The sequence below is a fragment of the Panthera leo genome, chromosome C2, assembly GCF_018350215.1.
Source record: "Panthera leo isolate Ple1 chromosome C2, P.leo_Ple1_pat1.1, whole genome shotgun sequence".
In the NCBI taxonomy this organism is placed as follows: Eukaryota; Metazoa; Chordata; class Mammalia; order Carnivora; family Felidae; genus Panthera; species Panthera leo.
Genome location: NC_056687.1, coordinates 58,929,384 through 59,073,562, shown reverse-complemented (window position 1 = coordinate 59,073,562; position 144,179 = coordinate 58,929,384). Strand labels below are relative to the sequence as shown.

The window sequence follows — 144,179 nt, the reverse complement described above, 5'->3', positions numbered from 1 at the left end:
TGGTTAGCCCATTCATTCTTTAGTAGTATGTTCTTCAGTCTCCAAGTTATTTGTTACCTTTCCAAATTTTTTCTTGTGGTTGATTTCGAGTTTCATAGCATTGTGGTCTGAAAATATGCACGGTATGATCTTGATCTTTTTGTACTTACTTAGGGCTGATTTGTGTCCCAGTATATGATCTATCCTGGAGAACATATCATGTGCACTGGAGAAGAATGTATATTCTGCTGCTTTAGGATGAAATGTTCTGAATATATCTGGTAAGTCCATCTGGTCCAGTGTGTCATTCAAGGCCATTGTTTCCTTGTTGATTTTTTGATTAGATGATATGTCCATTGCTGTGAGTGGGGTGTTGAAGTCTCCTACTATTATGACATTACTATCGGTGAGTTTATGTTTGCGATTAATTGGTTTACATACGTGGTTGTTCTCACATTTGGAGCATAAATGTTTACAATTGTTATGTATTCTTGGTGGATAGACCCCTTGATTATGATATAATGCCCTTCTGCATCTTTTGATACAGTCTTTATTTCAAAGTCTAGATTATCTGATGTAAGTATGGCTACTCCAGCTTTCTTTTGTTGACCATTAGCATGATAGATGGTTTCCATCCCCTTATTTTCAATGTGAAGGTGTATTTAGGTCTAAAGTGGATCTCTGGTAAACAGCATATAGATGGATATTGTTTTCTTATCCATTCTGTTACCCTATGTCTTTTGATTGGAGCATTGATTCCATTGATGTTTAGAGTGAATACTGAAAGATATGAATTTATTGCCATTTTGATGCTTGTAGAGTTGCAGTTTCTGGTGGTGTTCTCTGGTCCTTTCTAATCTTTTGTTGCTTTTGGTATTTATTTGTATACATATATATATACATATGTATATGTGCATGTATTTGTGTATATATATATATTTGTATATATACATATACATTTGTATATATATACACATATGTATATGTATTTGTATATATATATATTTATATATATACATATGTATATGTATTTGTGTGTGTATATATATATACATATATATACATGTATATATATATATATATTTTTTTTTTTTTTTTCATTTCTTCTCCTCTCAGAGAGTCCCCATTTAAAATTTCTTGCAGGGCTGGTTTAGTGGTCACAAACTCCTTTAATTTTTGTTTGTCTGGGAAACTTTCTATCTCTCCTTCTATTTTGAATGACAGCCTTGCTGGATAAAGAATTCTTGGCTGCATATTTTTCTGATTGAGCACACTGAATATATCCTGCTACTCCTTTCTGGCCTGCAAAGTTTCTGTGGATGGGTCTGCTGCAAACCTGATCTGTCTTCCCTTGTATGTTAGGGACTTTTTTTTCCTTGCTGCTTTCATGATTCTCTCCTTGCCTAAGTATTTTGTGAATTTGACTATGATATGCCTTGTTGATGATCAGTTTTTGTTGAATCTAATGGGAGTCCTCTGTGCTTCCTGGATTTTGATGTCTGTGTCTTTCCCCAGGTTAGGAAACTTTTCTGCTATGATTTGCTCATGTAACCCTTCTGCCCCTATTTCTCTCTCTTCCTCTTCTGGGACCCCTATGATTCTGATGTTGTTCCTTTTTAATGAGTCACTGATTTCTGTAATTCTTAAATCGTGCTCTTTTGCCTCCATCTCCCTCTTTTTTTCTGCTTCATTATTCTCTACAAGTTTGTCCTCTATATTGCTGATTCTCTGTTCTGCCTTATCCATCCTTGCTGCTGTGGCATCCATCCGTGATTGCAGCTCAGTTATAGCATTTTTAATTTCATTATGACTATTTTTTACTTCTTTTATCTCTGTAGAAGGGGATTCTAATCTATTTTTTACTCCAGTTAGTATTTTTATTATCATGATTCTAAATTCTGGTTCAGACGTCTTGCTTGTATCTGTGTTGGTTAAATCCCTGGCTGTCGTTTCTTCATGCTCTTTCTTTTGAGCTGAATTCCTTCGTTTTATCATTTTGAAGGGAGAAAAGACATTAATGAGGTAGAAAAATTAAAATTAAAAAATTAAAATTAAGAAAAATATTAAAATTAAAAAATTAAAAACACACACACTCAAAAATAGAATAATGATGCTAGTTCCTAGGTGTGTTTTGGTCTGGGTGTTGAAATTGGTTTGACAGATCAGAGAAAAAAGGGGGGGGAGGAAATCATTCGAGATTTTGAGAAAATGAATACACTGAAGTATACTAAAATGAGATAATGGGAGTAAAATAGAATTTGAAAAAAATGTACACAAAAGTAAAGAATATAGTAGAAAAAAGTTAAAGAAAAATATTTTTAATAACAATTAAATATAAAAATGATTTTTTTTCTTTCTGTTCAAGAAAAAGAAAAGAAAAAAAAGAGAAAGAAGAGAAAAAGAAAAAAAAAGGAAATCATTTGAAAATTTGATAAAGTGAATATACATAGTAGACTAAAATAAAATGATGGAAGTAAAATAGAATTTGAAAAGTTTACATAAAAGTCAAAAATATAGTAAAAAAATTGAAGAAAAATATTTTTAATAGAAATTTAAGGTAAAAATGAAGTTTTTCTCTTTCTGCATTCAAGAAAAAAAGAAACAAAAAAGAGAAAAAAGAAAAAGAAAAAGGAGATCATTTGAAAATTTGAAAAAGTGAATACACTGAAGTAGACTAGGATAAAATGATAGAAGTAAAATATAATTTGAAAAAATTTACACAAAAGTAAAAAATATAGTAAAAAAATTAAAGAAAAATATTTTTAATAAAAATTGAAAATAAAAATGAATTTTTTCTCTTTCTGTATTCAAGAAAAAGAAAAGAAGTGAAAAAGAAAAGAAAAAAAAGAAAATTGAATAGATGGACCCTCTAACAGATTGAAATAGGACTGAAGTTACTTCCTTTTCCTGTAGAAGTCAGACTATGAAGCACTTTATAGTCCATAAACTAAATAGGCATTGAGACTTGTGTTCTTGAAGAGTGAGGTTGCCCCAGTTGGGCGGGGCTCAGTGTAACAGCTCTGTTCTACACCAGGTGGCGCTGCTAGCCTACTGGGGTGGAGTGTTGTGGCGTTCGTGGGTGCGTATGAACATGCGCAGGAGCAGTGAACATGGCGTTACCCAGCTACCCAGTCTCCAGTATCAGAACTCTGTTCTCCCCGATCAGCAATTGTACACCCATCCTCTGTCTTAAGCTTTCATCCACTCCCCACTTTGTCACTGTCCGTGACCAGGCCCCAGGCAGTACCTCTCTCCCGAGTTTTGTCTGAGATGCGGCTGTTTTCCCCGGCCCCTTACTTCTGAAGGACTGTGGCTTTGACCTATTCCACCCCTCTGTGGGAGGGTCTTACCGAGCAATGGCTGAAGGAGCAATAGCCAAATGTCAGCTGTACCCAAATGTCAGCTGTAGGAACACTTGCTTGACCCTGCTGCTGCTGGTGCCTGGAGACTGCGGCCAGGTGCCAGTCCGCCCCAGAAAAAAATCGTGAGATAGTGTAGCAGCAGCATTTTAGGGATTATGGAAAATCACAACACACATCTGGCACCAGGCTTCACCCTTAATGACCTTGTTCCAGCACCAGCAAAGGTGGCCATTTTCTGGGGTCTGCCGGGACCAGGTGGCTTCAACAGTCTCTACCAAATGTCCTTCCAGCAGTGGAACCGCTTTTCCCTCTGTGGTCTGAAAACCTCCCAAACCCCACTCTGTTCCTGGGGATTCGCCCTTCCCACCAGAGCACCACCAGGTATCGAGCTGCAGAGTTGCAGACTTTGCGCTCCCCTTGTTTACAGTCTTAATGGAATTTAAACCCTCTCCTTTCTCTTTTCTCCTTTTTTAGTTTAGTCCCTGTGGCTGTTTCCAATTTTCCACTTTCTCTCCAGCTGCTTTTGGGGAGGGGTGCTTTTCCTGTATTCTCCCCCCCATCTCCATCCTCTCCCTGCCCTCAAAAGCACCTCCCTTCCCACGGCTTCTTGCTCCCCAAGTTCACCGTTCTGTGCTGCGTACCTGCTGAATTCTGTGGTTCAGGCCGTGCAGATTGTTGTGTTAATCCTCCAATCAGTTTTCTAGGTGTGCAGGATGGTTTAGTCTTGGTCTGGCTGTATTTCATGGATGTGAGACACACAAAAAACTTCCATGCTGTTCCACCATCTTGGCTCTTCCTCCTCTTGAACATTTCTTGTAGTGTGGTCATCAGGTGATAAATTATTTCAGAGTTCCTATGCCCCCTAAAGCTTATTTTTCCTCTTTGTTTTAAGTTATATTTGCTGCTTATAGCATCCTAGATATCAGGTTTTTTACTTTTTTTTTTTTAAGTTTATTTGTTTATTTTGAGAGAGAGAGAGTGTGAGCGTGTGTGCGAATTTGGAGGAGGGGCAGAGAGAGTGGGTGGGAGAATCCCAAGCAGGCTCTGCACAGTCAGCAGGGAGCCAGATGTGGGGCTGAACTCAGGAACCACGAGATTGTGACCTGAGTCAAAATCAAGAGTTGGATGCTTAGCCACTGAACCACCCAGGTGCCCCAGGTTTTTTACATTTTGTTGCTCCATTTTCTCTTCACTTGCATTGCTTCCTACGAGAAATCTGTGATTGTTTTGACATACTTCCTGTGTGTCTTTTTTCTCTGGCTGCTTTTTGGAATTTTTTGTGCCCCTGGTTTTAAGCAATTTGATTACAATGTGCTTTGGTGTAGTTTTCTTCATACTTCTTTGTGCCTGGGATTCTTTAAGCTTCTTGCATCTGTAAGTTTGTACTTTTTAACAAACTAGAAACATTTGTTTCACTATTATTTCCTTAAAAATTTTCTGTCTCCTTTTCTCTCTTCAGTCCTTTGGTTATTCCAAATATATACATATATACATATAACTAAATGTAACTAAAGGTAACTAAATCTAAACAGTTATTTTCCCTCAGCACTTTGAAGATATTCTATTTATTTTGACCTTCATTATTGTTGTTAAGGATCCTACTCTTGATGCTCGGGTGGCTCATTCGGTTGGGTGTCTGACTTTTGATTTTGGCTAGGGTCATGATCACAGCATTGTGGGATTGAGCCCCATGTTGGGCTCTGTGCTGTGCTTGAGGTTCTGTCTCTCCCTCTCTCCATCTCTTCCTCTCTCCATCTCTCTTTATTTCTAGGAAAGAAAGAGAAAGAAAGAAAGAAAGAAAGAAAGAAAGAAAGAGGGAGGGAGGGAGGGGGAAGAATTCTATTGTTGGTACAAGTGTTATTCCCTGGTAAGTAATCTGTCTTGTTTTCCTAACAGTTCTTAAGACATCTCTTTGTCATGAGTGTGTTGTAGTTTCACTGTTGTGCATCTAAATACAGATTACTTTTTATTATTCTGGCTTAGGATCTGCTCTGTATTTGAGGATTCTGCTTTTTTTTTAAATTCAATACTGGAAAGCTCTTAGTTATTATTTCTTTCAACATTAAGTCTCATCATTTTTAGCTGTTCTTTTCTTCTGGAAATCTAATGAAGTCTTTTCTATCTTCCATGACTCAACATATGTTTCATATTTTCTATATTTTTGTCTCCCGTGTAGTATTTTATGTATTTTTTTTTCATATGTCTCTTAGAGACCACAAATTCTTCCTCACTTCTGTCTAATCTACTATTTTGTCTGTTCATGGCATTTTAACGTTTATCAAAATTAAATTTCATTCTTTAAGTTCTATTCAGCTTCTTTAAATCTCTTTTTATGTTTGAATATCATTTTGAATTTGTATAAACATGTTAAAATAATTATTCTGTAAATATGTTTCGTATATTCTATAAATTTATTTGACTGTTATAATACATCTTTTTGTATGTCTTTTTACTTTCTTTCTTTTGTCATCTTCTACTATGGCTATTTGTCTTGATGTTCTTTTTGTTTTTATAATTTTGGATTGCAAACTCAAATTTAACTAACCTATATCTGTGGGTATCATGTGGAATCTGGAATCTTGGGGGAGGGGTTTCTTCCAAAGAGGATTTACTGTCTTGGGATTGCTATGAAGATGGGAATAGTGTATTGCAATTTCTAGATTACAGTTTCTTAGATAACACAAGTTAGATAACACAAATTCAATCCCTAGACCCATGTGAAGGCAGTGTATTAACACATTCATGGTGGAAAGCTTTCTATTGTTCTTGTAAGACATAAGAGTATGACAAGTAATTTCTCCTTTTTTTCAAATAATAACTTATTTAAACTTTATCCTGTCTTTATTTAGAGGAGGGAACTCTCAGTTTCTACTTACTTTTCATGGGCCCAGTGTTCTGCTCTCTAAATGGCTCTTAAAACCCTAGCCTCTAGGTTCCTAATACCTCTCCTGACAGTTTTGGGTTATCTCAATCTTTCCACTCCATATTTGCTGACTTTCAATGTTGATTCCAGAAGTTCTCCTTTATTACTTGTGAGCTTAGTTAAACATTAAAAACTTATTCAAATTTCAGCCCTCATTTTGGTGTTTTTAATTATAGATTTTTTTCAGAGTACATAATTAGTAATATTTCCAGAAATAGAAGTCCTAAATAGAACTAAAATCAGATCCTTCTTTAAGTGTATTTCCTACATTAGATCTAATTTTTCAGCAATCAGTTGTTAGTAACATGAAGATATATAAAAGCATGAAATATACTGACAATGATAAACATATAGTCAAATTCAGACTATTCTAACACTGTTAATGCTGATATGTAAATCATGTAACTCTAGTATAGAGATGAACAGACAAAAGAATTCAAAGTTACTATAGCTATGATAATATGGTAATGGATACACAATATAAAGAGATGTAACTTGAGACATCAAATACTTAAAATGTTTGGGAAGCAGTAAAAGAGTAGAGGTTTTATGTAAGTAAAGTTAAATCATCATCAGCTTAAAACAGACTGCTATAAATATGTTTTATATAAACCACATGTAACCACAAAGGGAAAACCTCTAGTAGATACATGAAATATAAAGAGAAAGTAATGAAAGAATAACAATATGGACGCTCATCAAATCACAAAGCAAAACTGCAAGAGAGGCAGAAAGGTACAAAGGATCCACAAAACAACTAGAAAACAATAAAAGTACAGTTTTAAGTCCTTACTTTTCAATAATTACTTTAAATGTTAATGGATCAAGTTCTTCAATCTAAAGACAGAGAGTGGCTGAATGGATTAAAAAAACAAAATCCAACTGCATGCTGCCTGTGAGACTCACTTCAGCTTTCAGGATACACATAAGCTGAATGTGATGAGATGGGAAAAGATATTCCACACAAATGGAAACCAAAGGAGGGCAGGGGTGACTATGCTTATATCAGATAAATAGATTTTAAGATAAAAATCTTAATAAGAGACAAAGAAGGCCATTATTTCATGATAAAGGGGTCAGTTCTTAAGAGGATATAACAATTATAAATATGTATGCCCCTAAATATATTAAGCCAATACTAACATATCTGAAATACAGCAATACAATAATTATAAGAGACCTCAATACCCAACTTAGGGTATTGTAATACCCTTAGGAAATTAAAAGGAAACACTGAACCTGAACTACACTGTGGCCTAAATGGACCTTACAGACATATACAGAACATTACATCCAGCAGCAGCATACACATTCTTTTCAAATGTACACGGAGTATTATCCAAGATAGATCACAAGTTAAGGCAAAAACAAGTCTTGTCAAATTTAAGACGTTTGATCATATCAACTATCTTTTCCAACATGGTGGTATGAGACTAGAAATTGATAACAAGAGGAAAATTGGAAAACTCACAAATATATGGAAATTAAATGCACACTCCAGAACCAATAATATGTAAAAGAATAAATCAAAAGGGAAATAAAAAAGTATATTGAAGCAAGTGAAAATGGAAACACAATGTACCAAGACTCTTAAGGAGCAGCAAAAGAAGTTCCAAAAGGGAAGAGAGAAAACAATAACCATCGTATTCACTGGTGAAAAGCTGCAAACTTTCCCCTAAGATCAGGAGAAGACAAGAATGCCCACTTTTGCTACTTCTATTTAACATCATACCAGAAGTTCTACCAGGACAATTAAGCAAAGAAAAGAAATAAAACATATCCAAATTGCAGAGGAAGACACAGAACTATCTGTTCACCTAAGACATGATGTTATATATGGAAATTCCTAAGCATACTACCAAGCCCCACCCCCAATACAATTAGGGCTGATAAACAAATTCAGCTAAGTTGCAGAATACAAAATCAAAAGCAATATACAGAAATTAGTTGTATTTCTATACATTAGCAATGAACAACCTGGAAAGGAAATTAAGAAAACAGTTCCATTTACAATAGCATCAAAAAGAATAAGATATTGAGGAATAAATTTAGCCAAGGAGTTGCAAGACGTATACACTGAAAACTAAAACATTGCTGAAAGGAAGTAAAAAAAGATATAAATAAATGGAAAGATTTCTTTTATTCATGGATTAGAGACAATATTGATAAAACAGCAATACTCCTCAAAGAGATTTACATATTTAATGCAATCACTATCAAAATCCCAATGGCCTTTCCTGGCAGAAATGGAAAATCCTCTAATTCATGTGGAATTTCAAGAGACCCCAAATAATAAAACCAATATTGAAATATGAGAATAACTGACATTCACAATTTTAAAACTTCCTACAAAGCAGGGGCACCTGGGTGGCTCAGACGGTTAAGAGTCCAACTTCAGCTCAGGTCATGATCTCAGTGTTCATGAGTTTGAGCCTGGTATCAGGCTCTCTGCTGACAGCTCAGAGCCTGGAGCCTACTTCCGATTCTGTGTCTCCCTCTCTGCCCCTCCCCCACTCACCGGGAACTCTCTCTCTGGCAAAAATAAACAAACATTAAAAAAAAAAAAAAAAACCTTCCTACAAAGCTTTAATGATCTAAACCATTTGGTATTGCCCACAGCATAGGCATGCAGATCAATGGAAAATAATTTAGAGTCCACAGATAAAACCATCCTTTTATGGCTCATTAATTTTTAACAAAAGTGCCAAGACAAAATGGGGGTAAGAATAATCTCTCCAACAAGTGAAGAAACTGGATCACCACCTGCAAAAGAATGAAGCTGGATCTTTTTTTTTTTTTTTTAATTAAAAAAAAAAATTTTTTTTAACGTTTATTTATTTTTGAGACAGAGAGAGACACAGCATGAACGGGGGAGGGGCAGAGAGAGAGGGAGACAAAGAATCTGAAGCAGGCTCCAGGCTCTGAGCCATCAGCCCAGAGCCCGGCGCGGGGCTCGAACTCACGGACCGCGAGATCGTGACCTGAGCTGCAGTCGGACGCTTAACCGACTGAGCCACCCAGGCGCCCCTGAAGCTGGATCTTTATCTGACCCCATATTCAAAAAATAACCCCAAGTTAACCTCCTCCTCCTCCTCAGTGTGTTGTCATCAAAGTCATACATCATCAGTTCATTTAAGTTCTGCGAAATTTGACTAAACCATTCTAAAAGAATTCAAAGTTTATGTATTTTTTGAGACTGTATTATAAACTGTATCTCTACCATTTAAAGTTGTATATTGAAGAATAGTTCAGAATAATTTTTTGGCAATATTCTCATGTGCTGTGAAAAGATTAAGTATATTTGTTCCTTTAAGAAATAATGTTATTGAGGCACCTTGGTGGCTCAGTTGGTTGAGTGTCCAACCGTTTATTTCAGCTCAGGTCAGGATCCCAGGGTCATGGGATCAAGCCCCACACTGGGCTCCGTGCTGAGCATGGAGCCTGCTTAATATTCTCTCTTTCTCCCTTAGCCGCTCACACACACACACACACACACACACTTTAAAAACATAAGATACATTTTTAAAAAGATAAAATTTTAAAACAAGGGAAGAATGCTATCAGAAAATTTTTGAGCATCATAAGGTCCATAAAAACAAATAATGCTCTAAAATGATGACATCCAATATCTTATTTGTCATCCAGGAGGGATGGTGTCTACTTGAAACGTGGCCAATCAGTTGAGATGTAAGATGTGGCAAACTGTCTTGGGAGATGTGCTGAGGATATGTACAACTGGCCTGCACACATTCCTGCAATGGTAGGAATGAAAAATGGCACTATTAGTTTGGAAGAGTATTAGTTTTCTAGGGCTGCCTCAATAAAGGACCAGAATCTAAGTGGCTGAAACAACAGAAATGACTGTGTCACAGTTCTGAAGGCTAGAATTCCAAGATCATGGTGTCAGCAGGGTGGGTTCTTTCTGAGAGCTATTCGAGACAGATTTTTCCATGCTATCTTTGTTCAGTTTTGAGGCCCTGGCTAGAGGCAGTTAGTTCCCCCTCTGGAGCACTTGATTAAGTCCCCATCCCAACCACTTCCTTATGAGGGATCCCACTCCAGAGTGCTATCCAACATGCACCTACCCTGATAGCCCCAGGACCCAAACCTAGACCACTAGGGAGAGTCCTTGTTCTCTGGATCCCATGAAATCATTCCAATTAGCCAATGCATGGGAACCCAGGACACCAAGTGAACTCCACTCCATCTGCCATACAAAAGCTTCTCCCTACAGTTCTCACTATTACCAGAACAGAACCTGGTTCATCCTCTGTGTGGCCAAGCATGGCAGCCATCTTTCATTTGGAATTATAGATAGTTTGCCTTTCATCTACCTGAGTGTCATTGTGTTGTGTCCCATCATCAAAAAAAAATCTTTGATCTTATAAAACATTGGCACTGTGGGCAAGATTGCATGGCCACAACTGCTTACTCTTGCATAGCTTCTTGGGGGTCTGCTCTTGCCTTACTAATTTATTCCAAATCACCAGGAGAACAGCTTGGGAAGTGTTGCCTGTTGGTAAGCTTGTGCTTTAACTTGCAGCTTGCTGCTGTGTCTTCTGGTGGTTTCCATGTGTCTCCTTACCCAAATCTTCTTGGTGTTGGAGGATTAAGAAAAAACAAACAGTCCTAAATGGCTAGACTCCACTTCCTGGATACAATTAGTGCAATAGGAGCAATAGGCCACATGGGTCACACTTTCCAGGTCCAACCTTAAGTTGTGTTTTCAGTCTGCTGTAGACTGTGTATTTGTGTCTCCCTCGCCCCAATTTTTGTATTGAAGCCTGTTTTTCCAGTGTGATGGCATTTGGAGGTGGAGACTTTGGGAGCTGATTAGGTTATAAGGACATAGCCTTCATGAGTGGGAGGAACGTCCAGAGAAACCGCAGAGAGCTAGCTCATCCTTTCTACCATATGAGGACATAATGAAAAATTGGTCTACGAACTAGCAAGCAGATTCTCAGCAGACACCAAATGTGTTTGGCGTCTTGTTCTTAGACTTCCCAACTCTAGAATTGCAAGAAATAAATTTCTATTGTTTATAAGTCACCCAGTCTATGGTGTTTTGTTGTAGTAGCCTGAAGAGACTAAAATAGGGGCATACACACTCTGATGCAATAAGCAATCAGTTTAAATTAATCAATTAATTAATAAGTAAATAAATTATGTCACAAATTAAGTTAGACAAAACAGGATGTTGTGGCCTTTAATTAAAACAGTTAATATGGCTCAATGTAGGTTAAAATAGGTCCTTTAATGATTGAAACATTCTATAAGACCTAATCAATAATTACGTGATTATTCCCACTGGGCCCCCATTTGACACCTCAATTGCACCTGTTCTAAAACATGCAAAGAATAAATGGTGCCTCAGGGTAGCTTATTGCAACCTTAGTGCCAGTGCTGCATCCATTAAAACCCACATGCCCCAAATACAACATTATTAAAATTAGTAATGACATCTGATACGTTTTATTCAGTGCGTATTTCGGCAGTCTTTGAGTTTGCCGTCATCTCTAAAGGGGCACAATACACCTCTACTGGACTGCCCTTGGATGATCTCAGCAGCCCTGCTGTCACACTCAGGCTTTGCAGGCAGGATTTTAACTGCATCCACCTTTCCCCACAAACACAAGTATGATATTACATTAATAACATTTTCATCCAAGGAGTTTTGTTTAAGATACTCACTAAGGACATACAAGTCCAACAACTTTTAATCCCTTTTGGGTTCTGGAGGCAACAGATTCTCATTTACTAATTTTACTTAATCTCCCTGATGCTGCTAAAAACAAATGACCTTACATTAACACTCATCCCCAATAAAAGGCAACTGTTTAGGGCAACTTATGTACTCAAATACCCCAAATAATCAAGATTAAAACTGACGTAGAGATCAATGGGTCAATTTTAATACAGTTCTTAATTAAAAAAATATTGTCTAGGTCCATTTTTAAGGCTCTGTCTAGAGGAGTCAGTTCCCCTTCCTGAGCAACTGATTAAATCATTTCCCACACCAATTTCCCTTATCTGGGCTTTCCCAGTTCAGGCCCCAGGACTAAGTACCAGACAACTAGGAACAGGCCCATATACAGTTATGCACAGGAACCTGGAAAAGTATTCAAGTTAGCCTTTCTGGGAGCCCTTCAAACCTAACTCCACCCCACTTGCCATGCATTTGCTGCATTCTACAGCTCTAGCTTGGTGTTACACTGTCTATGAGGGCCCTGTGTGGTCCTCTGTGGCAGTCTTCTCTTTTTTGGAGCTGTAAGTAAGAAAGAGTTCTGCTTCTCATCTATTCAAATGTTTTTTGTGTTGTGTCTCACCATCAAATGAATCTTGAAATCTTCTAGAGCAAGAAGAAAGAATGTGTTCCTTGCTTCTCTCTTAGCTTCTGGTGGTGTGCTGGAAATCTTTGAAGTTCATTGGCTTGTGGAGGGTGTGCCTTGATCTCTGCCTTCATTTCTACATGGCATTCTCCATGTGTGTATGTGTCCAATTTCCCTCTTTTTGTAATGACACCAGTCATTGGATTAGGGTTTAACCTAATCCTGTGGCCTCATCGTAACTAATTAGATCTGCAATGACCCTGATCAAAATAAGGTCACATTTGAGTAAATGAGGGTTAGAATTTCAACAGAACACAATTCAACATAATAGGAAGCCTTCATTAATCCACACATTATCTCTATCCTATCTGTGGCCATCAATTTTAATTTTTTGGTATGTACCCAAGAAAGTAAAGGCCTAAGTAAAGCAAAAGATATGTACAAAACACAAATGTTCACAGAAGCTTTAATTGTATTATTCTTGAAATGGAAAATCCAAGTACACAGCAAAATAGATGAATAAATTATGGCATGGTCAGACCAAAGAACAACTACGTGGCATTATAAAAATAAACCATAGAAAGAATTTCATTTTTATGGAGTTCAAAAACTGGCAAAATGGTGATAGAAGTCAGAGTAGAGTTTCTCTCTCGGGAAGGGATATTGACAGAGAAGGAACAGGAAGGAAACTTCTTGAAGAGTGGAAATGGTCTTACCTTGGTTTTGGAGGTGACTATCTAGGTGCATACACGGAAAAATTCATGAAGCTATCCACTAAAGATTTGTGCATTTTACCATGTGTAATTTATGCTTCCCAAAATGCTACTTTCTAAATGAATTGCTACATAATTCATTTTGTCACTTCAGTACTTTGCAAGAACCAATGAATTATAGGTGTTGGGTTTTTTTCTTTATCACTCAACAAAACTCAGCAACATTTCCCGTTCGTGGCTAGTCCGTGGCTAACCGCTCCAAATGCATACTCAAGGGAGAATGTCAGTTTTGAGGGTACTGATCTCCATCAATATCATGGTGTCTGGTAAGTCTTATGCTGTGACATTTTTTTGCAAAAAGTAAAGATATTTTCAGTAGTGACAAGGAGGCCCTTTAGCCACTCGTAAAATGGTTTGTAATTTGTCCTAGTGGCAGTGATAAATTTGTTTATCATCCAGTAAACCTTCTGATCTACCGTATGTCAATGGTGCACTGACTAGTTGTCCGGCTGAGTCCAGAGTAATGTGGAGGCCCCTGAAATGGAGTGAAACTGAACTTGTGTGACTAGATAGATGTAGTGTTTCCTCCAGTGTTTCGGTGTGCACTTTTATTGTCTCTGAATTCTCGTTTTTTGGACCTTATGTTTGTTTGTGTGATTATTGTTTTTCCTTTGATATTTCTAGTATTTCCAGCTCACAGGCTAAGAAAGAAACCCTAACTTTCTATTTGGGATTTTTAAATTTTAAAATAGAGGCAAAAAGTATATGGGGAAAATTTGTTTCAGAAAACAAGGATCAAAGAACATAAGAATATAGTAATGATTATCGATTCAAAGTCTCTGATTTCAACCTCACACCAGAACAAACGGAATGTTATCCCAAAGCATGAACAGTAGAACAAATGAGTGGAGGAGATAAAATTAGAGCAGACTCAGGCAGGTGGAAACAAACTTTTGAATCCGTCCTGTCTTTCCTTCCAATGATCTGAAAGAAGTTCCAAAACATTCTGAGCAACACTGGCTTCCACATTTCCATATATGTCCAGTTAAGTGTGAGGAAAACCAGTTCTTTAGAGAAAGAAAGATGGGAATCTAGGGCCAGGAAAGATGAAAGAAATTGGGAGGGAGGGAGGGAGGAACATTTGGGAAGAACTCAGAAGACAGTGAATAGCAGATTTGACTCATGAAAAATCACTAGAGAAATACTTACATGTGGCAGGAAACAGATGGCAACAAAAAGATGTAATTGAAAAGAGTAATTAAACATGTTCATGTAATTGACTCCATTACATATTTGGAGGGGAAAAACCGCAACATTAAAACATGTATTTGATAAAATTAAACATCCATTTAGTATAAAAAGGTGTTTGTTTGTTTGTTTGTTTGTTTTTTGCTGTTTGTATTTTAAGACTTAATTTTTTTCAGTGCAATTTTATGTTTACAGCAAAATTGAGAGGAAGGGGCAGAGATTTCCCATATACCTCACCTCCTAACCCCACCCAGGCACAGCTTCTATTTCATTATCAACATCCCCTCCAGAGTGTTACGTTTGTTACAAGTGATGAACCTACCCTGACACATAATCATCACCCCAAGGCCATAGTTTACATAGGGTTCATTTCTCGGTCTTGGGCATTCTATAGGTTTGAACAAAAGTACAATGGCCTGTATCCATTACTATAGTACCATACAGAGTAGTTTAACAGCTCTAAAAGTCCTCTGTGTTCTGTGTATTTATCCTCCCTCCCCTCTAAACCATGGCAACTGCTCATCTTTTTGGAGCCTCCACAGTTTCTGCCTTTTAATGAATATTTTATAGTTGGAATTATATGGTATGTAGCCTTTTCATAGGCTTTTTTCACTTAGTAATAGGTATTTCAGTTTCCTCTTTGTCTTTTCATGGCTTTATAGGTCATTCTTTTTAGCACTGAACAATATTCTGTCGTCTGCATAATTCTAATTTATTAAAGCCTACTGAAGGGCATCTTGGTTGTTTCCAGGTGTTGGCAACTAAGAATAAAATTGTTATTAACATCTGTGTGGGGGACTTTGTGGAGACATAATTTTCAACCTAACTGGGTAAATACCAAGGAGTGCTTTTGCTGGATCGTTTTGTAAGAGTGTGTTCAGTTTTGTTTTTTTTTTTTAAATTCTTATTTATTTTTGAGACAGAGAGAGACAGAGCATGAACAGGGGAGGGCCAGAGAGAGAGGGAGACACAGAATCTGAAACAGGCTCCAGGCTCTGAGCTGTCAGCAGAGAGCCCGACGTGGGGCTCGAACTCACGGACCGTGAGATCATGACCTGAGCCGAAGTCGGACACTTAACCGACTAAGCCACCCAGGCGCCCCGAGTGTGTTCAGTGTTTTAAGAACTTGTCAAATGTATTCCAAAGTTGCTGTAGCATTTTGCATTCCCACCAGCAATCAGTGAGTCCATGTTGCTTCCTATACTTGCCAGCATTTGGTATTATTAGTGGTGTAGATTTTGGCCATTCCTTGTGAATTACTGTCACTCATTTCACTTCTATATAAATATACTCTATCCAATTAAACATATATAAATATATTTATATAGTTACATATTAAATATCTATATACTATATACAACATAAATATATATTCAAAGAATATATTATTGCTCTTATTATTTTGAATAAAATGTCTGTTGGATCAATTAAGAAAAAGAAAAAGAAAGCTTTTATTTTACATTCTCTTATTCATTCTCCAATTGTCTTTCTTCGTTAATGTAGTTCTGAATTTCTGACTTATATTATTTCCTTCTCCTTGAAGGACTCTTAACATTTCTTACAAGGCAGGTCTACTGGAAGCAATTTCCCCCAATTTTTGTTTGTTTGAGAAAGTCTTTTATTTCCCTTTCACTTTTGAAGGGTAACTTTGTAGGATACAGAATTCTAGGGTAGTGGGTTTTTTTATTAACATTTTTAATATTTTATTTCATTCTCTCTTTGCATGGTTTCTTAGGAGAAGTTGGATATAATTCTCATCTTTATTTTTCTATGAGGTGTTTTATTTCTCTGGAGTTTTCTCAGATTTTTTTTTATCTTTGATTTTCTATAGTTTGAATATGATATGCCAGGTCAAGTTTATTTCCCTCAGATTTTTTCTTGTTTTGTATTTTCCCAGCTTCCTGGAACTTTATTTAGTATCTTATAGTAACTTGGAGAAACTCTAAGTCATTGTTTCAAAAATTTCCTCTATTTTTTTTCTCTCATTCTTCTTTCTTTTGATTTTTCTATTACACATGTTTTACACATTTTGGTAGTTGTCCCACAGTCCTTGGATACCTGTTGTGTTTTTTTTTTAATTGTTTATTCTTTTTTTCAGTTTTGGAGGTTTCTATTGATATATTCTCTAGCTTAGAGATTCCTTCCTCAGCCATATCCAGACTATTAATAAGGTCATCAAAGACATTCTTCATTTCTGTTAATGTTTTTGATTTAATTTTGCCAATTTTGCCTCATGTATTTTGAAGCTGTTACTAGGTATAGAGCCATATCTTGTTTCATTGTACCATTGTTTTACTTTATTGTACCTTGAAGGTATCATGGTTTTTACAAGTTGAAGGTATGCCAAACGTGCATTGAGTACATCTATCAGCACCATTTTTCCAACAGCATTTGCTCACTTTGCGTCTCTGTGTCACATTTTGGTAATTCTTGAAATATTTGAAGCTTTGTCAGTACATTATATTTGTTGTGGTGATCTGTGATCAGTGATATTATGTAATTGTTTTGTGGTGTCACTAATCATGTCCATATGAGATGGTGGATGTAAGTGATACGTGTGTGTGTGTGTGTGTGTGTGTGTGTGTGTGTGTGTGTTTTGGCTCTTCCCCCATCTCTGTCTCCCTCTCATCAAGCCTCCCTCACACAACAATATTGATAGGTCTCCATAAGACACAACAATATTGATATTAGGCTAATAAATGACCCAATGACCTCTAAGTACTCAAGTGAAAGGAGGAGTTGCATATTTCTCACTTGAAATCAAAAGTTAGAAATGATTCATAAGCTTCGCGAGGAAGGCATGTTGAAAGCTGAGACGGGTCAAAAGCTAGGCCTCTTGTGCCAGCAGTTAGCCAGGTTATGAATGTGAAGGAAAAGTTCCTGAAGGAAATGAAAGTGCTATTCTCATGAACGCACTAATGATAAGGAAGTGAAACAACTTATTGCTGATAAGGAGAAAGTTTCAGTGATCTTGAAAGAAGACCCACACAGCTACAACATTTCCTGAAGCCAAAGCCTAATGCACAGCAAGGCCCTAACTCTCCTTGATTCTATGGAAACTGAAGGAGGTGAGGAAGCTGTGAAAGAAAAGTTGGAAGCTAGCAGAGGTTGGTTCATGAGGTTTAAAGAAAGAAACTGTCTCCATAACACAAAAGAGCAAGGTGAAGCAGCAGGTGCTGTTGTAGAAGCTGGAGCAAGTTATCCGGAAGATGTAGCTGAGATAATGCATGAAGGTGACTACACTAGGGGCACCTGAGTTGCTCAGTGGGTTAAGCATCCGATGTTGGCTCAGATCATGATCTCATGGTTTGTGAGTTTGAGCCCCATGTCGGGCATGTGCTGACAGCTCAGAGCCCGGAGCCTGCTTCAGATTCTGTGTCTCCCTCTCTGCCCACCCCTGTTTGTGCTCTGTCTCTCAAAAATGAATAAGTGTTAAAAAAAAAAGTGACTACACTAGAGAACAGATTTTTAAAGAGACGAAATGGTCTTATATTGTAAGAAGATGTCATGACTTTCTGAAATTCTCCCTTTCTTGTACCCTGTATGTTTGTTTTTTGCTATAGTTTTCCAGTTTTAATAAGCAGTGAATCAATGAGTAAATTGAACTCTTTTGTATTATCCTAATCTGCCTAGCTATTTTTGGAGGAGTGGGGTGTGGGGGAAGCATATATTTCTTGTTTGTGTTTTAATTTTCCTTTTATTTCTTTAAACATCCTCACCACATTTATTTCATGCCCAGTGTTTCATGATTCTACTATCTGAAGTTCTGAATCTTATTCTTCTCTTTAGGAATAACAGATGGCAGCTAATAAAAATAATATTATTTGACTTTATGGTTCCTTGTTTCTTCCTGTGTTTTGTAATTTTGAAATGTCAGCTCAAAATTGTGTGGCTTTGAGTCTGAAAACTGGTTTGAACATAAAAACCTGGCGAAGGATCATGATTTTCCATTATCACAACTAACCCCAGTTCTTACTCACTGCTATGGACTGAATGTGTCCTCCAAAACTCTTATGTCAAAACCCAATCTCCAATGGGATGTCCTTTGGAGGTGGAGCCTTTGGGAGGTAACTTTGTCATGAGGATAGAGCTCTCAGATTAGTACCTTTATAAGAAGAGACCCAAGAGAGCCTGCTTTTTCTCTTTCTCTCTCCCTCTGCCACTCCATGTGAGAATACAGTGAGAAGACAGCTGTCTACAAGCCAGGAAGTGGGCTTTCATTGGACATCATGTCTGCTAGTACTTTGATCTTAGACTTCCAGCTTCTAGAACTGTGAGATAAAGTGTTTGTTATTACGCCATTCTTTGGTATTTTTGTTGCAGGAAGCAAAACTGATGTAAGACACCCATTTATCCTTGATTTATCCTTGATCTGGCCATATAAGGCAAACCATACCATCTTTGGCTGCCCTTCTCTCTTACCCTTAAGAACGTTAAGATTTATCTGGCTTTTGCCACAGATCTTTCAGGTCAGAGCCTCTTGGTTGTCATTCTGGCCTCGCTACTGTTTATGATTATGTACTTTGCCCCTGACTATTAAGTGCTGTCACCTTGTCTTGGTATTGCAGAATCCTATCACCCTCTCTGTGGCCAGCCCCACACTTTCCCACAGATGATGGGAACCTCCCTAGATAGTGTGCATGGATATCAGCAGTCTGGTGATTTGGGAGAAGGCCCACAACCCTGAGCACTTCAGGGAATTTCCCTCGTGTAAATAAAAAGGAGGGTTTCAGAATTCTGTCTGCTTTTGTGGGATGGAGAGAAGACACAGAATCCTAAGACTTCCACCTCAAAAGGAACCTCGGGAATGGAGAAGGTACCTCCTTAGGAAAGGTCTGAGAGACCTCCCAGAATCTCCAGCTGGGCTGACAGGTGAATATCTTTTTCTGAAGAAACCAGGCAGTAAAGATGGCGGGGGTGGGTGGGGGGGGTGGGTGGGAGGGGTGGGTGGTGGTGACACCTCCTTCAAGTGTGAAGACACGAGCAATGCAAACCTTTCAAAACATTCAAGGAAACATGACATCACTAAAAGAACAATATCAAGCCCCAGTGGCTGATCTCAAAGCAATGGAGCTCTGCATGCCTGACAAAGAATTCAAAAATAGTTTACTTAAGGAAGCTCAGGAGAACACAGTTTGACCCCTAAATAGAATCTAGAAAACAATCTATGAGCAAAGGGAGTGTTCAAAAAAAGAGGTAGAAATCATGTAAAGGACACAATGGCAAATTTTATGCAAAGACTACACTGAAAAATTCAATCAAGAGTTCCAACAGCAGAGTCATCAAGCAGAAGAAATAATTAGTGAACACAAAGACATAATTTGAAATCATCCAGTCAGAGATAAAAAACAAACCAGCAGAAAGAATGGAAGTGAGGGAAGAAAGTCTCGGGATGTTATGAAACACCAACAAACCAAGCAATATAGGCATTACTGGAGCCCCAGATAAGCATAAAAGAAAGGAGCAGAAAGCTTATGCAAAGTACTAATGAGAGGCAATCTCCTAAATCTGTGGGGAATGAACATCCAGATCCATGAAGACCACAGAACTTGACTGACTGTAAAGAAATCTGCACTAAGACACATTACAATCAAATAGAAAAGAGAAACTTTTGAAAGCAGCAGAGGAAAAGTGAGTGGTCGTATATAAAGGATGCCCAGATTTCTCAGCACAGACCTTGCAGACCCAGAGAGTGGGATGATACCTTCAAAGTGCTGAAAGAAAAATCCAGCCATGGAAATCCTTCACTTGGAAAACCAGAAATAAAGGTGAGGTAAAGACTTTCCTAGAAAAAACAAGAAGCTGACAGACTTCATCAGTACTAAACCTAGCTTACAAGAAATTCTAAAGGGAGCACTTCAAATTGAAATAAGAGGATGCTGGGCCACTTAGGTGGCTCAGTCGGTTAGGTGTACGACCCTTGCGTTTGTCTCAGGTCATGATCTCTTGGTCGTGGGGTCGAGCCCAGATTGGACTCGTGGTGACAGTGTGGAGCCAGGTTGGGATTCTCTCTCTATTCCTCTCACTCTGCACCACCCCAATTGAACTCTCCCAAAAACAAATAAAGTGAAAATAAATAAATAAATAAATGAAATGAAATGAGAGGGTGCTACCCAGCAACATGGTGACATATGTAGAGTAAAACACATTGGTAAAGGCCTATATATAATTAAATTCAGAATAATGTAATCCCATAATGGTGGTGTGTGAATTACTTTTAACACTAGTACACATGCTTAAAAAAACTTCTAAAATAATTATAGCTATAATAATCTGTTAGTGAATACACAAGGTAAAAATATGTAAATTGTGACATCGGTAAAATAAAATGAGGGAGGAGATGTAAAAATATTGAGTATTATATGCAATAAAATTACACTGTAATCAGCTTAAAGTAAGTATAAGGTGTTGTACATATGCCTCATAGTTACCACAAAGAAAAACATTTTGTAGATACAAAAAGATATAGAAAAAGAAATCAAATCATACTGCAAAAAAAAAAAAAAATCATCAAATCACAAAGGAAGCCAGCAAGAGAGGAAGAAAGGAATAACGGAACTTCAAAACAGTCAGAAAACAATGAACACAATAGCAATAGTACGTACTTACTTTCCTATCAGTTGTCTTAATATAAATATAGGGGCACCTGGGTGGCTTAGTTGGTTGAGCATCTGACTTTAGCTCAGGTCATGATATCGTGGTTTGGGAGTTGGAACCCCATATCGGGAGCCTGTTTGGATCCTCTGTCCTCCTCTCTCTGCCCCTCCCCTGCTTGTTCTCTCTCTCTATCTCTATCTTTTTCTTTCAAAAATAAATAAACATTTAAAAAATTAAATGGACTAAATTCTCCAATCACATGTATATAGTGGACAAATGGATAAAAAACCAAGATTCAACAATATGCCACCTACAAGAGACTGACTTTAGCCAAAATATACGCAGGCTGAAAGTGAATGGATGGAAAAAGGTGTTCCAGGGAAAGAAAAACCAAAAGAAGGTAAGGATAGCTATATTTAATATTAGAGAAAATAGACTTTAAGTCAAAAACTGTAACTAAAGACAGAGATCTTCACTCTCTAAAGGTAAAGAAGTCATTTCATCAAAAGAATTTAACATTTGTAAATATTTATGCATCCAACATCAGAGCACCTAAATATATAGAGCAGATATTAACAGACCTGAAGAAGAAATAGAAAACAATACAGCATTTACAGGGAACTGTAACAACCCACACTGAAAAATGAACAGATGATTCCAAATAAAACCAATAAGGAAACAATGGACTTGAACAACACTGTAGGCCAAATGGCCCAACAGACATGTATAGAACATTCTTTCCAACAATAGCAGAATACATTCTTCTCAAGCACACACAGAATATTCCACAGGATAAATCATAATTTTAAAAAAATTGTTGTGTTTTACTTCATACAGATCTTTTCAGAACCCAGATTTGAAGTAGATTAGGACTAATCTGATTGTCAGAAAAGTCTTTGATTGTCAGAAAGTCTAAGGGAAGGAATGCATGCGGGTCCCAGGAAGGATGGAATTAGAAACTTTAGCTAGTTTCTTTCTCTCTCTCTCTCTCTCTCTGCTTCTGCTTCATTCTTTCCAGGATAGATGCATTAGTCAGCAGTCCTCAGGGAAACAGAATAATGGCGAGAGAAGGGAGAGACAGGAGAGAGGAAGGGAGGGGAAAGAGAGAGACTTTTTAATGAATTGGTTCACATGATTGTAGAGGCTTGGCAAGTCCAGAATCAGCAGGCTGGGCAAGCGGCTGGACAGCCAGGAAGAGGAGCAGTTTGAGCCTGAAAGCAGACTGCTATAGAACTTCCCTTTCCCAGCAAGTCAGTCTTTTTTTAAATAACACCTTCAACTGTTTGGACAAGGCTTACACACGTTATGGAAGGTAATTTCCTTTACTGAAAGTCTATCTATTTAAATGTTAGAATCTTATCTAAAAAAATACCTTCACAGAAACATCGAGAATTGTGTTTAACTAAATATATCTAGGAACCATGGCCTCACCAAGTAGACACATAAATTTAGTGATCACTGTAAGAAAAGGGGAGGAAAAGAAGAATGGACTATTCTCAATCTGGTTCCAAAATTCTCGTGAAAGTACTCTCATTTGTGCAGCTGGGTGAGGTGCCCACCAGTGTACTGAACAAATTTAATCAGGGGGTGGATCTGGAGAAAACACTATACTCAGTCCCCTTCATGTGAGGTACCCATGATGCAACAATTCACTGTGGTTAGGAGAGTGGAGGCAGGGTTACCCTGGAGAAAATTATTGTCTAGTACAGAGCAAGGTGTCTCATAAATGGGAAATCATTGATGAAGAGCTTATGGCATAATTTTCAAATGTTAACATGGTTTTCAACATAATGACGGAATAACTTTTAGTTCCTGTTTTGTAAATCTTTTTTGTGGAATTTAATTACAAATAACTGATTGTCTATCATAGTGTATGTAAGATGTGGATAAACAGTGCCTTGCACTCCATTTAAGTCTCTAAAATTGGTTTCATTCACTTTTCTCTCAATATTTTCTAGCTTCAACAAACAGTTCACTTATGGACAGACAACAGAGAAGTTTCATACTCCCTGTGGAAGGTAATATGATTTTTAATTTTTTTCTAGAGGTCAGTGCTAAAGGGAAAAGTGTTGAACTTTCTCAGGAACAGAGTTGATGGTCTGGTCATGGGGCTGTCCTGAGCCCGGATGAAGAGTATGATGGTCTGAGTGCTGAGGTGTGAGGGACCCTGAATGACCCCGGGCGTCCTCCCCCCGGGCAGTGCACATTCCATCTGAGGATTATGGAGCTCTCCCTGTCAGGCACTGTGCTAGGCCATGTGGGGAACACGGGGACAAACAAGAGTAGCTAGAGCCCCACAGCGCCCTAAGGGGCTCATTTCGCGGGGGAGCCCAGATGTCAGCACAGATGGCATTTGACGGAGGAGATGAGCACTCACATCAAGTGTGCTGGGAGTGTAGAGGAGAAGGCGAAGCAGCAAGGCTCTGAGAAGGCTTCACGGCAGGGGCAGCGTGTGAAATGGCTCTTAGGGGAAGAGGAGCGTTTTCGTGGACAAAGAGTGGTCTGTAGGCCACCCCAGTCTGCAGGAACGATGTGAGGAAAGACCCAGATATGCAGCGGTGCTTGGTGTTTTCTTTGTGAAGTGTGGGGGCGACTGAGGGGTGATAAGATGGCAAAGTGAGTCCATCTGCAAAGGAGGGCTTTCAAAGGTAACACAAGGACATGTAAGTGCTGTCTTCAGGCGGGGAGAGGTCTCTGAGGGGTGTTAGATGGAGGGGATCACACCCGTGTCCCAGAATCCTGGACCTGCTGCAAGGTCAGGTGTGAACCGAAGAGGGGAGAGATTTGAGACGGACACAGACATCAGGAGACTTCTGCAGGAATCCAGGTGTGTGGTGATGGGGTCGTAATCTAATATCTGGCAGTGAAGACAGAAAGGAAAAGCCCAAAATCTCATAGGGATTGGTCTGTGTGCAGAAGGGCTGGAGGAGACTGGAGGAGAGTCATAGACACAGGATGCAGAGAAGCTGGAAGGTGACTGCTGGTTCTGGAGCCAATAGGAGAATCCACCCGCTATTCCCCTGTGATGCAGGAGGTGAAATCTCGGTAGCTGATCACAGGGCTGTGAGGAGATTATATTTGTTAGACAGGTGCCAACCCCACTGAGTTTGGGGGAGTGACTGGTCACTGGTAAATTATCGCAACAGGTGTGAATAGAGAAAGAGAAGGATTAAGAAAGGGTGAGTAACAGGAATCACAGAAGTCCCATCACAGGTGAAGGGGGATTGCTGGAGGGTCCTAGAGCAGAGGAAGGTGAAAGAACAGAGATTGTCCATGGTGCTTGGGATCCTCACCCTGGGAGCCACTTCTCTGGAGACGGTGCCCCTGTTAAAAATGCATATGATTATTTGATTAGCTAGTAATTTCCTTTTAAAGAAGAGACTCAGATCTTGAGAATAAATAGCAGGCAAAATATTAAAACCTTAGACTGTTCACAAGCAGAAGTGCAAACCCCTGAGAACACAAAAAATTCACAACGTGTTCTTCACCACCCTCTTCCCTATTTGATTTCATCTTCAGTATCTTGTTTTTGGGCACATGGATGTTCACCCACACCCCCTCTAGCTGTTCTCTAAGCAGCTAACTTTTTGCTTGTCTCCAACCTTGGCCAAGGCTCATTTTCACTGTGTACACGGGGTGCCACTTGTAGTGGTGAATGGATCATGGATTTCACTGCCCTCTCAGATCTGTTTTAAAATCTGCCCACCACCCCCCATTGAGGTACATGGGTGGCTCAGTCAGTTAAGCATCTGACTCTTGATTTAGGCTCAGGTCATGATTTTATGGTCATGAGTCAAGCCCCATCTGGGTTCCATGCTGGGCTGGGTGTGGAGCCTACTTAAGTTTCTCTCCCTCTCTTTCCCTCAGCCACTCTCTCAAAAATAAATAATAAGTAAATAAGTAAATAAATAAATAAGTAAATAAATAAATAAATAAATAAAATATGTAAGTAAGTAAATATCCTCTCTTGCTTCCTGTAGTTATGGGATCTTGATGGTCTGTGAAATGCGAGGGCATGAGTCCATCATCACAGAAGAGGCAGGATACACCAAAAAAGGAGAGGAGGGATCTCAAATGAGAGTTTAGCACCCACAAGCTCCATGCACAAAACAATTTTGCCCCATCATGCTAGTTCTGCTCAATGTAAAGGGATGAGCTCCTTGCCAGTCAGCTGGGTTACAGGTGCATGGACCCTGACTTCCTTAATCCTCTCTCAGCAAACCCCTCCCAGTCAGGGACCTATTATGTTGTATGTCGCAGAGCTTAATTTTGACTTTAAAGTTGGACAAAAGGAGTGAATTTATGAAATTCTTGTAATTTGAATATAGAGACGCAATCTGTGTGCAGAGTTCACAGTTGAACTGTTTGGCAATGTACGTGTGACTCAATAGGAAGGAAGGAAGGAAGATCTGTTGATTTTACTGATTGTGATTCTCCAAATAAAATATTAGCTTTAAAAATGTCCAGATTGGTCAACATGAATGCCATCTTATGTTTTTAATGATTATGTTTGCCCAAATTGCCACTCTTAGGGGTAAGCATTTAGTTCTGATATTACTGATTTATTCTCTCTCATTAATACTTAGGAGGAGAGGGGTGGGTGGGTGGCTCACTTGGTTAAGCATCTGACTTCAGCTCAGGTCATGATTTTGCGGTTCGTGAGTTCAAGCCCTGCATCAGGCTCTGTGCTGACAGCTCAGAGCTTGTAGTCTGCTTCAGATTTTCTCTCTGTCCCTCCCCCCACTCACACTCTCTCTCAAAAATAAATGAACATTAAACAAATTTTTTAAAAAATTCTAGGTGGAGAAAACCAAATCATCAGTTTTTCTAGTTTCTATCCTAGTAAGCATGAGTTACAAGATCAATCTAGTAGTCTCTATGACAAAAAGATTAGATTTAGATGATTTTGTCCGTTAATTCATATTGTGTTTTCTTGTTTGTTTCTTACATATCAAAGCCTGTGAATCAATGTACAAATGCTTAAAATATTACACTGAAAATAGGTATAGCTTATCTAAGACCACAGTATAAAGGAGAAAATGGGTTCATCTTTGGATTTGTTTTAATGTGTTGTATGCGTTTTGCACATGTTTAATTTTTTATGTAAGCCTAATATTTTTGGAATAAGGTTACCAGCAAAGTCATGTTCTAATATACTTTAAATATTATGTCATAGAAAATTTAACATGGATTTCTTTTTCAACTTTTTCTTCATCATTCGCTTTGTGCGTGTGTTCAGCTAACACTTCCCTGTCTGAACCTGTGGATACAAAGGCTGTGCTCTCTTGCCCTCCGATCACCCAGAAAGCTGTGCTGGTAACAATAAGATGGGAAATAATCCTCAGAGACAAGCCTTCCTGCACCAGAGCCTACAGGAGAGATACAAATGAGACCAGGGCCATAAACTGTAGTGACAAGACAATATCCTGGGACTCCAGACCTGATCGGAATCCCGCCCTTCAGATCAATCCAGTGGCCATCACTCATGATGGATATTACAGGTGTGAAGTGGTCACAACTCATGGGCATTTCTATCATGGATATCACCTGACAGTGTTAGGTAAGGAGCATCATATATTGTGGGATGTCAGATAACCAGATTTGGACTGAAACAGATGTCTCTCTCTATTCCATATCCGTGTGTTAAGACTGAAGCATTTTCCCCTGCATCTCTGCAGTGCCCCCCGACGTGACCCTGTTTCAACTTGAGAATGGAACTATCGTGTGTAGGGCAGCTGCAGGGAAGCCAGCGGCGCAGATCTCCTGGACCCCAGGGGGAGATTGTCACACTGTGGAAGAGCCACTGGGCAATGACACAGTGACCGTCCAGAGTTCGTGCCGCTGGGAGGACCACCGGGTATCTAAGGTGTCCTGCTCTGTGTCCCATCTGACTGGCAACAGGAGTCTGTCCATTGAGAGGAATTCAGGTTAGTAATTCCAGCTTTTGTATGATGATTTCATTCCTTCAGAAAAGCTATGGAAGAATGAAAAAGGAGTGTATGGTCAATTTCAGTCAAGGATAATCTCTCCAGCCCCTCTTTTATGTCCTTCTTCTCCACCATTCAGAATTATGTCCAGAAGACTAATGCAGAAGTTTGTTTTAAGAAGCCATATTTTAAATGATGTTTACTTTTTAATAATTATACTAAAAATAATTTAATAATTTAAATTATTAAATGTAATTATTTCTGTTCTGTGCAAGTAGTAACTTGCCTTGAGTAGTGAATGTACTATTAAAATAATACTTATGGTTTTAGGAGAAGGATAAAGTGTATTTTTAAGTGAATATTTATGCTTTTTAAGAAGGATCCAGTCACTCATAAGTTTTCTTCACAATTTTTTTTGGTAGGATTTTATTTTCCAGGTTCTTCTATAATTTCTTAGCTATAGTATAATAACCTCAATGATCAATTTCAAGTTTACTCTAGGTACTTCTTAATTGTCACTAAACTCACTGACAAAATTAGGAAACTCCTCTTAATGCTATTTTCACATGGTCAAATGTATAGATAATCCATCTGTTCCTTTTTTTTTTTTTGGAAAACATCCCTTCTTGAGTTTTTACACACTCTTGTTCCAATCTGGCCTGCTGGGTCACTAGACCTGCTGCACAGATATTGTCCTGGACACTTTCCTTCCCTCGGTTCGTCCTCTGCTTGATTCCATGTCTGTTTAATTGAGTTTCTTCTGCCTTCCTGACATTTGCTAGTTTTAATGTCTTTGTTTTAGGTATGAAGCTTTTCTTTACTCTGGTAATCCTTGGTTCTCCAATCATTTCAGAGTGAGCATTCAAAACTGAGCTGATTGGAAGCTATGCTGTCTGTGGGTGGTCCTGCCAACCAGTTGGCATCAATAGGCAGAAAGAGGGAAAATGAACTTCTCTTTTCTAATGACGGATTCTTTAATTACCTGAAGGTCTTATCTCCGAGTCTGTTCAGGTTCTGCAGAAAATAAGTCTCCAGTCTATTGTCTTAGTGGTATAAGGCTGACTGTTAGTGTTATGGGAGCAGGGAAATAGAGGGAAGTGTGTGTGTGTGTGTGTGTGTGTGTGTGTGTGTGTGTGTGACAGAGAGAGACAGAGACAGAGAGAGAGAGAGACTGTTCAGAACTCAGCCTTTTCTTTAGCATCTCTCTTTAGTCTGGCACTTCATCTCCACCCTCCACTGTCTGGATCCTTGACTCTGGATTCTCTCTAGTTCACTTTTTCTGGGTCACACTTCCTGTTTCCTGCTGTTTGCGGAAGGCGCACAGGGTGCGAGTGGACTGGGCAGCCTACCTCTTCTCAATACAGACCTTCAAAGAAGCTTCCAACTGTTAGCTCACACTTCACCTCCCACGTACCCCTTCTTATACATTTAGCCCTTCCTGTTCTGGAGTCTTCTAGATGTTCTGTGGGCACTAAGATCCTTCTGTTATTCCACCCTAAAGGACTTGCCTTCTTCTGTTCATGTTTCACCTTAAAACAAGTTGAAATATCTCATCTGCTTGTCTTCCGCCATGTTCTCTTTGTCTTGGCGAGTCTATACTTAAAAAAATTACCTACTGATATTTTAGTCAGTTTTAAGAAGGAAGAAGAGAAGAACCCATGTCTTTTTTTTTTATTTTTTATTTTTTAATATATGAAATTTACTGTCAAATTGGTTTCCATACAACACCCAGTGCTCATCCCAAAAGGTGCCCTCCTCAATACCCATCACCCACCCTGCCCTCCCTCCCACCCCCCATCAACCCTCAGTTTGTTCTCAGTTTTTAACAGTCTCTTATGCTTTGGCTCTCTCCCACTCTAACCTCTTTTTTTTTTTTTTCCTTCCCCTCCCCCATGGGTTTCTGTTATGTTTCTCAGGATCCACATAAGAGTGAAACCATATGGTATCTGTCTTTCTCTGTATGGCTTATTTCACTTAGCATCACACTCTCCAGTTCCATCCATGTTGCTACAAAAGGCCATATTTCATTTTTTCTCATTGCCACGTAGTATTCCATTGTGTATATAAACCACAATTTCTTTATCCATTCATCAGTTGATGGACATTTAGGCTCTTTCCATAATTTGGCTATTGTTGAGAGTGCCGCTATAAACATTGGGGTACAGGTGCCCCTATGCATCAGTACTCCTGTATCCCTTGGATAAATTCCCAGCAGTGCTATTGCTGGGTCATAGGGTAGGTCTATTTTTAATTTTCTGAGGAACCTCCACACTGCTTTCCAGAGCGGCTGCACCAATTTGCATTCCCACCAACAGTGCAAGAGGGTTCCTGTTTCTCCACATCCTCTCCAGCATCTATAGTCTCCTGATTTCTTCATTTTGGCCACTCTGACTGGCGTGAGGTGGTATCTGAGTGTGGTTTTGATTTGTATTTCCCTGATAAGGAGCGACGTTGAACATCTTTTCATGTGCCTGTTGGCCATCCGGATGTCTTCTTTAGAGAAGTGTCTATTCATGTTTTCTGCCCATTTCTTCACTGGGTTATTTGTTTTTCGGGTGTGGAGTTTGGTGAGCTCTTTATAGATTTTGGATACTAGCCCTTTGTCCGATGTGTCATTTGCAAATATCTTTTCCCATTCCGTTGGTTGCCTTTGAGTTTTGTTGGTTGTTTCCTTTGCTGTGCAGAAGCTTTTTATCTTCATAAGGTCCCAGTAATTCACTTTTGCTTTTAATTCCCTTGCCTTTGGGGATGTGCCGAGTAAGAGATTGCTACGGCTGAGGTCAGAGAGGTCTTTTCCTGCTTTCTCCTCTAAGGTTTTGATGGTTTCCTGTCTCACATTCAGGTCCTTTATCCATTTTGAGTTTATTTTTGTGAATGGTGTGAGAAAGTGGTCTAGTTTCAACCTTCTGCATGTTGCTGTCCAGTTCTCCCAGCACCATTTGTTAAAGAGACTGTCTTTTTTCCATTGGATGTTCTTTCCTGCTTTGTCAAAGATGAGTTGGCCATACGTTTGTGGGTCTAGTTCTGGGGTTTCTATTCTATTCCATTGGTCTATGTGTCTGTTTTTATGCCAATACCATGCTGTCTTGATGATGACAGCTTTGTAGTAGAGGCTAAAGTCTGGGATTGTGATGCCTCCTGCTTTGGTCTTCTTCTTCAAAATTACTTTGGCTATTCGGGGCCTTTTGTGGTTCCATATGAATTTTAGGATTGCTTGTTCTAGTTTCGAGAAGAATGCTGGTGCAATTTTGATTGGGATTGCATTGAATGTGTAGATAGCTTTGGGTAGTATTGACATTTTGACAATATTTATTCTTCCAATCCATGAGCAGGGAATGTCTTTCCATTTCTTTATATCTTCTTCAATTACCTGCATAAGCTTTCTATAGTTTTCAGCATACAGATCTTTTACATCTTTGGTTAGATTTATTCCTAGGTATTTTATGCTTCTTGGTGCAATTGTGAATGGGATCAGTTTCTTTATTTGTCTTTCTGTTGCTTCATTGTTAGTGTATAAGAATGCAACTGATTTCTGTACATTGATTTTGTATCCTGCAACTTTGCTGAATTCATGTATCAGTTCTAGCAGACTTTTGGTGGAGTCTATCAGATTTTCCATGTATAATATCATGTCATCTGCAAAAAGCGAAAGCTTGACTTCATCTTTGCCAATTTTGATGCCTTTGATTTCCTTTTGTTGTCTGATTGCTGATGCTAGAACTTCCAGCACTATATTGAACAGCAGCGGTGACAGTGGGCATCCCTGTCGTGTTCCTGATCTCAGGGAAAAAGCTCTCAGTTTTTCCCCGTTGAGGATGATGTTAGCTGTGGGCTTTTCATAAATGGCCTTTATGATCTTTAAGTATGTTCCTTCTATCCCGACTTTCTCAAGGGTTTTTATTAAGAAAGGGTGCTGGATTTTGTCAAAGGCCTTTTCTGCATCGATTGACAGGATCATATGGTTCTTCTCTTTTTTTTTGTTAATGTGATGTATCACGTTGATCGATTTGCGAATGTTGAACCAGCCCTGCATCCCAGGAATGAATCCCACTTGATCATGGTGAATAATTCTTTTTATATGCTGTTGAATTCGATTTGCTAGTATCTTATTAAGAATTTTTGCATCCATATTCATCAGGGATATTGGCCTGTAGTTCTCTTTTTTTACTGGGTCTCTGTCTGGTTTAGGAATCAAAGTAATACTGGCTTCATAGAATGAGTCTGGAAGTTTTCCTTCCCTTTCTATTTCTTGGAATAGCTTGAGAAGGATAGGTATTATCTCTGCTTTAAATGTCTGGTAGAACTCCCCTGGGAAGCCATCTGGTCCTGGACTCTTATTTGTTGGGAGATTTTTGATAACCGATTCAATTTCTTCGCTGGTTATGGGTCTGTTCAAGCTTTCTATTTCCTCCCGATTGAGTTTTGGAAGAGTGTGGGTGTTTAGAAATTTGTCCATTTCTTCCAGGTTGCCCAATTTGCTGGCATATAATTTTTCATAGTATTCCCTGATAATTGTTTGTATCTCTGAGGGATTGGTTGTAATCATTCCATTTTCATTCATGATTTTATCTATTTGGGTCATCTCCCTTTTCTTTTTGAGAAGCCTGGCTAGAGGTTTGTCAATTTTGTTTATTTTTTCAAAAAACCAACTCTTGGTTTCGTTGATCTGCTCTATAGTTTTTTTAGATTCTATATTGTTTATTTCTGCTCTGATCTTTATGATTTCTCTTCTTCTGCTGGGTTTAGGCTGCCTTTGCTGTTCTGCTTCTATTTCCTTTAGGTGTGCTGTTAGATTTTGTATTTGGGATTTTTCTTGTTTCTTGAGATAGGCCTGGATTGCAATGTATTTTCCTCTCAGGACTGCCTTCGCTGCGTCCCAAAGCGTTTGGATTGTTGTATTTTCATTTTCGTTTGTTTCCATATATGTTTTAATTTCTTCTCTAATTGCCTGGTTGACCCACTCATTCGTTAGTAGGGTGTTCTTTAACCTCCATGCTTTTGGAGGTTTTCCAGACTTTTTCCTGTGGTTGATTTCAAGCTTCATAGCATTGTGGTCTGAAAGTATGCATGGTATAATTTCAATTCTTGTAAACTTATGAAGGGCTGTTTTGTGACCCAGTATATGATCTATCTTGGAGAATGTTCCATGTGCACTCGAGAAGAAAGTATATTCTGTTGCTTTGGGATGCAGAGTTCTAAATATATCTGTCAAGTCCATCTGATCCAATGTATCATTCAGGGCCCTTGTTTCTTTATTGACTGTGTGTCTAGATGATCTATCCATTTCTGTAAGTGGGGTGTTAAAGTCCCCTGCAATGACCACATTCTTATCAATAAGGTTGCTTATGTTTATGAGTAATTGTTTTATATATCTGGGGGCTCGGGTATTTGGCACATAGACATTTATAATAGTTAGCTCTTCCTGGTGGATAGACCCTGTGATTATTATATAATGCCCTTCTTCATCTCTTGTTACAGCCTTTAATTTAAAGTCTAGTTTGTCTGATATAAGTATGGCTACTCCAGCTTTCTTTTGGCTTCCAGGAGCATGATAAATAGTTCTCCATCCCCTCACTCTCAATCTAAAGGTGTCCTCAGATCTAAAATGAGTCTCTTGTAGACAGCAAATAGATGGGTCTTGTTTTTTTATCCATTCTGATACCCTATGTCTTTTAGTTGGCGCATTTAATCCATTTACATTCAGTGTTATTATAGAAAGATATGGGTTTAGAGTCATTGTGATGTCTGTATGTTTTATGCTTGTAGTGATGTCTCTGGTACTTTGTCTCACAGGATCCCCCTTAGGATCTCTTGTAGGGCTGGTTTCGTGGTGACAAATTCCTTCAGTTTTTGTTTGTTTGGGAAGACCTTTATCTCTCCTTCTATTCTAAATGACAGACTTGCTGGATAAAGGATTCTCGGCTGCATATTTTTTCTGTTTAGCACACTGTAGATATCGTGCCAAGCCTTTCTGGCCTGCCAAGTTTCAAAGGAGAGATCAGTCACGAGTCTTATAGGTCTCCCTTTATATGTGAGGGCACGTTTATCCCTTGCTGCTTTCAGAATTTTCTCTTTATCCTTGTATTTTGCCAGTTTCACTATGATATGTCGTGCAGAAGATCGATTCAAGTTACGTCTGAAGGGAGTTCTCTGTGCCTCTTGGATTTCAATGCCTTTTTCCTTCCCCAGTTCAGGGAAGTTCTCAGCTATAATTTGTTCAAGTACCCCTTCAGCACCCTTCCCTCTCTCTTCCTCCTCTGGGATACCAATTATGCGTATATTATTTTTTTTTAGTGTATCACTTAGTTCTCTAATTTTCCCCTCATACTCCTGGATTTTTTTCTCTCTCTTTCTTTCAGCTTCCTCTTTCTCCATAACTTTATCTTCTAGTTCACCTATTCTCTCCTCTGCCTCTTCAAGCCGAGCCATCGTGGATTCCATTTTGTTTTGCAATTCGTTTAAAGCGTTTTTCAACTCCTCGTGACTGTTCCTTAGTCCCTCGATCTTTGTGGCAAGAGATTCTCTGCTGTCCTGTATACTGTTTTCAAGCCCAGCGATTAATTTTATGACTATTATTCTAAATTCACTTTCTGTTATATTATTTAAATCCTTTTTGATCAGTTCATTAGCTGTTGTTATTTCCTGGAGATTCTTCTGAGGGGAATTCTTCCGTTTGGTCATTTTGGAGAGTCCCTGGCGTGGTGAGGACCTGCAGTGCACTTCCCCTGTGCCTCTTCCGTGGGCCTCTAGTCTGCGCTTGACTCCGGAGACTCCCTTCTGCTAATCCTCTGGCGGTTTTCTGGGTTCTTTAGGCAGGTGTAGGTGGAATCTAAGTGATCGGCAGGACGCGCTGTGAGCCCCGCGTCCTCCTACGCCGCCATCTTCCGGAACCTCTGTCTGTGTTTTTGGCGAACCGGCGCTTGTTGCATTTAGGCTCTTTGGTGCCCGGCACAGAGAGAACGGGGATCAGACCAAATGACTATGGAATGGAACTGAAGTCAACCCCGGGAGCAGAGACGAGGACACCCAGACCAGGAACTTCCCAGAACCCATGTCTTTAAACCACCACTTTCCAATATCCATTCGTAAAGTGATTTAAAAAAGGATTTTAGCAGTATTTCCTGAGAAGAGTAACTGTGCCCTGGTTGTGTATGAAATTCGACCACCTGGTGATACCATATGCTGTCCTACTTATAGAACCTCAGGGTTGAAGGACTGTCTGGTCCACTCCCAGCCAGTGCAGGGTCTCCTTCCTGTCTCACTTGGAGGGCAGATCTTCAACCTCTGAGGTTACACTTCTAATGAAAGACGGTGCATTAGTTTTCAAGAGGGGGTTTCAAAATGTTGTTGTTGATTTTAACTGCAAAGAGATGTTTATTTTCAAATAAAATACAGAGAAATGCAATGTGTCAAAACAAACTGTTGAAGGAAGGCAGAGGGACTGGACGGCAGGCTGCTTAGTTTCCACTCACCTCCCTCTGCTGGGGGACCCATTCAGGGAACAGCAGGAGCCAGGTCTTAAAATCACTGCCTCTCAGAGCTGGCAATTCCTTTGGTGACTTCTTCTGTTGTCAGACTGAGTTTTATATGGCTGACAGCGTTTAATACATGATGGAAATTTGCCTCCATGCATTCAGTCAGTTTCAAGGCCCTGGAAGAACAGTGACCTCAGAACTAGGTTATTTTTCCAACTACCTCCATTACAACTCCCCATTTATTTCTAAATTGTGGAGATGAGAAACACCCTGCTATTACTATTACCAAGAAATCTACTTTCCATATCTGTCCTATATGAATTCACCAGTCACGAATCCTTAAAGCCGCAAAATCCTGACTTAGGATGACGTCTTGCCAGAAACCTTAGGATCAGAACAGATAAAGCAACTTTATTATAACCATTATTTGGACTCTTAATGGCTCAGAAATGTTTACAATAAAATCACAGAAGTGAATTTCATGAACTATGAGACATCCTTGAAACAGTATATATGTACATATATATGTGTATATCTGTATACACATATATATTATACTTTTATGTATATATATATATATATTTATTTTCAATAAACTTTAGTTTTTAGTGCAGTATTAGGTTCATAGCAAAATTGAGTGGAAATCACAGAGTTCCCAAATAACCTCTGCCCCACTACATTCACACCCTCCTCCCCTGCCTCCATCACTTATGCCACCCGGGTACATTTGGAATAGTCGATGAGCCAACGTTAACACAACATTATCACTCAAAGTACATAGTTTAATTAAGGGTCACCCTAGGTGTACCTTCTGTGAGTTTTAGGAACTATGCAGATGGCAGGGATCCCCCATTGTAGTTTCACACAGAGTAGTTTCATTGTCCTAAAAGTCCTCCAGGCTTCACCTATTCCTTCCTCCCTTCACCCTAACCTCTAACAACCCCTGATCTTTTCACTGTCTCCATAGTTTTGCCTTTTCCAGAATGTCACATACATGGAATCATACAGAACGTAGCAATCTCAGAGTGGCTTCTTTCACTTAGTAAGATGCATTTAATTTCTTCTGTGTCTTTTCATGTCTTGGCAGATCATTTCTTGGTAGTGCTAAATAATATTCCCTTGTCTGGATGCACCACAGTTAAACCATGTATTTTTTTGTGTCTATGTTTACAGGAGACAAGTTACCACAAAAATTTGTTGTATGTATCACCTTCTTTATTTTGATTACTTTGGTCATTGTGGGATCCATTTGCCTTTTGAAAATCGATGTCTGCAGGTATTGACTAATATTTTTTCTTCCACAGCTTTATTAAGCCAGAAGGGGTCAGAAATAGGGAACTGACAGGTGAAATTAATATGCTAACATCAACTTCCCATAGTCAAAAAGCATGTCCTAAATGTGTTAGATTTGGACTACTCTAAATGACAGGAGGGATTTTGCTTGGTCACTTAGGCATGCAAGCACAGTGATTTAGTCCATTTAAGACAGGATCTTGGGAGAGATAGTGTATACTAAATTTCTAAACCAGTAAATAGTAATTCATTTTATGTCACATATTTTCCATATATTAGGCTTCTGTTTCATAATTCCACTTCCTTTTCCAAAATCTGGAATTAACTTGTCTACATGTATTAACCAAAAGCATCATTCTTATTTCTGGTAGTTCAGGTCTGATTTTATGTATTCTATCAAATATGAATCACACTTGTCAATAGTATATTGTTTTGTTTTCCCATTTTTAAGTAAATAATGATGTTTCCTTCATTCACTCCAGCTTATTTTTATATTTTGCAGAGAATACTAATTAAAAAAACAGAAGTTACTTCAGTTGTTGAGGAGGTAAGATAACATTAAAAAGAATATTTGCAAACTTTTAAGCCATAAAGTCAAAATATAGCTACATAATTTTTAATTTGCATTATATTAGTATTTTAATTGGAAAGTAAAAATTCTAATTTTATAATGCTCATAGTCAGGCATACTTATTTTGTTAATTATCTACCATGTACTATTTATATGTACCCTAAACCATATTTTCATTTCAAGAACTGTATGTTACAAAACACAGAATGTTTGCCTCATTTAGACTATAATCTTTGGAGAAAATGATTTGGTTTTTCCTTCCCTATGAAACCATCTCTAATCCTTGACTTCCCTTTCTCAATACTATCATCATTTTCCTCTTACCTGGGCTTAAATCTTATCCTGCTCCAAATCTCATAACTAGTAGCTTACCAAGTCTTTGACCCTCTCCTTTGAAATACCTTTCATATTACTTCATTTCTTCTCCATTTCCACTTTCACACAATCTTTTTCGTTTGACACTGAGACCTACATAATCAACAATTTTTTTGATAAAATAATAGAAAAGAGTCTTTCTCTTATGTCCATGTAAGCCTAGAGATGCAAATACAAGCACTATTGGTAGAAACTAAAGCTGTGGACACCAGTTAGGAAAACGTAGGAAATTAGTGACTTCTGGCTTTTGTGAATGGATTTTTGACTTTGAGTTCTTTCTTAGGATGAAATGCAATCCTATGGCAGCTACACAGAGAAGAGCAATCTATGACACTGTGAGCAGAGTGAGGAGGTCTCAGGTGTTACAAAACGAAGTTGATGGGCTGTGTCTCCATACTTCATAAGTTACTTGAATCTAGCACCAGAACAAATGAATAAAGAAACAGTAAAGCTACTCTTTTGATTTTCTTAGAATTCTAGAATGCAAAATATAATCAGTCTTTGAGATCTTTTAAAACAACACAGGCAGAGCTATTGCGTTCATTTGAATGGTTACAAAAATTCCATTTTATGGTTATGTGAAAATTTAGTTAACCATAGACCTAATTATGGACGTTTAGATGATTTAAATTTTGTTTGTTTTGCTATTATAAACAATACCACATAGATATATCTCTTTGCATTTGCTTGAGTATATTTGTACAATAATTCCCTTGGGAGGAATTAGAAATTCCTTGAGGGGAATTGTGCATTTTCATTATTGACTGATGTGTCAAGTTGTATCAATTTACATTCCTTTCAACTGTATTTGATTCTGTCTTTTTCTATACCATTACTTTTATATCTGCAAGATTGCCACTTTTTGTTTTTAATCAACCAGTTAATAAATATGATGTCAGAGTATAATAAGAATCACACTATTTAACAAAACCGGATTTATGTTTTTGTCATTTTTGTGGGAAAGAGCAGGAATGAGAGAGGGAACACATGTGAGCAATTCGTATTCTGAATGCATTCTATGGCTATAGAGATATTGGTAACTAATACCTAACATTTTTGCAGATGTGATAAATTGAAAATGTGTATTTTTATGGTGTACATTTTATTGTGAGGTATTGAGCAAGTAACAGATTTTCATTGACTAAATAAGCAGCTAAATATGCATTATGAAGAATTTGGGTATCCATAAAATATGGTGCATGTGATAAGAGGATAGCTAATGGATGACATGACCTTGCCCTATTATTTAGGTGGAATACAGTATTAATCATGTGTACATTGTTTATAATATTTTCAAAAAATTTTTAATTTTGAAAATTTATGAAAAAAACAGTCTGCTTCTCCATGGCAGGAAAAACATTAAACATTTTCACCATGGTAGGGGCTCCTGGTTGGTTCGGTCAATTAAGCATCCAACTCTTGACTTTTGCTCAGATCATGATCTCACGATTTGTGGGATCAAGCCTCATGCACTGTCACTGCAGATCCTGCTTGGGATTCTCTCTCCCCCTCCCTCTGTCCTTCCCTCTACATGTGTACCTACACTCTCTCTTTCTCTTTCTCTCTCAGAATAAATGGATAAACTTTTTTCATCATGGTAGAAATTAAAACGAAATCCATTCATTTTTCAGTTATGCCATTTGAAACACTTAAGACAGTTCTTCTGTCACTGTTCTTCTCCCTCCAGCCATTTTGGCTACACTAGGCTTTATCTTTAAAATATTTTTCATTCATTTTGGAGGTAAAACTAATGTAATGACATTTGGCACATGATTTTCACCAAACCATTTTGACACCATTTGCTAAAACAAAAAAACAATCCATTAAGTTTCTCCACATAAGTTTATCGAGTAATGCACACAACAGACACCATAACCCTGTCCTTGACATTCTTAATTCTCCATCCATCCTTGCTTGGGAGGAGACTCACAGTTAAATGGGTTCAAAACAAAGCAAAGCAAAATTGTATTTACATCTTAACTTGCTAATGTCAAAACAGCCATGTAAATGACACTTAAAAGACTTCAAGATAATTTATAAGTGCTAAATTATGTGGCACAGGAAATAAATGTATTAAAATCTTCCACTACAGGGGTGCTAAATGTGATTGAACATCAGAATCACGTGAGGAAATGAATACAAAATTATATAGATCACCCAAATGCAGTTTAGATCTGCTGAATCAGAAAAACATGGAAACTAAAACAGGCTCTCCAGGAAGCAGAGGCTGAGATGGAGTTAGGAGCAGTAAAGGTTAATTGGGAGAGAGGGCTTATACCTGTGAAAGATGAAAGGGGCAGGAAGTAGGAGAGGGGAGGCAAAGATTTCAGCCCCTGCTGCTGATCTGAATCAAACCTGTGAAAGGAAAAGGAGAGGGAGCAGGATACAAGGGCCTCAGATCACATACAGAACTGCCAAATTCTTTGCCAAACCCATTTGAAGCCCTGGAGCAAAGATGACTTGTATGAAGTATCTTAAAAGAGCAGGAATGGCCAAACCCTAATGTGCCTTCATGCATAGTCATTGTCTGGGAAGAATATGGCCTCAACTCAAAAGTTGAAATGGAGAAGCGCCTGGGTGGCTCAGTCAGTTGAGCATCGGACTTCAGATCAGGTCATCATCTCGTGGTTCAGGAGTTCCAGACCTGCATCAGGCTCTGTGCTGATGGCTCAGAGGCTGGGGCCTGCTTTGGATTCTATGTCTCCCTCTCTATCTGACCCTCTCCCCCACTCATACTCTGTCTCTCTCTTTCTCAAAAATAAATTAAAACATTAAAAAAAAAAAAAAGCTGAAATGGATCCTGAAGCCATTAACTGCTGGAGACCATCAGCACATTGCATTCCTTGTGTTTCAATGGTGAGTTCTCTATTGATGGGAAATGTGAACCACTTACCTCCCTGGCTGCCCAGTCCATCTTTTCCAGCTTTCACTGGTTAGTATTTGCCTGGTATGCCATCGACTCTGTTTCTTCAACTTCTCTGTGACATTTTATTTTAGGTATACCTGTTACAAAGAGCTACAGCTTTTTAATAAAGCAGATATGGCTGCTTTTTATTAACTCTTTGAAAATTTTAACTTTTAAGACAAGAATTTAAACCATACACATTTGTTGTAGTTACTTACAAATTTGGTCATATTTCTACAATCTTATATGTCTTATTTAGTATGTTTTTTCCCCCTGCCTTGTTTTATTTTTTTCTCTTACTCTGCCTTGCTGGATTGGCTAATATTTTTCCTCTTTTCTTTCTTTTCCCTTTGTAGTTTAAAAGATAGCCATTGTAATCTACATCTATCAGTGGTTATGCTTTATTTCCAAACACCTAAAGACAGCTTTGTTTTTTTAAAAATTTTTATTAATGTTTATTTATTTATTTTTGAGAGAGAGAAAGACAGAGCACGAGCAGGGGAGGAGCAGAGAGAGAAGGAGACACAGAATCCGAAACAGGCTCCAGGCTCTGAGCTGTCAGCACAGAGCCCAACACGGGGCTTGAACTCACAAACCATGAGATCATGACCTGAGCTGAAGCCGGATGCTCAACCGACTGAGCCACCCAGGCACCCCAAGACAGTTTTATTGTAGTTTAATTGATATAACTGTTTGTTACATTTTGCGCATATTTCAAGGGTACAATTTGTTACATTTTGACATAGTTTTACATTTGTGAGCCATCAGCACAGTCAAGATAATGAACTTGGGGCACCTGCATGGCTCAGTGGGCTGAGCATCCAACTTTGGCTCAGGTCATGATCTCACGGCTGGTGGGTTCGAGCCCCGTGTCTGGCTCTGTGATGACAGCTTAGAGCCTGGAGCCTTCGGATTCTGTGTCCCTCTCTCTCTCTCTGCCCCTCCCTGATCGCATTCTGTCTCTCTTTCAACAATAAATGAATATAAATAAATAAATAATTGTTTAAAAAGATAATTAACTTATCCATCACCCGCACATTTTCTTGTTTTTCTTTGTAATCCTACCCTCAAACTCTTGTTCTCCTTCAAGGAGCCACTGATCTGCTTTCTGTCATTATATATCAATTTACATTTCCTAGATTTTTATATAAATGTGATCATACAATATGTACTCCTTTTTGGGGAGGGGGGAATCTGGTTTCCTTTCCTGAACATAATGATTTAATATAAGGTCACACATTAAAGTTCATTATTTTTATTGCTAAATAGTATTTCATTTTGTGAATATACCACAGTTTGTTTATCCATTTACCTATTGATGGACACCTGGGTTGTTTCCAGTTTTAGGCTATTGCAAATAAAGCTGCAAACATTCCTATGCAAGTATTTTTGTGGACATGTGCTTCTATTTTCCTCAGTAAAAAGCTGTCAAAGGTTTAGCTGTATAATACAGCATGTGGATTTTTAACTTAAAGTAATTTTGCCAAACTTTTTGCTAAGTGGTCATACTACTTTACTTTCCTCTCACCAATGTCCACATTTCCAGTTTTTCCCTATTTTTAGCAATTCATGGTATGGTCAGTATATTCTTTTTTTAAGTTTATGGGAGGGCAGAGAGAGAGGGAGAGAGAATCCCAAGCAGGCTCTGCACTGCCAGCATGGAGCCCAGAATGGGGCTCAAATTCACAAACAGTGAGATCAAGACCTGAGCTAAAAATCAAGAGTCAGATGCTTAACCAACTGAGCCATTCAGCACCCAGGTATGATCAGATTTTTTAGACATCACAGTAGATGTGTATTTCTCTCTAATGGTTTTATAAAAGTTTTATTATCAAAGTTATCAAAGACATACAATGTTATATTAATCTCTCATTATGGTTTTAATGTATATCTCTCTAAGACTAATGATGACTGTCTTATCATAAATTTATTTATCACTCATATATTTTCTTTGGTAAGTGCTGAAATGCTTTTCTCATTTAAAAAAATTCAGTAGTTTGTTTCTTCATTCTTTATTCAGAATTCTTTCTATTTTCTGAATACAAGTCCTTTCATTCTCTTTACAACATTCACTGTCTTTTGAAAAGATGGTTTTTGGTAGTTGTTGTTTGTTGTTTGTTTGTTTTTAAGAGAGGACTTTTTTTATTTGATGAATAATTTATCGACTTATTCCTTTACTTGACTATGCTTTTGGTTGCATCTAGGAATTTTTTCCTTTTATTATTTTTTAATATTTATTTATTTTTGAGAGTGAGAGAGAAAGAGCATGAGTGGGGAAGGGGCAGAGAGTTTGGGAGACACAGAATCCGGAGCAGGCTGCAGGGTCTGAGTTGTCAGCACAGAGCCTTGAACTCATGGACAGCGAGATCATGACCCGAGCCAAAGTCAGATGCTCAACTGATTGAGCCACCCAGGGGCCCCTAAGAATTTTTTTTTTCTAACACAAAGATTTCCTAGTGTTTTGTTATAGAACATTTCTAGAATTAGGTTATACATTTATATTTATAATCTATTTTGATGGAATTTTGTATCTGGTGGAGATATAGACCTAGGTTCTTTTTTTTTTTTTTTTTTTTTGTACACTGATATTCATGTGCATATCCCAAAACCACTAAATTACCCTTTGTCTTTGTTGAAAATCATTTGCACTCATGTGTAAGAGTCTATTTATGGACTCTCTATGCTGTTTATTGAACCTTGTGTCTATTGTTGTGCCAATGTCACACTGTTTGTAGCTTTATAAGTCTTGAAATCAGTTAGCATTAGCTCTACGACTGTTCTTTTGCAAAGTTGCTTTGGCTATCCTAGGTACTTTGCATTTCCATATACATTTTAGACTTTGTCAATTTCTGCAAAGAACACTTTTTGGATTTTAACCGGATTATGTTGAAGTATATATCAGTTTGAGGAGAATTAATATCTTAGCGATAATGAGTCTTCCAATCCATGAGCGTCGTAGATCTCTCATTTATTTAGGCCTACTTTTATTTCTCTCTGCAATATTTTATACATTTCAGTGTATAGCTTTACACATCTTGCTGAGGCTTGTCCCTAAATACTACATTTCATACTTTTGGATGCTACTGTAAAAGATATTGTTATTTTTTATGTTTATTTTTGAGAGAGAGAACATGAGCAGAGGTGGGGCAGGGAGAGAGGGGGGCAGAGGACCTGAAGAGGGTTTCACACTGACAGCAGGGAGCCTGTTACAGGGCTCAAACTCAGGAACCGTGAGATCATGACCTGAGCTGAAGTCAGATGCTCAATGGACTGAGCCACCCAGGCGTGCCAAGGATATTATTTTTCAAATTTCAATTTCTAATTGTTCCTTAATATTATATTAAAATACAACTGAGTTTTGTATATTGACCTTATATATTCTGCAAACTAGATAATTATACTTAGTGGTTTGAATAGTTTTTTTGAAGATTCTATCAGATTTACAATAGAGATGATCATGATGTATGTAAATTAAGACAGCTTCCTTTCTTCCTTTCCAATCTGTATGACTTTTATTTGTTTTCACTTATTGAATAATAACTGTTTATCTACTCATGAAATTTCTGACATCGAAATTTTCACAATAAAATTTCTGACATCAAAATTTTCGACACTGAGCAATTCTCCAATTGTCTGTACACACCAACTGGGTGATGTATGATTTCATTCAATTTTGACACTAATTATCCAGAATTAGCACAGACCCCACAGATACAGGCTCAGTGCCAAAAGACAGCCCTCTACTTCAGATGCCAGTTGCAAGTGGTGGGTCTCCAGGTTACTCACATTACTGTCCAACTTGGCTACAAATTGAGAGCTCCCATGAGACCCCTTCCCCCAGGTTTGATAATTTGCTATAATGGCAATAAACACTGGTTTATTATAAAAAATATTTAAAAAGATACAAAGAAATAGCCAGATGAAGATGTACATAGGTCAGATCTGAAAAGCTCTCAAGCATAGGGGCTCTGTTGTCCCCACAGAGTTTTGGATGCATTCACCAAAGCAGAAGCCTTCTGAACGCTTTTGTTTAGGATTTTCATATAGTTTCCATTACGTAGGCATGATGATTAAATCATTGGCTCTGGAGGTCATGCGATAGGCCTGAAGTTGCCAACCCTTAGAAATGTGGTTGCTTCCCCTGAAACCAGCCACCATCCTGAAGCTATCCAGAGGCATGTCAAGTTCACCTCATTAGTATAAACTCAGGTATGGTTGAAAGGGGCTTGTTATGGAGGCATCTGGGTGGCTCAGTCAGCTAAGCATCCAACTCTCGGTTTCAGCTCACGGTTAGTGAGTTTAAGCCCCAAATCGGGCTCCATGTTGACAGTGCAGAGTCTGCTCAGGATTCTCTCTCTTTCACTCTCTTTCTGCCCCTCCCCTGCAAGCTCTTTCTGTCTCTCTCTTCAAAAATAAATAAATTAATTTAAAAAAAAATTTTTAAAGAAAGGGACTTGTTATGAATAACAAAAGGCACTCCTCTCATCTCTATCACTCAGGAAATTACAAGGATTTTAGGAGCTCTGTGCAAGCAATCAAATATATATTTCTTATTATAACCTTAGATCATGCTTACTTATTGCACTGGCTAAACCCTTTAGTGAAAGGCTCATTAGAAGTAATGGAAGTGGACATCCTGGTATTACTTCTAGTCTTAGGGGAAATCAAGCTGACTTTCACCATGAATACAATGTTGGCTGCTGGGTTCTGTTTGTTTTATAGGTGCTCTTTATTGGGTAGAAGAATGTTTCTTCTATTCCTACTTTCTCAGAGTTTTATTTTATTTTATTTTTTTAAATGTACATCCAAGTTAGTTAGCATATTGTGCAATAATGATTTCAGTAGAATCCAGTGATTCATCACCTACATATAACACCCAGTGCTCATCCCAACAAGTGTCCTCCTTAATGCCCCTTGTCCATTTAGCGCACGACCCCCCCAACCCAAAACCCCTCCAACAACCCTCAGTTTGTTCTCTGTATTTAAGAGGCTCTTATGTTTTGTCCGTCTTCCTGTTTTAATATTATTTTTGCCTCCCTTCCCTTATGTTCATCTGTTTTGTACCTTAAATTCCACATGAGTGAAGTCATATGATATTTGTCTTTCTCTGACTGACTAATTTCGCTTAGCATAATACCCTCTAGTTCCATCCATGCAGTTGCAAATGGCAAGATTTCATTCTTTTTGATTGCCGAGTAATACTCCATTGTACATATATACCACATCTTCTTTACCCATTCATCCACCGATGGACATTTGGGCTCTTTCCACACTTTGGCTATTGTCAATAGCGCTGCTATAATCATTGGGGTGCATGTGCCCCTTTGAAACAGCACTCCTGTATCCTTTGGATAAATACCTAGTAGTGCAATTTCTGGGTCATAGGTAGTTCTATTTTTAGTTTTTTGAGGAATCTCCACACTTTTCCCAAGTGGCTGCACCAGTTTCTATCCTACCATCAGTGCAAAAGTGTTCCTCGTTCTCCACATCTGATTTGCCATCATCTGTTGTTTCCTGCATTGTTGATTTTAGCCGTTCTGACAGGTGTGAGGTGGTATCTCATTATGGTTTTGCTTTGTATTTCCATGATGATGAGTGATGTTGAGCATTTTTTTATGTGTCTGTTAGCCATCTGGATGCCTTCTGTGGGAAAATGTCTATTCGTGTCTTTTACCCATTTCTTCACTGGATTATTTGGGTTTTGGGTGTTGAGTTTGATAAGTTCTTTATAGATTTTGGATCCTAAGCCTTTATCTGATATGTCATTTGCAAATGTCTTCTCATTCTGTCAGTTGCCTTTAGTTTTTCTGGTTGTTTCCTTTGCTATGCAGAAGCTTTTTTTATTTTGATGAGGTCCCAATACTTCATTTTTGCTTTTGTTTCCCTTGCCTCCAGAGACATGTTGAGTAAGAAGTTGCTGTGGCCGAGGTCAAAGAGCTTTTTGCCTGCTTTCTCCTTTAGGATTTTGATAGCTTCCTGTCTTATGTTTAGGTATTTCATCCATTTTGAGTTTATTTTTGTGTATGGTGTAAGGAAGTGATCCAGGTTCATGCTTCTGCATGTTGCTGTCCAGTTTTCCTAACACCATTTGCTGAATAGACTGTCTTTATTCCATTGGATATTCTTTCCTGCTTTGCCAAAGATTAGTTGGCCATACGTTTGTGGGTCCATTTCTGGGTTTCCTATTCTGTTCCATTGATCTAAGTGTCTGTTTTTGTGCCAGTACCATACTGTCTTGATGGTTACAGCATTGTAATGCATCTTCTAGCATTAGAAGTTCTAGCTACGTGAAAAATGTGTTCTAGCTCTGTGAAAAATGCTGGTGTTATTTTGATAGGGATTGCATTGAATATGTAGATTGCTTTGGGTAGTATCAACATTTTAACAATATTTGTTCTTCCTAACCATGAGCATGGAATGTTTTTCCATTTCTTTGTGTCATTCAATTTCCATCATAAATTTTCTATAGTTTTCAGTGTGTAGATATTTTGCCTCCTTGGTTAGGTTCATTCCTAGGTATTTTATGGGTTTTGGTGCAATTGTAAATGGAATCGATTCCTTGATTTCTCTTTCTGCTGATTTATTATTAGTGTACAGAAATGCAACTGATCTGTGCATTAATTTTATATCCTGAGGCTTTGCTGAATTCATGGATCAATTCTGGCAGTTTTTTGGTGAAATCTTTTGGGCTTTATACCTAGAGTATCATATCATCTGCAAAGAGTGAATTTGACTTCCTCCTTGCCAATTTGGATGCCTTTTATTTCTTTCCATTGTCTAATTGCTGAGGCTAAGACTTCCAACACTATGTTGAATCACAGTGGTGAGAGTGGACATCTTGTTGTGTTCCTGGCCTTAGGGGGTAAGCTTTCAGTTTCTCCCCATTGAGAGTGAGGTATTAGTGGTGGGTCTTTCGTATATGGCTTTTATGATCTTGAGGTATAATCCTTATAACTCTACTTTTTTGAGGGTTTTTTCAAGAAAGGATGCTGTATTTTGTCAAATGCTTTCTCTGCATCTATTGAGAGGATCATATGGTTCTTTCTTTTATTAACATGATGTATCACATTGATTTGTGGATATTGAACCAGCCCTGCATCCCGGGTATAAATCCCACTTGATCGTGGTGAATAATTATTTTAATGTATTCTTGGATCCAGTTGGCTAGTATTTTGTTGAGAATTTTTGTATTCATGTTCATCAGGGTCTCAGAGTTTTAAATAGGAATAGATGTTTGATTTTGTAAAAATATTTTTTGTGCCAATTGAGATGATCAGAATTTTCTTCTTTTTTAGCTTTTGACATGGTAATATTTTTTTCTGAATATTAAATTCAGCTGGAATTCTTGGTTAAAACCCACTTGGACATAATGTATCATCCTTAATATATATTGTTAGATTCTATTTACTACAATTTTCCTTAGAATTTTTGCATCTATGTTCGTGAGAGATACTGATCTGTAGTTCTCTAGTAATATTTTCCCTTGCTTTATGTGGTATCAGGGTCATGCTAGCGGTATTAAATGAGTTGGCACAGGGTTATGGACTGATGTTTGTGTCCTTTCGAAATTCAGTTCAACTCCCAATGTGATGCATCAGGAGGTCAGGGTTTTGAGTGGTAATTAAGTTTAGATGAGATTCTGAGGGTTCCATGATGTGAATAGTGTTCTTATTAAAAAAAAAAAAAAAGGAAGAGAGAGAACTCTCTCTCTATCACTAAGGACACAGTGAAAAGGTAGCTGTCTACAAGTCAGGAAGAGGCAATCTTACCAAGAACCAAATTGGCCAACATCTTGATGTTGGACCTCCCAGCCTCTACAACTGTGAGAAATAAATGTCTCTTGCTTAAGCCATCCAATCTATGGTATTTTGTAATTGTATCCTGAGCTGACTAAGATAGGATGTAATCCCTCTGTTTTCATCATTTTAGAAAAACTTGTGTATAATTGGGAATATTTTTTGAAATGCTTGGTTTAAGGGGGTTGTATGTGCTTAGAATTTTCTTTTGTGAAGCTTTTCATTTCCATTTAGTTCAAAATACTTAATAAACTTTTTTAGATTGCTTCTTGACCTGTGGATTATTTAGAAAAGTGTTATTCAGTTTCCAAATATTTGAGGATTTTCCAGATATATTTCCATAATTGATTTCTAATTTCACCTCTCTGTGGTCAGAGAACATATGGTGTATGAGTTGAGATATTTTAAATGTATTGAGACATGATATGTGACTCTAGTAGAGGACTAACTTCATAAATATTTCATACATACTTGAAAATAGTGCATATTCTGTTGTTTTTGGAGTGCTCAACAAACGTTAATGAGTTCGAGTTGATTGATAGTGTTTAAATCTTCTATGTACTTGTTGATTTTCTGTCAACTTCTATTGTTGAGGAGGTATAGTTTTGAAGGTCAGTTATAAAGGGCAAAAACTTTTAGGAATGTTATGTCTTCTTTATGAACTTACTCTTTTATTATTATGAAATAACGTTCTTTATTTCTTAATCTTCCAACACCAAGAAGATTTGGGTAAGGAGTCACATGGAAACCACCAGCAGACACAGCAACAAGCTGCAAGTTAAAGCACAAGCTTACCAACAGGCAACACTTCCTTCCCAAGCTGTTCTCCTGGTGGTTTGGAATAAATTAGTAAGGCAAGAGCAGACCCCCAAGAAGCTATGTAAGAGTAAGCAGTTGTGGCCATGCAATCTTGCCCAAAGTGCCAATGTTTTATAAGATTGAAAGGTTTTTTTTGATGGTGGGACACAACACAATGACATTCAGATAGATGAGAGGAAAGGCAGACTGTCTGTGACAATTTGAAATGAAAGATGGCTGCCATACTTGGCCACCCGGGGATGAATCAGGTTCAGGGTGACAGTGAGAACCATATTGAGAAGCTTATGTATGGCAGGTAGAGTTGAATTCCTCACATGGTAGAATTTCATTTATATGGAGTTCAAAAACTGGCAAAGTGGTGATAGAAGTCAGAATTGTGTTTCTCTATGGGGAAGGGATATTGACAGAGAAGGAACAGGAAGGAAACTTCTTAATAGTGAAATGGTCTTACCTTGGTTTTGTAGGCGATTATCTGAGTGTATACACATGTAAAAATTCATCAAGCTGTCCACTAAAGATTTGTGCATTTTACCAGGTGTAATTTATGCTTCCCAAAATACTACTTTCTAAATGAGTTGCTACAAAATTTATGTTGTCACTTCAGTACTCTGCAAGAACCAATGAATTGTAGGCGTTGGTTTTTTTTCTTTATCACTCAACAAAACTCAGCAATATTTCCTGTCAGTGGCTCCTCCGTGGCTGACTACTCCAAATGCATACTCTGGGGAGGATATCAGCTTTGAGGGTACTGATCTCTGTCAATACCGTGGTATCTGGTAAGTCTGATGCTGTGACATTTTTAGCAAAAAGTAAAGATATTTTCAGAAGTGATAAGGATGCTCTTTATCCACTCATAAAATGCTTTGCCTTGTGGCAGTGATAAATTTGTTTATTATCCAGCAAACCTTCTGATCTACCCTATGTCAATAGTGCACTGATTAGTTGTCCAGCTGAGTCCAGGGTAACACAGGGGGCCCTGGAATGGAGTGAAACTAAACTTGTGTGACAGGACAAATCCTCCAGTGTTTTGTTCTGTACCTTTATTGTCTCCTTGAATTCTTATTTTTTGATCCCTATGTTTATTAATGTGTGATTATTGTTGCTCCTTTGATATTTCTAATATTTCTAGCTCACAGGCTAAGAAGGAAACCCTAACTTTCTATTTGGGGTTTTAAAATTTTAAAATAGAGGCAAAAAGTATATGGGGAAATTTTGTTTCAGAAAATGAGCATCAGAGAACATAAGAATATAGTAATCATTATCTATTTGAAGTCAATGATTTCAAGCTCACATCAGAAGAAATGGAATCTTATCCCAAAGTGTGAACAGGTAGAACAAATGAGGGAAGTAGCTAAAATCAGAGCAGGCTTAAGCAGATGGAAGCAAACTTTTGAATCCACCCTGTCTTTCCTTGCAATCTTCCCAAAGAAGTTCCAAAACATTCTGAGCAACACTGGCTTCCATATTTCCATATATGTCTAGTTAAGGGTGAAGGTAGCCACGCACTGAAGAAAAAGTTCTCAGACACTTAGACTGAGAAGACATACAAGGTTGTCTCTGCCAGAGAGAACAGCAGCAGCAGACTGCACATAGTTTTTATTTAGATAGAAGTATCAAAGAATATCAAAGCAAGGAAAGAGAGCACAAAGGGTCTTTAGACATTAGCCAGACATACATCTGGTGGCTACACGAAGGCATGAAGGGAGTGCTTGTGGTTTCAAGGAATGTCAGGGAGGTACAGCAGGTGTTGTATCTAAAGTATCCTTTAGGGGATCATGGGGCTCTGTCCTCATAGTGCTATCTCATTCGACAGCCTTGAGACCAGAACATAGCTGATGTTTCAGCAATTACCTCATTCACCCTTCAGGACTTACAAATACACTCTCTAAAAATAACTCACCATCTACCCCCTTTTATCTTTTTATTAGCAGGAAAAGGCGTTGTCACAGAAGTGGTGAGCATCTGGGTATTGGTGAAGTATACCTTGGATGACTTGTTACGGGAGCAAAGAGACACCATCATGTTGATAACTGCAATGAGAAACAAGATGATTAGCAATATTATAATAGTGTTAAACCAGGAGTGTAGATTGAACGAGGAGAACCAGTTTTTTGGGTTGATCCAGTTAGAAATATCATTGAGAGGGGTACCTGGGTGACTTCGGCTCAGGTCATGATCTCGTGGTCTGTGAGTTTGAGCCCCGAGTTGGGCTCTGTGCTGACAGTTCAGAGCCTGGAGCCTGCTTCGGATTCTGTGTCTCCCTCTCTCTCTGCCCCTCCCCCACTCATGCTCTGTCTCTCTCTCTCTCTGCCAAAAATAAATGAACATTAAAAAAATTTTTTAAAAAGAGAAATATTATTGAGACTGTTAATTGTGGCATATTGGCTTTTTTCATTGAAGCTCTTGTAACTGTTTTGCAATCTGATTTTTAAGTTTTTAATGGAGATGTTCAAGGGTGAGTCGAATGCCTGATCAAGAGGTCTATGCATTTGATTCCAGGACTCATTGTATTAAGTGGGAGTGATACAGTAGGTTGTGAAACCTGAGTCACATACAAGTTGTGATTGGGTTCATAATGCCTGTTGATGTTCTCCTAGCTGGACACCTAGGCTGCTAATGCCTGAGGTTGGGCAAGGATTTGCTGATCAGTTCTTACTTGTTTTTCTAAATCTAAAGTAGTATTTTGCATATATTGATTTATTTGGTGTGTGGTCTGTAAGGAGGTGGCTACTGTAGCTGCTGTTGCTGCAAGTGCTGTAATGGGTAAAATAGCCGCCAAGAAAATGCCTAGAAGCCTTTTGGCTTCTCATTCTTTCTTTTAATGCAGGGACAAGCTGTTGCAATGGGGACCCCCTTGCCAGGGCTGATTTAATTAGACTGGCAATCTGAGCTGTGCCTTTCATTTGGCTGTATAGACAAAAGTTGTATGTAAATGTGATATGTTTGTAGTAGAGCAACAGGGGGTTGCCCATGTTTTGTTTCCTATGAAAATAGTGTGTGTCTCACTAAGATTTAGACCTATAGATGCAAGTAAGAAAACATATGGCCTTATGGTACATATAAGAGTAGTATTGATTTTACCGGTATAGGACCAGTTAAATTTGCTGTGTATAAGTGTCACGGGACCATGTCTAAATTTTCTTTGAATAAATGGTAGGCCAACCCTCCAAGAAAAAGTTTTAATAGAGGTATAGGCATTAGTGGAGTATCTAAGTATCAGACTCACAAATCCAGGATTCCATATGGGTTTAGAGGTATCATAATGGAAAGGAAGTGACCAATTTCAGATATGTCCTTCCCAAGTTTTATTACTTGTTATCACCATCAGTTCATGGGGTCCCCAGTCTTTAAGGATTGTATTGTTCAATAGGGATATTTGGGTAAAATTACGAGAACGGCGGAGGTCCCATGAGAAGCCATCATAGGACCCCATCTCTAGCCAGGGTCTTGTACATACTGGCATTAGAGGTTTTGGTTGTTGTTTTCCCTCAGTTAGGTTTCCTCCTATTCCTATCGTGAGAACAAAATGTTGATATTTGATAGTACTTACCTGAGATTCATCTTCTGGTGTTTTAAGTATGCTGTTCGTATACCATCGTTTGTGAAGAGGGACACAGCGACTTTGGTTAGTATTTTGAGTATTAGGATTATAAAATAAACATAAAGGGATGCCCAAGTGAGAAAAATCCCAATCTATTGGGAGCCTATGGGCTGGATAGTTAGATGAATCATCAGCGTTAATGGGAACCCAGTATCCTATGGTAATAGAGGACTCATTAGATGAGATAGGAATTTCAGGATCTTCCCAAGAGATTAAATCAAACATAGGAGGGCTAAGAAGATGAGCCCAGCAGGTAAAAGTAGAGTGTGGGTGAGTGGAAGCAACAGGTAAAGAATTCAGACACATTAGCAGGAGTATTACTTTAGCTGAGTTGGCAATTAGGCAAGAGATGACGGATAAGAACGTATTTTCAGGGATCACAGGCGTGCCTGTGTTGATTAGAACCTCTTTAGGCTGTGAGGTTAATTTTTTAACATCCCTCAGGAGATGTCTCAGTTGGCTGAATGATCAATTTTCCTCTTCTTTGGATTTGACATCCCGCTGGGAGGGGTCATTGTCATCAGTTTGAAGTTTAGTATTGGATTCCTGAGTCCCTCGTGGTTTTATTAACCGAGTAGGTACCCACAAAGGGCCCTGAGGAGAAAGCACAGCAGCACAACCTCTCTCCCAGGTTAACAATTGTATCGGACCTTTCCAGGTTGGCCCATCTATACCATACTTTGGGTTTTGGGAGTTCCTGTTCCATTTGAAAATGAGCATTGCAGAGAGAAAATTTCTGCCTAATTGTAAATGATTTAATGGGAATAGGGCTTTCATTAATTTGGCCCTAGGGGTGGTATTTTCCCCTTTTTGTTTTAATAAAAATAATTTTAGGAGGCCATTTGCAAGTTTTAGGATGGCTTGATTTTGTGGGTTATAAGGAATTTTAGTGGAATGGTATTTATTTTATTGTAAGAAGAGTTGTAATTGTTGTGAGGTGTAAGCTGGGGTATTATTAGTTTTGATCTTTTTAGGTATATCCATCATTGCAAAACATTTTAATAAACGAGAAATAACATGTGAGGTGTGTTTTTCTCTTTGGGCAGAAGCCCATATATATTTTGAAAAAGTGTCTATAAGACACATGTACCCACTGAGTTTTACCAAAAGATGATATGTGTGTAAAATTCACTTGCCAAAATTGATTGGCTGTCAGGCCCCGAGGACTTACTCCGTGGGGCAAATAGGTAGGAGAGAATTGTTGATATTTTGGACAGGAACGAATGACATTTTTTGTCTGAGAAAGAGGAATAGAAAATTGTTTGGATAGAGAGTGTGTATTTTGGTGATAAAAGGAATGAGAAGTGACATTGTTTAGTTACCTGGTAAGGTTGTTGCGAATTTTTAAGTAAGGTATTAAGCTAAGATTTTTAAGGGGCTTTATTGGCTTTATGTTTTATAAAGTTAACTTCAGTTTTTTTAAATTGTTTGGTTATATTTGAGTTTATGTATATCATTTTTAAATATGACATTTTAGTTAAAGCCTTGGTAAAATAATGAGTATTTTTAATGGTATTTTATTATAAGGAAAACAGATTCTTATTGGATTTATGTAAACAATTGTACTTGTCATGAAAGAAAGAACATTTATTGAGAGTTTTTGAATTTTAGAAGGTTTAAGTAAAGAGAAAAGTTAAATGTTTTAATTTGTATATAAATGAATATTTTATTATACTTTTATAATATCATAGATATCTTAAGATAATTTTTTTTAATTTGGAAGAGCAAACATTAGAGAACAAGCAATATTTTTAACAAGAGTTATAAAAATTATAATCTTATTTTATTTATAAATGTTATTAATGTTATTATTTTTGTTTAGTTTAAATGTAGTTTTTTCATTTTGTAAATTTTTATTTATTTGTTTAATGATTTTAAAAATGCCAAATACCTGTATTTGTCTTAAAAGTTTTTTTATAAATTTTTTTGAAGATGAAACATATTTTTTAAGAGTATCAGAACAATAATTATAACTGACAAGAGATTTAAAAATGGACATGGTTAATAATGTGATATGAGAGTTTATTATGATGTAATTGACAAGGAAATTTAGTTATTTTTGTAACATATAACATTTTGATAATCAGAATATTAAGTGATGACTTTGTATTAAAATATCTAAACATTTTACAATTTTATATATATGTTTGAGCAGTCATAGTATTTATCTAAGTAATACCACCTAAGGTTTATTACTATTTGTTTGACAGGGTTTTTTAAGTAACATATTAAATAAAAAGGCCCAATTGTTAAAAAATATTTTATTTACAATTTAAATTTTGGGGAGTTTGTTAAAATTATAGACAGTTATGAAGCATATCCTAAATTATATTATATTATTTATTATATATATAATATTATTATATAAAATTAAATCAAGTTATATTATATTAAAATATATTATATATTATATTAAAATTATTATAAATTTTAATATTTAAAAAATGTTTATTTATTTTTGAGAGAGAGGGAGACAGAATGAGAGTGGGTTAGGGGCAGAGAGAGAGGGAGACACAGAATCCGAAGCAGGCTCCAGGCTCCGAGCTGTCAGCACAGAGCCTGACGTGGGGCTTGAAATCACGAGCTGTGAGATTATGACCTGAGCCGAAGTCAGATGTTCAACCAACTGAGCCACCCAGGCGCCCCTTAAATTATTATAAATTATAATTATTTATTTAATCAAGGTGACAATAAGAGATTTTAAAGGCAAATATGTAGGTTTATATAGTTATTAGCAAAACCTGGCTTTTTTAACATTGAGAAGTTTTGACTAAGTAATCAAAGACCTGATTGATAAAGACAAAACAAAAAGCTTTGGCTTCTTTCTTTCTTTGTTTTTTTTGGCAGACAGAAGAGACAAAAGACCTATGTTTACAATTTTTTTTTTTCCCTCAAGAGCAGGTCCATAATCCAAGAAAACTGTTTTTTGAATAGAGAGAAAAGTAGAATTTTAATCTTTTATCGGTGTATTTTAACAATTTGTTTATTTTAACCTTACTCTGTCCTAACCACACATAAAATTTTTTTTCAAAGATTTCCCTTTGTGAACCTTTTATAACTTTCCTTTGCATTTAGATTTTGTCCTAAGCCATTTTTTTCCAAACAACCAGTCTCATTTAGGACAAAATTGTTATTTTTTTTTTTACCTTTAACAAAAATGTATTCCCATTCTTTATATCTTTTTTTAATATATCTCCTACTTTTGTACATACAGAGTTACTTTTTTTATTTTCATCAGTTTTAATTATAGTTAGAATTTTAACTCTTAAAAACTTTAGTCTCCAGTGAAAATTAAGTAGTAATTAACTGTGAACTGTCTGCTATATCAGAATTTTTTAATGTTTATTTATTTTTGGAGAGAGAGAGAAAGAGAGAGTGTGAGCAGGAGAGGGGCAGAGAGAGAGGGAGACACAGAATCCAAAGCAGGCTCCAGGCTTTGAGCTGTCAGCACAGAGCCCAAAGGGGGCTCAAACCCATGAGCCATGTGATTATGACCTGAGCCAAAATAGGATGCTTAAACGACTGAGCCACCCAGACACCCCTGTTATATCAGAAATTTTAAGGTGGCAAATTTATGAATTAATTAAGCATAAAGTATGGTTTTTTTGACATATTTAAATATCCTTAGTTTTTTTGTAATAAGAAGCCAAAAGCACAAGCCTGCTTTTAGTAAGCAATTCTTTAGCATTCCATTTGATTTGGAAATGGCCTAAATGTCCAATGAATTTAATTTTAATTTATTATCCAGACAAAACTTTAAAGTTTTAGGTTACCAAAACTTGAAAGCTATCTTAACAATTACCCATGAAAACTTTTGAGACAGAAGTAGCCATTATTTTAAGTTGTCTTTTTGTTAACAAATTGCAACAGACATAACATGAGCTTATTTGACCTTTAGTAAACTTAGGTAGAAAAGTTTTATATTTGATGTTGATAATTTTAAAGACACGTTTATCTTGATTAAACCAATAAACTTAAAATTATTTTAAATACCAAATATATTTTGCCTGGGTCCATTTAAAAGTTAAGAAATTTGTTCACCATTGTCAATTTCTACCTAAGGTATCAGTGAGGAAATCTGAAGTGGGCAATGTAAGTCTAAGGGGGTGCTCTTTGCTCCTTGACAGTGAGGGGAGGAGGAGGAGCTGAGCCAGGGACATGGAAAACACTGGCTGCACCGAAAGTGGTACAGAAATGGGAGGAGGGGGAGGGGAAAGCAGAAGAGGTGAGGTACAGCCAGGAAGGCTGCTGGTGGATAAAAGCCCAGAGGACAGAGAAAGAGGTCTCCCAGTTTTAAAGCCTGTCAGTTTGGACAGATGAAGAGACAGCAGATTTTTTTTTTTCCCACCAACAAGTGGAAATGGGCAGTCCTTGTCGGTCAGAGAAGACTGAATTTCCCTGAAACAAAAGGAATTTCGACAGCTGCTTTGGAATGTTCCTTAAGTCTCCTTCCCGAGGTAGACTGACCAGAGACAGTTGGTCCTAATCGTCATAGTCATTAACTCAGGAAGTGAATGAGGGAGAAGCCACACATACAGCTAGAGTAACCGGAGTCTATTAGGAAGGAGGAACAGTGAGAGCAAAAGAAACCTGAAGACAAAGGATTCTGCACGCCTGATTGGAACAGAAAAGATTAGGGATGTTTTTCTAGTCTCCTTGTGGACATTAAGTGCCAGTAGTTCCTACCTGAATGCACAGATGTCCTTTTCTGTTTTTGGGCTTGAGAGGTGAGGTACACAGCCTGGAGCCAGTAGATTCTCTTGGTCCCTTTCAGGCGCCACTTGTTGCTGCACTCTGAAGAAAAAATTCTCAGATACTTAGGCTGAGCGTACGTGCAGTGCTCTCTCTGCCAGCAAGAACAGCAGCAGCCGCAGCAGACTGCACACAGTTTTTATTTAGATAGAAGTATCAAAGAACATCAAAGCAAGGAGAGCACAAAGGGTCTTTAGACATTAGCCAGACATACATCTGGTGGCTACATGAAGGCATGAAGGGAGTGCTTATGGTTTCAAGGAATGTCAGGGAGGTACAGCAAGTGTTGTATCTAAAGTATCCTTTAGGGGATCATGGGGCTCTGTCCTCATAGTGCTATCTCATTCGACAGCCTTGAGACCAGAACATAGCTGATGTTTCACCAATTACCTCATTAACCCTTCAGGACTTACAAATACACTCTGTAAACATAACTCCACACTGAAGAAAACCAGCTCTTAAGAGATAGAAAGATGGGAACCTAAGGCCAGGAAAAGATGAAAGAAATTGGGAGGGAGGGAGGAACATTTGGGAAGAATTCAAAACACAGTGAATAGCAGATTTGACTCATGAAAGCACTAGAGAATTATTTAGATGTGGCAGGAAACAGATGGCAGCAAAAAGATGTAATTGAAAAGAGTGATTAACCTATTCATGTAATTGACTCCATTACATATTTGAAGGAGAAAAACTGTAAGATTGCAATATGTATTTGATAAAATTAAACATCCATGTAGTATAGAAAGGTTTTGTTTTGTTTTGTTTTGTTTTGTTTTGTTTTGTGTGTTTTAAGACTTAATTTTTTTCAGTGCAGTTTTATTTTACAGCAAAATTGAGAGGAAGGGGCAGAGATTTCCCATATACCTCACCTCCTAACCCCACCCAGGCACAGCTTCTATTTCATTATCAACATCCCCTCCAGAGTGTTACGTTTGTTACAAGTGATGAATCTACCCTGACACATAATCATCACCCCAAGGCCATAGTTTACATAGGGTTCATTTCTCGGTCTTGGGCATTCTATAGGTTTGAACAAAAGTACAATGGCCTGTATCCATTACTATAGTATCATACAGAGTAGTTTCACTGCCCTAAAAGTCCTCTGTGTTCTGTGTATTTATCCTCCCTCCCCTCTAAACCATGGCAACTGCTCATCTTTTTAGAGCCTCCACAGTTTCTGCCTTTTAATGAATATTTTATAGTTGGAATTATATGGTATGTAGCCTTTTCATAGGCTTTTTTTCACTTAGCAATAGGTATTTCAGTTTCCTCTTTGTCTTTTCATGGCTCTATAGGTCATTCTTTTTAGCACTGAACAATATTCTGTCATCTGCATAATCCTAATTTATTAAAGTCATTTACCTACTGAAGAGCATCTTGGTTGCTTCCAAGTGTTGGCAACTAAGAATAAAGTTGTTATTAACATCTGTGTGGGGGATTTTGTGGAGACGTAATTTTCAACCTAACTGGGTAAATACCAACAAGTGCTTTTGCTGGATCGTTTTGTAAGAGTATGTTCAGTTTTTTAAGAACTTGTCAAACTGTATTCCAAAGTTGCTGTAGCATTTTGCATTCCCACCAGCAATCAGTGAGTCCATGTTGCTTCCTATACTTGCCAGCATTTGGTATTATTAGTGGTGTAGATTTTGGCCATTCCTTGTGTAATTACTGTTACTCATTTCACTTCTATATAAATATACTCTATCCAATTAAACATATATAAATTATTTTATATATTTATATATTAAAGATTTACATACTATATAAAACATATAAATATATATTCAAAGAATACATCATTTTATTTTACATTCACTTATTCATTCTCCAATTGTCTTTCTTCATTTATGTAGTTCTGAATTTCTGACATGTTATATCCTTCTCCTTGAAGGACTCTAACATTTCTTATATGCCAGGTCCACTGGAAACAACTTCCTACAACTTTTGTTTGAGAAAGTCTTTTATTTCTCTTTCACTTTTGAAGGGTAATTTTGTAGGATACAGAATTCTAGGGTGGTGTGTTTTTTTTTTTCTATTAACATTTTGAGTATTTTACTTCATTCATTCTTTGCATGGTTTCTAAGGAGAAGTTGGATATAATTCTCATCTTTATTTTTCTGTAAGGTGTTTTATTTCTTTGACTTTTCTCAGAATTTTTTATCTTTGATTTTCTATAGTTTGAATATGATATGCCAAGTCTAGGTTATTTTCCTCAGATTTTTCCTTATTGGTGTTGCCAAACTTCCTGGAACTTTGGTTTGGTATCTGATAGTAACTTGGAGAAATTCTCAGTCCTTGTTTCAAAAATTTCCTCTATTCCTTTCTCTCCTTCTTTCTTCTGATTTTTCCATTACACACATTTTATATGTTTTGGTAGTTGTCTCACATTCCGTGGATATCCTGTGTTTTTTTTTAAGTGTTTATTCTCTTTGTTTTTCAGTTTCAGAGGTTTCTATTGATATATCCTCTAGCTTAGAGATTCCTTCCTCAGCCATATCCAGCCTATTAATAAGGTCATCAAAGACATTCTTCATTTCTGTTAATGTTTTTGATTTAATTTTGCCAATTTTGCCTCATGTATTTTGAAGCTGTTACTAGGTATAGAGCCATATCTTGTTTCATTGTACCATTGTTTTACTTTATTGTACCTTGAAGGTATCATGGTTTTTACAAGTTGAAGGTATGCCAAACATGCATTGAGTACATCTATCAGCACCATTTTTCCAACAGCATTTGCTCACTTTGCATCTCTGTGTCACATTTTGGTAATTCTTGAAATATTTGAAGCTTTGTCATTACATTATATTTGTTGTGGTGATCTGTGATCAGTGATCTCTGATGTTATTATATAATTGTTTTGTGGTGTCACTAACCATGTCCATATGAGATGGTGGATGTAAGTGATACGTGTGTGTGTGTGTGTGTGTGTGTGTGTGTGTGTGTTGGCTCTACCCCCATCTCTGTGTTCCTCCCATCAGGCCTCCCTCTTCCCTGAGACACAACAATATTGATATTAGGCCGATTAATAACCTCCCAGTGACCTCTAAGTGTTCAAGTGAAAGGAGGAGTTGCATATTTCTCACTTGAAATCAAAACTTAGAAATGATTCGTAAGTTTAGCGAGGAAGGCATGTTGAAAGCTGAGACAGGTCAAAAACTAGGCCTCTTGTGCCAGCAGTTAGCCAAGTTGTGAGTGTGAAGGAATAATTCCTGAAGGAAACAAAAGTGTTACTCTCGTGAACACACTAATGATAAGGAAGTGAAATTATTGCTGATAAGGAGAAAGTTTCAGTGATCTGGAAAGAAGACCAAAGAGCTACAGCATTTCCTGAAGCCAAAGCCTAATGCAGAGCAAGGCCCTAACTCTCCTTGATTCTATGGAGGCTGAGGGATTTCAGGAAGCTGCAGAAGAAAAGTTGAAAGCTGGCAGAGGGTGGTTCAAGAGGTTTAAGAAAAGCAACTCTCTCCATAACAAAAGTGCACAGTGAGGCAACAAATGCAGATGTAGATGCTGCAGTGAGTTATCTGGAAGATCTAGCTAAGGTAATACATAAAGTGACTAAGCTAAAGAACAGATTTTTAACACAACGAAACTGTCTTATATTGGAAAATGTCCTTTAGGACTTTCTGAAATTCTCCCTTTCTCGTATCCTGTATGTTTGTTTTTTGCTATAGTTTTCCAGTTTTAATAAGCAGTGAATCAATGAGTAAATTGAACTCTTTTGTATTCTCCTAATCTGCCTAGTTATTTTTGGAGGAGTGGGGTGTGGGGGAAGCATATATTTCTTGTTTGTGTTTTAATTCTCCTTTTATTTCTTTAAACATCCTCACCACATTTATTTTATGCCTGGTGTTTCATGATTCTACTATCTGAAGTTCTGAATCTTATTCTTCTCTCTAGGAATAACAGAGGGCAGCCAATAAAGAGAATATTTTCTGAATTTATGGTGGCTTGTTTTTTCCTATGTTTTGTAATCTTGGAATGTGAGCCCAAAATTGTGTGGCTTTAAGTATGAGAATTGGTTTGAATATAAAAACCTGGTGAAGGACAATGATTTTCCATTATGGCAAATAATCTGGGTCTTTACTCAATGCTATGGACTGAATGTGTCCTCCAAAACTCCTGTGTCAAAGCCCAATCTCCAATGGGATGTCATTTGGAGAAGGAGGCTTTGGGAAGTAACTTTGTCATGAGGATAGAGCTCTCAGATTAGTACCTTTATAAGAAGAGACCCAAGAGAGCCTGCTTTTTCTCTTTCTCTCTCCCTCTGCCACTCCATGTGAGAATACAGTGAGAAGACAGCTGTCTACAAGCCAGGAAGTGGGCTTTCATTGGACATCATGTCTGCTAGTACTTTGATCTTAGACTTCCAGCTTCTAGAACTGTGAGATAAAGTGTTTGTTATTACACCACTCTTTGGTATTTTTGTTGCAGGAAGCAAAACTGATGTAAGACACCCATTTATCCTTGATCTGGCCATATAAGGCAAACCATACCGTCTTTGGCTGCCCTTCTCTCTTACCCTTAAGAACGTTAAGATTTATCTGGCTTTTGCCACAGATCTTTCAGGTCAGAGCCTCTTGGTTGTCATTCTGGCCTCGCTACTGTTTATGATTATGTACTTTGCCCCTGACTATTAAGTGCTGTCACCTTGTCTTGGTATTGCAGAATCCTATCACCCTCTCTGTGGCCAGCCCCACACTTTCCCACAGATGATGGGAACCTCCCTAGATAGTGTGCATGGATATCAGCAGTCTGGTGATTTGGGAGAAGGCCCACAACCCTGAGCACTTCAGGGAATTTCCCTCGTGTAAATAAAAAGGAGGGTTTCAGAATTCTGTCTGCTTTTGTGGGATGGAGAGAAGACACAGAATCCTAAGACTTCCACCTCAAAAGGAACCTCGGGAATGGAGAAGGTACCTCCTTAGGAAAGGTCTGAGAGACCTCCCAGAATCTCCAGCTGGGCTGACAGGTGAATATCTTTTTCTGAAGAAACCAGGCAGTAAAGATGGCGGGGGTGGGTGGGGGGGTGGGTGGGAGGGGTGGGTGGTGGTGACACCTCCTTCAAGTGTGAAGACACGAGCAATGCAAACCTTTCAAAACATTCAAGGAAACATGACATCACTAAAAGAACAATATCAAGCCCCAGTGGCTGATCTCAAAGCAATGGAGCTCTGCATGCCTGACAAAGAATTCAAAAATAGTTTACTTAAGGAAGCTCAGTGAGCTACAGGAGAACACAGTTTGACCCCTAAATAAAATCTAGAAAACAATCTATGAGCAAAGGGAGCGCTCAAAAAAAGAGGTAGAAATCATGTAAAGGACACAACGGCAAATTTTATGCAAAGACTACACTGAAAAATTCAATCAAGAGTTCCAACAGCAGAGTCATCAAGCAGAAGAAATAATTAGTGAACACAAAGACATAATTTGAAATCATCCAGTCAGAGATAAAAAGCAAACCAGCAGAAAGAATGGAAGTGATGGAAGAAAGTCTCGGGATGTTATGAAACACCAACAAACCAAGCAATATAGGCATTACTGGAGCCCCAGATAAGCATAAAAGAAAGGAGCAGAAAGCTTATGCAAAGTACTAATGAGAGGCAATCTCCTAAATCTGTGGGGAATGAACATCCAGATCCATGAAGACCACAGAACTTGACTGACTGTAAAGAAATCTGCACTAAGACACATTACAATCAAATAGAAAAGAGAAACTTTTGAAAGCAGCAGAGGAAAAGTGAGTGGTCGTATATAAAGGATGCCCAGATTTCTCAGCACAGACCTTGCAGACCCAGAGAGTGGGATGATACCTTCAAAGTGCTGAAAGAAAAATCCAGCCACGGAAATCCTTCACTTGGAAAACTGAAATAAAGGTGAGGTAAAGACTTTCCTAGAAAAAACCAGAAACTGACAAACTTCATCAGTACTAAACCTGCTTACAAGAAATTCTAAAGGGAGTTCTTCAAATTGAAATAACAGGACGCTATGGCACTTGGGTGGCTCAGTCGGTTAGGTGTACGACCCTTGCATTTGTCTCAGGTCATGATCTCTTGGTCATGGGGTCGAGCCCAGATTGGACTCTGTGCTGACAGTGTGCAGCCAGGTTGGGATTCTCTCTCTCCCTCTAACTCTGCCCCACACGTGCTCATGCTCTCTCTCAAAATAAATACATGTAAGATAAATAAATAAATAAATAAATAAATAAATAAATAAAAGGAAAAGAGAGGGTGCTAACTAGCAACATGGTGACATATGGACATTAAACATTGTAAAGGCCAATATATAATTAAATTCAGAATAGTGTAATACCATAATGATGGTGTGTGAATTAACTTTTAACGCTAGTACCAATGCCAAAAAAATATTAAAAATAATTATAGCTATAAAAATCTGTCAGTACACAAGTTAAATATATAAATTGTGACATCAGTAACATAAAATGAGGGAGGAGATGTAAAAATATTGAGTATTGTAGGCAATGAATTTATATTGTAATCAGCTTGAAATACCTATAAGGTGTTGGGCGTATGACTCATAGTTACCACAAAGAAAACTATTTGGTAGATACACAGAAGACATAGAATAAGAAATCAAATCCTACTGCTACAAAAAATTATCAAATCACAAAGGAAGTCAGTAAGACAGGAAGAAAGGAGTAAAGGAACTTCAAAATAGAAAACAATGAACACAATAGCAATAGTAAGTACCTACTTTCTTATCAGTTGTCTTAATGTAAATGGACTAGGGGCACCTGGGTGGCTTAGTTGGTTGAGCATCTGACTTCAGCTTATGTCATGATCTCGTGGTTTGGGAGTTCAAAACCCATACCGGGGGCTTGTTTGGGTCCCCTGTCCCCCTCTCTCTGCCCCTCCCCTGCTTGTACTGTCTCTCTCTTTCAAAAATAAATGAACATTAAAAAAAAAATTAAATGGACTGAATTCTCCAATCACATGGTATATAGTGGGCAAATAGATAAAAAAAAAAAAACAAGATTCAACAATATGCTACTACAAGAGACTGACTTTAGTCAAGGATACATGTAGGCTGAAAGTGAATGGATGGAAAAAGCTGTTCCAGGGAATAAAAACCAAAAGAAAGTAAGGATAGCTATATTTAATATTAGAGAAAATAGACTTTAAGTTAAAAAATGTAACTAAAGACAGAACATTTCAGTCTCTAATGGTAAAAAGCCAATTCATCAAGAGGATTTAACATTTGAAAATATTTTAAAAAAATTTTTTAAATGTTTATTTATTTTTGAGAGACAGCATTAGCAGGAGAGGGGTAGAGAGAGAGAGAGACACAGAATCCAAAGTAGACTCCAGGCTCTGAGCTGTTAGCACAGAGTCTGACTCAGGGATGGAACTCATTAGCCATGAGAGAGTGACCTGAGCTGAAGTTGGATGCTTAACCAATTGAGCAACCCAGGCGCCAAACACATGTAAATATTTATTCATCCAACATCAGAGCATCTAAATATATAGAGCAGATATTGACAGACCTGAAGAAGAAATAGAAAACAATACAGCATTTTCAGGGAACTCTAACTGTACCTTTTCATTGGAAAATGAAAAGATCATTCCAACATAAGACCAATAAGGAAACAGTGGACTTGAACAACACTGTAGGCCAAATGGCCCAACAGATATGTACAGAACATTGTTTCCAACAATAGCAGAATACAATCTTTTCAAGCACACACAGAATATTCCCAGGATAAATCATAATTTAGAAAAAAATTGTTGTGTTTTACTTCACTACAGATCTTTTCAGAACCCAGATTTGAAGTAGATTAGGACTACTTTGGTTATCAGAAAAGTCTTTGATTGTCAGGAATTCCAAGGGAAGGAATGCATGTGGGTCTCAGGAAGGATGGAATTAGAAACTTTAGCTAGGTGAGGAGTCTCTCTCTCTCTCTCTCACTCTCTGCTTCTGCTTCCTTCTTTCCAGGATAGTCATCAGTCCTCAAGGAAACAGAATAACAGAGAGTGAAGGGAGAGACAGAAGGAAGGAGGGAGAGAGGGAGGGAAAAGAGAGAGATTTATTTTAAAGAACTGGCTCACAAGAGTGTAGAGGCTTGGCAAGTCCAGAATCAGCAGGCTGGGCCAGCAGCTGGAGACCCAGGGAAGAGGAGTAGTGAGTCTAAAGGCAGTCTGCTATAGAATTTCCCTTTCCTAGAGGTCAGTCTTTTATTAAAATAAGGCCTTCAACTGTTTGAACATGGCCTCCCGACATTATGGAAGGTAATTTGCTTTACTGAAAGTCTACTCATATTAATGTTAACCTTATCTATAAAAAAAATACTTTTGGGGCACCTAGGTGGCTCAGTCAGTTAAGGGTCTGCCTTCAGCTAAGGTCATGATCTCACGGCTTTGTGAGTTCCAGCCCCACATTGGTCTCTGTGCTGACAGCTCAGAGCCTGGAACCTGATTCAGATTCTGTGTCTCCCTCACTCTCTGCCCCTCCTCCACTCACATTCTGTCTCTCTCCCTCTCTCAAATATAAATAAAAATTAAAAAAATTTTAAAAAATACTTTCACAGAAACATCGAGAACACATAAAATGGACACATAAATTTAGCAATCACTGTAAGAAAAGGGGAGGAAAAGAAGAATGGACTAGTCTCAATCTGGTTCCAAAATTCTCGTGAAAGTACTCTCATTTGCGCAGCTGGGTGAGGTGCCCACCAGTGGATCAAACAACTTTAATCAGGAGGTGGATCTGGAGAAAACACTATACTCAGTCCCCATCATGTGAGGTACCCATGATGGAACAATCCACTGTGGCTAGGAGAGGAGTGGAGGCAGGGTTGCCCTGGAGAAAATTATTGTCAAGTACAGAACAAGGTGTCTCAAAAATGGGAAATTATTGATTAAAAGCCTACAATGTAATTTTAAATGTTAACCTGTTTTTTCCACATAATGATGAAATAACTTCTAATTTCTGTTTTGTAAAGCTTTTTGTGGAATTTAGTGACAACTGATTTTCTATCATGTTGTATGTAAGATGTATGAATAAACAGTGGCTGACACTCAATTTCAGTCCCTGAAGTTCATTTCATTTACTTTTCTCTGAATATCTTCTACCTTCAACGAATAGTACATTCATGGATGGAAAGCAGAGACGTTTCATACTTCCTATGGAAGGTAATATGTTTTTAATTTTTTCCTACAGGCCAGTACTAAAGGGAAAAAGTGTTGAACTTCCTTAGAAACAGGGTTGATGGGCTGGTCAGGGGGCCGGCCTGAGCCCAGTTGAAGAGTATGATGATCTGAGTGCTGAGGTGTGAGGGACCCTGAATGACCCCAGGCCTCCTCCCCCCCGGGCAGTGCACATTCCGTCCGAGGATTATGGAGCTCTCCCTGTCAGGCACTGTGCTAGGCCATGTGGGGAACACGGGGACAAACAAGAGTAGCTAGAGCCCCACAGCACCCTAAGGGGCTCATTTCGCAGGGGAGCCGAGATGTCAGCACAGATGGCATTTGACGGAGGAGATGAGCACTCACATCAAGTGTGCTGGGAGTGTAGAGGAGAAGGCGAAGCAGCAAGGCTCTGAGAAGGTTTCATGGCAGGGGCAGCGTGTGAAATGGCTCTTAGGGGAAGAGGAGAGTTTTTGTGGACAGAGTGGTCTGTAGGCCACCCCAGTCTGCAGGAATGATGTGAGGAAAGACCCAGATATGCAGCAGTGCTTGGTGTTTTCTTTGTGAAGTGTGGGGGCGACTGAGGGGTGATAAGATGGCAAAGTGAGTCCATCTGCAAGAGAGGGCTTTCAAAGGCAACACAAGACATGTAAGTGCTGTCTTCGGGCGGGGAGAGGTCTCTGAGGGGTGTTAGATGGAGGGGATCACACCCGTGTCCCAGAATCCTGGACCTGCTGCAAGGTCAGGTGTGAACCGAAGAGGGGAGAGATTTGAGACAGACACAGACGTCAGGAGACTTCTGCAGGAATCCACGTGTGTGGTGATGGGGTCGTAATCTAAGATCTGGCAGTGAGGACAGAAAGGAAAAGCCCCAAATCTCATAGGGATTGGTCTGTGTGCAGAAGGGCTGGAGGAGACTGGAGGAGAGTCATAGACACAGGATGCAGAGAAGCTGGAAGGTGACTGCTGGTTCTGGAGCCAATAGGAGAATCCACCTGCTATCCCTCTGTGACCAGGAAGTGAAATCACGGTAGTTGATCACAGGGCTGTGAGGAGATTATATTTGTTAGACAGGTGCCAACCCCACTGAGTGTGGGGGAGTGACTGGTCACTGGTGAATTATCGCAACAGGTGTGAATAGAGAAAGAGAAGGATAAAGAAAGGGTGACTGACAGGAATCACAGAAGTCCCATCACAGGTGAAGGGGGATTGCTGGAGGGTCCTAGAGCAGAGGAAGGTGAAAGAACAGGGATTGTCCATGGTGCTTGGGATCCTCACCCTGGGAGCCACTTCTCTGGAGATGGCACCCCTATTAAAATGCATCTGATAATTTGATTAGCTAGTAATTTCTTTTAAAAGAATAGAATCAGGCCTTAAGGCTCAATAGCAGGCAAAATATTAAAACCTTAGACTGTTCAGAAGCAGAAGTGCAAACCCCTGAGAACACAAAAGAACATTCACCAGCCTCTTCCCTTTGTGGTTTCATCTTCAGCATCTTGTTTTGAGGCACAGGGATGTTCCCCCACATCCCCCCTCTAGCTGTTCCTAATCAGCTAACTTCTTGCTTGCCTCCAACCTTGGCCAAGGCTCATTTTCACTGTGCACATGCTTCATGGATTTCACTCCCCTCTCAGATCTGCTATAAAATCTGCCTGCCACCCCCCAATGGGGCACATGGATGGCTCAGTCAGTTAAGCGTCTGACTCTTGATTTAGGCTCAGGTCATGATCTTATGGTCGTAAGATCAAGCCCCATCCGGGTTCCATGCTGGTCTCGGAGCCTATGAAAGTTTCCCTCACTCCCTCTCCCTCAGCCTCTCTCTCAAAAAGGAGTAAGTAAGGAAGTATCCTCCTTGCTTCCTGTAGTTATGGGATCTTGATTGGTCTGTGAAATGCGAGGGCATGAGTCCATCATCACAGAAGAGGCAGGATACACCAAAAAAGGAGAGGAGGGATCTCAAATGAGAGTTTAGCACCCACAAGCTCCATGCACAAAACAATTTTGCCCCATCACGCTAGTTCTGCTCAATGTAAAGTGATGAGCTCCTTGCCAGTCAGCTGGGTTACAGGTGCATGGACCCTGACTTCCTTAATCCTGTCTCAGCAAACCCCTCCCGGTCAGACACCCATTATGTTGTATGTCGCAGGGCTTAATTTTGACTTTAAAGTTGGACAAAGGGAGTGAATTTATGTAATTCTTGTAATTCGAATATAGAGACGCAATCTGTGAGCAGAGTTCACAGTTGAACTGTTTGGCAGTGTACGTGTGACTCAATAGGAAGGAAGGAAGAAAGATCTGTTGATTTTACTGATTGTGATTCTCCAAAAAAAAAAAAAAGCTTTAAAAATACCCACCCTGGGTAGTGGTGGGGTGCCCGGGTGGCTCAGCCATTTAAGCATCCGACTCTTGGTTTTGGCTCAGGTCATGATCTCATTCATGGTTTGTGGGATGGAGCCCTGTGTTGGGCTCTGAGCTGTCAGCAGGGAGCCTGCTTGGAATTCTCTGTCTCCCTCTCTCTCTGCCCCTCCCCCACTCATTATCTCTCTGAAAATAAATAAGCATTAAAAAAATGTTCAGTCTGGTCAACATGAACGCCATTTTATGCTTTTTATATTTATTTTTGTCTGAAGTGCCACCCGTAAGGATAGGCATTTAGTTCTGATATTCTTTCTTATTAGTTCTGATATTCTGACTTATTCTTTCTCCGTAATACTTAGGAGGAGAAAATCAACTCGCCAATTTTTCTTTCTACTTTCTATACTAAGAAGCATGAGTTTTTAGATAAATCTAATAGTCTCTCTGACCAAAACATTAGATTTAGATGATTTTGTCCATTTATTTATATTGTGTTTTCTTGTTTCTTACATATCAAAACCTGCGAATCAATGCATAAATGCTTAAATATTTCTCACAATGATAATAGGTATAGTTTATCTAAGACCAAAGTATAAAGGAGAAAAATGGGTTCATCTTTGGATTAGTTTTAACATGTTATATGCATTTTGTGCAAGTTTAATTTTTTATGTAAGCCTTATATGTTTTCTGGAATAAGATCACCAGTAAAGTCCTGTTATAGTAAAATTTTACGTAGTATGTTATGAAAAATAAACACATGAAGTACTTTCATTATTCTCTTTGTGCAGGTGTTCAGCTCACCCTTCCCTGTCTGTACCTGTGGATACAAAGGTATCCTCTCTTGCCCTCTCATCAGCTTGACAACTGTGCTGGTAACCACATGGGAAATAATCCTCAGAGACAAGCCTTCCTGCACCAGAGCCTACAGGAGAGATACAAATGAGACCAGGGCCATAAACTGTAGTGACGAGACAATATCCTGGGACTCCAGACCTGATCGGAATCCCGCCCTTCAGATCAATCCAGTGGCCATCACTCATGATGGATATTACAGGTGTGAAGTGGTCACAACTCATGGGCATTTCTATCATGGATATCACCTGAAAGTGTTAGGTAAGGAGCATCGTATATTGTGGGATGTCAGATAACCAGATTTGGACTGAAACAGATGTCTCTCTCTATTCCATATCCGTGTGTTAAGACTGAAGCATTTTCCCCTGCATCTCTGCAGTGCCCCCCGACGTGACCCTGTTTCAACTTGAGAATGGAACTATCGTGTGTAGGGCAGCTGCAGGGAAGCCAGCGGCGCAGATCTCCTGGACCCCAGGGGGAGATTGTCACACTGTGGAAGAGCCACTGGGCAATGACACAGTGACCGTCCAGAGTTTGTGCCGCTGGGAGGACCACCGGGTATTTAAGGTGTCCTGCTTTGTGTATCATCTGACTGGCAACAGGAATCTGTCCATAGAGCAGAATTCTGTTAGTAATTTCAGCTTTTGTATGAAGTTTTCATTATATCAGAGAAGCTATGGAAGAATGAAAAAGGAGTGTATGGAGAATTTCACTCAAGGATAATCTCCCCAGCCTCTCTTTTATGTCCTTCTCCACCATTATGAGTTATGTCAAGAAGAATAATGCAGAATTTGGTTTAAGAAGCCATATTTTAAATGATGTTTACTTTTTAATAATTATAATAAACATGATTTAATAATTTAAGTGTACACTTCTATACAAGCAGTAAGCTGGCTTGAGTAGTGTACTTTTAAATTAATTCTTATGGTTTTAGGAGAAGGATAAAATATATATATATATTTTTTAATTTTTTCATATTTATTTTTGAGAGAGAGAGAAAGACAGAGTGCAAGCAGGGAAGGGGAAGAGAGAGAGAGAGAGACAGAATCCAAAGCAGCTCCCAGGCTCTGAGCTGTCACCACAGAGCCCGATGCGGGGCTCGAACTCACTAACTGTGAGATCATGACCTGAGCTGAAGTCAGACGCTTAACCGACTGAGCCACCCAGGTGCCCCAAGAAATGTTTAAAATAAAGTCACAGAAGTGAATTTCATGAGCTATGAGATATCCTTAAACCACACACACACACACACACACACACACACACATATATGTATACACACACACACACACACACACACACAGAGATACATGATTTTATACTTTTATGTATATATCTATACTTATTTTCAATAAACTTTAGTTTTTAGAGCAGTTTAGGTTTACAGAAAAATGAGTAGAAATTCCAGAGTTCCCAACAACCCCTGCCCTACTACAGGCACCCCCTCCTCCCCTGCCTCCATCACTTATGCCACCCAGGTACACCTGGGATAGTCAATGAGCCAATGGTAATACAACATTATCACTCGAAGCACATAGTTTAATTAAGGGTCACTCTAGGTGTACATTCTGTGAGTTTTGGTAACTGTGCAGATGGCAGGGATCCCCCATTGTAGTTTCACACAGAGTAGTTTCATTGTCCTGAAAGTCCTCCAGGCTTCACCTACTGCTCCCTCCCTCCACCCTAACCTCTAACAACCCCTGATCTTTTCACTGTCCCCATAGTTTTACCTTTTGTAGAATGTCATGTACTTGGAATCAGATAGAACTTGGCATTCTTGGAGCGCCTGGGTGGCTCAGTTAGTTAAGTGTCTGAATTTGGCTCAGGTCATGATCTCACGACTCATGAGTTTGAGCCCCATGTCGGGCTCTGTACTGACAACTCGGAGCCTGGAGCCTCCTTCAGATACTATATCTCTGTCTCTCTCTGCCTCTCCCCTGCTCAAGTTCTGTCTCTCTTCAATCTCTCTCACAAAAATAAACACTAAGAAAAAATAATGTAGCATTTTTAAACTGGCTTCTTTCACTTAGTAATATCCATTTAATTTCTTCTGTGTCTTTTCATGGCTTGGCAGCTCATTTCTTATTAGTGCTAAATAATATTCCACTGTCCAGATGGACTATAGTTAAGCCATATGTTTTTTGTGTCTATATTTACAGACCAGTCACCACTAAACTTAAATATTGTGTATATCACCTTCTCTGTTTTTATTATCTTGGTCATTGTGGGGTCCATTTGCCTTTTGAAAATTTGCAGGTGTTGGCTGTTTTTTTCTCCCTCACCTTTATTGGGCCAGAAGGAGTCAGAAAAGGGGAACTGAAAGATGAAATTAATATGCTAACATCAACTTCCCATAATCAAGAAGCACATCCTAAATGTGTTAGATTTAGACTACTCCAAATGACAAGAGGGACTTGCTTGATTACTTAGGCATGCAAGCACAGTGAATTATGCCACTTAGGACAGGATCTTGGGAGAGATTGTGTATGCTAAATTTCTATACCCGGAAAGAAGTACAATAATTTATTTTGTGTTACATGTGTAACATATATTAGGCTTCTGTTTCATAATTCCACTTCCTTTTCCAAAATCTGGAATTATCTTGTCTATGTGTATTAACCACAAGCATCATTCTTATTTCTGGTAGTTCAGTTCTGATTTACTATGGATTCTATAAAAAATGAACCACACTTGTCAATAGTATACTATTTTGTTTTCCCATTTTTAACTAAATACTGATGTTTCCTTCATTCACTCCAGCTTATTTTTATATTTTGCAGAAAATGCTAGTTAAAAAAAAGAAGCAACTTTAGTTGTTGAGGAGGTAAGGTAACATTAAAAAGAATATTTGCAAAAATTTAAGCCGTAAAGTCAAAATATAGCTATATAATTTTTAATTTGCCTCATATTAGTATTTTAATTAGAAAGTAAAAATTCTAATTTTATAATGCTAATATTCAGGTGTACTTATTTTGTTAATTATCGACCATGTACTCTTTATACATACCCTAAACCATATTTTCATTTTAAGAACTGTACCTTACAAAACACAGAATGTTTGCCTCATTTAGACTATAATCTTTAGAGAAACTGAATTGGTCCTTCCTTCCTCATGAAACCATCTCTAATTCTTGACTTTCCTTTTTTAATACCATCGTCATTTTCCTCTTATGTGGTCTTTATTTATATTTATAATTATTTATTTATTTCTTCTTATTTATTTCTTCTTTATTTATTTGTATGTTTATAATACTGTATTTATATTTATCCTGATTTTTCTGTGCTTATATTCCACCCCCCCCCCATATTTTTAGATGTTACAGAGCTTTAAAAGTTCCATTTTTATTGTACTGGAAATTATACACTACATTTCTATTCTTTTGAGATTTCACTCCAAAGTTTATGCTTTGGACCATCACCTGCAAAGAATGAAATTTGATCTTTATCTGACACCATATTAAAAAACTAACCCCAATTGTATCAAAGTCTTAAATATGATTGCTAAAATGATCAAAATCTAAGAAGTGTAAGGTATTAACTCTATCTTTAGATTTGGCAATGATTTTTAGATATGGCATCAAAAGTCCAAGGATCCGAAGAAAACATAGAGAAATTACAGTTTATCGAAATTAACAGTTCTTGTCTACAAAGTTTTGTGTATCAGAATACATATCAAGAATGAAAAACAGCCCATAGAATGTGAAAAAATAATTGCAAATAATAAATCTGATAAGATTTAAGTATTCCAGAATATATAAAAAATTTTTTACTGCTCAAATCAAACAACCTAATTAAACACTGGGTGAAGACCTTTAATAGGCTTTTTTCCAAGGAACATTTACAAATAGTCAGTGATAGTTGGCTAATAACACATGATAACATCGTCAGTGTTATTCATTACTAGGGAAAGGCAAATGAAAACTACAGTGAGATCACTTCACACCAAATAGGATGGCTAATCATTCTGAAAATAACAAGTGTAGGCCAGGATTGGAGGAATTGGAATTCTCATGTATTGTTAGTAGAAAAGTTCCATGGTGTTACTATGATGAACAACAATTTGGTGAGTGTGTAATAACTGAAACATAGAATTACACATGGTTTAGCAATTCCACTTGTAGGTACATAGCCAAGAGAGTTGAAAACAGGTGTTCAAACAAAAACTTGTATGCTAATGTTCATAGGAGCACCATTCACAAGAGTCAAAGTAGGAATCGATCCAAATCTCATCAGTTGTTGGATGTATACACAAAGGTAGTATATCCATACAAGGGAATGTTATTAAGTTATGGAAAGAAAAGAAGTACTGATACATGCCAAAACATGGATAAACCTTTAAAATACTATGCTACATGAAAGAAGCCAGACATAAAATACCAAATATCGTATGATGCCATTTATCCGAAATATCTAGAATAGGCAAATCCATTGAGACAGAAAGCAGATTAATGATTGCCAGGGTGTGTGGGGTGAATATTTATGACAGCAGAGTTTCTTTTTAGGATGATGAAAACCCTCTGGAACTTTGTAATGGTGATGATTTCTTTAAATTGGGAATTACTAAATAGCACTGAATTGTACACTTTCAAATGGATAAAATGGTAAAATTTGAGTTATGCATAATTGCCATAATAAAAAAAGTGTATTTTAGTTACTTGTAACACCCAAGGGGAAATTATTTAGGCATAATTATGAAAGAGAGAATGGAATATTCTTTTAATTTTTATTTTTTAAATTCAATTTTTATTTTGAGATGATTGCAGATTCACAAGCAGTTGTAAGAAATAATCTAGAGGAATCCTATGTGCCTTTAACCCAGTTTCCTCCAGTAGTAGCATTTTGCAAACTATAGTACAAAAACAACTAGGATATTGACATTGATCAAGATACAAAACAGTTCTAGGGGCGCCTGGGTGGCTCAGTCGTTAAGCCGCCGACTTCGGCTCAGGTCATGATCTTGTGGTCCGTGAGTTCTAGCCCCGTGTCGGGCTCTGTGCTGACAGCTCAGAGCCTGGAGCCTGCTTCAGATTCTGTGTCTCCCTCTCTCTGACCCTCCCCTGTTCATGCTCTGTCTCTCCGTGTCTCAAAAATAAATAAACGTTAAAAAAATTAAAAAAAAAAAAACATACAAAACAGTTCCATCACATCATCTTCAAATAGGAACAGATTTCTTTCTCTTTCCTCATCTGTATGCCCTGTATTTAGTTTTACTGCCTTATTACACTGGCTAGAACTTTCAAAATTATATTGAATAAGAGTTGTAAGAGCAGGCATCCTTGCCTCATTCTCTCTTTTAGGTGGAAAACATTCAATTTTCCACAATTAATTAATATGTGAGCTGTAGGTTTTTATAGATGCTCTTCATCAAAATGGGGAAGTTTCCTTTATTCCTTTTTTTTTTATGAGAGGTTTTATCATCAATTTGTGTTATGGTAATAGATATGTTGAAGCCCTAATGCCCAATGTGAGTGTGTTAGGATGTAGGGCCTTTAATGAGGTCATCCGGGTAGGGCCCTAATCTAATGTAACTATTAGTCGTCAAGAAAGAAGAGACACCAGAGTGTCTCTCACGCAAGCACCTAGGCAGAAGAAAGCCATCTGAAAACAATACAAGAAAGCAGCTGTCTCTTAGAAAGAGAAAACTTACCAGAACCTTGCTGGTACCTTGATCTTAGACATCTATCTTCCAGAGCTGTGAGATAATAAATTTCTCTGAAGTCACTAAGTTTGTGGTATTTCGCCACAGCATCCAGAGTGGACTTATACAACTGGTTGTTGAATTTTGTTAAGTGCTTTTTCTGTGATTGATAAATGCACTTTAGTTACCTGTAACATAGAAGAGAAAAAAAAAAAACAAGAAACTTTAAGGAAACTTACAGAGAATGGAATTTTCTTTTTTCCTTTTTTGTTTTTGTTTTTGTTCTTGTTCTTGTTCTTGTTCTCCTTCCTCTTCCCCTTCTTCCCCTTCTCCTTCTTCTCCTCTTCCTCCTCCTCCCCTCCCCCTTCTTTTCCTCTTCCCCTTCTTCCCTTTCTTTTTCCTCTTCTTCTTCCTCTTCTTCTTCTTCTTGTTCCTATGTTGTGACCCAAATCATGCATTTAAATTCTACTGCAAAATTTGAGTAAACAATTCCAGAAGAATTCAGTTTATGTCCATTTTTATGGCTGTATTATAAACTGTATCTCTATCATTTAAAATTGTATGTTGAAGAATAGTTCAGAATAATTTTTGACAATATTCTCACATTCTGTGAAAGGATTAAATATATTTGTTCTTTTAAGAAATAATGTTATCCAGAAAAGTTTTGAGCATCATAAGGACCATAAAAACAAATCATGCTCTAGAATATCACATTCAATATCTTATTTGTCAGCCACAAGGGCTGGTGACTACTTGAAATGTGGCCAATCTCAGTTGAGAAGTAAGATGTGACAAGCTGTCTTGGGAGATGTGCTGAGGACATGTGCAACTGGCCATCTGCAATGGTAGGAATGAAAAATGGCACTATTAGTTGGGAAGAGTATTAGTTTTCTAGGGCTGCCTCAATCAGTTACCACAAACAAAGTGGCTGAAACATCAGAAATGATCGTGTCACAGCTCTGAAGGCTAGAATTCCAAGATCACGGTGTCAGCAGGGTGGGTTTTTTTTTGAGCGCTATTTGAGATAGTTTCCCCAGTGCTGTTTTTGTTCATTTTTGAGGCCCTGGCTAGAGGCAGTTAGTTCTCCTTGTTGAACACTTAAGTCCACGTCTCAACCACTTCCTTATGGTGGCTCCTACTCTGGGTCAACATGTACCTACCCTGATTGCCCCAGGACCCAACACCAGATAACTAGAGATAGCACTTGTGCCCTGGATCCCATGAAATCATTCAAATTAGCCAATGCATGGGAAATCAGGAAACCTAGTAAACTCTGCTCTACGTAAGCTTCTCCCTACAGTTCTCACTGTCACCCTGAACCTGGTTCATCCCTGCATGGCCAAGCATGGCAGGTGTCTTTCATTTGGAATTATCATAGACAGTTTGCCTTTCATCTATCTGAGTGTCATTGTGTTGTGTCCCATCATCAAAAAAAATCTTTGATCTTATAAAACATTGGCACTGTGGGCAAGATTGCATGGACACAACTGCTTACTCTTGCATAGCTTCTTGGGGGTCTGCTCTTGCCTTACTAATTTATTCCAAACCACCAGGAGAACAGCTTGGGAAGGAAGTGTTGCTTGTTGGTAAGCTTGTGCTTTAACTTGCAGCTTGCTGCTGTGTCTGCTGATGGTTTCCATGTGTCTCCTTAGCCAGATTTTCTTGGTGTTGGAAGATTAAGAAAAAGCAAACAACAGTCCTAAATGGCTAGACTCCACTTCCTGGATACTGTCACCTAAGGGCAATGGGACCAATAGGAAACACGGGCCACACTTTCCAGGGTGCAGCCATAAGATGTGTTTTCAGTCTGCTATAGACTGCATATTTGTGTCTCCCTCACCCCGATTTTTGTATTGAAACCTATTTTTCTGATGTGATGGCATTTGGAGGCAGGGACTTTGGGAGCTAATTAAGTCATAAGGACATAGCCTTCATGAGTGGGATGAGTGCCCAGAGAGACCACAGAGAGCTAGCTCATCCTTTCTACCATGTGAGGACACAGTGAAAAATTGGTCTATGAACTAGAAATCAGCTTCTCAGCAGATACCAGATTTGCTGGTGCCTTGTGCTTGAACCTCCCAGCCCCAAGAACTGTGAGAAATAAATTTCTACTGTTTATAAGTCACCTCGTCTGCAGTGTTTTGTTGTAGTAGCCTGAAAAGACTAAAATAGTAGGCATACACACTCTGTCTGACACAATAAGTAATCAACTAAAATTAAATAAATAAATACATAAATATACACATTATTTCATAAAATTGATAAAATCAGAACCCTGAGCTTCAGGTAAAATAGTTAATATGGCTCAGTGTAAGTTAAAACAGGTCCCTTAATGATTGAAACATTCTATAGGACCTAATCAATAAAAAGGTCATTATTCCCACTGACTCCCCGATTGACAGCTCAGTTTGGCCTGGTCTTAAATCCACAAAGAATGAATGGTGCCTCATGCTAGATTATTCCAATCTTAATGACATTGCTTCCCCCCTTACAGCTCAATATCGAACATTATTAAAAATAGTAACATCATCTAATATGTTTTATTCAGTGTTTATTTCAACAGCTTCTCAGTTTGTCGTCAGCTCCAAAGGAACACAATATATCTTTACGGGACTGCCCATGGAGTACCTCAGCACCTCTGCCATTACACACAGATTTTGCAGGCAGGACTCTTTAAATAATTTATTTACTTAAATTCAAGTTAGTCAACATATGGTGTAGTATCGGTTTCAGGAGTAGAACTGAGTGATTCATCACTTACATATAACACCCAATGCTCATCTCAACAAGTGCCCTTAATGCCCATCATCCACTTAGCCCCCATCTCCCACCCCTCTGATTACCCTCAGTTTGTTTTTTTCTGTATTTAAGAGTCTCTTACAGTTTACCTCCCTCTCCTTTTTCCTTCTCTTCCCCTATGTTCATTTGTTTTGTTTCTTAAGTCCACATATGAGTGAAATCATATGATATTTGTCTTTCTCTGACTGACTTAGTACAGCCAGTCTGGAAAACAGGGTGGAGTTTCCTCAAAAAATTAAAAATAGAGCTATTCTACGACCCAGCAATTGCACTACTAGGTACTTATTCAGGCAGGATTTTAACTGTATCCACCTTTCTTCATGAACACAAGTACGACATTACATTAATAACATTCTCATCCAAGGAGTTTTGTTTAACATAATCAGTAAGGACATATAAATCCAACGTCTTTTAATACCTTTTGGGTTCTGGAGGCAAGATATTCCTCATTTACTAATTTCACTTAATCTCCCTGAAGCTGCTACCTATAAATGAGGTCATGTTAAGTGACATCCAGCCCCAACAAAAGGTTCTACCATACATCTGAATTAAAATCAAAAGGCCCTCCCAAGAGTACTCTCAGAGACTCAATCACTGTAAGGTCTTTAGCTGCCTGTTTTCATACCTCCTGGAATCTTTGGACTGATGGCCATAAATAGCCCACAAGTTTCTGACACAAAAACCTGCCCCTCCCCATTTGTTTAGTTCATAATCCTAATATACAATCTGTTCTCTGGCAAAATGTTCATCCTTACACTCCCATCTAAGGATGGGAGATTCCTGTCTAAGGAAAATCTGGGAGAGGTTACTACCATCTGTGTCATTCTAAAAAGTTCATGGATGTTGTTTCTTTCCCCAGGAAACAACTGCCTTATACGGGTCCATTCCCACCACCCCTGCACCCCCTCCCCCCCCATTGGTGGGGGGAGAGGCAGCCACTCCCTGGTGCCTTCTCCTGCTTCCCACCTCTAGTTTGTCATCACAGCCTCCCACCTTGCATCTCTGACAGTGGCCACCACAACTTGCCCTTCCTCTTGGGTACAAATGTCACTAATCATTATATGCTCCTTACAGAACTATATATAGTTCATATCCTCCAGCAATGCATCTGCTGGACTTGTCACCTTGAACGAAGTAACTCACCAAAATATTATCATCATAAAATGTATAACTCAGGGAGCAAGGGCCAAGATGGCGGAACAGCATGGAAGTTTTTTTTGCATCTCTCGTTGCTGAAATGCAGCCAGAGCAACACTAAACCATCTTGCACACCTAGAACACTGCTCTGAGGATTAATACAACAACCTGCACAACCTGAACCACAGAACTCGGCAGATACACAGTGCAGAGAGGTGAAGTGGGGGAGAGAGAAGCCACAGAGGGCAGGGAGCTGTTTTTGCTTGAGGAGACAGGACAGAGACAGGGGGAGAGTATGGGAAAAACACCCCTGCCCCAATAATCAGCTGGAGAGAAAGTAGAAGCAGCCACAGGGACTGAACAAAAAAAGGGAGAAAGGAGAAAAAAGAGGTTTTAAATTCCATCAAGACTCATAAACAGGGGGAGCACAGAGTCTGAGGCTCTGCAGCTTGATACCTGGCGGTATTCTGGTGGGAAGGATGAATTCCCAGGAGCAGAGAGTGAGGTCCAAGGGGTCCATGGCCACACAGGGAATGGTGGTTCCACTGCAGGGAGGACATTTAGTAGAGGCTGTGTGGCCACCCCACGGGCAAAGGTTCCAATGGACCCCAGAGAACAACCACATTCTCTGGTGTTGGAACAAGGATGTTAAGGGTGAAGCCTGGTGCTGGGTGTGTGTTGTGATTTTCCATAAACCCTGAAACACTACTTTTACAAGATTGTGTGAACTTTTTCTGGGGTAGGCTGGCACCCAGCCGCAGTCTCTGGACACAAGCAGCAGCACAGTCTCATGAACGTTCCTGGGGATGGGCCATACTGGCCATTGCTCAGTGAGACGCTCCTCCAGAGAATCTGAGCAGGTCAAAGCCACAGTTCCTCAGAAGTGGGGTGGGGGTGGTGGTGGAGGGAGGGGCCAACATGGTGGAGAAGTAGGGAGATCTGAAGTTCCCTCCTCTCTCAAACAAAGCCATCTTGAGGCCAAAGGACTTTGAACCCCAAGACTCCTGAAGGAAAAGAGTCAGAGTGGCTTCCAGGGACCCACTGGGACAACCTGATGAGCCATAGGTGGGGTGGCTTCAGGGAACGGATCAAGGGCCCACAGTGGAGGTGGGACATGCCTATACCAAACCACGCCCCTCTGCACCTTGCAACTGTGTATCTATGGGAGCGGGATTGACACTGATGAACCAGACAGCTCTCCTCCAGACCAAGGCTGTTGCATTGTCTGGTTTAATTCTCAGACAATTCTTATTGTCTGAGAGTTTGTTTGCTTTTGTGTTTTTGTTTTCTGTTTGTTTTTTGTTTGTATGTTTGTTTTCCTTTCCAGGACTACTTCAAGGAACATATCAAAGCACACCTGGTGGAGGGTCCAAAACATCACTATGAGTAGGGAGATAAAGTAACCAAAGTCACAACAACAGAGAGCAAGGAACACTCTCCAAAAAACACCTCCTGAAGGGCCAGGCCCTAGACAGTATATGACCCCTTTTCAATATAGTAGTGCTCTCAGGAGCAGGGCACATAATGAGCTATTAAAATTATAAGGGACAGAAAACTAGCAAAATGATGAAATGGAAGAATTCTCCTCAAAAGAAATTCCAGGAAGAAATGACAGCTAAATAATTGCTCATAACAGATATAAACAATATAACTGAACAAGAATTTAGAATAATAGTCATAAGATTAATTGCTGGGCTTGAAAAAAGCAAAGGAGACAGCAGAGAATCTATTGTTGCAGAGATCAAGGAACTAAAAAATAGTCATGATGAATTAAAAATGTTGTAAATGAGGTGCAAAATAAACTGCAGGCAGTGACAGCAAGAATTGAAGAGGCAGAAGGAGGAATAGGTGAAATAGAAGACAAAATTATGGAAAAAGAGGAAGCTGAGAAAAAGAGAGATATAAAAAATTCTGGGTCATGAAGGGAGAATTAGAGACCTAGGTGATTCAATGGAGTGGAATAATATCCATATCATAGGAGTTCCAGAAGAAGAAGAGACAGAGAAAGGGGCCAAAGCTGTACTTGAACAAATCAGAGCTGAGAGCTTCCCTGATCTGGGGAAGGAAACAGATATTGAGATCCAGGAGGCACAGAGAACTCCCTTCAGAGATAACTTGAATCCATCTTCTACATGACATACCACAGCAAAACTGGCAAAATACAAAGATAAAGAGAGAATTCTGAAAGCATCTAGGTATAAATGGGACTTAACCTACAAGGGTAGACACATAAGGGTAGTAGCAGACCTATCTACTGAAACTTGGCAGGCCAGAAAGGAGTGGCATGAAATTTCAATGTGATGAACAGAAAAAATATGCAGCCGAGAATCCTTTATCCAGCAAACTTGTCATTCAGAATAGAAGGAGAGATAAAGGTTTTCCCAAACAAAAACTGAAGGAATTCACCACCACTAAACCAGCCCTATAAGAGATCCTAAGGGGGACTCTGTGAGTGAAATGTTGCAAGAACCACAAAATACCAGAGACATCACTACAAGCATGACACCTACAGATAACATAATGACTCTAAAACCATATCTTTCAATACTAACACTGAATGTAAATGGACTAAATGCTCCAATCAAAAGACGTAGGATATCACAATGGATAAAAAAAAAGTAAGACCAATCTATTTGCTGTCTACAAGAGACTCATTTTAGACCTGAGGACACCTTCAGATTGAAAGTGAGGGGATGGAGAACTATCTATCATGCTACTGGAAGTCAAAAGAAAGCTGGAGTAGCCATGCTTATATCAGACAAACTAGATTTTAAACTAAAGTCTGTAGCAAGAGATGAAGAAGGACATTATATCATAATTATGGAGTCTATCCATCAAGAAGATCTAACAATTATAAATGTTCATGTCTACGCACCAAATTCAGAAGCACCAAAATATATAAAACAATCACAAACATAAGGAATCTTATTGGTAAGAATGTGGTAATTGCAGGGGACTTTAATACTCCTCTTACAACAATGGATAGATCATCTAGACAACAAATCAATAAAGAAACAATGGCCCTGAATGATACACTGGACCAGATGGACTTGACAGATATATTTAGAACTTTTCATTCTAAAGCAGCAGAATATACATTCTTTTCAAGTGCACATGGAACATTCTCCACGATAGATTACATACTGGGTCACAAAACAGCCCTCAATAAATATGAAAGAATTGAGATCATACCATTCACACTTTCAGATTACAATGCTATAAAACTTGAATTCAACCACAGGAAAAAGTTTGGAAAACCTCCAAATGCATGGTTAAAGAACATCTTACTAAAGAACTAATGTGTCAACCAGGCAATTAAAGAAGAAATTAAAAAATATATGGAAACAAATGAAAATGAAACAAAACAATCCAAAACCTTTGGGATGCAATGAAGGCAGTCCTAAGAGGAAAATTGCAATCCAGGTCTATCTCAAGAAACGAGAAAATCCCAAATCCAAAACCTAACAGCACACCTAAAGGAACTAGTTCCTAAAGGAATTAGAAGCAGAACAACAAAGAAACCCCAAAGCCAGCAGAAGAAGAGAAATAATAAAGATTAGAGCAGAAATAAACAATATAGGATTAAAAAAAACAGTAGAACAGATAAATGAAAAGAAAAGTTGGTTTTTTGAAAAAAAAATTGATAAACCTCTAGCCAGACTTCTCACAAAGAGAAGAAAGAGGACCCAAATAGATAAAATCACGAATGAAAATGTATTTATCACAACCAATCCCTCAGAAATACAAGCAATTATCAGAGAATACTATGAAAAAATATATGCCAACAAACTGGATAACCTGGAAGAAATGAAAAAATTCCTAGACACCCACACACTACCAAAACTCAAATGGGAAGAAATGGAAAATTTGAACAGAGCCATAACTAGTGAAGAAATTGAATCAGTTATCAAAAATCTCCCAACAAATAAGAGTCCTGGGACAGATGGCTTCCTTAGGGAAATCTACCAGACATTTAAAGCAGAAGTAATACCTATCCTTCTCAAGCTGTTCCAAAAAATAGAAACGGAAGGAAAACTTCTGGACCCATTCAATGAAGCCAGCATTACCTTGATTCCAAAACCAGACAGAGACCCCACTAAAAGAGAATTACAGGCCAATATCCCTGATGGACCTGGATGCAAAAATTCTCAACAAGATACTAGCAAATCGTATTCAACAGCATATAAAAAGAATTATTCACCATGATCAAGTGGGATTCATTCCTGGGCTGCAGGGCTTGTTCAATATTCACAAAAAAATCAATGTAATACATCACATTAATAAAAGAAAGGAAGAACCATATGATCCTCTTAATAGATGCAGAAAAAACATTTGACAAAATACAGCATCCTTTCTTAATAAAAACTCTCAAAAAATCAGGATAGAAGGAACATACCTTAACATCATAAAAGCCATATATGAAAAGCCCACAGCTAATATCATCCTCAGTGGGGAAAACTGAGAGCTTTCCCCTTGAGATCAGGAACATGATAGGGATGTCCACTCTCACCACTATTGTTTAACATAGTGTTGGAAGTCCTAGCATTAGCAATCAGAAAACAAAATGAAATAAAAGGCATCAAAATTGGCAAGGAAAAAGTCAAACTTTCACTTTTTGCAGACGACATGATACTCTACATGAAAACCCAAAAGACTTCATCAAAAGACTGCTAGAACTGGGTACAAAATCAGTGTACACACATCTGTTGCTTTTTTATACAACAATAATGAAGCAATAGAAAGATAATTAAAGAAACTGATCCCATTTACAATTGCACCAAGTATCATACAATACCTAGGAATAAACCTAACAAAAGATGTAAAGATCTGTATGTTGAAAATTATAGAAAGCTTATGAATGAAATTGAAGAAGACACAAAAAATGGAAAAACATTCCATGCTCATGGATTGGAAGAATAAATATTGTTAAAGTATCAATATTACCCAAAGCAATCTACATATTCAATGTAATTGAACAAATAATCCTAAAATTTGTATGGACACACAAAAGACCCCGAATAGCCAAAGTAATATTCAAGAAGAAAACCAAAGCAGAAGGCATCACAATCCCAGACTTTAGCCTCTATTACAAAGCTGTAATCATCAAGACAGTATGGTACTGGCACAAAACAGACACAAAGACCAATCGAATACAATAGAGAACCCAGAATTGGACCCACAAATGTATGGCCAACTAATCTTTGACAAAGCAGGAAAGAGCATCCAATGGAAAAAAGACAGTCTCTTTAGCAAAGCTGCTAGGAGAACTGGACAGCAACATGCAGAAGATTGAAACTGGACCACTTTCTTACACCATACACAAAAGTAAACTCAAAATGGATGAAAAACCTAAATGTGAGACAGGAAACCATAAAAACCTTAGAGGAGAAGGCAGGCAACAACGACTTTGACCTCAGCTGCTGCAATTTCTTGCTCAATACATCTACAAAGGCAAGGGAACTAAAAGCAAAAATGAACAATTGGGACCTCATCAAGATTAAAAGCTTCTACCCTGCAAAGGAAACAATCAACAAAACTAAAAAGCAACTGATGAAATGGGAAAAGATATTTGCAAATGACATATCAGATAAAGGGTTAGTATCCAAAATCTATAAAGAACTTACCAAACTCAACACCCGAAAAATGAATAATCCAGTGAAGAAATGGGCAGAAGATATGAATACATACTTTTCCAAAGAATACATCCAGATGGCCAACAGACACATGAAAAGATGCTCAACGTCACTCATCAGGGAAATACAAATCAAAACCACACTGAGATACCACCTCACATCAATAGGAGTGGCTAAAATTAGTAACTGGGTTAGAGTGGCTACAACGAACAAATCAAGAAATTACAGATGCTGGCAAGGATGTGAAGAAATGGGAACACTCTTGCACTGTTGGTGGGAATGCAAACTGGTGCAGTTCCTCTAGAAAACAGTGAGCAGGTTCCTCAAACAATTAAAAATAGAACTACCCTGCGACCCAGCAATAGTACTACTAGGAATTTATCTAAGGGATACAGGAGTGCTAATGCATAGGGGCACATGTACCCCAATGTTTATAGCAGCACTTTCAACAATAGCCAAATTATAGAAAAAGCCTAAACATCATCAACCGATAAATGGATAAAGACGATGTGGTTTATATATACAATGGAATACTACTTGGCAATGAGAAGGAATGAAATCATGCCATTTGCAGCAACGTGGATGGAACTGGAAGGTATTATGCTGAGTGAAATAAGTCAGTCAGGGAAGGACAGATATCATATGTTTTCACTCATATGTGGATCTTAAGAAACTTAACAGAAGACCATGGGGGAGGAGAAGGGGAAAAAATAGTTACAAACTGAGAGGGAGGGAGGCAAACCACAAGAGACTCTTAAATACAGAGAATAAATTGAGGGTGGATGGGGGGAGGGGTGGGGGAGAGAGAAAATGGGTGATGGTCATTGAGGAGGGCACTTGTTGGGATGAGCACTGGGTGTTTTTGTAAGCCAATTTAACAATAAATTATATTATAAATGAATGAATGAATGAATGAACATGTACAACTCATGATTTTAACATAATTTACAACTCAACCAGGGTATTGTTAGAGATCCTGAAAATTCCAAATCTGTTATCAAGGCTAATGCCATATAATGGTGACCTTGGCTATGTACTGGCCTACAAGGACTATACTTGTTTTCCTCTCCTAATAGAATGGTTTGTATTCTGTTTAGGGCAACTTATGTATTCAAATACCCCAAGTGAACAAACTGAAAACTGACGTGAAGATCAATGAGTCAATTTTATTATAGTTCTTAATTTTCAAAAATCCTGTCCTGGTCCATTTTTGAGGTTTTGTCTAGAGGATGGTCAGTTCCCCTCTTGAGCACCTGATTAAATCCATACCCCACTACTTTTCTTATCCAGGCTTTCACATTCCAGGCCCCAGGGCCAAGTATCAGACAACTAGGAACAAGCTCATAGACAACTATGCCCATGAGCCTGGGAAATTATTCAAGTTATCCTGTCTTGGAGCCCTTCAAACCTAACCTGATCCCACCTGCCATATATCCACTTCATTCTACAATTTCAACTTGGTTTTAGCCTGTGTGTTAGGGCAAGGCCTATGTGGCCCTCCATGGCAGCTTTCTCATTTTTTGAAAGATAAGTAACAAACAGATATGCTTCTCATTTATTAAAATGTCTTTGTGTTGTGTCCTACCATCAAAAGAATCTTGAAACTATAAAGCAAGAAAAAATAATCTATTCCTTGCTTCTCTCCTAGCTTCTGGTGGTGTGCTGGAAATCTTGGGAGTTCATCAGCTTGTGGGGGGTGTGCCTTGATCTCTGCCTTTATCTCTACATGGCATTCTCCCTGTGTGTGTATCTGTGTCCCATTTCCCTCTTTTTATATGACACCAGTTATTGGACTACAGCCCAACCTATTCCAGTGCGGTCTCATCATAACTAATTACATCTGCAATGACCCTGATCAAAATAAGGTCACATCTGAGGAACTAAGGGTTAGAATTTCAACATATGAATTTTGATAGAACACAATTCAACTCATAAAAGAAAGTCTTTATTAAAGCCACACATTATGTCTATCCTATGGCCATCAATTTTAATATTTTGGTATATACCCAAGATATTAAATGCCTAAGTAAACCAAAAGATATGTACAAAACACAAATGTTCATAGAAGCTTTATTTATGTTATTCCTGAAATGGAAAATCCAAGTACACAACAAAATGGATGAATAAATTATGGCATGATCAAACCAAAAAACCTCTTCACAGTGTTACAAAACTGAACTATGTAAAGAATTTCATTTATATGGAGTTCAAAAACTAGCAAAATGGTGATAGAAGTCAGAGGAGTGTTTCTTTCTGGGGAAGGGATATCAACAGAGAAGGAGCAGGAAGGAAACTTCTTGAAGAGTGGAAATGGTCTTACCTTGGTTTTGGAGGTGACTATCTGGGTGCATACACATGTAAAAATTCATGAAGCTATCCACTAAAGATTTGTGCATTTTACCCTGAGTAATTTGTTTCCCAAAATGCTACTTTCTAAATGAATTGCTATATAATTTATTGCGTCACTTCAGTACTGTGGGAGAACCAATGAATTGTAGGTATTGGCTTTTTTTTTCTTTATCACTGGACAAAACTCAGCGACATTTCCCATCCGTGGCTAGTCCGTGGCTAACCGCTCCAAAGACATACTCTGGAGAGAATGTCAGCTTTGAGGGTACTGATCTCCATCAATGTTATAGTGTCTGGTAAGTATGATTTTTCAGAAAAAAGTAAAGATATTTTCAGTGGTGACAAGGAGGCCCTTGATCCATTCATAAAATGTTTTATAATTTGTCCTAGCAGCAGTGATAAATTTGTTTATTATCCAGCAAACCTTCTGATTTTCTTATGTCAATGGTGCACTGACTAGTTGTCTGGCTGAGTCCAGGGTAATAAGGGGGCCCTGGAATGGAGTGAAACTGAACTTGTGTGACAAGGAAAAAGGTAGTGTTTCCTCCAGTATTTTGGTTTATATTTTTCTTGTCTCTTGGAATTCTTATATCTTGGACCTTATGTGTATTGATGTGTGACTATTGTTTTTCCTTTGATATTTCTAATATTTTTAGCTCACAGGCTAAGAAAGAAACCCTAAATTTCTACTTGGGGATTTTAAATTTTAAAATAGAGGCAAAAAGTATATGGGGAAAATTTGTTTCAGAAAACAAGGATCAGAGAACATAAGAATATAGTAATGATTATCTATTCAAAGTCTCTGATTTCAACCTCACACCAGAACAAATGGAATGTTATCCCAAAGCATGAACAGTAGAACGAATGAGTGGAGGAGCTAAAATTAGAGCAGACTTAGGCAGGTGGAAACAAAACCTTGAATCCATCGTGTCTTTCCTTATAATCATCCCAAAGAAATTCTAAAACATTCTGAGCAACACTGGCTTCCACATTTCCATATATGTCTGGTAAAGGGAGAGGAGAACCAGTTCTTAAGAGAAAGAAAGATGGGAAACAAGGGCCATAAAAAGTTGAAAGAAATTGGGAAGAAGGTAGAAAGGTAGAAGAAGGTAGAAAAATTTGGGAAGAACTCAGAAGACAGTGAATAGCAGATTTGACTCATGAAAGCACTAGGGAAATATTTAGATGTGGCAGGAAACAGATGGCAACAAAAAGATGTAATTGAAAAGAGTAATTAAACCTGTTTATGTAATTGACTCCATTACATATTTGAAGGGGAAAAACCGTAAGATTGCAATATGTATTTGATAAAATTAAATATCCACTTAGTATAAAAAGGTTTTGTTTTGTTTTGTTTTGCTTTTTGTGTTTTAAGACTTAATTTTTTTCAGTGCAGTTTTAAGTTTACAGCAAAATTGAGAGGAAGGGGCAGAGATTTCCCATATACCTCACCTCCTAACCCCACCTAGGCACAGCTTCTATTTCATTATCAACATCCCCTCCAGAGTGTTACATTTGTTACAAGTGATGAACCTACCCTGACACATAATCATCTCCCCAAGGCCATAGTTTACATAGGGTTCATTCTCAGTCTTGTGCATTCTGTAAGTCTGAACAAAAGTACAATGGCCTGTATCCATTACTATAGTATCATACAGAGTAGTTTCACTGCCCTAAAAGTCCTCTGTGTTCCCTGTATTTATCCTCCCTCCCCTCTAAACTGTGGCTTTTTCTAAACCTCTAAACTGCTCATCTTTTTAGAGTCTCCACAGTTTCTGCCTTTTTCTGAATATTTTATAGTTGGAATTATATGGTATGTAGCCTTTTCATAGGCTTTTTTTCACTTAGCAATAGGTATTTCAGTTTCCTCTTTGTCTTTTCATGGCTCTATAAGTCATTCTTTTTAGCACTGAACAATATTCCGTTGTCTGCATGCATCCCCATTTATTCAGCCATTTACCTACTGAAGGGCATCTTGGTTGCTTCCAAGAGTTGGCAATTCTGAGTAAAGTTGTTATTTTCTGACTTTCATATTTCCTTCTCCCTGAAGAACTTTTAACATTTCTTACAAGGCAGTTCCCCTGAAAACAATTTCCCTCAATTTTTGTTTGTTTGAGAAAGTCTTTTATGTATCCTTCACTTGTGAAGGGTAACTTTGTAGGATACATAGTTCTAGGGTGGTGGGTTGTTATTCTATTAACATTTTAAATATTTTACTTCGTTCTTTTTTTCCCTTGCATGGCTTCTTAGGAGAAGTTGTATATAATTCTCATCTTTGTTTCTCTATAAGGTGTTTTATTTCTCTGGCATTTTTCAGAACTTTTTATCTTTGATTTTTCTATAGTTTTCATATGATATGCCAGGTCTAGGGTTTTTTCTTTGGCATTTTTCTTGCTTGGTGCTCTCCAAGTTTCCTAGATCTTTGGTTTGGTATGGAGTGAACTTGGGGAAATTCTCAGTCATTGTTTCAAAAATTTCCTCTGTTCTTTTCTTTCATCCTCCTCTTCTGATTTTTCCATTACACGTGTTTTACACATTTTGGGAGTTGTCCCACAGTCCTTTGATACTCTGTTCTGTTTTTTTTTTAAGTGTTTGTTTTCTTTGTTTTTCAGTTTTGGAGGTTTCTATTGATATATTCTCTAGCTTAGATAATCTTTCTTCAGCTATATCCAGCCTATTAATAAGGTCATCAAGGCCTTCCTCATTTCTGTTATAGTGTTTTTGATTTAATTTTGTCAATTTTGCCTCCTGTATTTTGAAGCTCTTACTAGGTATACAAGCATATCTTGTTTCATTGTGTGTCACTTTATTGTACTTTGCATATATTGTGGTTTCTACTAATTGAAGGTTTGTGGCAAGTGTGCATCGAGTAACTCTATCAGCATCTGCTCACTTTGCGTCTCTGTGTCACATTGTGGTAATTCTTGAAATATTTGAAGCTTTGTGATTACATTATATTTGTTGTGGTGATCTGTGATCAGCGATCTCTGATGTTACTACGCAATTGTTTTGCGGTGTCACTATGTCACCGCATGAGATGGTGAATGTAAGTGGAACGTGTGTGTGTGTGTGTGTGTGTGTGTTGGCTATTTCCCCATCTCCATCTCCCTCTCTTCAGACCTCCCTTTTTCCTGAGACACAACAATATTGAATTTAAGCCAATTAATCACCTCCCAATGGCTGCTAAGTACTCAAGTGAAAGGAGGAGTTGCATATTTCTCACTTGAAATCAAAACTTAGAAATGATTCATAAGCTTAGCGAGGAAGGCATGTTGAAAGCTGAAGCAGGTCAAAAGCTAGGCCTCTTGTACCCCCAGTTAGCCAGGTTATGAATGTGAAGGAAAGTTCCTGAAGGAAACGAAAGTGCTACTCTAGTGAACACACTAATGATAAGGAAGTGAAACAGCCTTATTGCTGATAAGGAGAAAGTTTCAGTGATCTGGAAAGAAGATCAACACAGCTACAACATTTCCTGAAGTCAAAGCCTAGTGCAGAGCAAGGCCCTAACGCTCCTTGATTCTATGGAGGCTAAAGGAGGTGAGGAAGCTGTGAAAGAAAAGTTGGAAGCTAGCAGAGGTTGGTTCATGAGGTTTAAGGAAAGAAACTGTCTTCATAGTAAAAATGCAAAGTGAGGGGGAGGAGTCAAGATGGAGGAAAAGTAGGGGGATCAGAATTTCCCTCCTCCCTCAAACACAGCAGTATTGAGGTCAGAACACTTGGAATACCCAGGAAATCAATCTGTGGAGTGGCAGAAGGATTTCCACAGGTGGAAAGAGACAGCTTGGTGTGACAGAGGTATGTATTTGCAAATTGGGAGAGTTAAACTGTCAGTGTAGGCATGGAGGGGAGGAGAGCCCTTCTATGCAGAGACAAAAGGAAGTGAAGAGACGCTATAGAACTGTGGGATTGTATTTAGACAAGGGAAAAACCTCTCCGGACCACGGATGAGGAACAAAAAATACAGAGAGAGCCAGTTTCTAGTTTGCAAACAGCCTTAGGAGTAACTATTGGGGTTTTCATGGTTGCACGACTTTCTCTGGACTGAAGCCTGCTGTGTGCATGCACCTGCTGTGGGGGGGAGCCAGCCCCGGGCTTGGTGACTATCTTGGGGGTGCACTGGGAGAGAAGACTCCCCTTCCTTGGAGTACTGTGGGAAGAGGGCTTATTGCCACCCCTTCAGATGCCAGCCAAAGGCCTTTTATCGGCAGGTCTGGGTCCATGTGGTGCAGGACGCTTTACAACCTTGGATTTTGGATCCCAGAGGAATGCCTAGGAGGCCCAGGAGATTGTGAAGCAGAACAGGCCACCAGTGCCGCTCTGTGAGAGGTGCCTGAACAGTATGGTTCGAGACACCTGTCTGGGGAGGAGAGATTGGGGTGTCACCATTTTCTCTCCAACACCAACAGGGTGGGGCATCAAGGAACAGGACAGTGGGCCTAAGTGGAGGTGGGATCTGTCTACATCAAATCCCACCCCTCCATGCCTGGTAACTGCTTATCTACTGGGATGGAACTGACACTGAGTGAACCAGAGGGACTGTCCTCCAGACCAGCACAGCCACCGGTCCCAGGCACCAACAGACAACTGTCCCGTGGTTTTGTATGTTAGTCTGGCTTTTAAAAGTTGTTTTTTTCTATTATTTTTTTCTCTTTTCTTTACTTCTCTTTCCCCTTCTTTCTCCTTCTATGCCCCCCCCCCTTTTTTCTTTTCCTCTTTCCTTTGGGATCAGGCTCATAGTTCCTGTTTTGATTTTTGGTCTATTCTTACTATATGTATATGTATATGTATATGTATATGTATATGTATATATGTATATGCATATGTATATGTATATATATATGTATATGTATATATGTATATGTATATATATATATATATTTACTATACTCTACTTACTATACTGTACTATATACTATACTTACTATGTTTCCCTTTCTTTGTTCTGGTTGTTTGTTTAGTCAGGCATTTTCACTCTATTCTTTTTATACTTATTCTGTATCTCCTTCGTTATTTTCCTCTCTCTTTCTCTCTGGATTAAGCCTTATTAAACCTTAAGTTTGATTCTCTGCCTGGTCTTTTATCTGCCTCCCGCCTCATTTCTCTCTTTGTATGGGATAAGGCTTCCCCCCCCCACCATTTTTCCTTTTTTCCAGGGTTACTTCAATGAACAAATCAAAGCACATCTGGTGGAAGGTCTAATCCACTACTATGAGCAGTGAGATAAAGCAAGCAAATATGCAATAACAGAGTACACACAACACACTCCAAAAACACTTCCTGAAGTGTCAGATTTGGGACAGTGTATGGCCTCTTTCTAATATAGTACTGCTTGCAGATGTAGGACACATAACAAACTATAAAAGCATGTAAAAGACAGAAACCAGCCAAAGTGATGAAATGGAAGAAATCTCCTCAAAGGAAATTCCAGGAAGAAATGACAGCCAGAGAATTGCTCAAAACAGATATAAACAATATATCCAAACAATAATTTAGAATAATAGTCATAAGACTAAGAGCTGGGCTTGAAAAAAGCATAGAAGACACCAGAGAATCTATTGCTGCAGAGATCAGGGACTGAGAAATAGTTATGATGAATTAAGAAACGTTGTAAATGAGATGCAAAATAAACTAGATAGAGTGATAGCAAGGATGGGAGAAGCAGAGGAGAGAATAGGTGAAATGGAAGATAAAATTATGGAAAAAAATGAATCTGAGAAAAGGAGAGAAAGGACATTACTTGATTACGAGGGGAGAATTAGAGACCTAAGTGATTTAATGAGATGAAACAATATCTGTTGCATAAGAATTCCAGAAGAAGAAGACAGAGAGAGGGGAAGAAGGTTTATTTGAACAAATTATGGCTGAGAACTTCCCTAATCTGGGGAAGGATGCAAACATCCAACTCCAGGAGTCACAGATAACTCCGTTCAAAATCAACCCAAACACGTCAACATCATGACATACCATAGTAAAACTGGCAAAATAGAAAGATAAAGAGAGAGTTCTGAAAGCATCTAGGGACAAATGGGCCTTAACCTACAAGGGTAGATACAAAAGGGTAATAACTGCACTGAATTTATGCACTGAATTTATGCACTGAAACTTGGCAGGCCAGAAGGGAGTGGCAGGAAATGTTCAATATGCTACATAGGAAAAATATGCAGCCAAGAATCCTTTATCCAGCAAGGCTGTCATTCGGAATAGACGGATAGATAGTCTTTCCCAGACAAATAAAAACTGAAGGAGTTTATGACCACAAAATCAGCCTTGCAGGAGATTATACAGAGGACTCTGTGAGTGGAAAGCAACAAAGACTACAAAGGACCAGGGACATAACCACAAGCATGAGTCCTCAATATAACACAATGAGACTAAATCCATACCTTTCAATAATCACTCCGAATGTAAATGGATTAAATGCCCCAATCAAAAGACAAAGGGTATCAGAATGGATAAAAAACAAGGCCCATTTATATTCTTCCTACAACAGACTCATTTTAGACCTGCGGGCACCTGCAGATTGAAAGTGAGGGGTTGGAGAACCATTTATCATGCTGCTGGGTGTCAAGAGAAACCCAGAGTAGCCATATTTATATCAGACAAACTAGATTTTAAAACAGACTGTACCAAGAGATGAAGAAGGGCATTATATCATAATTATGGGATCCTATCCATCAAGAAGAGCTAACAATTATAAATGTTCATTCCCAAACATGGAAGAATGCAATATATAAATCAGTTAATCACAAACATAAATAAATGTATAGATAACAATAATGTGATTGTAGGGGACTTTAACACTCCACTTACAACAATAGACAGATCATCTAGGCAGAAAATCAGTAAGGAAACAATGGCTCTGAAGGAAACATTGGACCAGATGGACATAACAGATATATTCAGAATTTTTCATCCAGAGTGCATCCATGTGCATCCAGAGTGCACATGGAACATTCTCCAAAATAGATCACATATTGGGTCACAAAACAGCCCTTAACAAATATAAAAGGATTTATATCATACCATGCATATATTCAGATCACAATGCTATGAAACTTGAAATCATCTAAAAGAAAAAAAATGGAAAGCCTCCAAACACATGGAGGGTAAACAACATTCTACTAAAGAATGAATGGGTCAACCAAGAAATTAAAGAAGGAATTTAAAAATATATGGAAGCAAATGAAAATGAAAACACAACAGTCCAAACCCTTTGGGATGCAGCAAATGCAGTCCTAAGAGGAAAATACATTGCAATCCAGGTCTATCTCAAGAAGCAAGAAAGGTTTCAAATACAGAACCTATCCTCACACTTAAAGGAACTAGAAATACTGCAGCAAAGAAAGCTCAAAACCAGCAGAAGAAGAGAATGATAAAGATTAGAGCAGAAATAAACAATATAGAATCCAAAAATACAGTAGAAAGTTCAATGAATCTAAGAGCTGGTTTTTTGAAAGAATAAAATTGATAAACCCCTAGCCAGACTTCTCAAAGTGAGAGAGAGAGAGAGAGAGAGAGAACCCAAATAGATAAAATCTCAAACGAAAGAGGAGAGATCAAAACCAAAACCACAGAAATAAAAAAAATTATTAGTGAATACTATGAAAAGTTATATGAGAACAAACTGCAAAATCTGGAAGAAATGGACCCACACACTACCAAAACTCGAACAGGAAGAAATAGAAAATTTGAACAGACCCATAACCAGAAAAAGTTGAATCAGTTATCAAAACTCTCCCAACAAATAAGAGTCCTGGGTCAGATGGCTTCCCAGGGGAATTATAGAAGCCATTTAAAGCAGAGTTAATATTTATTCTTCTCAAGCTGTTCCAAAAAATATAAATGGGAGGAAAGATTCCAGACTGATTTTATGAAGCCAGCATTACCTTGATTTCCAAATCAGACAAAGACTCCACTAAAAAGGAGAATCACATGCCAATATCCCTGATGAACAGGAATGCAAAAATTCTCAACAAGACACTAGCAAGTTGAGTTCAACAGTATATTAAAAGAATTATTCACCATGATCAAGTGGGATTCATTCCTGGGCTGCAGGGCTGGTTCATTATTCACAAATCAATCAACGTGATACATCATATTAATAGAAGAAAGGATAAGAACCATATGATCCTGTCAATAGATGCAGAAAAAGCATTTGACAAAATACAGCATCCTTTCTTTATAAAAGCCCTCAAGAGAGTCAGGAGAGAAGGAACATAACTTAACATCATAAAAGCCATATATGAAAGGCCCACAGGTAATATCAGCTTCAATGGGGAAAAACTAAGAGCTCTCCCCCTGAGATCAGGAACACAACAGAAATGTCCACTCTCATCACTGTTGTTTAACATAGTGTTGGAAGTCCTAGCCTCAGCAACCAGACAACAAAATGAAATAAAAATCATCCAAATTGGCAAAGAAGTCAAACCTTCACTTTTGCAGATAATATGATAGTCTACATGAAAAACCTGAAAGACTCCATCAAGAAACTGCTAGAACTGATACATGATATCAGCAGTCACAGGATATAAAATCAGTGCACAGACATCAGTTGCATTTCTATACACCAATAATAAAGCAACAGAAAAAGGTATCAAGGAATCGATCCCATTTACAGCTGCACCAGGAACTATAAAATACATAGAAATAAATCTAGCCTAAAAGGTAAATTATCTGTATGCTGAAAACTATAGAAAGCTTATGAACAAAACTGAAGAAGACACAAAGAAATGGAAAAATCTTCCATACTCATTGATTGGAAGAACAAATATTATTAAAATGTTGATACTACCCAATGCAGTCTACACATTCAATGCAATCTCAATTAAAATAGCACCAGCATTCTTCACAGAGCTATAAAAAACAATCCTAAAATTAAAAAATCCTAAAATTTGGAACTATAACCAACCCTGAATAGTGAAAGTAATATTGAAAAAGAAAACCAAAGCTGGAGACATCACAGGCCTGGACTTTAGCCTGTACCCCAAAACTGTAATCATCAAAACAGTATGGTATTGGCACAAAAACAGACACATAGTCCAGTGGAATAGAATAGAGAACCCAGAAATAGACCCACAAATATATGACAAACTAATCTTTGACAAAGCAGAAAAGAGTATCCAATGGAAAAAAAGTCTCTTTAGCAAATGGCGCTGGGAAAACTGGACAGCAACATGCAGAAGAATGAAACTGGACCACTTTCTTACACCATACACAAAAATAAACTCAAAATGGATGAAAGACCTAAATGTAAGACAGGGAGCCATCAAAATCCTAGAGGAGAAAGCAGGCAAAAACCTCTTTGACCTCGGCCACAGCAATTTCTTACTTGACGTGTCTCTGAAGGCAAAGGAAATAAAAGCAAAAATGAACTACTGGGACCTTATCAAGATAAAAATACTTCTGCACACCAAAGTAAGCAATCAAAACTAAAAGGCAACCAACAGAATGGGAGAAGATATTTGCAAATGACATATCAGATAAAGGGTTAGGATCCAAAATCTATAAAGAATTTATCAAACTCCACACCTAAAAAACAAATAATCTCTTAAAGAAACAGGCAGAAGACATGAATAGATACTTTTCCAAAGAAGACATCCAGATGGCCAACAGACACATGAAAAGATGCTCAACATCACTTATCACTAGGGAAATACAAATCAAAACCACATTGAGATACCACCTCACACCAGTAGGAGTGACTAAAATTAGTAACTGAGGAAACAATGGATGTTGGTGAGGATGTGGAGAAAGGGGAACCCTTTTGCAATGTTGATGGGAATTAAAATTGGAGCAGACACCCTGGACAACAGTGTGGAGAAATTTTCCTCAGTAATTAAAAATAGAATTATCCTATGACCTAGTAATAGCACTACTAGAAATTTATCCAAAGGTTACAGAAGTGCTGATTTGTAGGGGCCCGTGTACCCCAATGTTTATAGCAGCATTATGAACAATAGTCAAATTATGGAAGGAGCCCAAATGTCCATCAACTGATGAATGGATAAAGAAGATGTGGTTTATATATTCAATGGAATACTACTTCGCAATGAAAACGAATGAAATCATGCCATTTGTGGCAACATGCATGGAACTGGAAGGTATTATGCTGAGTGAAGTAAGTCAGTCAGAAAAAGAGAAATATATGTTTTCACTCATGTGTGGAATTTGAAAAACTTAACAGAAGACCACAGGGGAAGGGAAGACAAAATAAGTTACAAACAGAGAGGGAGGCAAAACATAAGAGACTCTGAAATATAGAGAACAAACTGAGAGTTGATGGGGATTGGGGGTTGGGGGGGCGGGGAAAATGGGTGATGGGCACTGAGGAGGGCATTTGTTGGGATGAGCAATGGGTGTTGTATGTAAGTGATGAATCACTGGAATCTACTCCTGAAGCCAAGAAGACTACACAGTATATGAGCTAACTTGACAATAAATGATTAAAAAAAAAAAAGTGCAAGCTGAAGAAGCAAATGCTAATGTTGAAGCTTCAGTAAGTTATCCAAGAGATCTAGCTAAGATAATGCATGAAAGTAACTACACTAAAGAATAGATTTTTAACATGACAAAACTGTCTTATATTGGAAGAAGATGTCATTTAGGACTTTCTGATATTCTCCCTTTTTTGTATTCTGTACATTTGTGTTTTTCACTATAGTTTTCCAGGTTGAGTAAGAGAATCAGGTAAGTAGAGAATCAATGAGTAAATTGAATTCTGTTGTATTCTCCTAATCTGCCTACTTACTTTCTGGGGAGTCAGGTATAGGGGAAGCACATATTTCTTGTTTTTTTTTTTAATTTTCTTTTTATTTCTTTAAACATCCTCAACACATTTATTTTTATACCCTATGTTTCATAATTCTAATATATGAGATTCTGAATCTTATTCTCTCTAGGAATAACAGATGGCAGCTAATGAAAATAATATTATCTGACTTTATGGTTTCTTGAGTCTTCCTGCGTTTTGTAATTTTGAAATGTGAGCTCATAATTGTGTGGCTTTGAGTCTGAAAACTGGTTTGAATACAAAAATCTGGTGAAGTACCATGATTTTCCATTATGGCAAATAACCTGAGTCTTTACTCACTGCTATGGACTGAGTGTCCTCCAAAACTCCTATGTCAAAACCCAATCTCCAATGGGATGCCATTTGGAGACAGAGGCTTTGGGAAGTAACTTTGTCATGAGGATGGAGTTCTCAGATTAGTACCTTTATAAGAAGAGACCCAAGAGAGCCTGCTTTTTCTTTTTCTCTCTCTCTGCCACTACGTGTGTGAATACAGTGAGAAGACAGCTATCTACAAGTCAGGAAGTGGGTTTTCACTGGACACCATGCCTGCTAGTGCTTTATCTTAGACTTCCACCTTCTAGAACTGTGAGATAAAGTGTTTGTTATTTAAACAACTCTATTTTTTTGTTTTAGGAGGCAACACTGATGTAAGACACTCATTTATCCTTCATCTGGTCATATAGGCCAAACCATACCGTCTTTGGCTTCCCTTTTATTTTACCCCTAAGAACATTAAGATTTATTTAGCTTTTGCCACAAATTCTTCAGGTCAGAGCCTTTTGGTTGTCATTATGGCCTTGATACTGTTTATGATTATCTATATTGTCCCTGACTACTAAGTGCTATCAACTTGTCTTGGCATTACAGAATCCTATCACCCTCTCTGTGGCCTGCACCATACTTTCCCACAGATGATGGGAACCTCTGTAAATAGTGTGCATGGATATCAGCAGTCACTTGATTCTGCTGGATTGGAAGGAGGCCCACACCCCCAAACACTTCAGGCCACTTCTCTCTTGTAAATAAATAGGAGGGCTTCAGAATTCTGTCTAGTTTTGTGGTATGGAGAGAAGATACAGAATCCTAAGACTTCCACCTCAAGAATGAGCCTGGGGAATGGAGAAGGTGCTTTCTTAGGAAAGGGCTGAGACACATCCCAGAATCTCTAGCTTCGTTGACAGGTGGCTATCTTTTTCTGAAGAAGGCAGTCAGTAAAGACTGGGGGAGGTGATAGCTTCTTCAAGTGTGAAGACACTAGTAATGCAAAACTTTCAAAAAAAATCAAGGAAGGGTGCCTGGGTGGCTGAGTCAGTTGAGCATCTGACTTCGGCTCAGATCATGATCTCATGGTTCATGAGTTCGAGCCCCACATCAGGCTCTGTGCTGACAGCTCGGAGCCTGGAGCCTGCTTCGGATTTTGTGTCTCCCTCTCTCTCTGCCCCTCCCTTGTTCCCTCCCTGTCTCTCTCAGAAAGTAAAATAAACATTAAACAAAATTTAAAAAAATACTTTGATTTGAATGTAAAGACAGGAGGGTGCAGACACTCTGGATCTAAAGTAGGGGTATGCCAAACAGGTAGGAAGTTCAGGTCAAAAATTCATCCTGGAGCAAATCATTCTGAGACTTGCTTGCCTGTCATAATTTATGTTTTTATTGGTAACTGCAATCCAAACATGGCCTGAAGAAAGTGAAAAAAAGTGTGATTTTAGGTAGAAGTCAGAAATACTAATGTGTATTCCGCTGATCACCCCATCTTGTCTTTTCAGAATGCATAAATGAAGAAATGAGAACTCTGGTTACACCAAACAATGGATTAAGGCCAAAAATGAGCAAGGACAATGACAGTGCAGGTAATGGTCATCCTTTAATGACAATTCTACCAGACATGAGCTTGATGCTGGCAAAATTTTCATGTTTTAGGATCTTGAATTGTCTTATAGGTATTTATAGACTGTATTGTCTAAAATTGTCTAAATAAATATTTATTTTATTATTTAAGAGTGCTCCTAAATTTTTCATTCTAAAATTATTCCTGTGCTTCTTTAATACAGAATATGCTTTATTAGTCAAGAATGTGATCCCTAAGCGGACCAATGGCATATCAAAAATTTTTTCATTTAATTTTTAAAACATAAGTTATTATGTTTCAAACATGGATTTAAAAAATTAGGTCTTAGCAGATATTAGTAATTTATTTTCTGTGTTCCTCACCCAGGTCTACTGTCTCCCAAAGTTGCCATTACAATTAGTTTCTATTTTTACTTTAAAATTTTATTTTTTTATATATATTACTTCATCGAAAAATAATTCCAGCCTTTCCAAAATGCATTCCTGGACTTATAAATATACTTTCTAATTTAATTCAATTACTCACTCTCTAGAAAAATTCAGTTTCAGGTCAACTACAGAGTAAAATAAGAAAAATAATTTTATAAACTATAAATTTAAGGGTTGGGGACAATGCATAGATGGTGCCTCCTCCCCAAAATGATAGGTTGAATGGCATCCCTCTTCCCCAAAGAAATATCCAGTTAGCACCTGTGAGTACGGCTGTATTTGGAAAAAGGGTCTTTGAAGATGTTACTAAGCTAAAGCTCTTGAGATGAGATCACCCTGGATGAGAGTTGGGCCCTAAAGCCATGACAAGAGTCCTCAGAAGGGAAGAGAAAAGACATAGGAAGAAGGCAGTGTGAAGAAGGAGGCAGAGACTGAAATGATACATCTACAAGCCAACAAACACCAAGGATTGCTAGCAGCCCCCGAAAGCTGGAAGAAGCAAGAAAGGATTCTTCCCTAGAGCTGTTGGAAGAAACACAGCTCTGCTGACCCCTTGAATCAGACTTCTGGCTTCCAGAAATATAAGGGGGAACATTTCTATTGTATTATGTGACCATGTTGGTTATTATATGTTAAGGCAGCCAGAAGGGACTAACATAATGAGTAATTAAGTTACTTTTGTACTATAGATATATTTAAAAGAACACAATTCACATTTCTCTCTCTTCACACACACACACACACATACACACACACACACACACACCACATTGTGAAAGAGTTAAATTGGACCTCTGACATTAACAATGTGAATTTATAATCTTTTTTTAATGTATATTTATTTTTGAGAGATAGAGAGACAGAGCATGAGGAGGGGGAGGGGCAGAGAGAGAGGCAGACGCATCATCCAAAGCAAGTTCCAGGCTCTGAGCTGTCAGCACAGAGCCTGATGTGGGGTTCGAATTCATGAACTGTGAGATCATGACCTGAGCCGAAGTTGGACACTTAACCAATTGAGCCACCGGGTGCCCTGAAAACTATAACCTTTCTGAACTTCCAGGAAAAATTTGGTTTCAGATAAAGAAATTAAACAAAGAAATCACAGGACTATTCACTGATCAGAAGTTTTACACATTTATTTTGCTACTTTGATGTATACAGAGCTTCAAGGAAGACTGCGTAAGAATGGTTTCTATTTTCAGTGAAGATGTGATACTTGATATGAAATCAGCCTTCTATGGCAACTAGCTGCCAGTCGAGATAATAAAACTAAAGGATTCATATATCAACAACTAATGAAACTTAAAAAGTATTTCCAACATCATAAAAATAATCAGGAATATTTGTGAAAACAAGTATTTTTTCCCTCTTCTGAAAATAATTATTTTGCACACTTAAGAGTACCTTAGAACTTGTGGGTTTTATCTTTGGTATGAGAAGCTTCAGGGGTAATTAACTGGTATTTCTTCTCAGGGCATTCTTTGGAAGGAGTAATATTTTGCTCAATTGTAGGAGGGTTTGGTATCTGATTCTAGAGGCAGATTTCTCCATGCACCTCCACTCACTGGAATACCTTTATTAACCAGAAGGTCTCTTTCTTTCTTGTTTTTTTTGTAATTTACTTTAAGTTTTTTATTTATTTTGAGAGAAAGAGGCAGAGAGAGAGATGCAAGGAGGGACAGAGAGCGAGGGAGAAAGAGAATGCCAAGCAGCCTCCACACTGTCAGTGCAGAGCCAGCTGTGGGGCTCAAACTCATGAACTGTGAGATCATGACCTGAGCTGAAATGGAGAGTCAGATGCTCAACTGACTGAGCCACCCAGGAGCCCCAGCAGAGGTCTCTTTCACACTCCAGCCTACTGGGAGATCATTCAACACAATGCTTGAAAACTTCTCTCAAATCAGTTACGAAAACATCACTTAATGCAAGACCAGGCTCTTCTAAGAGAATCCCATACGATCGAGACATGGATTTAGTTATATCTGCTAAGAACTAACTTGCTAATATTCCCACATGAGATGGCTACAATGAGAAGCCGGTGAAATGGTAAAAAGATAACAGTTTGTAGCATGAACATTATGTACTTTATCACTAAAAGTAACAATTTCTACAGGGCATATGAAGTAAAATCCAAAGGATACAAGAAAACCCTTTAAAGGTATCAATCACGACTAAATTCTTTGAACTTTCCATAGACAACAGTCTGTATCTTTAAAATAGGAGCAGTTCTCAGGGCTGTAGAGGCCAAAATGCCCATGAGAGAAATCCCTCATATACTGAACTAACTTTGTCTGTCATGGTGGCATTAATCCCCAGACAGTTCCCTTAGCTAGGGATGGGGGGGGGGGGGCGCTCATTGCAGTTTTCTTATTCCTATTTCTTATTTCTTATTCTTATCAGTCCTATTAGTTGCCCTCAATACTTGTCACACTTCACTTAAGGCAAGAAAAAAGGAAGGAAAGAAGGAAAGGATGTAAAGGAAGGAATGATGTGAAGGAAGGAAGGCAAGAGGGAAAGAAGGAAAGAGTTACCATTTATGGTAAAAATAAAATGGGAAATTTATTTCATTGAGGGAGAATTTGGAGTTGTCAGTGGAGATTTGGTTTATTTTTTACACATAATGATGGGATAACTTCTAATTTCTTCTTTGTAAAGCTTTTTGTGGAATTAGGTTACAGTTAACTAATTTTCTGTCATGTTGTATGTAAGATATGGATAAACAGTGCCTTGCACTCCATTTAAGTCCCTAAAATTGGTTTCATGTACTTTTCTCTCAACCTTTTCTAGCTTCAACCAACAGTTCACTTATGGACAGACAACAGAGTAGATTCATACTTCCTGTGGAAGGTAATATGTTTTTTAATTTTTTTCTAGAGGCCAGAACTAAAGGGAAAAAGTGTTGAACTTCCTTAGCAACACGGTTGATGGGCTGGTCAAGGGGCCATCCTGAGCCTGGTTGAAGAGTATGATGGTCTGAGTGCTGAGGTGTGAGGGACCCTGAATGACCCCGGCCTCCTCCCCCCAGGCAGTGCACATTCCATCTGAGGATTATGGAGCTCTCCCTGTCAGGCACTGTGCTAGGCCATGTGGGGAACACGGGGACAAACAAGAGTAGCTAGAGCCCCACAGCGCCCTAAGGGGCTCATTTCGCGGGGGAGCCCAGATGTCAGCACAGATGGCATTGACAGAGGAGATGAGCACTCACATCAAGTGTGCTGGGAGTGTAGAGGAGAAGGCGAAGCAGCAAGGCTCTGAGAAGGCTTCACGGCAGGGGCAGCGTGTGAAATGGCTCTTAGGGGAAGAGGAGCGTTTTCATGGACAAAGAGTGGTCTGTAGGCCACCCCAGTCTGCAGGAACGATGTGAGGAAAGACCCAGATATGCAGCGGTGCTTGGTGTTTTCTTTGTGAAGTGTGGGGGCGACTGAGGGGTGATAAGATGACAAAGGTGAGTCCATCTGCAAAAGAGGGCTTTCAAAGGCAACACAAGGACATGTAAGTGCTGTCTTCGGGCAGGGAGAGGTCTCTGAGGGGTGTTAGATGGAGGGGATCACACCCATGTCCCAGAATCCTGGACCTGCTGCAAGGTCAGGTGTGAACCGAAGAGGGGAGAGATTTGAGACAGACACAGACGTCAGGAGACTTCTGCAGGAATCCACGTGTGTGGTGATGGGGTCGTAATCTAAGATCTGGCAGTGAAGACAGAAAGGAAAAGCCCCAAATCTCATAGGGATTGGTCTGTGTGCAGAAGGGCTGGAGGAGCCTGGAGGAGAGTCATAGACACAGGATGCAGAGAAGCTGGAAGGTGACTGCTGGTTCTGGAGCCAATAGGAGAATCCACCTGCTATTCCCCTGTGATGCAGGAGGTGAAATCTCGGTAGCTGATCACAGGGCTGTGAGGAGATTATATTTGTTAGACAGGTGCCAACCCCACTGAGTGTGGGGGGAGTGACTGGTCACTGGCAAATTATCACAACAGGTGTGAATAGAGAAAGAGAAGGATTAAGAAAGGGTGACTGACAGGAATCACAGAAGTCCCATCACAGGTGAAGGGGGATTGCTGGAGGGTCCTAGAGCAGAGGAAGGTGAAAGAACAGAGATTGTCCATGGTGCTTGGGATCCTCACCCTGGGAGTCACTTCTCTGGAGACAGCACCCCTGTTAAAACGCATATGATTATTTAATTAGCTAGTAATTTCCTTTAAAAGAATAGAGTGAGATCTTGAGCCTCAATAGCAGGCAAAATATTAAAACCTTAGACTGTTCAGAAGCAGAAGTGCAAACCCCTGAGAACACAAAAGAAAATTCACAACGTGTTCTTCAGCCTTTTCCCTTTCTGGTTTCATCTTCAGCATCCTGCCCTTGAGCACCTGAATGTTCACCCACACCCACCTCTAGCTGCTCTCCAAGCAGCCACCTTCGTGCTTATTTATAACCTTGGCGAAGGTGCATTTTCCCTGTGCATGCGGGTTGCCACTTCAGTCATGGATTTAACTGCTCTCTTAGACCTGCTTTCAAATCCTCCCCCTTGCTTCACATAGTTATGGGATTGTGATTTGTTTGTGAAATGCAAGGGCATGAGTCCATCAAGCAAGAAGCAAGTGACACCAGAAGAGGAGAGGAGAGATTTCAACCGCAGGGTTTAGCACTCACAAGCGCCATCTGGGTAGCAGCTTTGCCCTCTCACAGCTGGTTTTGCTCATGTGAGAGTGATGAGCTCCCTGCCACTCACCTGAGTCACTGGTGCGTCCCAAGCGATGCCCCCAATCCGCTCTCAGCAAACCCCTCCCAGCCATGGACATATTATTTTGGTTTGTGGGAGAGCCAGAGCTTATATATTGCAGAATACTTGTAGGTTGCAGGGCTTAATTTTTACTTCAAAAGATGGACAGGAGTGAACTTCTCCATTTATTCCTCGTAATTAGGTAGAAAGTCAGACACAATCTGTGAGCTAAGTTCACAGGCGAACTGTTTGGCAGGATACATGTGATTCAAAGGGAAGGAAGGATGGAAGATCTTGTTGATTTTATGACTGTGTGAGTCTCCAAATAAAAACAACTCAAAAACTGTGCAGCTTGGTCAACCGGAATGCCATGCTGTTTATAGTGAAAGTACCACATGCTTCTTATATTTATGTTTGTCTGAATTCCCACCTTTGGGGATAGGCATTTCATTCTGACATTAAGTGATTTATTGTCTCGCACTGAAACGTAGGAGAGAAAATTTTTCTCCTGGCTCAACTTTTCCACTTTTTATCCCGAGAAGCTTGAGTTATTAGAGAAACCTAATAGTCTCTATGGCCGAAATATTAGATATAATGATTTTGTCCATTAATTTTATATTGTGTTTTTTGTTTGTTTCATACATATCAAAACTTCTGAATCAGATTTAAGCCCTTAAAAATTTCTTTAATTTTTTTTATGTTTATTTATTTGGTGAGAGAGAGACCAGGGAAGGGGCAGAGAGAGAGGGAGAGAGAATCCCAAACAGGCTCTGTGCTGTCAATGCAGAGCCTGATGTGGGGTGCAAACTCACAAACTGTGAGCTCTTGACCTGATCTGAAATAGAGTCACTCAGCTGACTGAGCCACCAGGGGCCCCAGGCCTTAAAATATTTCTAACACATATAATAAATATAGATTATCTAAAAACACACAATATAACAGAAAATGGGTTTATCTTTGGAATACTTTTAATATGTTATATACATTTTGTGCATAGCAAAATCATGTTCTAGTATACTTTATGGAATATGTTGTAGAAAATTTAACATGGATTTCTTTATCAACCTTTTCTTTCATCATTTGCTTTGTGTGTGTGTTCAGCTAACACTTGCCTGTCTGAACCTGTGGATACAAAGGCTGTGCTCTCTTGCCCTCCGATCACCCAGAAAGCTGTGCTGGTAGCAGTAAGATGGGAAATAATCCTCAGAGACAAGCCTGCCTGCACCAGAGCCTACAGGAGAGATACAAATGAGACCAGGGCCATAAACTGTAGTGACGAGACAATATCCTGGGACTCCAGACCTGATTGGAATCCTGCCCTTCAGATCAATCCAGTGGCCATCACTCATGATGGATATTACAGGTGTGAAGTGGTCACAACTCATGGGCATTTCTATCATGGATATCACCTGAAAGTGTTAGGTAAGGAGCATCGTATATTGTGGGATGTCAGATAACCAGATTTGGACTGAAACAGATGTCTCTCTCTATTCCATATCCGTGTGTTAAGACTGAAGCATTTTCCCCTGCATCTCTGCAGTGCCCCCCGACGTGACCCTGTTTCAACTTGAGAATGGAACTATCGTGTGTAGGGCAGCTGCAGGGAAGCCAGCGGCGCAGATCTCCTGGACCCCAGGGGGAGATTGTCACACTGTGGAAGAGCCACTGGGCAATGACACAGTGACCGTCCAGAGTTCGTGCCGCTGGGAGGACCACCGGGTGTCTAATGTGTCCTGCTCTGTGTCCCATCTGACTGGCAACAGGAGTCTGTCCATAGAATTGAATCAAGGTAATCACCTATTTTATTTAGAGTAATGAACTTGTTGCTCAGCATTTTCCTCTATTGATTATGAGTCACCAAGAAGAAAGTAAGAAAGCTTGTGTTCCTAATTTGAAGATATTCCGTAAAATGTAACTGGATAATGTGTTATTATGCTAGGGAAATAGTTCCCATTTCTGTGTCAAATAGAAGGAACAAATTAGATAACTTCTTATCAATACATTCTCTAAATATCTTTCATTCTGGAATCCATAAAATTTTTTTTAACAGTATCTGTTGACTTTTACTTTGCGATTGATATTCATATAAAATAGCAAAACTTTTATATAATTTAACAATACTTATTTAGTAGGTAGATAAGAACCATAATTATCCCTTCCTTCTTTTTATTTCTTGTAATCACCACTTTTTGTTACTCTGAGTAAGAGAGAAGATTTCCTTCCTCCTCTTCCTTGTCATCTGAAACCTATACATCAATTCATTTGCCAAATATTTATTGAATGTTCTTATGTGTTTGAAGCTGTCATATAAAGGTGAAAAGACAAGGTCCATGTCTTCATATTATTCCAGAAAGTATAACCTGGTTGTTAGAAGAAAAGCCTTTGGCACAATATGGCTTCTTGTTTACCAGCTGTGTGAGTTGAAACAATATTTAATTTCTCTGTCTCATGGCGTTTTAAAAAATGGAGATATAATTAACATATCACAGTAAATTAATTTCAGGTGTACAGCATAATGATTTGATATTTGTATGTATTGCAAGATGTTCACACCAATTCGTTTAGTTACATCTCATGTTTTCTTCATCTGCAGATGGGATGACAGAACCCACCTCACAGAGTTATCATGATAATTAAAAAGAATGATATATTTACCTGACCTGGTGCCTATCACATAATTGGTACTCAATATATTTTAGCTAATGTATTTACCATACTAACACAATGTTAGCTCTTATGTTTATATTAGTAAGTGTTAGCCACTATATTGATTATATCAATACATATTAGCTATTGTATTCATTATTATACTATTATAAGCCATCACATACTCTTAATTATTCCTCATAACATCTCTTATTAATTATTTTTGCAATAGTTTTATTGAGACCTAATTTATGTACCATACAATTGATCCATTTAAAGTGTACCATTCAGCGGTCTCTAGTGCATTCAGCTATGCAACCATCACCACAGTGAATTTTAGAACATATTCCTCACTCCAAAAAGAAACCTCTATCCTTTGGCTGTCACTCTCTAATTCTAGAAATCCTCCAGCTTTAGGCAACCACTAACCTGCTTTCTACATCTATAGATTTTCCCATTTTGGACATTTCATATAAACAGGACCACATAATATGTGCCTTTTATTACTGGCTTCTTTCCCTTGGGATAATGTTTTTTACGCACTATCCATGCTGTGGCATCCTTATTTTCCTTTTTCAATCTCCCACCCACTCTAGGTTGTTATTTTATACTTCTTATCTCTAGGTGTATGCAATTATCTGCGGTCCCGTCTGACTTTCTCTGCCATAGAGCAAATATTTAACCTATACTCTATACTCATTTTTCCCTTCCAAGTCCTGAGAGACTCTGCTTCAGTAATTATCCTTGCTCTCTTTTGTTCAGTCTTTTTTGTTCCACAAATCCTTTCCTTAAGGCTGATTATATGAACTTTCCTGTTTTCCTCTCATGTTTAAAAGTAGATGCTATGGGGGCGCCTGGGTGGCTCAGTCGGTTGAGCGTCCGACTTCGCTCAAGTCATGATCTCACGGTCTGTGAGTTCAAGCCCCGCATCGGGCTCTGTGCTGACAGCTCGGAGCCTGGAACCTGCTTCAGATTCTGTGTCTCCCTCTCTCTCTGACCCTCCCCCATTCATGCTCTGTATCTCTCTGTCTCAAAAATAAATAAACATTAAAAAAAAAAAGTAGATGTTATGACTTCCCCAAACTCTTAACTCTTGCCTTTCACTCATATCCAAGATTTTTTAAAGGAGGCATCTATATTCACTGTCTCTTCTAAATTACCTCACATCTACTCCTTAACTCTCCTGGAATCTCTCTGCACAGGAAGTGTTCTAACAAAAAGCCAAAGATCTCTCAGATGTCAAACGAAATATAAAATTTTAATTCTAAGTTATTAATTAGCTTCTCTGTGATATTTGATATGGACTTTCCTCTCTTCTCACCTATTTTCTTCCCATAATTACTTGGTTCTTTAGTCAACTTCTTAATTTTCTTAATAGATTGATTTCCATCTACTCATTCCATGAAGGAAGGCATTTCTAAGAGTTCCATCATTGACTGTATTCTCTTTTCACCTTTACCCCTATTCCTTGAAGGATCTCATCCATACATGTGGCTCCAACTACCACCTGATTCTTGACTGTCAAATATATATGTTTAGCCCGGATTTCACTCCTTGGCTATATGAACAAAACCAATTTCCAATTGAATGTCTTCAAATGGTGCATCAAGGGCACCTCAATTTGCATATTCCTGAAAAGGAATCCCTCTTCTGTACTCCTTCATAAGCTCCATACTTATATTTTGTCTTGATAAATGACTCAAGCCAGAAAATTAAAGATATCCTACAATATCGCTCTTCCTTATTTCCCATATTCAAAATCAGTCACTATGTTATGCTGATTTTATCTTAAAATTTTTTTCTTAAATCTAGACCTTTTTCTTTTTCTCCTTTGCTTGGGTGAGCACATGATCATCCCTCACCAGAATTATTACAATATCCTTGTAACAGGTCTTTTGACCCCTAGCTTACCTCCCTCCAATTTATCACCTACAGTGTTGCCAGAGTGATTTTTCTGAAATGAAAAACATTTTAGCCCCAGTGGCCTCTCTTTGTCTCTTGGAAAGCTAAACCCCTTTGATCTGCCACTCTCCTTAGCCTCCTGTCTTGCTAATCTTCGGTCTGTACCCATGCATGTGGGGCTGTTTGGGCCCCTCAATTGTACGTCATACATGCAATTGCTACTTCTCCACAATGCACTTCTTTCCTCATACTCTCTTCTTTCATTTCATTTGTTCAATTTCTCTTGAAGTTTTAAAACTTAGTTTGGTATAGTTTCTCTGGGATAATTTTCTTTTGCCCTGCAGTTTGGTTAGCTGTTCCTACTCTGTGCTCATGTAATGCCCCATGTATGCCTCTGAGTACTTCATAGTCCTGTAATTGATGGTCTGCTTCTCTGATTCCCAGTGCATCATAAACTCCTAGAGAGTAGGAACCATAGTCTTCATTTTTGTATCCGCAGGGTCTGGCACAGTACCTGACACATACAAATAACTACAGAATTAGGTTCAGACCATCCCAGACTTCATCTCTATGTACCCCGCTCTCTGCTCCATTACATTTGAATTAAGATAATGAATTCTTCAAGTCTTTGTTTAAATTATTTCTTTCCCTTTACAAGTTCTTCCTTCTTTTCTTAACCTATTTAATCCTGTTATTGGCAAGGCTCAGTTCAAATTCCACTTTGCTCTGACCTCCCAGGTGGAGTTAATTCAGTTTTCTTATTCCTTAGATGAGTTACGATCTGTAATGCTCACTTCGCACTGTTTGCCCTCTTGTAAGTGATCTTTTCATTTGTATGGATCTGACTTCTCTAATTGGATTGTGAGCTTTTTGAGGGCTGAGACTGTGTCTTCCTCTTCTCTGAAAGTGCCAAAGGAGACTGTCTGACATTCTTCTAGTTTAGTATATGAGCAGGTTATTTAACAGGATGACATCACTTTTGGAGCCAAGAGTCAGAATAATTTACTTTGGTTGCCATCTTCACAGAAGAAAAACTTCAGAATGATAGTCCTAATTAGTTTCATTTTATCTTTTCATTTATTTATAATTTATTCATAATTCTGGGGGCCATTTTATAGATAAATAAATGAAAGTAGGAAGACATAAAATATCCTACTAAATAAAATCCTACTAAATGCTGGGTTCCAGCAACTCAGTGACAAAATTTCTCCTCCGTGTGAAAAGTATTATCAGATAGTGCTCAAAATGTTAATACCCCCAAAGACTAACATTTACACAGGAAATTAGAAAGTATATTTCCTTTTTTTTTATAAAATTGCAAAGTACTAACGATACTCACTGTACATTTATTCATTCAGAAAATATTTATTGGAAGTCTACTGTATATAAAATATAGACACAGTTCCTAAACTCTGTCATGAAAGAATATCTTAGCAGCGTTTGAATTGTAGTCTAGAAAATGTTTTTGATTATGACAGTCTGTGAACTTTTAAGAATATTTTAGAAGTCTCTTTTAAACGATTGACCCTATTTTGTTCATTAGAGGAATCTTGAAATGACTCTTTACCCCACCTGTGTTGCCTGTATTTAAAGGTGTCATAGTCCTGGAATTTCCACCATCAACCTTACTGATCGTTCTCTATGTGAAATTTTCTCTATTCCTGGTTATCCTCGTCATTGTGGGATTCATCTACTTCCAGAGAATAAAAGATTGCAGGTAGGAAATAAAGACTAAGAAAATATATAGACTCATTAGAAAGATGACATCATTGTAAGACTTTGAGTCTACAATGTTCTGGGAAAAGCTGGGCATATTTTTTGGCATACTGTCTGTTCCCTTAGCCCCTTCTTTAATGTACAAGCTTTATTAACACCTGAGAGCCCAGGAAGAGATGCCTGCAGCCCTGGACAAAATCTTCTGATTCATTACACTGCCTCCTGAGAGATAACCTGTCCCAGGCCACCCTTCAAGAATTCTCTGGGAGGGAAATAAAGTTCAACTGGAGTTTCTTAAGTGTTTACTCTTTCATTTCTATGCCTCTGAAGGCTTGTATTCAATTCTACTTAATTATATATTTTTATTTTATTTTTACTTAAAAAATTTTTTTAATGTTTATTTATTTTTGAGAGAGAGAGACAGAGTGTGAGCAAGAGAGTGACAGAGAGACAGAGAAAGAGAGAGAGAATCGGAAACAGACTCCAGGCTCTGAGTTGTCAGCACAGGTCCCGATGCAGGGCTCAAACTCATGAACCACGAGATCATGACCTGAGCTAAAGTTGAACACTTAACCAACTGAGCCACCCAGGCACCCAGACCCTATGTTTACTTTCTATTTAAGGTTATTTATTTATTTTGAGAGAGAGAGAGAGAGCATGTGTGAGAGGGTCAGATTGAAGGAGAGAGAATCTTAAGCAGGCTCCGCACTGTCAGCGCAGAGCCCAATGCAGGGCTTGAACTCACAAAATGTGAGATCGTGATCTGAGCCGAAATCAAGAGTCAGAGGTTTAACTGACTGAGCCATCCAGGCCCCCCATGCTTAATTATATATTTTATGTTTTTTTTTCCTTTCATAGAGCATGAAAATTGAAGAATCTGGAAGTCGATTTAGATTTGATGAGACATCACAAAAAAGCAGCCAGTTATGATCAGTCTTCAGTTTCAACGTCAAACTCAACTGCTCTTGTCACTATTTGATATCTTTGTGTTTGTGAGAATCCATGTGATAGTTGGCAAATTCTGTTTCAAACTCTTAGCATATGTGTATTTACACACATGTGAAAGCTTGCTGCCTGCCATCACAAATGCCTAGGATGACTAGTCTACTTTCCCCTTTGCCCTACTGAGTCCTTACTTGCAAACAAGAAACAGCCCTGCTTCTCAGCCTAAGAGGAAGATGAGTCAGCAAAAGGCAAATAACAATGCAGGGCTGTTTTTCTACACCCCTTGCATTCTTTGGCCAGTGCTTTCATCCTAGCTTCCCCTTTCCTCTGCCCTCTTAATATGCTAATTTTGCAATGTCAGGAGCCACTACAAACATTGCCTTCAAGTCGACCGGTAGCTGACCTCTCATCCTTTTCTTGCTTGCTAGTAAGTAGTGGGACAGTTGTATTGCATGTTTGGCTTGATCATTGAATAAATGGCCAGGAGTCATTTTTAGCACCGCCTTTATTTTTGAAGAAATTATAAGTTGATTCCAAATAAGGAGTTGTTAGAGTCACTGGAGACAGTGCTGAATATCACCTCACCTTTTGGAGCTCCATTGTCTCAATTCTCTCTCTTGTCAGCAATCCAGGTTGGAATGGATTAATGGTGGAAGAATAAGGGTTCTTGGGGAAACCCCAACCTATGCTAGGGCCACTGTAAACAGGAACCCTATCTTCACTGATATATATGGTAATCTTATAGTAAAAAGTGTCCTTTCATTTAATAGAAGAATTTCTTTTGTAAGATGGCAGGTGATTCAGGCTATTACTTTTATTTTTAGCAAGGCTTGAAGAGAGAAAATGAATGCATACTACTATCTGGAAGATAATATATGAGTAGGATAGTCTGATTGTTGAAACAAACAACCTCCCAATCTCAGTGTATTCATACCACAAAGGTTTAATTCTCACTCACTTCATATCCCGGGGCAGGTTGGTGACTCTAGGGCAGGAAACAGGAGTGGTTCTGTTCTAAGCTAACATTTTATCCTATGGTTCTGCCCTTGTCAGAGTACCCTCCATTCATCCAGTGAATGGGAAAGAGAGAGAGAATGGGGGATTCATGTGGGAGGTTTTTATGAACCAGGCCTGGAGTAGTAATGACTTCTGCTCACATTCTATTGGCTAGTACTTGTCACGTGGCCACCCTAATTTCTAAGTTGATAAATGTAGCATAGCAGCCTTGGCAGAAATAAAGTCAGGTTTTGGGTACATTTGGCCAGTCTCTGTCTACCGTGGAGGATAGGATGAGTGCTAAGATTAATACCTACTCCATTAGTAACCGAACATGAGCCAAGAAATAGATAAGTAAATAATTTCATGTACAACATATATTAGCTCTTTTCTCTCTTTGCTTTTATTATAATTCCCTCATATTTACAACAGGACATAGAATGGGGAAAAGTCTAGTACCATAAATCTTTCACAGACTCAAAAACACTGTGGCACAGACTGCTAGTTGCCTAATCCAATACTCATCTTCCCTTTCTCTTTGGGGCAGATTGTATTCATGATTTTTAATCTTTGCCCCTCCCTCTAGCCATGTAATTTGTCAGTGACTTTAAAGTTGGAAACATAAAGTGCATGTTTCCCTAACCCATATCATTTGCTTTAAGCCAATCAAATCAGGGCAGAAATGTCAGTGTACTGGTGTTGAGCCTAGGTCTCAAGAGGTTCTGTGTGTTTCTATTGCTAGTCCATGAGAACATGCGTGGGGTAAGCTGCTGGAGTATGAGAAACATGTAGAGCAGAGCTGGTTCATGCTAGTCCCATTCCCCACCTCGGTTGAGGCCGGTCTAGGTAATCCGATATTTAATCATCTCTTAGGCAAGGGAGAAGCTCATTCAAAATCAGAAAAGCTGCCTACCTGACCCTCAGATAATCTTAGACATTTAAGCAATTGTCGTCACAGAGGTTTTGTGATTGTTGCACAGCATTATTGTGATATTATTGTGGTATCACTGGTACATTGTTTAATAACATAACTCCAATTTTATTTAGTATGGAGACACACTTAAATAAAAGACATTTTTCAGTTTCCCTTGCAACTGTGTATGACTACCCATCAAAATTTTCACAAATGAGGTGTAAACATAAATCTTGTGTGATATTTTTTGGAAAGCTCTTTAGAAAGAAAGAGATCCTCTTTTGTTCTTCCCCCTTATCTCCTGGACTACAACACTGATATAATGATGGAAGGCCCAGCAGCCAACTTGGGCCTTGACATTGGATGGATGACATTGAGGATGGAAGCCACTCACTAAGAGAGTGGAAAAGAAAGACAGAAAGATCCTGGGCCCTAATGACCATGGAGTTGCCTATTAACCCTAGACTACCTACCATAAAATTCTTTTGTGTGAGAGAAAATATACTATTTTGTTCATGTCACTATTATTTTGAGTTTTACTCCATACACAGTTGAACTTAATCCAGGTTAATGCAAATACCTAGTTTGCCAGTTTCAAGGTTTGTGGTCAGTCTTGCAATAGGTTATACTCTATTCACGCACACTTTTCATGGTCTGTTTTCATTCTTCCCGTAGAGATTATGCAACAGATGTAACTTCAGAAGATAGTAATGATAGGTATGAGAGCCATCTCTATAACAGTTCCAGAAGAATTGCAGGTTATGTAAACCTGAAGGATGTTATGGACGTTTGAAAGGAAAGGGCTTGGGAATCTGGAGATGTGCAAAGACCATCTAATAGCCCATCACTAGACATGTGAGGACATGTCTGCATTACAGGATTGGGAAGATAAAGACACTGTCTTGGACTCAGAGAGATGTGATCAGGAGAAACAGAGGAACTGAAATCTATGGGGCTTTATTGTGTTAATCCCTTTCCTGCCATTATTGAAATGAAAAGACTCCATTATTCATGGAAGGGATTTATCTGAACTCACGCTTCTTTACTGCCATGGTTTTCTATGCGATATCAGACTGGAAGAGTGAAAAGCTGTAGCTACTGTCTCTCAACCTCTTTATCCACCCTTGCATAAAGATAAAAAACATTTTTTTTTCTTTTTTAAGCGCATATATGTATATATATGCCCAATAAATTAAGTGTCATCTGAAATTGAGGGAAATTGGGAGCAACCTTTAGCAAAACACAGTGGAGAGCCACTAGATGGTGCTTCAACTTAATTCTTTTAACATTTTGAAGCAAGCTAAAATCTAAATTCAGACAGTAATCCTTTCTTTAATTTTTCCAGACAACTGCCTGTCCATTTATGAATTCTTTACGTCTACTTGGGTAATTGGGGGACAATTACAGAAGGAAGGAAAAATTGTTAAAATTAAGGAGAAAAAAAAATTTTTGGTTCTAAAACTTGAATTGCACTACTCTTTCCACTTAATTTTAGTAGAAACATTTTTTTTTTTTATTAAATGAGATAAGGGTGGATATTAACAGTCTCATTTCAGGAAAAAGGACATGTGAGAATCTCTTGGTGGTTAAACCAAGATTAGTACTTATTTCTTAAATGGGGGCTTGAGCCTTGATCACTAAAGAGCAAACAGCTGCTTGTTAGCGTTAATAGCAGCAGATAGTTGGGACTACAAATAAAATTAGCTGGCCTTTTCTACTTCTTGTGTCCAACCCCATGTCTCATCTCCCATGACTTTTTAGAGGCCTATGTGGTATTCTAAAGCTGGAAGGAAGCTACAGATAAGTAGGCTGACTTCCTTGTTTTACAAAACAGGAAACTAAGGCACTCAGAGTTAAGTAACTGTTGGGTGTCACTAAGAAGCCAGCTGGAGTGTGAACTTGATTTGCTTGCTGATGAGAGCACCCATAATGTGGACTTTACACTTTGTTTTATTTGGAGTGAGAGTTGGGGTTCAAGAGGGAATTTATGGGAGTATTAAAAAAGATGACAAAATGAAAAAGTGAAATAACACATGAAATACTCATGAGATTAATTGCTATCTTCAAGGAAGGACTGGATGCTACTATTAAAAATTGAGCGTCACCACATGCCAAGGATATCTATCACATCTGCACTTTGAGAATACAAGCACAATGGATAAAGTTTTAAAATTGCTTGTTTAAATCGCACTTCAGTCCTTTCCATAATCTGGAAGCAAGAGAAGAGGCAGAAGAGGAAATTGTGGTTTTTGGTTCAGAGAAAATCTTGTTTGGGGAAATACACCAATAGTTTGAGAAGGAAAGGTAAAGCTCAGCTTGTGGAATGCATTGGGGATACCAAAATAATGGGAACTAAAATGATCAGCATAATTTTTTAAAAAGTGTTTTGGGGCTCTAGTGATTGGAATTTGGAGAAGCCCTTGAGGAATCAGGTAAATGAAGAAGTAGACTAGGTCTTAGATACAAAAAGAGAGCTGGTCGGTCATAAATTTTCCATGATGAGGTAGATAAAGAATTTTAGAATGAAGGATGCCTCTCTGTTAACATTTAGTTAAAGTCTGGTATAAACAACAGCCTTTATGTGATTAATGGTGATTTAGAAGTGAAGGAAGAAGGAACTCTACCCACATCCTGGGGAAAACAGTATATAGAAGGAGGCAGTTGGCAGGCCTGGTGATGAGAAACCAAGGGTGACCAAGAAACTGGTCTGGGATTTAAAATTTAAAGTGAGAGATGACAAGAAGCCAGCAAGGAAAGGCAGATCATTAAAGCCCAGTACTGATGCTGTAATAGAGGTATGTACCCAGTGCCATGGCAATCAAAGGAAGGAATACTCAATTCTGACTGAATGTGTGGGCTGTAGGTCAGGAAAAGCATTGGGTGAATTAGGAGGCTTTCAGCTGCAATAAACAGAAAGCAGTATTCTGACTTAATCAAAAAAGACCTTTATTATTTTATAGAAGAAGGCATCCAGGAGTAGAACCAACCTCAAGCCTAGTTGTTTCAATAGTTGTATGAAATCTTGAAAGGCCTAGATTTTATGCTCATCTGTGCTCTGCCATCGTCAGTGTTTGCTTCATCCTCAGGCTGGAAGTGAGAAGATGGCAGCCACCCCAAGGCCATACATCATGTCCAGAGGAAGAGGGCTGACCTCCTCTTCCTCAAATCCCATCTTACTCATGAGGATGAACAGCCTCCCCCAGCCCCCACCCCCATTTGTTTCCTCTCTTGTCTGATTGGCCAAGACCACAGGATGGATTCTTTATCCAATCTCTGGCAAAGAGACTGAGATCATGCTTATGATGATTAGGTCTTTTGTGCAGCTGGGCTAAAGTCAGCACCTTTCACGAGGCACATGTTTTAGTCAGAGAGGAATGAATAGAGACCTGAACAAAACCTGGAACTTTAGTAAGGAAGCAGAACTGGAGAATGCCTGGAAAGCCTTAGTGAAGAAGATGGTAACAGTCAAGCTGAGTTCTAAAAGATGCACAGGAATGCTGTAGGTGGACAAGGGCAGGGAAGAAAGTCATGGTAGGAGAGAAGACAACATGGATGAAGGCAGGGGGCTGTGACAGAGCATGTCTCAGGGCAATGGGGAGACTGTATCATCCCATACAAGTCCTACATATCAGAAAGTCATCTGGGGACACAAGACTGCTATTCTATTGAGAATGCCAGGAGCGTTTTGCAGATCAAGCAAATCTTGATGAATTTATAACATTTTCTGAACAGAATGTCCAAATCTTCTGACTGATTCACCCAACACTGATTTTAAGATCAAATAAGGAGCCAAGAACATTGGCTTATACACAGTGGAGAACCAAAGAGGCAGGGGAGCTCAGCCTAGAGAGGCAGTGGGTTGGCGGGATGATGTCACTCATCTCCAAAGGGCGGGACTCAGCTTCTAAGCAGGGTAAAGCCTGCAAAGTTGAGCTACTTCTCCTTATTTTGGTTTCCTCTAATTAAATAAGGAAATAATTCTTGCTCTTAACCCAGCTGAAGAGAGGGTTTTGAGGATAGTCTTTATAAATTTATGAACGTCCTTGGGGAAAATGCTATAGAAACACAAAGCCTTGTTATTCGTCCCTGTTTTCAAATGTCTTTCATACACACATAGAAATGTTAAAAAAAAAAAAAAGTTCACAGTGTGTTCTGCCCTAAAACATCTCTCCTACCTAAAATACAAAAACCCCACACACAGACAGCCACAGACATAGATTTCCTTTTCCAGTTATGTCCTCTACCTTGAAGTTCCCATACATTGAGGAGAGAGCTCCGTAGAGTATGGCAATCACTAGAGAGGGGGGAAGTGATCATCTCTGCACAGGTAGTGGGGAGGCCATGGGACTAATCAAGACAATTTGAAAATTTAACAAGAGGGCGAGAAAAAAATGTACACAGTCTCCAAATCAGAAGAAATTAATTTAAACAAGATACACTAAGACAAAAAGATTTGTGAAGGCCCACCAAATGTTAAGATTCTTTAGGAGCAGAGAAATGAAGCGCTTTCCAAATTGCTGTCATGATTTGCCTGTTAATAAGAATGTGATCCTCCTGGGAAAATGAGGTTATTTATGACATTAATTATTTACTCTTGTGCCTTAACATGATGAAAATGCTTGAGTACATCACATCTTGTTAGTTTCTTTTTTTATAATTTTTAATAATTTTTAAAAATGTTTTTATTTTATTTTTGAGACAGAGAGACAGAGCACAAATGGTGGAGGGACAGAGAGAGAGGGAGACACAGAATCCAAAGCAGGCTCCTAGCTCTAAGCTGTCAGCACAGAACCCAACATGGGGCTCAAACCCATGAACCATGAGATCATGACCTGAGCTGAAGTTGGACACTTAACCAACTGAGCTTGCCCCCTTGCTAGTTTCTCTTGTATCTCATTACCTTTATGAAACATGTTATCTTTATGAAAAGAGAGAGCAACAGACCTATTGAGCAGGGTGGTTTGTAGCTAACACACGAGTTTTACTATGTTTCTGAAGGGCATGTTGTCTACTCTGCTGCTTTCTGAGGCTCCATAGGGACCTCAGAACCTGAAGACAAAGCAGTTCTCCTTTATGGTTAGTGTGAAAATAGATCATGCAATTGCGAAGATTATTTTGTGTATTGCTAGCGATCATTGAAATGGACATAAGCATCTCTGTACACCTGGCTGAAGCCCTAGAGGCCAGACCAGGTTATGTATTTCATGTCTGACGACAGCAGCTTACACTTTATTTACAGTTTATCCACTCCCAATTTGAGGCTTTTGGCCTGAGGACACCATCTACGACATAATACCTTGAAAGCAAAACAACAACAACAAAAACACCCAAAACGCTCTCCCACAGACTTTCCCATATTCCATATTATGGAAAATCCCAACACAACACCATTTACAAGACATTTGAAAACGAAGGCGTGGCTCAAGATGTTTGCTCCAAGAAACTACAGTAAATGTCTTGGGACTAGAAAGAAAGATGAAACAACTAACATTCCAGCAAGAAGCATCTGTCTTTTGTAATTCTCTCCAAAGCAACATAAAATGTGCAGAGAAGGGCAGCCATTTCAATGGGGGCAAAGGAGGTCGGCTTTTTGTAACATTTTCCACCATTCCTTTGCAACTAAAACCCAAGTCCCATTACCTTCCAACTGCCTATCAAAGGAGGGTGTTTGCTGATGCAGCCCAAGGAGTCCTAATCACTATCCATGGCAGCTCCCGTGTCCTGGAGGATGATTAAATGGCGAAGCCTAGGGAGGAGCTGGATGTGAAACCTTATCTCTAAGCCAAACTCGCCTCGGGTATTTCAAATTTTTATTTTTATTTTATTTTATTTTTTTTACTTTTTTTCAGATTCCTATCCAAAACATGCTTTCTTTGGCAGCCTCCCCAGAGGACTGTGAAGTCATAGCGCATAAACTATCCAACTCCTGCCTCTGCAGGATGGTGAAACAGACTCAAGACTTGCCAAGTGCAGCTGTTCTTAGGCAAGGGCTCTCTTTGGCCAGCAGAAACCAGCAGATACACAGGCAGTGCGCACGCACGCACCTGGAGGACCGCAGAGCGTCCATCTTCATGCTGTTGTCAAGCTTTCGGGAGACACCATCCGTGTTCTCCCAGTCACTCCAGGATCTTTAGTTAACTTCTCACAGTCAGCATTGTTCTTTACAAGGAGATTGAATTTATTACTGCATTTTTTAAATGTATGGATACCAGATTAAGATAGTTCCACCCTACCTTTTGAATCTGATCTTCCACTGACTTGACTCCTCTTATTCCTATGTACATTGCCACTATCCAGCTTTTCCAGAAATTTGAAATTTCTCCTCATCCTTCATGGCTGCATTTTCTGCCTGGCTTGTGCTGTTCTTCCTGTGATGAAGACGTTTACCTCTCCCTGCCTTTAGAAAGACCGCTGTCTCTTCAATTCTACTGCATCTGTGAAACGTTACCATAGGTCATGTTCTGAACTAGACATTGCCCCACCATAGTACTTTTTTTTTATAGTACTTTGTGGATTTTTAAGACCCTTGGCTTTACAGATATTTGGGTACATGTGTCCCCACCACTGAATTATGAGATCCATGAGGGCAGATGTCCAGTCTCAACTATTTTTATATTTTCCAAAGGGCCTAGCACATCGTCTTTTACAGAGTGAGTACTCAATAAATGTATGCTGAATTTGAATTTAAAAATTCAAAACAATAGGGGGAGGAGCCAAGATGGCAGAACAGCATGGAAGCTTTTTGTGTGTGTCTGGCCTCCATGAAATACAGTCAGACCAACACTAAAACATCCTACACACCTAGAAAACTGATTGGAAGATTAACACAACAATCTGCACAACCTGAGCCACAGAATTCAGCAGGTATGCGACACAAAGAGTTGAACTTGGGGAACAAGAAGCCATGAAAGGTAGGGAACCCCTTTTGTGGGCAGAGAGAGGACAGACACTGGGGAGGTGGGGAGCATATGGGAAAAGCACTCCTCCCCAAAAGCAGCTGGAGAGAAAGTGGAAAATTGGAAACAGCCACAGGGACTAAACTAAAAAGGGAGAAAGGAGAAAGGAGAGGGTTTAAATTCCATTAAGACTGTAAACAAGGGGAGCACAAAGTCTGCAATTCTGCAGCTCCATACCTGGCGGTGCTCTGGTGGGAAGGGCGAATCCCCAGGAACAGAGTGGGGTCCAGGAGGTTCTTGGGCCACACAGGGAAAAGTGGTTCCACTGCTGGAAGGACATTTGGTAGAGACTGTTGAAGGCACCTGGTCCCAGCAGACCCCGGGCAGCCACATTCACTGGTGCTGGAGCAAGGTCATTGAGGGTGAAGCTTGGTGCCAGATGTGTGTTGTGATTTTCCATAATCCCTGAAATGCTGATGCTACACTGTCTCGCAATCTTTTTTGGGGGCAGGCTGGCACCTGGCCACAGTCTCAGGGCACCAGCAACAGCAGGGTCCAGCAGGCGTTCCTGGGTGCAGCTGACATTTGGCCATTGCTCATTTGGCCATTGCTCGGTGAGACTCTCCCTCAGAGGATTAGAACGGGTCAAAGCTGCAGTCCTTCGGAAGTAAGAGGCCAGGAAAAACAGCCACTTCTGAGACAAAGGTTGGGAGAGAGGTACAGCCTGGGGCCTGGTCATGGAGAGTGGAAAAGCGGGGAATGGACAAGAGCTGAAGATGGAGGACGAGTGTGCAATTGTTGATCCAGGAGAACACACTGGGTAGCTGGGTGGCGCCATTTTCACCGCTGCCGCGCATGCGCATGCGCACCTACAAGCACGGCAACAATCCACCCCAGTAGGCTAGCAGCGCCATCTAGTGGAGAGCAGAGCTGTTACACCGAGCCCCGCCCAACTGGGCCAACTTGGCTCTTCAAGAACACAAACATCACCCCCCCAGCTTAATTTATGGACTGTAAAGAGCTACGTGGACTGACCTCTAGGGGAAAATGAAACAATTTCAGTCCTACTTCAAACTGTTAGCAGGTTCATCTATTCAATTTTTTTTCTCTTTTTCTTTTTCTCTTTTACAATTCTTTTCTTTTTCTTAGATACAGAAAGAAAAAAACTCATTTTTATTTTCAATTCTTATTAAAAATATCTGTCTTTAATTTTTATTACTATATTTTTAAATTTTGTGTAAATTTTTTCAAATTCTACTTTACTTCCATCATATTATTTTAGTCTACCTCAGTGTACTCACCTTTTTAAATTTTCAAACAATTTCCCTTTTTTCTTTCTTTTTCTTTTTTTCTCTTTTTCATTTCTTTTCTGTTTCTTGAACGCAGAAAGAGAAAAACTTCATTTTTACTTTCAGTTTCTTTAAAAAATGTTTTTATTTAATTTTTATTACTATATTTTTTGCTTTTATGACAATTTTTTCAAAGTCTATCTTACTCCCATCATTTTATTTCAGTCTACTACAGTGTATCCACTTTTTCAAATTTTCAAACGATTTCTTTTTTTCTTTTCTTTTTTTATCTTTTTTCTCTTTTTTGTTTCTTTTTTCTTAAATACAGAAACTGAAAAAAATCATATTTCTTTTTAATTTTTATTAAAATCTTTTTCTTTAATTTTTTTCTACTATATTCTCTACTTTTGTGTATATTTTTTCAAATTCTATTTTACCCACATCATCTCATTTTAGTCTACTTTAATGTATTCATTTTTTCAATTTCTAAAATGATTTCCTTTTTTTTTTTCTTTTTTCTCCCTTCCACTTTTTTTTTTTCATTTCTCTAATCTGACAAGCCACTTTCAACACCCAGACCAAAACACAGCTAGGATCTAGCATCATCTATTCGATTTGTGTGTGTGTGTGTGTGTGTGTGTGTTTAATTTTTAATTTTAATATTTTTTTAATTTTAATTTTTTTAATTTCAATTTTTCTACCTCATTAATGCCCTTTCTCCCTTCAAAATGACAAAGTGAAAGAATTCACCCAAAAGAAAGAGCACAAAGAAATGACAGCCAGGGATTTAACAAACACAGATACAAACAAAACGTCTGAACCAGAATTTAGAATCACGATAATAAGAATACTAGCTCGAGTCAAAAATAGATTAGAACACCTTTCTACAGAGATAAAAGAAGTAAAAAATAGCCAGAATGAAATTAAAAATGTTATAACTGAGCTGCAATCATGGGTGGATGCAGCGGCGGCAAGGATGGACGAGACAGAGCAGATAATCAGTGATATAGAGGACAAACTTATGGAGAATAATGAAGCAGAAAAAAAGAGGGAGATGGAGGCAAAAGAGCACGATTTAAGAATTACAGAAATCAGTGACTCATTAAAAAGGAAAAACATCAGAATCATAGGGGTCCCAGAAGAGGAAGAGAGAGAAATAGGGGCAGAAGGGTTACATGAGCAAATCATAGCAGAAAAGTTTCCTAACCTGGGGAAAGACACAGACATCAAAATCCAGGAAGCACAGAGGACTCCCATTAGATTCAACAAAAACTGACCACCAACAAGGCATATCATAGTCAAATTCACAAAATATTCAGGCAAGGAGAGAATCATGAAAGCAGCAAGGGAAAAAACTCCCTAACCTACAAAGGAAGACAGAGCAGGTTTGCAGCAGACCTATCCACAGAAACTTGGCAGGCCAGAAAGGAGTGGCAGGATATATTCAGTGTGCTGAATCAGAAAAATATGCAGCCAAGAATTCTTTATCCAGCAAAGCTGTCATTCAAAATAGAAGGAGAGAAACAAACGAAAATGAAAATACAACAATCCAAACGCTTTGGGACTCAGTGAAGGCAGTCCTGAGAGGAAAATACATTGCAATCCAGGCCTATGTCAAGAAACAAGAAAAATCCCAAATACAAAATCTAACAGCACACCTAAAGGAAATAGAAACAGAACAGCAAAGGCAGCCTAAACCCAGCAGAAGAAGAGAAATAATAAAGATCAGAGCAGAAATAAACAATACAGAATCTAAAAAAAAGGTAGAGCAGATCAACGAAACCAAGAGTTGGTTTTTTGAAAAAATAAACAAAATTGACAAACCTCTAGCCAGGCTTCTCAAAAAGAAAAGGGAGATGACCCGAATAGATAAAATCATGAATGAAAATGGAATTATTACAACCAATCCCTCAGAGATACAAACAGTTATCAGGGAATACTATGAAAAATTATATGCCAACAAATTGGACAACCTGGAAGAAATGGACAAATTCCTAAACACCCACACTCTTCCAAAACTCAATCAGGAGGAAATAGAAAGCTTCAACAGACCCATAACCAGTGAAGAAATTGAATCGGTTATCAAAAATCTCCCAACAAATAAGAGTCCAGGACCAGATGGCTTCCCAGGGGAGTTCTACCAGACGTTTAAAGCAGAGATAATACCTATCCTTCTCAAGCTATTCCAAGAAATAGAAAGGGAAGGAAAGCTTCCAGACTCATTCTATGAAGCCAGTATTACTTTGATTCCTAAACCAGACAGAGACCCAGTAAAAAAAGAGAACTACAGGCCAATATCCCTGATGAATATGGATGCAAAAATTCTCAATAAGATACTAGCAAATCGAATTCAACGGCATATAAAAAGAATTATTCACCATGATCAAGTGGGAGTCATTCCTGGGATGCAGGGCTGGTTCAACATTCACAAATCAATCAACGTGATACATCACATTAACAAAAAAAAAAAAGAGAAGAACCATATGATCCTGTCAATCGATGCAGAAAAGGCCTTTGACAAAATCCAGCACCCTTTCTTAATAAAAACCATTGAGAAAGTCGGGATAGAAGGAACATACTTAAGGATCATAAAAGCCATTTATGAAAAGCCCACAGCTAACATCATCCTCAACGGGGAAAAACTGAGAGCTTTTTCCCTGAGATCAGGAACACGACAGGGATGCCCACTCTCACCGCTGTTGTTTAACATAGTGCTGGAAGTTCTAGCATCAGCAATCAGACAACAAAAGGAAATCAAAGGTATCAAAATTGGCAAAGATGAAGTCAAGCTTTCGCTTTTTGCAGATGACATGATATTATACATGGAAAATCCGATAGACTCCACCAAAAGTCTGCTAGAACTGATACATGAATTCAGCAAAGTTGGAGGATACAAAATCAATGTACAGAAATCAGTTGCATTCTTATACACTAACAATGAAGCAACAGAAAAACAAATAAAGAAACTGATCCCATTCACAATTGCACCAAGAAGCATAAAATACCTAGGAATAAATCTAACCAAAGATGTAAAAGATCTGTATGCTGAAAACTATAGAAAGCTTATGAAGGTAATTGGAGAAGATATAAAGAAATGGAAAGACATTCCCTGCTCATGGATTGGAAGAATAAATATTGTCAAAATGTCAATACTACCCAAAGCTATCTACACATTCAATGCAATCCCAATCAAAATTGCACCAGCATTCTTCTTGAAACTAGAACAAGCAATCCTAAAATTCATATGGAACCACAAAAGGCCCCGAATAGCCAAAGTAATTTTGAAGAAGAAGACCAAAGCAGGAGGCATCACAATCCCAGACTTTAGCCTCTACTACAAAGCTGTAATCATCAAGACAGCATGGTATTGGCACAAAAACAGACACATAGACAAATGGAATAGAATAGAAACCCCAGAACTAGACCCACAAACGTATGGCCAACTCATCTTTGACAAAGCAGGAAAGAACATCCAATGGAAAAAAGACAGTCTCTTTAACAAATGGTGCTGGGAGAACTGGACAGCAACATGCAGAAGGTTGAAACTAGACCACTTTCTCACACCATTCACAAAAATAAACTCAAAATGGATAAAGGACCTGAATGTGAGACAGGAAACCATCAAAACCTTAGAGGAGAAAGCAGGAAAAGACCTCTCTGACCTCAGCCGTAGCAATCTCTTACTCGGCACATCCCCAAAGGCAAGGGAATTAAAAGCAAAAGTGAATTACTGGGACCTTATGAAGATAAAAAGCTTCTGCACAGCAAAGGAAACAACCAACAAAACTAAAAGGCAACCAACGGAATGGGAAAAGATATTTGCAAATGACATATTGGACAAAGGGCTAGTATCCAAAATCTATAAAGAGCTCACCAAACTCCACACCCGAAAAACAAATAACCCAGTGAAGAAATGGGCAGAAAACATGAATAGACACTTCTCTAAAGAAGACATCCAGATGGCCAACAGGCACATGAAAAGATGTTCAACGTCGCTCCTTATCAGGGAAATACAAATCAAAACCACACTCAGATATCACCTCACGCCAGTCAGAGTGGCCAAAATGAACAAATCAGGAGACTATAGATGCTGGAGAGGATGTGGAGAAACGGGAACCCTCTTGCACTGTTGGTGGGAATGCAAATTGGTGCAGCCGCTCTGGAAAGCAGTGTGGAGGTTCCTCAGAAAATTAAAAATAGACCTACCCTATGACCCAGCAATAGCACTGCTGGGAATTTATCCAAGGGATACAGGAGTACTGATGCATAGGGGCACTTGTACCCCAATGTTTATAGCAGCACTCTCAACAATAGCCAAATTATGGAAAGAGCCTAAATGTCCACCAACTGATGAATGGATATAGAAATTGTGGTTTATATACACAGTGGAATACTACATGGCAATGAGAAAGAATGAAATATGGCCTTTTGTAGCAACGTGGATGGAACTGGAGAGTGTGATGCTAAGTGAAATAAGCCATACAGAGAAAGACAGATACCATATGGTTTCACTCTTATGTGGACCCTGAGAAACTTAACAGAAACCCATGGGGGAGGGGAAGGGAAAAAAAAAAGAGGTTAGAGTGGGAGAGAGCCAAAGCATAAGAGACTGTTAAAAACTGAGAACTGAGGGTTGATGGGGGGTGGGAGGGAGGGGAGGGTGGGTGATGGGTATTGAGGAGGGCACCTTTTGGGATGAGCACTGGGTGTTGTATGGAAACCAATTTGACAATAAATTTCATATATTAAAAAAAAAACCACAAAAAAACAAAATAGAAGGAGAGATAAAAATTTTCCCAGACAAACAAAAATTAAAGGAGTTTGTGACCACTAAACCAGCCCTGCAAGAAATTTTAAGGGGGACTCTGAGGGGAGAAAAGATGAAAAAAAAAAAAAAAAAATATATATATATATATATATATACCAAAAAGCAACAAAAGATTGGAAAGGACCAGAGGACACCACCAGAAACTCCATCTCTACAAACATCATAATGGCAATAAATTCATATCTCTCAGTACTTACTCTAAACATCAATGGACTCAATGCTCCAATCAAAAGACATAGGGTAACAGAATGGATAAGGAAATAAGATCCGTGTATATGCTGTTTACAAGAGACCCACTTTAGACCTAAAGACATCTACAGTTTGAAAATAAAGGAATGGAGAACAATCTATCATGCTGATGGTCAACAAAAGAAAGCCAGAGTAGCCATACTTATATCAAACAATCCAGACTTCAAAATAAAGTCTGTATCAAGAGATGCAGAAGGGCATTATATCATAATCAAGGGGTCGATAGACCAAGAAGACCTAACAATTGTAAACATCTATGCACCAAATTTGAGAGCATGCAAATATATAAATCAATTAATCACAAACATAAAGAAACTCATTGATAGTAATACCATAATAGTAGGAGACTTCAACACCCCACTCACAGCACTGGACATATCATCTAATCAAAAAATCAACAAGGAAACAATGGCTTTGAATGACACATTGGACCAGATGGACTTAACAGATATATTCAGAACATTTCATCCTAAAACAACAGAATATACATTCTTCTCCACTGTACATGGAACGTTCTCCATAATAGACCATATACTAGGACACAAATCAGCCCTAAGTAAGTACAAAAAGATCGAGATCATACTGTGCATATTTTCAGACCACAATGTTATGAAACTCGAAATCAACCACAAGAAAAAATTTGGAAAGGTAACAAATACTTAGAGACTAAAGAACATCCTACTAAAGAATGAATGGGCTAACCAAGCAGTTAAAGGGGAAATTAAAAAGTATATGGAAGTCAATGAAAATGATAGTACCACAACCCAAAACCTCTGGGATGCAGCAAAGGCAGTCATAAGAGGAAAGTATATAGCAATTCAGGCCTTCCTAAAGAAGAAAGAAAGATCTCAGATACACAACCTAACCTTATGCCTTAAGGAGCTGGAAAAAGAACAGCAAATAAAACCCAAAACCAGAAGAAGAAAGGAAATAATAAAGATTAGAACAGAAATTAATGCTATCAAAACCAAGAACAACAGCAGAACAGATCAATGAAACAAGAAGCTGGTTCTTTGAAAGAATTAACAAAATTGATAAACCACTAGCCAGTTTGATCAAGAAGAAAAAGGAAAGGACCCAGATAAGTAAAATCAAGAATGAAAAAGGAGAGATCAAACCAACACAGCAGAAATACAAACAATTATAAGAGAATATTATGAGCAATTATATGCCAGCAAAATGGGCAATCTGGAAGAAATGACAAATTCCTAGAAACATATACACTACCAAAACGGAAACAGGAAGAAATAGAACATTTGAACAGACCCATAACCAGTAAGGAAATGGAATTAGTAATCAAAAATCTCCCAAAAAACAAGAGTCCAGGACCAGATGGCTTTCAAGGGGAATTCTACCAAACATTTAAGGAAGAGTTAACACCTATTCTCTTGAAACTGTTCCAAAAAATAGAAATGGAAGAAAAACTTCCAAACTCTTTCTATGAAACCAGAATTACCTTGATTCCAAAGCCAGACAGAGACCCCACTAAAAAGGAGAACTATAGACCAACTTCCCTGATGAACATGGATGCAAAAATCCTCAACAAAATATTAGCCAACCAGATCCAACAATACATTAAAAAAATTATTCACCACGACCAAGTGGGATTTATACCTGGGATGAAGGGCTGGTTCAATATCCACAAAACAGTTAATGTGACTCATCACATCAATAAAAGAAAGGACAAGAACTATATGATCCTCTCAATAGATGCAGAGAAAGCATTTGACAAAATACAGCATCCTTTCTTGATAAAAACCCTCAAGAAAGTAGGGATAGAAGGAGCATATCTCGAGCTCATAAAAGCCATATATGAATGACCCAATGCTAATATCATCCTCAATGGGGAAAAACTGAGAGCTTCCCCCCTAAGGTCAGGAACAAGACAGGGATATCCACTCTCACCACTGTTATTCAACATAGTATTGGAAGTCAGCCTCTGCAATCACACAACACAAAGAAATAAAAGGCATCCAAATTGGCCAGGAGGAGGTCAAACTTTCACTCTTCGCAGATGACATGGTTTTCTATCTGGAAAACCCAAAAGACTCCACCAAAAACTGCTAGAACTGATCCATGAATTCAGCAAACTTGCAGGATATAAAATCAACACACAGAAATAGGTTGCATTCCTATACACCAACAATGAAGCGACAGAAAGAGAAATCAAGGAATCAATCCCATTTACATTTGCACCAAAACCCATAAAATACCTAGGAATAAATCTAACCAAAGAGGTGAAACATCTATACACTGAAAACTATATAAAACTTATGAAAGAAATTGAAAAAGACACGAAGAAATGGAAAAAGATTCCACACTCCTGGATAAGAAGAACAAATATTGTTAAAATGTCAATACTACCCAAAGCAATCTACATATTCAATGCAATCCCTATGAAAGTAACACCAGAATTCTTCACAGAGCTAGAACAAATAATTCTAAAATTTGTATGGAACCAGAAAAGACCCTAAATAGCCAAAGAAATCTTGAAAAAGAAAACCAAAGCAGGAGGAATCACAATCCCAGACTTCAAGCTATACTACAAAGCTGTAATCATCAAGACAGTATGGTACTGGCACAAGAACAGACACTCAGATCAATGGAACAGAATAGAGAACCCAGAAATGGACCCACAAACTTAGGGCCAACTAATCTTTGACAAAGCAGGAAAGAATATCCAGTGGAATAAAGACAGTCTCCTCAGCACGTGGTGTTGGGAAAACAGTGACATGCAGGAGAATGAACCTGGACCACTTTCTTACACCATGCACAAAAATAAACTCAAAATGGATGAAAGACCTCAATGTAAGACAGGAAGCCATCAAAATCCTCAAGGAGAAAGCAGGCAAAAACCTCTTTGATCTTGGCTGCAGCAACTTCTTACTCAACACGCCTCCAGAGGCAAGGGAAACAAAAGCAAAAATGAACTACTAGGACCTCGTCAAAATAAAAACCTTCTGCACAACGAAGCAAACAATCAGCAAAACTCAAAGGTGACCAAAAGGATGGGAGAAGATATTTGCTAATGACACATCAGATAAAGGGTTAGTATCCAAAATCTACAAAGAACTTACCAAACTTAACACCAAAAAAAACCAAATAATTCAGTGAAGAAATGGGCAAAAGACATGAATAGACACTTCTCCAAAGAAGACATCCAGATGGCCAACCGACACATGAAAAAATGCTCAACATTACTCATCATCAGGGAAATACAAATCAAAACCACAATGAGATACTACCTTATACCTGTTAGAATGGCTAACATTAACAACTCAGGCAACAATGTATGTTGGCGAGGATGCGGAGAAAGAGGATCTCTTTTGCATTTTGGTGGCAATGCAAGCTGGTGCAGCCACTCTGGAAAACCGTATGAAGGGTCCTCAAAAAACTAAAAATAGAACTACCCTACAACCCAGCAATTGCACTACTAGGTATTTATCCAAGAGATACCGGTGTGCTGTTTTGAAGGGACACATGTACACCCATGTTTATAGCAGCACTATCAACAATAGCCAAAGTATGGAAAGAGCCCAAATGCCCATCAGTGGATGAACGGATAAAGAAGATGTGGAGATATAGAATAGTAATAATGGAGTATTACTTGGCAATCAAAAAGAATGAAATCTTGCCATTTGCAGCTACGTGGATGGAACTGGAGGAAATTATGCTAAGTGAAATTAGTCAGTCAGAGAAAGACAAAAATCCTATGACTTCCCTCATATGAGGACTTTAAGAGACAAAACAGATGAACATAAGGGAAGGGAAACAAAAATAATACAAAAACAGGGAGGGGGACAAAACAGAATAGACTCATAAATATGGAGAACAAACTGAGGGTTGCTGGAGGAGTTGTGGGAGGGGGGATGGGCTAAATGGGTAAGGGGAATTAAGGAATCTACTCCTGAAATCATTGCTTCACTATATGCTAACTAACTTGGAAGTAAATTTTAAAAAAATAAAAAATAAAGTTAAAAAATAAATAAAAACTAAAAAAATAAAAAAAATTCAACATAATAAAGAAGGATAAAGGTATAATCATTAAAAGGATAAATAAGAATGAGAGGAAACATTTGCAACATATGTAAGACAAAATATTATTAGTTTCAGTACATTAGCTTCAACAAATCAAGAGAAAAGCAAGAAATCCCATAGAAATATGGGTAAAAGATATGAATAGCCATTTTATGAGATAGGAACTATAAATGTCTAATAAACATGTGAAACCATACTCAACGTAAGTGGTAAAGGGAAGAGCTAATTACCAAAAAAAAAAAAAAAAAAAGGAAAATCCAAGACTCCATTTTTTGGGGGTACATCAGATCAGTAAAACCAATAATTTTTGATAGTATTAACTAAGAGAGGTATGGGAAACAAACAGTTTCTGATGGGTGTAAAGATCAGTACAGCTGTTTCAGACAGCAGTTTGCAAGGATGACCCAATATCTCTGTTTTTCAGCACCTACTCAAAGTACTATTGTTCATGTGCACGAGGAGGTAATATTACAATATGGTTTGCAACATCAAAAAATGGGAAACAAACTTTGCTATCCTTCTGAAGGGCAATTTCATGCTAGGCTGCATAGGAGCTAAAAAGAATGAGGTTGCCTCTGTGGAGGAGACCTCTCTGACTGTCTAAAACACCACCTCTGTTTCTACTCCTTTATCCCACTTTCTTTCTCCTTGTACCCATCACTCCATGTTATATTACTCATGCACATGCATATTTGACTATTGTCTTTCTTCCTTTCTAACATGTAAGCATAACAAGAATAGAGACTTAGTCTATTTCTCCATTGCTGTATATGCAGCCCCTGGCACATAATTGGGACTCAGTAAGTGGAAACTGAATGAATAATGTGGAGCTATATGTAACAACATGGAAATATTTTCAAGGCATACCGAATAAAGAAGAAAAAGCAAGTTATAGAATAATACATCTAGGATGATATAGTTTATGTACAGTAGGTTAAAAACCAACTTTTTAAAAATACCTTTCTAACAATTCCACTCTCTCCTCATCCCCTTTCATTTCTTTTTTTTTCTTTTTCTTTTCTTTTTTAAATTTTTTTTTTAACGTTTATTTATTTTTGAGACAGAGAGACAGAGCATGAACGGGGGAGGGTCAGAGAGAGGGAGACACAGAATCTGAAACAGGCTCCAGACTCTGAGCTGTGAGCACAGAGCCTGACGCGGGGCTTGAAATCACAGACCGCGAGATCATGACCTGAGCAGAAGTCGGCCGCTTAACCGACTGAGCCACCCAGGCACCCCATCCCGTTTCATTTCAAGCTTGGCCATCTTAGGCTCATCATCTTAGCAGAAATGTATATTTCGACAGAAGGTAGGAATGTCACAAATATGTTTCTTCCTAACTCTCGCTTTCAACAGTGTCAATTCTCTTAGGGGAAGAAAGAGAATTCTGAGTCTTCTCCCTCCACCCTCTCCACAACCAAAACAAAGCAACAACCCACCTTGAGCTGAGAGGAGAAGGGAAAGTGGGGCAAGTGATGAGAACATAGATTCCTTTGGGGGAACTATCTCACCCAGGCAGAGCTCAGGAGGTGAAAAGCAGAGGGGTTTGGGCAGAAGGGAACTGGGATGGCATTGCAGGGATTCTCTTATTTTAACAGGCACTACCAGAAGACTGATTCCTACTCTTCCCATGTTGACGTGGCAAAGACAGACTCTAGTTCTAAGGAGCCAGGCTGAGGGGAACAAGGGTGTTCTCCACAGATGCCTGTGGGGCAGATCACTTAGAGGACCAGATGCTTCTCTAACTGCCACTAAATGTACCTTATTTTTATTTTATTTTATTTTAATTAATTTGTAAAAATGGAGTGTAGTTGACACACAATGTTACATTAGTTTCAGGTGCACAACATAGCGATTCAACAAAGGTAGACATTATTGCTATGTTTCGTACAAGCGTAGCTACCATCTTTCACTGTACGACACTATTATAATATCATTGACTACATTCCTTATGTGGTGGCTTTTATTCCTGTGACTTCTTCATTCTATACCTGGAAGCCCGTATCTCCCACTCCTCTTCACCCATTTTTCCCATCTGCCGCACACCTCTCCTGTCTGGCAGCTGGCAGTTTGTTCTCTGTGTTTACAGTTCTGATTCTACTTTTGTTTGTTTGTTTATCTTTTGTTTTTAGATTCTACATAAGATGACATAATGTCTTCCTCAGTCTGACTAATTTCACTCAGGGTAATACTCTCTAATACTCTTTAGGTCCATGCATGTTTTCGCAAATGGAATACTTGTGTACCCTGGGTGGGAATGTAAATTGGTACTGTGGAAAACAGTATGCTGGTTCCTCAAAACATTATGTATAGTAAGTACATACTCTCTGATGTAATAATTCTACTCCTGGGTATTTACTCAAATAAAAAACCCCACTAATTCAATATATGCACCCCTATGTTTACTGCAGCATTAGTTACAATAGTCAAGATATGGAAGCAATCTAAGAGTTGACCAATAGATGAATGGATAGGGAAGATGTAGCCTCTCTATATAGTGGAATATTACACAGCCATAACCACCACCAAATTTAAATGCAGCCATGTCAAAAGAGAGGAAGGAAGGGGCTGATGGACTGGGAGCAAGGTTTTTCATGCTACCAGAATAAGTCCTCTAAATATTAATGATTTTCCTACATTCAGAGTAGAGGCTGAATAGAGTAGAGGCTGAACTTACAGCTGTACCTGTGTAATAGGTGCATAGAGAAACATCTGGAAGTTTGCAAGCATGAACAGAGGACGTGAACTATGGTTAGTAGTGAAGAAAGGCTTTACCTTGATCTGTAATGTTTGGACTTTATACCAAGAATGTGTTCAGGGTGCCTGGGTGTCTTAGTCTGTTAAGCACCTGACTTTGATCACATGGTTTGTGAGTTCAAGCCTGTGTTGGGCTCTGTGCTGGAAGCTCAGAGCCTGGAGCCTGCTTCAGATTCTGTCTCCCTCTCTCTCTACCCCTTCCCCTGCTTGCACTCTGTGTCTCTGTCTCTCAAAAATAACCATTAAAAAAACTTTTTTAAAATAATGTGTTCATATACTCAGTGTAATTAAAAATAAGAATTTCCAAAAGATAAAAGATAAAAAGACAACTCAATGGACTTCTTGCCAAAAGGTAGGGCAAGAGTTATTGGATTCAGTAAGGCTGTGCAGAGGAGCTGAGTTTAGAGCTGATGGGCTTCTAAGGAGGAACCCAATAAGCCAGGGGTAGAGCTGGCTAAGTTCGACCTATAGGAAGATGTGATTCTGCACTTTTACTGATTCTTCATGTAGGTAATTCCTCTGGTCTCCCTACAGATTTGTCTACCAGCCTAAAAATACTAGAATTTATAAGAGTTCGTAACTCAAGAATTAATCAAAGGTTTATGAGGAAAAAGATGAAACATTAAATCTAAGTTCTGTCATAGATATGCCTTTTTAATTACTTGGGAAAACAATATAAAAATCTGATATTTATGACTGTCTCCTGCTTTTACAGCTGGTTTCAATTATGTTAAGTTGTGTATAGCTTAAATTTCATTTTCTACGTGCCCTTGCTTTATTTAACTAGTATGGCTTTAAAATTAATTGTGTTTTTCATTTCTTGATGCCTTCTGTTTCTTGAAGTTAATGACTGCTTTGAAATAATTTTTAGTAAGCTAACATGTAATAATAAAACAATTGAAGTAGAAAAACGTGGACTTTGAAAAACATTTCATTTAAAAATCACTAGTGTCTGAGGGTCCCAAACTCCAGGTGCACTGATGCCTACCCATAATGATTTATCTTAAAGACACTGTATCTGTTAACCTTTTTTTTTTCCATATCATGATCCTTTTTCTTTCCATATCATGATTGGCAACTTCTTCCTGCCAATTAAATTGTTCCTTTCAAGACTGATTCAAGGATGAAGTCATCTTCTCTCTCAGGCAGTTCCTACCGACCTCGTGATATATCTGATGGTCTTGTGATTTCCACTGCATTGCCATGATGCAGCAGGCATAGAGTAAATGATGATTTAAGCACAAAAGAAATTTAGTAAGGAATATGCATAGCTCACAGAATCTCTGTAAGCTGGAAAACCAGCACTGTGAAATGGGCAGTCTAATGAAGGGGAACAGTGTTGCTGGACCACAATTGGTGCCATAGCTTACAATACCATTACTGTGAACAAGTGCACCTGACAAATCATGCCTGGGGCACTGGTCCAACAACTGCCAGATGGGCTGGCAAAGTAAGTATTCTGCATTTTCTGGGTCTGGAATGGAAGGAAGCCTCTACATCTCTCCTAAACTCAGAAGGTAGAAAACTCACAAAGAAGGGAGTTCAAAGGCCACGGAAGTGCAAAAAATCATAAATGTGTATCACAGGGATTAAGTGGAGCCTTTTCTCATTTCCTGACCCTGAGAAATTTATAAACACTGGGTGTCTAAATATGGGGTATTAAATGCCTAATTAAGTGTATTAGCTTTCTTTTGCTACAAAACAAATTACACCAAAACATAGTGGTTTAGGGGTGCCTAGGTGGCTCAGTTGGTTAAGCATCTGACTTCAGTTCAGGTTATGATCTCACAGTTTTTGAGTTTGAGTCTCACGTCTAGCTCTGTGCTGACAGCTCAAAGCCTGGAGCCTGCTTCGGATTCTGTGTCTCCCTCTCTCTCTGCCCCTCCCCTCCTTGTTCTCTCTCTCTCTCTCTCTCTCTCTCTCTCTCTCTCTCTCTCTCAAAAATAAATAAACATTAAAAAAAACTTAGCGGTTTAAAACAAAAAGAAGCATGTATTAATTTCACATAGTTTGTGTGGGCCAGAAACTTAGAGGCAACTGAACTGGGAAGTTCTGGCTTGGGAATCTCTCATAAGGTTGTAGTCAAGATGTCAGCTGGGACTGCAGTCTTCGGAAGGCTTGACTGGGGCTGGAGGATTCACCTCAAAGAGGGCTTACTCACAGGCTGACAGTTGATACCAGGGGTTGGCAGAAGAGCTCTGTTTCTCCCCATATAAACCTTCTACAGGGTTTGAGTGCTTTCATGACTTGGAAGCTGTTAGTAAGCTAGGAGAGAGCAAAGCCCAAGCTGTAATGTTTTCTATGATATTTCTGCAAAATATTCTACTGCTTATACAAGTTAGTGCTATTCAGTATAGGAAAAAACTACACTGGGGGCATGGAAATGAGGAGGAGAGGATCACTGGAGGCTGGACATCACACTAAGCAAAATAGAAACTTGAAAACTCTTGAGTTAATTTCATAATCAAAGTGGAAAGTCAAATAGACTCACTATCCCTTTGACTCTGAGATATGTAGACACAAACTTGGAGTGAGGTTATCATAATTATTTGACTTGAAGTCCATAAACTTTCCTGAATCTATTAAGTTATGATTTAATGAAAGACAGAAATTAAAAGTGTCTCACAAAATAAATTATAGAATTTTTTTCCATTGAAGCCAATTTGGAATTTCTTCATCAAAAGATACTTCCTGTTACTATTCCAAAACTGTCAGAATAAATAAGAAACTAGAAAATTAAGGGGATTTGTTCTCCTTGGTGCATTGTTTGGCTGGAATGCTACCTTATTGGAAGGTTCTTAAATTGTTTAAAAATATTAGATTCTTTTTATCTAGAATTAGGAACAGTCGTGCAGTTTTGGACATGGATGGTAAAAGATAAAGGTCATTATTTTCCATGCTAGGACATGTTTAAGACATTTTCTTGCTTAACTCTCACAAGCTTGACTTATTCCTTTCTTACCCTAGTGCTCCTACAAGATCAGTTGAGAAATGGAGAAAATTTTAACAAGTTTTCCTTTTTTGGCTCTAAGTGAAATTATTTGTATACATGTCCCTTTGGATTTACATAAATATCACTGTACTTAAGAAGATAAACAGAAGAAAGAAGAGAGAGGAAGAAAGAAAGAAAGAAGGAAAGAAAGAAAGAAAGAAAGAAAGAAAGAAAGAAAGAAAGAAGATAGAAAGAAGGAAGGAAGGAAGGAAGGAAGGAAGGAAGGAAGGAAGGAAGGAAGAAAGAAAAGGAAAAGGAAAGAAAAAAGAAAAGAGTAACTTCCCAATATTCCCAATAATCAGCTTCTCAAGGGTAGAGAGAATGTGTTACCATCCTCAGGAGGTGAGTGAATTCATATTCGAATCCTGGAAGGGCTGGGGAATTTACTCAGCTCAAGGGTATGCCAACCACTTCAGCATTGTAAATGGGCTAAAAACCGAAGGCATCCCTCAGCTGGAAGAGGACTTCATAGAAGGTCCTATGAAATTTGATAGTGTTTACAGAATACAGGGTGATACCCCCTCACCCCAAAAAAAGAAGCAACATTTGGCTAGAATCTGTGCCAGCCATGTGCTGGAGCCAGCACTTTCTAACTCGTAAGATCAAATACCAAATGTTCAGGAAATTTGTGAACTGATTGTTAAACTATTGGTAGCTGTTGGGAATGCTTACGTCATACAACTCCATGCTCTCTCTTCACTCCCCTGCACTTTGCCAAAGAACCAGTTGTTACGGGCTGAATTGTTTCTCCCCAAAATTCGTATCTTGAGACCTTAACCCCTAATACCTCAGAATATGATTGTATTTGGAGATAGGGCCTTTAAAGAGGCAGTTAAGTTAAAATGAGGCCATTATGGTGGGCTCTAATCCAATTGCACAGAGGAAAGACCATGTGAGGATGCAGTGAAAAGTGGACATTGAAAGACAGGGAGAGAGGTCTCAGAAGTCAAATCTGCTGATCTTGATCTTAGAACTCCAGCTTCCAGAACTATGAGCAAATAAATTTCTGTTGTTTAAGCCACCTAGTCTGTGATATTTTTGTTATGGCAGGCTAGAAAACTAATTCACCAGTTCCCTGGGACCTGTAGGAGGTTTACAATGGGGTCCCTCAGAAAAGGTGGTACTATGATTTAGTTTACAACAGTAGGTGGTAGTGGTGGTGATGGTGATTAAAAAGCAGAGTTTTTTCTGGAAATAAAGCTGGTTGGTTCAAGTGAAGACAGTGCTCACAGGACAGCGAGAGTTGGTCCAGGGACGTATTGAGGATCTAGAACCACAGAGGCTTTTAAAAAGTAAAGGTGACTGCAGATCAGCTTGGGATGGTCTACAGCCAGGAGGGAGAACTTAAGGTTGCATTAGGAAAAGGAGACAGAAGCCAATACTGATAAGGACACTTGCTTTATGTGCCATAATCATTTCATCAATCTGCCCAAGAAGGCAGTTATTACTGGTTTTATGTATTTTACAGTCAAGAACATTGAGGCTCCAATTATTAAGTGGTGGAGAACCAAAGTTCTAACTCAGGGTTTTCCTACGATACTATTACCTCCCAGACCTTCCTTTAGCAAATTGTGAACAGGAAAAGGAAGAGGTCTAATGGTTTAAGGGCCAGAAATCTTCCAGGAGCATGAAGGTATCTCCAAGTTCATGAAGAATGACAAGAAGTTTAAGGGATGAATATCTGAGCAGACAAAACCTTCCTCACTGAAAGGAAATAGGCCGACCTGTGAAATGGGCTTTGCATATAAGCTTCTGCTGTACAGCCAGGAAACTATGTGCATGAATAGGAGAACCGCATTCTTGTAGAAGCCAAAGGAACATTTTTAAATTTTTTTTTTCAACGTTTTTTTATTTATTTTTGGGACAGAGAGAGACAGAGCATGAACCGGGGAGGGGCAGAGAGAGAGGGAGACACAGAATCGGAACATTTTTATAAATAAGACCTGAGCCATCATACATAGTTGACAGGTCTATAGCCCTTACTGAACGGTCCAAAGGTAAGGATATGTCTTTGGCTTGGAACTGACCTCAAGGGGGAAAGCACATGTCCTTCAACTTAACTTTACTCTGATGATCTTTTTTGAACCTCTAGTTCCTTAAACTGGTATTCTCTGTGCATGAAGAAGGGCACTGCGGAGTGAGACTCGTTGCTCTTCAAAAAGATTATATGCTTCTGGAGGACAGGAAGTTTCTCTTCTTTGATATGTCTCTTGACAGCATGGCACACTGGGGGGAAAAATACTTGTCAATAAATGTGTTGAACAGACATCTGAAGTCTTTGCTGAAAACAAAATTGGCTTCAGGTTCTGTAGTTCTACCTCTGTGGTCTCACTGAACAAACATATGTTTTAGATCTGAAGCTATTCAAGACATGTGTTCTGACTTATTATTTATAACAAGCTGAAATGGAAAATGCAACCAGAAGGCTTAAAGAATTTGCCTGAGGACTACAAATGGAACACATGCAGGCTGTGAGATGGAAATCTGGGGACCCAGGAATAAGCAAGAATTATTCATTCAAGCTATGTGGCTCATGACCTTGTAATGGACTTTTCCCATCCTGCTGTGTAACTCACCCTGCAGAGGATCTGAAACCTTTAGCCCAAACTTTGTTAAAACCTCAAGCATTGTATTTTTGCGTGTTTTGTTGTTGTTGTTGTTTTCATTCTGGCTCAAAATCCAGAAGATATTGAGGCAAGGGCAAACTTCGTTCTCACTCCCCTCTGCCAGGAACTATTGAGGTAAAATTGACAAATAAAATTGTGACATACTTAAAGTGTACGATGTGATGGTTAGATATACATATACATTATGAAAGGTTTCCTCCCAAGTTAATTAACACATACATCACCTCACATGTTAAGTTTTGTGTGTGTGTATTTGTGTGTGTGTGTTTGTGTCTGTGTGTGTGTGTGAGAGAGAGAGCATTTAAGTTCTACTCTCTTAGCAATTATATGATACAGTGTTATCACCTATAGTTACCATGTTGTACGTTAGATCCTAAGAGCTTATCCATCTTACAGTTGAAAATTTATATCCATTTACCTACGTCTTTGTATTTCCTCCATCACTTAGCCTCTGGAAACCACTTTTCTACTGTTTCTATGAGTTCAACTTCTCTTCTCTTCTTTCTCTTCTCTTCTCTTCTCTTCTCTTCTCTTCTCTTCTCTTCTCTTCCCTTCCCTTCTCTTCTCTTCTCTGTTCTTTATTTCTTTCCTTCCTTCCTTCCTTCCTTCCCCCTTTCTCTTTCTTTCTTTCTTTCTTTCTTTCTTTCTTTCTTTCTTTCTTTCTTTCTTCCTACATAGAAGTGATACTGCACAGTCTTTGTCTTACTCTATCTGGCTTATTTAGCAAAATGCCCTTCAGTTTCATCTATGTTGTCACAAGTGATAAGAACAGTTTTGGGGCACCTGGGTGGCTCAGTTGGTTGAGCGTCCAACTTCAGCTCAGGTCATGATCTCGTGGTCCATGGGTTTGAGCCCCGCGTCAGGCTCTGTGCTGACAGCTCCGAGCCTGGAGCCTGCTTCTGATTCTGTGTGTGTGTCTCTCTCTCTCTGCCCCTCCCCTGTCATGCTCTGTCTCTCTCTCTCTCAAAACTAAATAAAAAAATAATAACAAAAATATTTTTTAAAAGAATAGTTTTTAAATGCTGAATCATACTCCATTGCATGTATAGACCACATTTTCTTGATGCATTTATCCAGTGACGAACACTTAGCTTATCTCCATACTTTGAATAATGAATAATGGTTATTTCCGTTCTTTGAGTTGCGAATAATGCTGCAATGAACATGGGAGTACATTTTGTCTTAGATAATGATTTTGTTCCTGTTTTTATGTCCAGAAGTGGAATTGCTGGGTCATATGGTATTTCTGTTTTTAATTTCTTGAGGAATCTCTATACTATTTTCCATGGTGACTACCAATTTATATTCCCAACAACAGCGTACAAGGGTTTCCTTTTCTCCACATCATTGCCAGCATTTTTTATCTATCTCTTGTCTTTTTGATAATAATCATCCTAACAGGTGTGAGGTGATATCTTATTGTTTTGATTTTCATTTCCTAATGATTAGTGATGTTCAGCACCTTTTCATGTATCAGTTGGCCATTTGTATGTCCTCTTTGGAAAAAAGTCTATTGAGGTTCTTTGCCCATTTTTAATTGGGTTATGTTTTTGCTATTGAGTTGTATGAGTTTCTTGTAAGTTTTGGATATTAATCCCTTACTGGAATTGTGGTTTGAAATATTTTCTCCCATCTCAAAGGTTTCTTTTTTATTTTGTTTACAGTTTTCTTTGCTGAGCAGAAGGTTTTTAATTTGATGTAGTCCCACTTGTTTATTTTTACTTTTGTTGCTTTTGCTTTTGGTATCAAATCCAAAAAATCATTACCAAGACCGGTGTCAAGGAGACTATCCAGTATGTTTTATTCTAATGGTTTCACAGTTTCAGGTATTATGCTTAAATCTTTAACCCATTTTGAGTAGATTTTTGTGTACAGTGTAAAATTAGAGTCCAGTTACATTCTTCTGCATGTGGCTATCCAGTTTTCTCAGTAACATTTAGTGAAAAGACTATCCTTTCTCCTTTGTATAGTCTTGACTCCTTTGTCATAAATTAATTGGTCCTGGGCTTATTTTTGAGCTCTCTATTTTGTTTCATTGATCGGTGTGTCTGTTTTTTTATGTGAATACGGTACTGTTTAAATTGTTGTAGATTTGTAATATAGTTTGAAATCAAGAATTGTGATGCATCCAGCTTTGCTTGTCTTTCTCAGGATTGCTTTAGCCATTCAGAGTATTTTGTGGCTCCATACGAATTTTAGGATTGTTTTTTCTATTTTTGTGAAAAATACCATTGGAATTTTGATAGGGATTGCATTGGACCTGTAGATTGCTTTGGGTAGCATGGACATTTTAATATATTAACTTTTCAAATCCATGCGCATGTCATATTTTTCCATTTATTTGTCTCTTCTCAGTTTCTTTATCAATGTCTTACCATTTTCAATGTATAAATCTTTCACTTACTTGACATTATTCCTAAGTATTTTATTCTTTTGCATGCTACTGTAAATGGGATTGGTTTCTTAATTTCTCTTTCTGATAATTCATTGTTAGTGTACAGAAATGCAACTGATTTGTGTATATTGATTTTGTATACTGCAACTTTACTGAATTCATTTATTCTAACAGGTTTTTTTTTGTGAAATCTTTAGGGTTTTCTGTATACAATATCATGTCATCTGAAAACAGAGACCTGTCTAATTTGGAAGTCTTTCATTTTTATTTCTTTCACAGTTTCTCTGGCTGGACTTCCAGTGCTATGTTGAATAAATATGCAAGAATAAGGCATCTTTGTCTTGTTCTTGATCTTAGAGGGAAAGTATTCAGCTTTTCACCAGTGAGTATGATGGCTGCAGGCTTACGATAGATGGCCTTTATCATGTTGACTTATGTTCCCTCTATATCCATTTCATTGATAGTTTTTATTAAGAAAGGGTGTCAAATTTTGTCAAATGTTTTTTCTGTACCAATTGAGATGATCATGTAAATTTTATTCTTTATTTATTAACATGGTGTATTATATTGATTGATTTGCAGATGTTGAACCATCCTTGTATCCCTGAAATAAACTTAGTTGGTGATGATGTATGATTTTTTTAAATATATTGTTGAATTCTTGGTAATATTATGTTGAGAATTTTTGCATCTATGTTTACCAGGGTTATTGGACTGTAATTTTATTTTCTTGTAGTGTCTTTCTCTGGCTTTGGTATCAGAGTAATGCTGGTCTCATTAAATGAGTTTGAAAGTGTTCTCTTCTAATTATTTGGAAAATTTGGGAATAATTGGTATTAATTATTCTTTAAATGGTTAGTAGAATTCACTAGTGAAGCCATCTGGTCCTGGACTTTATTGTGGCGTTTTTGATTACTGATTCAGTCTCCTGACTAGTAATTGGTCTGTTCACTTTATCTATTTGTTCATAATTCAGTCTTGGCAGGTTGTATGTGTCTAGGAATTTATCGATTTCTTGTAGGTTGTCCAATATATTGGCATAAATTGTTCATTGTAGTTTCTTGTGATCCTTTGTATTTTGGTGGTATCAGTTGTAATGTCTCCTCATTTACTTATAATTTTATTTACTTGAGTCTTCTCTTTTTCTTGGTAAGTCTAGCTAAAGGCTTATCTATCTTGTTTACCTTTTCAAAGAACCAGCTCTTAGTTTCACTGTCCTTTTCTATTGTTTTGTTGGTCTCTATTTCATTTATTTATTTTCTGATCTTTGTAGTTTTTCATTCTTCTACTAATATTGGGCTTCATTTGTTTTTCTTTTTCTATTTCTTTGATGTGTAAAATCAACCATTTGTGATTTCTCTTACTATAGACATTTATCATTGTAAACTTCCCTCTTACAACCACTTTAGCTGATATGTTGTGTTTCAATTTTCATTTTTCTCAAGATATTTTTTTTAATTTTTATTTTTATCTTTGACCCATTGGTCATTCAGGAGCATGTTGTTTAATTTCCATATACTCGTGAATTTCCTAGTTTTTTTTCTTTTAACTGATTTCCAGTTTCATACCACTGTGGTCAGAAAAGATAATTGATAAGATTTCAATGCTCTTAAATTTATTAAGACTTGGTTTGTAGCTTAACATATGGAGAACGTTCCATGTGGGCTTGAGAAGAATGTGTATTTTGCTGCTATTAGATGGAATGTTCTATAAATGCCTATTAGGTCCATGTAATCTAATGCGTAGTTTAGTTCCAACCTTTCTTTATTGATTTTCCATCTGGATAATCGATCCAATGTTGAAAGTGCGTTATTTTTTTTATTATTAATTTATTTATTTTGAGAGAGAGAGAGAGAGCTAGAGCAGGGTAGGGACAGAGAAAAAGGGACAGGGAGAGATTCCTGAGCACGCTCCGCACTGTCAGCACAGAGCTCATTGAGGTGTTCGAACCCACAAACTGTGAGATTATGACCTGAGCCGAAACCAAGAGTCAGACGCTGAACCAACTCTGAGCCACCTTGGTGTCCTTAAAGTGGATTACTCAAGTCCTCTAGTATTATTGCATTTCTGTCTATTTACGGGCAGTCTTAAATGCCTGTTTTTGCAGAGTAGTTAAAAAAATTTGAAGTTTGTGACACAGGTGAATCTGTTCTTGTCCATTGCTCAACCAAACAAAAGTGCTATCAGGTGAAAACAGAGAGCTGTTGAAATCCAGTGTTCATGCATTTCCCAGCTGAGAATATTAAAAACCAGGTTATAAAAGATCCCGGTCAAGGGAAAAGTTTGAATCACCTGTTCCAGGGGAGTCCTTGTGATAGCCATGACTGTTCATTCCAAACATGTTTGCCTATCATTGCTTATAGATGCAACACTATTCATGAAATACTTGAGACACTCAGTAGGCGGACAGTATATAAGTATAATATATTGTTATAACTGAGAATTTTTTTACTCTTTTTGTCTTTTTCATAGAGTCAGTGTGTGTATATATATATATATATATATATATATATATGTGTGTATATATATATATATATATACACACATATATATATGACTGTTGAGCTTTAACTTTCATATGTTTAGTATCAACTTTAACGATTTCAATTCCCTTTATTTTGTGAGTTAAGA

General features: G+C 38.4%; 3 protein-coding genes across 3 annotated transcripts; all 3 read left to right on the top strand.

The window, feature by feature from the left end:
* Positions 1–13,544: 13,544 nt before the first annotated feature.
* Positions 13,545–37,246, top strand: LOC122229467 (cell surface glycoprotein CD200 receptor 1-like). The gene is made up of 7 exons (XM_042954612.1): positions 13,545–13,632; positions 23,110–23,169; positions 26,391–26,711; positions 26,830–27,078; positions 35,727–35,752; positions 36,349–36,393; positions 37,076–37,246. Exons 1-7 carry the CDS (start codon positions 13,569–13,571, stop codon positions 37,121–37,123), a joined length of 813 nt encoding a protein of 270 aa, XP_042810546.1. The 5' UTR covers positions 13,545–13,568; the 3' UTR covers positions 37,124–37,246.
* A 28,916-nt stretch (positions 37,247–66,162) lies between these two features.
* On the top strand, positions 66,163–69,738 carry LOC122229274 (cell surface glycoprotein CD200 receptor 1-like). Its single transcript, XM_042954350.1, has 3 exons — positions 66,163–66,228; positions 68,952–69,276; positions 69,395–69,738. Exons 1-3 carry the CDS (start codon positions 66,163–66,165, stop codon positions 69,736–69,738), a joined length of 735 nt encoding a protein of 244 aa, XP_042810284.1.
* Positions 69,739–90,232: 20,494 nt separating this feature from the next.
* Positions 90,233–119,365, top strand: LOC122229468 (cell surface glycoprotein CD200 receptor 1-like). The gene is made up of 8 exons (XM_042954613.1): positions 90,233–90,366; positions 99,130–99,213; positions 102,428–102,487; positions 105,461–105,781; positions 105,900–106,148; positions 110,608–110,624; positions 111,482–111,995; positions 119,327–119,365. Exons 2-7 carry the CDS (start codon positions 99,147–99,149, stop codon positions 111,551–111,553), a joined length of 786 nt encoding a protein of 261 aa, XP_042810547.1. The 5' UTR covers positions 90,233–90,366; positions 99,130–99,146; the 3' UTR covers positions 111,554–111,995; positions 119,327–119,365.
* Positions 119,366–144,179: the final 24,814 nt, after the last annotated feature.

Coding starts and splice junctions, on each gene's coding strand:
- LOC122229468 (XM_042954613.1), top strand. CDS start 99,147: ATGAGAACTCTGGTTACACCAAACAATGGATTAAGGCCAAAAATGAGC. Junction 99,214..102,427: donor CAAGGACAATGACAGTGCAG/GTAATGGTCATC, acceptor AACCTTTTCTAG/CTTCAACCAACAGTTCACTT. Junction 105,782..105,899: donor ATATCACCTGAAAGTGTTAG/GTAAGGAGCATC, acceptor GCATCTCTGCAG/TGCCCCCCGACGTGACCCTG.
- LOC122229274 (XM_042954350.1), top strand. CDS start 66,163: ATGAGCACTCACATCAAGTGTGCTGGGAGTGTAGAGGAGAAGGCGAAG. Junction 66,229..68,951: donor AGCAGCAAGGCTCTGAGAAG/GTTTCATGGCAG, acceptor CTCTTTGTGCAG/GTGTTCAGCTCACCCTTCCC. Junction 69,277..69,394: donor ATATCACCTGAAAGTGTTAG/GTAAGGAGCATC, acceptor GCATCTCTGCAG/TGCCCCCCGACGTGACCCTG.
- LOC122229467 (XM_042954612.1), top strand. CDS start 13,569: ATGCATACTCAAGGGAGAATGTCAGTTTTGAGGGTACTGATCTCCATC. Junction 27,079..35,726: donor GTCCATTGAGAGGAATTCAG/GTTAGTAATTCC, acceptor CTATGTTTACAG/GAGACAAGTTACCACAAAAA. Junction 35,753..36,348: donor AGTTACCACAAAAATTTGTT/GTATGTATCACC, acceptor TATATTTTGCAG/AGAATACTAATTAAAAAAAC.